Raw genomic sequence first — 132,804 nt, forward strand, 5'->3', positions numbered from 1 at the left:
AGGGGATTGGGATGCTCGGGGAGAGCTGGGGGCGCACTGGCAGGGCTGGGGATGCAGGAGGTTGGGGTGCACGGGGAGAGCTGGGGGTGCACTGGCAGGGCTGGGGGTACAGGGGATTGGGGTGCAGGGGGAGAGCTGGGGGCGCACTGGCAGGGCTGGGAGTACAGGGGATTGGGGTTCTCGGGGAGAGCTGGGGGGGCACTGGCAGGGCTGGGGTACAGGGGATTGGGGTGCACGGGAGAGCTGGGGTGCACTGGCAGGGCTGGGGTGCAGGAGGTTGGGGTGCAGGGGAGAGCTGGGGTGCACTGGCAGGGCTGGGGTGCAGGAGGTTGAGGTGCACGGGAGAGCTGGGGCGCACTGGCAGGGCTGGGGTACAGGGGATCGGGGGCACGGGAGAGCTGGGGGCAAACTGGCAGGGCTTGGGGTACAGGGGATTGGGGTGCAGGGAGAGCTGGGGTGCACTGGCAGGGCTGGGGTACAGGGAATTGGGGTGCAGGGAGAGCTGGGGTGCACTGGCAGGGCTGGGGTGCAGGAGATTGGGTTGCATGGGGAGAGCTGGGAGCGCACTGGCAGGGCTGGGGGTACAGGGGATTGGGGTGCTCGGGGAGAGCTGGGGGCACACTGGCAGGGCTGGGGGTACAGGGGATTGGTGTGCAGGGGGAGAGCTGGGGGCACACTGGCACGGCTGGGGGTGCAGGAGGTTGGGGTGCACAGGGAGAGCTGGGGGCGCACTGGCAGGGCTGGGGGTACAGGGGATTGGGGTGCTCGGGGAGAGCTGGGGCACACTGGCAGGGCTGGGGTACAGGGGATTGCGGTGCATGGGGAGAGCTGGGGATGCACTGGCAGGGCTGGGGTGCAGGAGATTGGGGTGCACGGGGAGAGCTGGGGTGAACTGGCAGGGCTGGGGGTACAGGGGCTTGGGGTGCTTGGGGAGAGCTGGGGGTGCACTGGCAGGGCTGGGGGTACAGGGATTGGGGTGCACTGGGAGAGCTGGGGTGCACTGGCAGGGCTGGGGGTACAGAGGGTTGGGGTGCACGGGGAGAGCTGGGGTGCACTGCCAGGGCTGGGGGTACAGGGGATTGGGGTGCACAGGGAGAGCTGGGAGTGCACTGGCAGGGCTGGGGGTGCAGGGGGTTGGGGTGCACGGGCAGAGCTGGGGTGCACTGGCAGGGCTGGGGTACAGAGGATTGAGGGTGCTCGGGAGAGCTGGGGTGCACTGGCAGGGCTGGGGTACAGGGGATTGGGTTGCATGGGGAGAGCTGGGGTGCACTGGCAGGGCTGGGGTACAGGGGATTGGGGTGCACAGGGAGAGCTGGGGGTGCACTGGCAGGGCTGGGGGTGCAGGAGGTTGGGGTGCACGGGGAGAGCTGGGGGCGCAGGGGATTGGGGTGCTCGGGGAGAGCTGGGGGTGCACTGGCAGGGCTGGGGTGCAGGAGGTTGGGGTGCACAGGGAGAGCTGGGGTGCACTGGCAGGGTTGGGGATGCAGGAGGTTGGGGTGCAGGGGAGAGCTGGGGTGCACTGGCAGGGCTGGGGTGCAGGAGGTTGGGGTGCACGGGAGAGCTGGGGCACACTGGCTGGGCTGGGGCACAGGGGATGGGGGTGCACGGGGAGAGCTGGGGGCGCACTGGCAGGGCTTGGGGTACAGGGGATTGGGGTGCACGGGGAGAGCTGGGGTGCACTGGCAGGGCTGGGGTACAGGGAATTGGGGTGCACGGGGAGAGCTGGGGTGCACTGGCAGGGCTGGGGGTGCAGGAGGTTGGGGTGCACGGGGAGAGCTGGGGGTGCACTGGCAGGGCTGGGGGTACAGGGGATTGGGGTGCTCGGGAGAGCTGGGGCACACTGGCAGGGCTGGGGTGCAGGGGATTGGTGTGCAGGGGAGAGCTGGGGCACACTGGCACGGCTGGGGTGCAGGAGGTTGGGGTGCACAGGGAGAGCTGGGGTGCACTGGCAGGGCTGGGGTACAGGGATTGGGGTGCTGGGGAGAGCTGGGGATGCACTGGCAGGGCTGGGGTGCGGGAGGTTGGGGTGCACGGGGAGAGCTGGAGGTGCACTGGCAGGGCTGGGGGTGCAGTGGATTGCGGTGCATGGGGAGAGCTGGGGATGCACTGGCAGGGCTGGGGGTACAGGGGATTGGGGTGCTCGGGGAGAGCTGGGGTGCACTGGCAGGGCTGGGGGTACAGGGGATTGGGGTGCTCGGGGAGAGCTGGGGGTGCACTGGCAGGGCTGGGGGTACAGGGGATTGGGGTGCACAGGGAGAGCTGGGGGTGCACTGGCAGGGCTGGGGGTGCAGGAGGTTGGGGTGCACGGGGAGAGCTGGGGATGCACTGGCAGGGCTGGGGGTACAGAGGATTGAGGGTGCTTGGGGAGAGCTGGGGGTGCACTGGCAGGGCTGGGGGCGCAGGGGACTGGGGTGCTCGGGGAGAGGTGGGGTGCACTGGCAGGGCTGGGGGTGCAGGGGATTGGGGTGCAGGGGGAGAGCCGGGGGCGCAGCGCCATACACCCTCCCCCCTCTCCATGCCCCTCCCAGCTGAGGGGCGGGGAGGCCCCGCAGGGCATGCCGGGAGTTGCAGTCCCGCGCGGGGCATGCCGGGAGCGGTAGTCCAGCCCGGGGACACTGGATCCGAGCGGGGTCCCGGCGGAGCGCGGCGCCCCCTGCGGTAAGAGCTGGGCCGGGCCAGCGCTGGGGGGCGGGGGCGGGTTCGTCTGCTGGGCTCGGAACCCAGGAGTCCGGCCCCCTCCCCCAGCCACTAGACCCCCCCCCGGGCGGGGCTCGGGACCCAGGAGGCTCCCAGCCCCCCAACGCCCCCCCCCAAGATACTGGTCCCCACTCCCCTCCCAGCGCTAGGCTCGGAACCCAGGAGTCCGGGTCCCCTCCCCACAACCACTAGACACCCCCCCTTCGCTTTCCTCCTAGGACTGGGATAGAACCCAGGAGTCCGGGCTGCCAACTGCCCCACTCAATTCCCGTCCCCGAGTGGCAACAGGCAGCCTGGGGCGCTTCCATCTCCCTGGTGTTTCTCCTCCCGCAGGTGCCGGGACGTGGAGCAGGATGGCCCAGGGGTCCCCTCCCGTGATGTTGACCCCGGCTGGGCTGGCGGCCCGAGGATGCCCGCAGCAGGGTGGAGCCAGTGCCCCCCAGCAGCAGGAGGGGGATGGCGACGGCGGGCACCGGGCCAGTGGAGACGTGCGGCCGGATGTGTGGTGGGAAGAGGCGCATGGAGACACGGGGACGCTTTCAGATCTGGGTGTCCGAAGGAAGGGGGGCCAGGCCGTGGGGGAGGGGGAGCAGACCAGGCCTGGGGGACTGGCCGCCCCAGCGCGCCCCCGGCGGTACGGGTGCAGCGTGTGCGGCAAGGCCTTCTCACAAAGCTCCACGCTGATCGTGCATCGGCGATCGCACTCGGGCGAGCGCCCCTACGCCTGCGAGGAGTGTGGCCGTGCCTTCGCCCAGAGCTCGGGCCTGGCCAAGCACCGGCGGGTGCACACAGGCGAGCGCCCCCACCCTTGCCCCGAGTGCGGACGGCGCTTTGGCAAACGCTCGAACCTGGCAGTGCACCGGCGGGCCCACACCGGTGAGCGCCCCTTCCCCTGCCCCGCCTGCCCCAAGGCCTTCGCCCGGCGCGCCGACCTGGCTGTGCATGGCCGCACCCACACTGGGGAGCGGCCCTACCGCTGCGCCGATTGCGGCAAGGGCTTCAGCACTGGCTCCAACCTCGCGCAGCACCGGCGCACGCACCAGCCCGATCGGCCTTACCGCTGCGCCCAGTGCGGGAAGGGCTTTCCTGGCAGCTCGGAGCTGCTGCGCCACTGGCGCTCCCACACCGGGGAGCGGCCCTACCATTGTGGCATCTGCGGCCTGGCCTTCGCCCACAGCACGGTGCACCGGCGCCACCAGCGGGCCCACCTGGAGGAGTCGCCCTACCGCTGCGGAGACTGCGGGCGCAGCTTCGCCCAGCGCTCTGACATGGTGGTGCACGGCCGCACCCACACCGGCGAGCGCCCCTACCGCTGCCCCGACTGCCCCAAGGCCTTTGCCCAAAGCTCCCACCTGGCCACCCACCGGCGCAGCCACACCGGCGAGCGCCCCTACCGCTGCCCCGACTGCCCCAAGGCCTTTGCCCAGAGCTCGGCCCTCACCGTGCACCGGCGCACCCACACCGGCGAGCAGCCCTACGCCTGCGGCGAATGCGGCCGACGCTTCCACCGCAGCTCCAATCTTATCCGTCACCAGCGCACCCATACGGCCGAGCGCCCCTTCGCCTGCCCGCAGTGCGGCCGACGCTTCCACCGCCGCTCCAACATGGTGGTGCACCAGCGCACCCACTCCCGGGCCAAGGGGCTCTGCCCGCCGGCTGCCGGGGACTCTGCCCGCTGGGAGGCCTTGGAGACAGAGAGCCCTAGCCCTATGCCCACAGCCACAGGGACTAGATAGCCCTGCCCTGGCCCTAGAGCTCCGCTCGAATGCTGAGCTCTCCTCAGCCCATGCCGGGCGCTGCGCCCCCAAAAGGCCCTCGACGAGGTGGGGCGAGCAGCAGGCTGGCAACAACCTGGCAGGGAGAGCGCTCGGCATGGCCCCTTCGCCCAGCTGTGAGGCCCAGCCGTGGCGGCAGCAGCGAGACAAAGTAGGCTGGGAGCTCAGGGGCCGCGTTTGCACCTGGAGAGCGATTTGCCAGGGAACTGCCCCCTCCATCGCTGGGCGCTGTTACAGCCAGACCGTGCTGGGAGCCAGGTGCTAGCTCCACCACCAGATAGGGGCTGGCCACTGGGATCTTCGCCAGCTCCCGGCTCTGGCGTTCAGGGCCCAGCTGCCGCTGGAACGAGGATGAGGATGGTCTGCAGGCTGCATGTGGGGAGGAGGGGAAGCTGGGCTGATGCTTCTGTTTTAAAATAAAGCATTTGTACCCTTTTGCAAGACGATCCCCGTTTCCTCAGGGGCCCTTGTCCCGCTGGGAAGCCCCCCTCCCCACTGGTAGGTGGTGTCCCACCCACCCATGGGTCATGCCCAGCGTCAGAGTTCATGGGCGGGGGGGGAGACACACTGTCCCAGCATGCACTGTGAGCGTAATGCTCTCCCCTGGTCCATAGCGCCCAGGTGAGTGGAGGCAAGCTGAAAATCTTGTAGGACGGGAAGAAAATAATCTGCATGGGGGGTAGCAGAAGGGCCCATAGCTGGGGCAATGGGGGGGCAGCCTGAAATAGGATGGATTGCTGAAACGGCCCCAGTCCTGGTCTCGATGAGCTAAAATAACCAGACTGGGGCCATCTATATAGAATCTCGGCGAGGGGTTCAGTGATCTGAACTGGGCTAGGAGTCCCTGTGGTCCATATGGGACTATATCGGCCCAAGCAGGGGGCTTCATAGATTCCAAGGCCAGAAGGGACCATTGTGATCTAGGCTGACCTAGTATCTCACAGGCCAGAGAACCATCCCAAACAATTCCTGGAGTGAGTCTTGAAACATCTGAGCGAGATTTAGAAATCATCAGCGATGGCGAATCCACCCGGTCCTTGGGACATTGTTCCTGTGGTTAATTACTCTCCTTGTTAAAAAGCTATGCCTGATTGCATGGACCAGATTGGATTGGGATGTATGGCCTGGCATGTGTCTGTAGGGGTGAGATTCTGGCTTTGTTCTGTAAGAACCCACAAAGGGGTGCTGGTCAATATGGGATTATATGGCCTGTGTGGAGGGAGGTCAGATATAAAAGGATTTGGAGTAGAATGCTCTGAATTGGGTTGTGAACCCATATAAGGGGCTGGGGGAAGGGTCTGTATAGAATTACCTCCTGGTCTATACTGGAATATATGACCTGGGTAGAGCAATCCTAACCTACAAAGCTATATTGCCCTGGTGTAATTATCTATCACATCCAAAGGGGGAACAAGTGAAGGTGGCAAGGTCAGTCACTGAAAACGTAGCCAGCGGCTCAATGCGGACTGTGTCACCCTTCAGCCCTAAGAACGGGGTCACGTGGTGTCCACACTCCGAACCCTGCCTTGTTCGGTTGCACGGGACAAACAGCAGGTCAATATCTTCGGTTGGCCTTCTTGGTCGGTGGGCAGCCCTGGGCCGTATTCACAGACCTGGATCTCACGCCGCCGTCCACACGCTCTACGTGGATACCCTGAAGAAAAAACCGGACCAGGGCAAGGCTTTCGAGGTCACCAGCAAGTGGGACTCCAGCAACCACTTCCTCCCCTCAGGCAGCTTCACCCGTTTCGCCGACTGGCGGTTCATACACCGCGCCCGACTAAACTGCGTCCCGCTCAATGGAGCCGTCCACCACGGGAACCCAGACAAGCGCTGCAGGAAGTGCGGGTACGCCCTGGAGACCCTGCCCCACGTCCTGTGCAGCTGCAGGCCCCACGCCAGGGCCTGGCAGCTGCGTCACAACGCCGTCCAGGACCGTCTGGTAAAGGCCATCGCCCTGCACCTGGGAGAGATCGCCGTCAACCGCACCATCCCCGACACCAACACCCTGCTGCGCCCGGATATCGTCGTCACGGACGAGGATCAGAAAAAGATCATCCTCGTCGACGTGACGATCCCATTCGAAAACAGGACCCTGGCCTTCCGCGAGGCCCGAGCCCGCAAGCTTGAAAAATACGGCCCCTTGGCGTCACCCTGCGGTCAAAGGGCTACGAGGTCTGCACCGACGCCCTGATTGTTGGGGCCCTGGGTGCCTGGGACCCTTGCAATGAACACGTGCTTCGGACCTGTGGGGTGGGCCGTCGCTATGCGCAGCTCATGAGACGCCTAATGGTCTCGGACACTATTCGCTGGTCCAGAGACATCTACACGGAGCACATCACCGGCCACCGCCAATACCAGGAGTGAGCAGGCGTGACTCTGTGCACCCACAGGGGGGAGGAGACTTGTGAACCCCCCCGTTGGACTCTGTCCCCTAAGCCCTGAACCCCCCAACTGAACTCCACCATGTGAGGGTCGTCCTAGCCCCATTATTCAGCCTGCTTATTCATGCCCATGACTGTCTGGAACCTGTTTGTATGAGTGATGCACCCCCATTGCCTCCTGACTGTATCTTGATCCCACCCACCGTACACCCAGCACTGGGGACATGACAGACTGTATATAGTATATGCTGCCTAACACCAAAACGCTAATATCCCCCTACAACCTGTATGTTACCCCCAATGACACAATAACTGACGCTTCAAACTGTCTGTATCGTTTATTTTTAAATATTCTCTAATAAACTTTTAAATCTGAGCCCATCGCAACCGCTGGGGACTTTATCTTCCCCATGGTTCTGGGGGAACAGAGGGTTACCCCATCTGACAGCTGGTTTGCATGGCCTTGCGGGGCGGCTGCAGGGCCCATACAGGTCTGTATGGCTCACGACGGGCTGCAAGGCCCATTACGGGTCTATATGGCACATGGTGGGCTGTGAGGAGGCTGCAGGGCCCATACGGGTCTATATGGCTCATGGCGGGCTGCGAGGCAGCTGCAGGGCCCATACGGGTCTATAGGGCTCACAGTGGGCTGCAGGGCCCATACAGGTCTATGAGGCTGGAGCTGCAGGGCCCATACAGGTCTGTATGGCTCACGATGGGCTGCGAGGAGGCTGCAGGGCCCATACGGGTCTGTATGGCTCATGACGGGCTGTGAGGAGGCTGCAGGGCCCATGCGGGTCTGTATGGCTCACGATGGGCTGCGAGGAGGCTGCAGGGCCCATACGGGTCTGTATGGCTCACGATGGGCTGTGAGGAGGCTGCAGGGCCCATACGGGTCTATATGGCTCACGGCGGGCTGTGAGGAGGCTGCAGGGCCCATACGGGTCTATATGGCTCACGGCGGGCTGTGAGGAGGCTGCAGGGCCCATGTGGGTCTATATGGCTCACGGCAGGCTGTGAGGTGGCTGTAGAGCCCATACAGGCCAGCTGTGCGGAGGTTTCAGGATCCATACCGGGTTATACAGCCCAGGAGAACTGAGGGGAGCAGACAGAGCAGGAGCCCGCGGGCTCATTTCACTGACCCACCGGCTGGTGGGAGGGTACAAGCTCCATACAGCCCTGTACGGCCCGGGGGGAGGGGTAATAAACGGGTTCGCTTCTGGAGCGGCAGCACAGCTCGAATCGGGGCTATATAAGGCTCCCAGACGCTCTGTTGTTTAACGGTGACGGTGAGCAGGAGGTGCAATACCCGGCATGCGCCGCGGCGTATGCAAATCGCACGTCTCCCTCGCCTTCACGCGAAGGGTTGATCTAAGGGGGCGCGCGGCCGGCTCCCGCCCGACTCCCAGCCTGCACCGCCCCCTCTATGCAAATGAACCGGCTCCGCCTGCCAGTGAGCGTCGCCAGCGGCGAGTCCGGTGTGCGTCTCCCACAACACCCTGCGCGCCTACCCCCCTACTCGGGCCCCTCCGCGCCAGCGACCGGCCAGGGCAGGGGACGGGGCTAATGCAAATGAGCGATATGCAAATGAGGTCGGGCTGCGCGAGAGTTCGGTTCCCGGAACGTTCCCTGGAGCGCGGGCTGGTGGGAAGCCGCTGCCAGGTGCGGGGAGGGGAACCCTCGGGGGGTGCATTGGGGGAAGGGTGCAGGGGAGCGGTGAGGGAGGGGTGTAAGGGGGTGCAATGGGGCGGGGAAGCATTGGAAGCGGTGCAGGCGTGGTTGGGGGGTGCAAGGGGTGGGGTTGCAGTGAGGGGGTGCGGACGGACCTTAGGGGTGCAAGGGGGCTGGGGTTGCAGTGGGGAGGGTTGCGGGGTGGGGTGCAATGGGTCAGGGTTACAGTGAGGGGGGGTGCAGGGGGACCCTAGGGGGTGCAACAGGGCTGGGGTTGTAGTGGCGGTCTGGGGGCACGCAGTGGGGGAGGGGGTGCTCTGGGAGCCCCCGAGGGGGGGTTCTCGGAGCAGGCAGTAAGGGTCAAGGGGGGAAAACGCGGAGGGTTAGGATATTGCATTGGGGGGGGGGGGCGCGCACTGGGGCCTCGAGCTGTTGCAGGGTCCCAGTGGGGGAGGGAACTGGTTCATGGAGTGCTCCGTAGATCATGGTGGTATGGTCCATACAGGGCTGTGTGTGTGGAGGGGAACATGCTCATTCATATAGGTCTGTGTGGCCCTGGGGATCTGCTGGTACATACAGGGCTGTGTGGATCTCCATAGGATGGTCTGTATAGGGTTATATGGCCGGGGGGGAGGGGTAAGAAGCTATATGGATTGCAGGAGAATGGCCCATCTGGGGCACTATGACCTGGGGGCAGGGTTGTGCTGGTACATACTGGGCTATATGGATCTTGGTAGGATGGTCTGTATAGGGCTATATGTCCTGGGTGGGTGCTGGTCCTTACACGGCTGTATGGATGGCAGTAGAATGGTTTGTATGGGGCTATATGGCCTGGGATGTGTGTGCACTGGTCCCTGCAGGCTGTATGGATGGCGGCAGAATGGTCTCTATGGGGCTGTATAGTTGGGGATCACAGTCTGTGGGTCCCTGCCTCCCTTCTCTCTGCTCGCCAGCCCCGCTTGTCACTCCCAGGATGAGCCGGAAGCGGAAGGCAGCCGAGGCGGGGGGCGCGGGCCTGGCACTGGAGCTGCGCTGGGAGTGGCAGGACCCCAGCGGCACCTGGCATCGCTTCGTGCCTGAGCAGAGCGAGGTGCTGACACAGGCGGCCAGGTGAGTGCCAGGGGGGCGTATCGTGGCCCGGGCCGTGGCGGGGGAGTCACAGGCTCTGAGCCGCATCCATCTCCCCCCAGGGCAGGGAAGCCCAGCGTGGCTGTGGGCTCCCGCGTGGACCTGCGGCGGATGGTGCAGCGGGATGGACAGACGGGGCAGGACAGATGCGTGGCAGCCGCTGTCCAGGACCAGGACTCCTGTGAGTGCCCAGGGACCCCTGGCGGGAGAGCAGTGTCGTCCCGGATGCCTGGGTCCCACGCTTTGTCCTGATCGCTCCCCCAAGTTATGGGGCCCCCTAGGGGTCAGCACCCTGCTGTGCTGCCCGGACACCTGTGTCCCATGCCCGGTCACCGTCACTGCCCCAGAGGCTGGGAGCTGCAGGGCCCCCAGGGCTGAACGCCCGGCTCAGCCACCGGGACACCTGGGTCCCATGCCCGGTCACCGTCACTGCCCCAGAGGCTGGGAGCTGCAGGGCACCCTAGGGGTTAGCACTGGCAGGGAGCTAACAGGATGCCCGTGGCCCAGATTTCGTGTGGTGCTGGCAGGGAGATGAAGAGGGGCAGTGGCTTCCCTACCCTGCCGATACCTGCCTGGCGCTGGAGCGAGCGCGGCGCGGCGACGGGGGGCCCAGCCTAGAGGTGACGTTCAGCCGGACCCGCTACACGTTGGACACAGCACAGATGACCCAGACCAACGGCAGAACTGGGTACCAGCGCCGGATGGAGCGGAGGGAGTCAGGTACCTAGAGAGCCAGGACTCCTGGGTTCTCTCCCTGGCTCTGTGAGAGGAGTGGGGCCTAGTGGGTAGAGCAGGCTCTGTGGGAAGCCAGGGGAAGGGGTTCAGGCTCCCAGGGCCCAGCTCCGGTTGGGGAGCAGGTCTCGGGCACCCAGGGCGGGGCAGGCCCGGTGCCAGAGTGTAAGCTCGTTAGTCATTAATCATCCCCCAGGGAGCTGGGAGGAGAATCTGACACCAGGCACAGCTGGGTCACAGCGACAACGCACAGGGTGGCTCACCTGCTGCTGAGATGCGGCCAGCTCTGGGGTGTGGCACCCTCCCCTCCCCCTCTGACCCGTGGCCTCTCTCCACAGATGCTGTGGATGACGATTGGGGATCTGAGCCCAGCTCTGTCCCTGGCTCCTCGTCCCCCCAACGGCCCCCAGCGCCGAAGAGACTCCAGGATGTGGGGGCCAGCCCCAACCCCAGAGCCGGGGGAGAGAGCACAGGTGAGGGGTGGCAAACTGCCGGCCTCTCTCTGCCAGCTGTTCCAGCCCTGGTTTTCTGGCTCTGCCCCCTAAAACAGGGGCAGGCAAACTTTTTGGCCTGAGGGCCACATCGGGTTTTGTAAATTGTATGGAGGGCTGGTTAGGGGAGGGGGTCGTGGCCTGGCCCCCACCTCCTATCTGCCCCTCCCTGCCCCCCCCCCGGACTCCTGCCCCATCCATACACCCCCACTCCCTGTCCCCTGACCGCCCCCAGACCCTCGCTGCCCCATCCAACCCCTCCTCTCATTCCTGACACACCCTCCCACCTCCCCACCGGACCTCTGCCCCATCCAACCACCCCTTCTATTTTGGGAGGAGGGATAGCGCAGTGGTTTGAGCATTGGCCTGCTAAACCCAGGGCTGTGAGTTCAATCCTTGAGGGGCCATTTAGGGAAGTGGGGTAAAAATCTGTCTGGGGCTTGGTCCTGCTTTGAGCAGGGGGTTGGACTAAATGACCTTCTGAGGTCCCTTCCAACCCTGAGATTACATGATTACGTGATTCTTCCTGTCCCCTGACTGCCCCCTACCGCCCCATCCCGCCCCCCCCAGGATCCCTGCCCCCATTCAACCCTCTGTTTCCCCCCCCCCGACCCCATCTACACCCCCACCCCCTGACCACCACCCTGAACTCCCTGCCTTCTATCCAACCCCCTGCCCCTTACCACGCTGCCTGGAGCACCGGTGGCTGGCAGCACTACAGCCAGGCCACCGCCACCGCGCAGCACAGAGACCGGGTCAGGCCAGGCTCTGCAGCTGCACTGCCCCAGGAGCTCGCAGCCCAGAGCATTGCACCGGCGGTGGAGCGAGCGAGCTGAGGCAGGGGAGGGGCCGGGGGCTAGCCTCCCCGGGCCAGGAGCTTGGGGGCCAGGCAGGACGGTCCCACGGGCCATAGTTTGCCCACCCCTGATCTGAAATGTGTGCCCAGGAATCCCAGCTGCCCCGCCCCCCCCCCACCTTGCTGCTCCTGGAGGAGTCACTTCGCATTGGTTTGTGCTCAGCCTCATTCTGTGTAGCCGCCAAGCGATCCGGGGTGCCGGGCACCACCTTGGCATCGCTTTCCCCTCCGCCAGCTGGCGTCGCCGACAAAAACGCCCTGGCTACAATGATTCCCCAGCGGCGACGATGTGTGGGGATCTATCAGTTAGCCAGTTTTTAATCCGCATGTCAGGCACTAGCCCACAGCGCTCGGCTTTCAGTCGGGTCACACAGTGCCAAGTCGCACACGCCATATAAAGTTCCCTGTATCGACGAAACCCGTAACATCACCGACGGATGAGATCAGCTTTGTTTGTTTTCTGTGAAACCTGCCTGGCCTTGCTGAGGTTCCTGTGCTTTAGCTGGGGATCCCGCATCAGCTTTTGTGTTATTCTGCCTGGGCTTTTCGTCAGGCTAACTGGCCTAAAGCTACCCACTTGCGCCGCGCTCATCCGCTCTTCAGGAATGAGTCTGCCCTGGGGTTGATTTCAGATGAATGCCAGCAGGTCGGAGCTCATCTCGGCCAGCTCTTTTGTGACTCTTGGGGGCGAGTTAGGCAGCCAAGCTGCTTTGGAAATGGGTGTGATTTATAAGTGCCTCCCCTATCCTGCGCTAGGAGTGCGTGATGTCGGCCTGGGACGCTGCTGGCTCCTCCTGGCTGCCTGGGAAGGGGCTGGTGGCGTGGCTGGAGCTCTGTTGTTCCTCGAGCGCCAGGTCCTACCTTGGTTCAGGTCCCCGGGATCCCTGCACTGATAGCTCTTAACACCCCTCCCCCATTTCTGTCTGTCACCCCCAGAGGTCGTCAAGACCCTGATTGTGAAGGGGAAGGCGCCGGTGGATCCCGAGTGCTTGGCTAAACTGGGGAAGGTAACGCAAGACCTCCTGGGGCTGTCCAGTCCTCACCCGCCTGAACCAGCCAATGCCTGCCCTGGGGCGGGATCAGGGCCAGCGGCCCCTAGAGGGGAAAAGCCCCGTGCCCCATTCCCTGCCCCCTGAACCAGCCAGTCCCTGACCTGGGGTGGGATCGGGGCCAGCGGCCCCTAGAGGGGAAAAGCCCCATGCCCCATTCCCTGCCCCCTGAACCAGCCAATGCCTGCCCTGGGGCGGGATCAGAGCCAGCGCCCCCTATGGGGGAAAAGCCCCGTGCCCCATTCCCTGCCCCCTGAACCAGCCAGTCCCTGACCTGGGGTGGGATCGGGGCCAGCGCCCCCTATGGGGGAAAAGCCCCGTGCCCCATTCCCTGCCCCCTGAACCAGCCAGTCCCTGACCTGGGGCGGGATCAGGGCCAGCGGCCCCTAGAGAGGAGAAGACCCACATCCCTGAGCCAGCCAGTCCCCCCCTGGGGTGGGATCGGGGCCAGTGCCCCCTAGAGGGGACTTCCCCACACCCCATGGCCTCCCAGGGCTGGCTGCGGCTCAGGAAGTGCCCATCTCCCCCCAGGCCCACGTGTACTGCGAAGGGGACGACGTCTACGACGTGATGCTCAACCAGGTGAGTGCAGCGCTGTGGCCCTCCTGGCCGGGGGAGCCAGGGGGAAGGGGGGCTGCTGCGGGCAGAGATCCCCCAGCCCCGTCCCTGACGCCCACCCCCCCGTCTGTCCATCCATCCCCCAGACCAACCTCCAGTTCAACAACAACAAGTTCTACGTCCTACAGCTGCTGGAGGACGATGGGCCGCGGAGCTACAGCGTCTGGACGCGCTGGGGGCGCGGTGAGCGGGGCGGGGGCCATGGGGGGCTGGGTGACTGTCGGGCACCAGGCATGGGGGAGGGAGCTGGGGGGTGTGTGGCCGGGGGCTGGGGCTTGGCAGGGGGCTGGGTGCATGGCAGGGGTTGGGGGGGGGTGGAGCAGTGTCCCCCATCACCACATCTGTCCTGTCCCTGCAGTGGGGCGGCCGGGCCAGCACGCGCTGGTGTCCTGCGCTGGGGACCTCACCCAGGCCAAGCAGATCTTCACTAAGAAGTGAGTCCCCCCCCCCCAACCCCTTGGAGCCTCCCCCTCCCCCAACCCTTTGGAGCCTGCCCCCTCCTCGCCCCCCTCTCCGCTCTCTCCCCAGGTTCCTTGACAAGACCAAAAACCACTGGGCCGAGCGGGGCAACTTCCAGAAAGTGCCTGGCAAGTACGACCTGCTGCACATGGACAGCCGCCCCCCCGTGAGTGTGACCCCCCCTTGCAGCCCCCCCGTACGACCTGCACATGGACAGCCGCCCCCCCGTGAGTGTGACCCCTTGCAGCCCCGTCGACCTGCACATGGACAGCCGCCCCGTGAGTGTGACCCCCTTCCAGCCCCCGTCGACCTGCACATGGACAGCCGCCCCGTGAGTGTGACCCCCTTGCAGCCCCCGTCGACCTGCACATGGACAGCCGCCCCGTGAGTGGGACCCCCTTCCAGCCCCCGTCGACCTGCACATGGACAGCCGCCCCGTGAGTGTGACCCCCTTCCAGCCCCGTCGACCTGCACATGGACAGCCGCCCCGTGAGTGGGACCCCCTTCCAGCCCCGTCGACCTGCACATGGACAGCTGCCCCGTGAGTGTGACCCCCTTGCAGCCCCCGTACGACCTGCACCTGGACAGCCGCCCCGTGAGTGTGACCCCCTTGCAGCCCCATTACGACCTGCACATGGACAGCTGCCCCCGTGAGTGTGACCCCCTTCCAGCCCCGTACGACCTGCACATGGACAGCCGCCCCGTGAGTGTGACCCCCTTGCAGCCCTCCCGTCGACCTGCACATGGACAGCTGCCCCCGTGAGTGTGACCCCCTTCCAGCCCCGTCGACCTGCACATGGACAGCTGCCCCCGTGAGTGTGACCCCCTTGCAGCCCCGTCGACCTGCACATGGACAGCCGCCCCGTGAGTGTGACCCCCTTGCAGCCCCGTCGACCTGCACATGGACAGCTGCCCCCGTGAGTGTGACCCCCTTCCAGCCCCCGTGCGACCTGCACATGGACAGCCGCCCCGTGAGTGTGACCCCCTTGCAGCCCCCGTGCGACCTGCACATGGACAGCTGCCCCCGTGAGTGTGACCCCCTTCCAGCCCCCCGTGACCTGCACATGGACAGCTGCCCCGTGAGTGTGACCCCCTTGCAGCCCCGTGCGACCTGCACATGGACAGCCGCCCCGTGAGTGTGACCCCCTTACAGCCCCCGCGACCTGCACATGGACAGCCGCCCCCCGTGAGTGTGACCCCCTTGCAGCCCCCGCACAACCTGCACATGGACAGCCGCCCCGTGAGTGGGACCCCCTTGCAGCCCCCGTCGACCTGCACATGGACAGCCGCCCCGTGAGTGTGACCCCCTTACAGCCCCCGTGCGACCTGCACATGGACAGCCGCCTCCCCGTGAGTGTGACCCCCCCCTTACAGCCCCCCCGTACGACCTGCACAAGGACCCCCCAGCCTGCGTGGAGAAGCAGTGGCCGTGTCCCACCTCCATGGGAGCACTGGGGGGGTGGCGGGATGGGGGTGCTCCGGCCACGGCTGGGAGATCCAGTCACAACCCTCCCCCGCCCAGGTCGCGGAGCCGAGCTGCACAGGGGCCCCCCAGCCCAAACCGGCCTCACGACTGGACCCCCGAGTGCAGGCGCTGCTGGGGCTGATCTGCGACCTGCAGGCCATGGAGGAGATGGTGCTGGAGATGAAGTATGACACCAAGAAGGCCCCTCTCGGTGAGCCCCCCGTGGGCGTGGGGGGGAGGGATTGGGGGTAGTGGGGCCCGGCGGGTCTGACCCACTCCCCCCCAGGGAAGCGGACAGCAGATCCGGGCTGGGTTGGGGGGGCTCCGAGGGGAGTTCAGTGGCCCCTGAGGGGTGCCGGGCGCTGGTGGTTCTGACCTGCTCCCCCCAGGGAAGCTGACGGTGGAGCAGATCCGGGCTGGGTTTGGGGGGGCTCCTGGGGGAGTTCAGGGGCCCCTGGGGGGTTTCAGGCATTGGTGGTTCTGACCTGCTCCCCCAGGGAAGCTGACGGTGGAGCAGATCCGGGCTGGGTTCCAGTCACTGCAGAAGGTGGAGGCGGTTCTGCGGGCCGGGGACACTGGACGGGCCCTGCTGGAAGCCTGCAACGAGTTCTACACCCGTGTGCCCCATGACTTTGGGTCAGTGCCCCCAAGTGCCCCACCCGCTCTCCCTCGAGTGCCCTCCCAGCATGTCCCGCTGTGCTGAGTGCTCCCCGCCCGCTCCGAGCACCTCCTGCCTCGGGTTGCCAACTTCCTACTCGCCCAAAATCAAACACCCTTGCTCCACCCCTCCTCTGAGGCCCCGCCCCCTGCTCACTCCATTCTCCCCCCCTTCCCCCCCCCAGCACTCGCTCTCCCCACCTTCACTCACTCGCTCACTTTCACTGGGCGAATCGGGGCTTAGGGTACGGAGGGGGTGGGGGCTCTGGGGTGGGGCCGGGTGTGAGGGGTTCGGAATGCAAGGGGGGGTTGGAGCGTGGGTGGAATGAGGGCTCCAGCTCGGGGGGCGGGCTCTGGGGCAGAGCCAGGTATGAGGGGCTTGGGGTACAGGAGGGTGCTCTGGGCTGGGATCGAGGGGTCTGGAGGGTGGGAGGGGGCAGGCTCTGGGCAGCTCCTGGAAGCAGTGGCATGTTCCCCCCTCCCCGGCTCCTATGTGGAGGCACAGCCAGGCGGTTCTGCGCACTGCCCTGTCAACAGGCACTGCCCCCGCAGCTCCCATTGGTCAGTAACCAAGGTGCTTGGGGCGGGGGCAGCGTGCAGAGCCCCCTGGCTGCCCCAATGCCTGGGAGCTGGAGGAGGAACATGCCACAGCCTCTGGGCGCAGCAGGGAGCCTGCCATAGCCCTGCTCTGCCACCAGCTGGACTTTCAATGGCCCTTTCAGCAGTGCCAACCGGAGCTGCCAGGGTCCCTTTTCGACTGGGTGTTCCGGTCAGGAACCGGACACCTGGCAGCCCTACACCCGCCCCTCTGAGCACCCCCTACCCTGCCCTGCTCTGCCTCCTCGCTGGGGCTCCCCCCCCCGCCCCCAGGCCTGGCTCACTCTGCTTCTTCCCCCCCCTCGCCCCTCCCAGGCTTCGGACACCCCCATTGATCCGGACGTGGCAGGAGCTTCAGGAGAAGGTGCAGCTGCTGGAGGTGAGCGGAGTGGGGAGAATCTGTCCCTCCCTCTCTCTGTGTGTCCACCCCCCTCTGACCCCTGACTCCCCCCACTCCCCAGGCCCTGGGCGAGATCCAGATCGCCGTCAAGCTGGCGCGCTTGGAGCTGCACGGCCAGGAGCACCCGCTGGACCGGAGCTACCGTACGCTGGGCTGTGAGCTCTGCCCCCTGGAGCGGGACTCTGCCCACTTCCAGGTTGGGGGGCTGCGAGGGGCCAGCAGTGGGGAAGCTGGGGGGCAGGGTGGGGTGGGGAGCAGTGTAGGCTGGGGGGGGCGGGCAAGGGGGGCAGTGTGGGGCTGGGGAGGCCAGGTGAAGGGGTAGTGACCAGGGGCACATGGGGGGTGGGGCCTGAAGGGGGCCAGGTGGGTTGGGAGGGTAGGGCTAGGGTTGGCTCAGGCCCCATGGCTCCCCCCAGGTGCTGGAGCGGTACCTGCTCTCCACCCACGCGCCCACCCACCGTGACTACTCCATGGAGCTGCTGGAGGCTTTCACCCTGCGCCGGGCCGGCGAGCCCCCCTTCCGCGCCAGCCTGCCCAACCGGTGAGGGGCCGGGGGAGCTATCCAGGGGGCTGGGCTGGGGGGGGCCCAGGGGTGGGAACAGGCGCGTTTGTCCTGCACGTGGTGGGTTACATCTGTCTGTGCAACCAGGCTGCCCCCCCACCCGGCTCTGCCAACTCCATCCCAGCGCTGCCCCCCCCCCCCCCGCTAAGCGAACCCTTCTGCTGCAGTGCCAGGCACAGGGGAAACTGAGGCACGCGGCGGCAGAATAAAGTGTTAGGCAATTCACGCTTGGTCACAGGAGAGGCCGGTGGGGTGGGGTGGGGGGTTGGATCCCTGCCAGTAAAGGGGCTGGGTGCTGCGGGGGAGGGAAGGTTTGGGGGCTGGGAATGGGGCTCACCCCCCTGATTTCTTCCCCCCAGGACGTTGCTGTGGCACGGCTCCCGGCTGGGCAACTGGGTGGGGATCCTGAGCCAGGGGCTGCGGGTGGCGCCCCCTGAGGCCCCCGTCACCGGCTACATGGTGAGATCCCCCCCTTGCCCCCAGTTGCCTGCGTGTCCCCCTCTGCCCTTTCCCCGCTCCCCCCCAGCCAGTCTAATCCCCCCCCCATCTCACCCCCAGTTTGGGAAGGGCATCTACTTCGCAGACATGTCGTCCAAGAGCGCCAACTACTGCTTCGCCTCGCGCCAGCGCGACGTGGGGCTGCTGCTGCTGTGCGAGGTGAGCGCCACCCCAGAGCCAGCCGCCTCGCAGGGAGCCAGCCTGGCCCTGGGAGGGGAGCCCGGCCTGCTGGGCTCTCTCCCCCTGGGGGCAGGGCGGACGGGCAGTTGTGGACGCGGTGCCCCTCTCCCCTTGCAGGTGGCGCTGGGCGAGTGCCAGGAGCTGCTGGAGGCGAATGCCGAGGCCGGGGAGCTGCCCCCCGGGAAGCACAGCACCAAGGGGCTGGGGAAGCTGGCGCCCGCCCCCGCCAATAGCATCGAGCTGTGAGTAGCGGGGAGGGGGCAGGGCTGGCACGGCAGGACGGGGGCCCGGGGGGCAGCTGTGCCCCCTGGCATGATGGCACTGCCCCCCCCCTTTGCTGCTGCTCACAGTGCAGACTTGCTTGGCCCCAGGAGAGGCTGGTTTGCAGGGACTCTCCTGCCCCCCCCCCCTTTATTTCAGGCCCCCAGGCGAGACACTAACCGTGCCTGCTCCAGCCCCCTCCTGGAGCCCCCCGTGGTTTGGTTCCAGGCCCGGAGGAGACGTCGCCGTGTGGCATTTGAACAGCCCGGCCCAGCTGCCAGCTCAGGGCAGGGGGTGAGGGGCCGGCCAGGGGAGAACCCGGCCAGCGGGTCAAGCAGAGCCGGGTGCTCGGGGCCAGCGGGCTGGGGGGGCTCCGGGGAAAGAGCAGCAAAGCTGTACAGCCCAGAACGGGGGGTGGGGGGGAGAACTGGGCAGCCGGGGGCTGCGCTACCCTCGCCCTGACCCCCCCGTCTCCCCGCAGGGAGGGGGCCGCAGTGCCGCTGGGCCCGGCCGTGGAGACGGGCGTGAGGAACCCCCACGGCTACACCCTCAACTACAACGAGTTCGTCGTCTATGACCCGGGCCAGGTGCGGATGCGCTACCTGCTACAAGTGCGCTTCAGCTTCGCCCCCCTGTGGTGACCCCCCCGGGGAAACGTCCCTCCAGCTTCTTTCTACAGCAATAAACTGTACCAGCCCTGGCTGCGCCCCGCTGCATTTCTGGCTGCAGCCACGAGGGGGCAGCGTGCTGGCAATGGGGGGCAGGGCTGCCCCCCCCCCCCCAGTTAGGCTGTGCCTAGGGCAGGGGGGCGCGACCCTCTCGCCCTCAGTCAGCCCTATGGAAAGGCCAGAAGCAGTAACACACGGGTGGGGCAGGGGGAAGGGGGCGGCCCCCCCTTGCTGTGGGGCAGGGGCCCGGCTGGGACAGCTGAACAAAGGCCGGGTTCTGTGGAGCTCAGCGAGTGGCTTTATTGTGTCATGGCGGCTCCCGTGGGTCGGGGCTCAGCCTCGGCCCCCCGCAGACAGGCCCACTCCAGGAAATAGACGTTGCCCAGGATGTCGCCCACGGCCAAGAGCAGCTGGGAGGCCGGGCCGGGCCGGGGTTGCAGGCAGGAGACGGGGGCAGCACAACGGAACTGCCCCAGCTGCAGAGAGAGAACCAGGGGTCAGAGTCTGGGGCTGCGGGGCGGGAGTGAGGGGCACCGGCCGTGCTGGGGGGGCAGGCAGGAGTGCACCAGCAGAGGCCTGCAGGTCGGCAGGGAGGGGCACCGGCCGTGCTGGGCGGGGGGGGCAGGATGGGAGGGAGGGCGCTGGACGGGGGCAGGATGGGAGGGCACCGGCCGTGCTGGGCGGGGGCAGGATGGGAGGGAGGGGGCACCGGCCGTGCTGGGCAGGGGGCAGGATGGGAGGAGGGCACCGGCCGTGCTGGGCGGGGGCAGGACAGGAGGGAGGGCACCGGCCGTGCTGGGCGGGGGCAGGATGGGAGGGCACCGGCCGTGCTGGGCGGGGGCAGGACAGGAGGGAGGGGCACCGGCCGTGCTGGGCAGGGGGGGCACTAGCAGAGCTCTGGGGGGAGCAGGGCTGGGCTGGCAGGGGGCTGCGGGTGGGGAGTGAGGAGCATCGTTTCACGCCACCCACCAGCCTCCCCGTGATGCGCTCCCAGATCTTGACGTCTCCGTCCAGCGCCGCCGTCACCAGCACGTCCCCGCAGCTGTGCAGCGCCGTGACCTTGGCGCTGTGGATCTGAGGGGCACAGGCCGGGAAGGGGTTAATGTAGGAACCGGAGGCCCCTGCCCCAGCCCAAGGGGGTGCGGGATCGGCTGCCCCAAGGCTTCACCCCAGACTTGCCGCTTCCGGGGAGGAGAAGGACCCCTCGGCCCCCCCGCACCGGGCTCGCAGGATGGGCGCACGTGGCGCTGCCGGGACGGGCCCAGCCGGGGACCCTCACCTGCTGCTTCTGCCACCCGGCGCTGCTCCACGACTCGGCTGCGTCGTCCTCCTGGCTCCACCGGGCCCGAGTCCAGAGCAGCCCGGCCGAGCTGGCGAGGAGCAGCGAGGAGTCTGCGAAGGGACAGAGCTGAAACTGCCGCCTGCCCCCCGCCCGCCCGCCCGCAGCCCTGCCCCACGCCCGCCCTGCTAGCCCCGCCCCACGCCTGCCCCACAGCCCTGCTAGCCCTGCCCCGCCCCACCCCACGCCCGCCCCACAGCCCCGGCTAGCCCAGCCCTGCCCCCCACGCCCGCCCCGCAGCCCCGGCTAGTCCAGCCCTGCCCACCCCAACTCTGCCGGAGCCCCTCACTCCCAACTCACCGGGGCTGAGCCAGGCCCTGCTGAACCAGCTGGAATCGGCGTCCTCATCCTCATCCCAGAGGTGGATCTTGGCCTCCCGGGATTTCTCCAGTTCCTCCCAATCCCCCTTCCTCTACAGAGCAAACAACACTGGTGTGGGTGCCCGGATTCCTGGGTTCTCTGCTGTGGGGCCTAGTGTGCTGGTGGGAGGGAGGAGGGCGGGGCAGGGCTGGGCACCAGGACACCTGGGTTCTCTGCCAGCTCTAGGAGGGAGTGGGGTCTGGCACATGGGGGGCGGGGGAGGGCTGGGTGCCCGGATTCCTGGGTTCTCTGCCCAATCACTCACCAGTTCGTACAGGATGGGTGTTCTCACCCCCTTCCACAGAAGCAGCCGCCCATCGGGGGTCACAGCCACGTCGAACAGGTACTCGGGGAAGTCTGGAGCCCCGGGGTTTGGGCTGACTAAGCTACAGGGGCAGAGAGGAGGGTCAGAGCCAGGAACAGGGGCTGCGCCCCCAATCCCCCATTCACCAGGGGAGCTGCAGGGGCCCCCGTGAATCCCCCACTCACCAGAGGGGCTTCAGCGCTGGCCGGTGGGCTTCGAACAGCAGCACCTCCCCGTTCGCCAGCCCCAGGAGCAGGGAGTCGGGGGCCCCGGCTGGCCCCATGCAGGTAACAGGAGCTGCCACCTCCCCCAGGCGGCGCTTACACTGCAGGCTGAGAGAGACGCAGTCAGGGTGGGGCCCAGGCCAGCTGCTGCAGAGACTGGGACGGGAACGGGACCCTGCCGTCCTGGGTCAGTAGGGCACGGCCCTGCCCCCCAGCCCCGCTCCCCAGGGAGAGATGGGGCCAGGAAGGGACCCAGGCGTCCAGCTCAGCCCCGCTCCCCCCAGCTCACCTGAGGGCCCCGGTCGTGCGGTCGCTATGCAGGCCCCACAGGCAGACGCTCCCAGCTGCCGGTGCCACCAGGAGGCGGGAGGAGGAGGCGAAGCCGAGAGCGCACACGCTGCGCGAGCTGGCCTAGGTAGGAGGGGGGTGAGCGGGGGTTAGACTGAGGGCCCCCCACCTTCCCCCAGCCACGCTGACAACCTCCCTCCTGCCCCCCATCCCCTCCCCTCCCCTCCCCAGCCTCCCACCGCCCCCCCAGCTCCGGGGGGCAGCCCCCTCCCCCCAACCTACCTGCGCTGTGGCCAGGGCCTTGGCCTCCCCCCACACAATCAGCTCCCCACACTCCCCGCCCGACACTGCCAGTGTCCCGTCGGGAGACCAGGCCAGGGCAGAGACGGCCCCACGGTGCCAGCCGGGCCCCTCGGCACATCCTGCCAGGACAGAGAGAGGATTCCTGGGTTCTCGCCCTGGCTCTGGGAGGGGCGTGGGGGGACAGGAAGCCAGGACTCCTGGGTTCCCCCTGCTCTGAGAGGGGAGTGGGATCTGATGGGCGAGAGCAGGGGGGCACTGGGAGCCAGGACTCCTGGGTTCTCTCCTGGCTTCGGGAGGGAAGGTATCTGGTGAAGGAGTCTCTTACCCGTCTGCCAGGGCGCTGCCCACCCGCGCACAGCACCATCCCCCGACACCGTCAGGACGCGGGCGGCAGCCGGGCTCACGGCAGCGCCGCACACCGGGGCACTGTGCCCCACCAATGTCTGCGGGCGGCCGAACTGCAGGCGGGAGCAAGAAGTTAGTGGGGGGGAGGGGCAGGTAGTGCCCTGGGGCAGCGTCCCCATGGGGGGGGTGGGGAACAGCCCCCAGGTCCCATCTCACCTCGAGGGGGCACCAGAGCTGCACCCGCCCGTCGCAGCCGGCGGTGGCCACCATGAAATCGCCGTCTGCAGGAAAAGAGCGACCCGGAGAGATGAGCACTGGGGAGAGTGGAGGGCACTGGGGGTCAGACCCGCACGGGGGGGGGGGGGCAGCGCCCGCTCACCTGCTCCCACGAAGCCGGCGCCCTGGTTCACCAGCCCGGGGTGCGCCGGGAAGCGGGTCAGCTCCACGCCCTGCATGTCCCACGCTGCCAGCGTCCCGTCGCGGCCCATCGCCAGCACGTGCCCAGCCTGCGCCGAGAGAGGTGGTGAGGGACGGTGCCTGTGCCCAGGTCGCCCCCTCCCGTCCCCCAGGTCCATACCGTGGCCAGGACGGCGCTGACAGGGCCGCAGTGGGGCAGGAACTCGCGGAGCTGCTGGCCGGTGGCCGGGTCCCAGAGCCGCACGGTGCCATCGCTGGAGCAGGACAGCTGTGGGGCAGAGGAAGGGGGCAAGTCAGGGAGGAGCTGCCCCCCCGCCTCCCTCCCAACTACCCCCCCACTCACCAGCAGGGGCCCGACCCAGACGCAGCCGGTGAGCCAGTCGCGGTGGCAGAAGGGGAGCGAGCGCCAGAGTGGGGGGGCTCCCGGTGCGGGGTCCCCCACGTCCCAGCACAGCAGGGTCTGCAGGGACACCGGCTGGTTAGACAAGCACAGATACAGCACATCTGCTCCCCCCACCTCCCAGTGCCCATCACACAGTATGGCTGCCCCACACCTGCCCCACACCGCCCTCGAGTGCCCAACACACCACACTGCCACCCCACGCCTCCCCCACACTGCCCCCGAGTGCCCATTTCACAGCCTGGCTGCCCCACACCACCCCCTGGTGCCCATCTCACAGCACAGCAGCCCCACACCTCCCCCACACCGCCCCCTAGTGCCCAACACACCGCACTGCCAACCCTCACTGCCCCCTAGTGCCCATTTCGCAGCACAGCAGCCCCACACCTCCCCCACAGCGCCTCCTAGTGCCCATCTCACAGCACGGCCGCCCCTCACCTTGTCCCTGCCCCCCGTGGCAAGGTGCTGGCCGTTGGCGCTGAAGGCGCAGCAGGTGACAGCAGCCGTGTGGCCCCGCAGGACGGCCAGGGGGGCTGGGGGAGGGTCCGGGAGGGCCCGTCTCAGCGTCTCGGCCAGCCACAGGCAGACGGTGAAATCCTCTGGGGGCGGGAGGAAGGCTCAAACAATGGGCCCCAAGGCCAAGGCCCTGCCCCCGCCCACCCCATCCTGCCCCCCACCCCCTAGTCCTTTGGCACCCCCAGCCCCGCCAATGACCCCCACATCCCCAGACCTGGAAAGACCCTGCCCCCAGCCCCTCCCCACATCCTGCAAGCGGCCCCCCTACCCCCAGCCTTACCTGAGGCAGACGCCAGCAGCTGGGGCGAGGCGGCCAGGCCCAGCACGGCCCCTTTGTGCCCTCGCAGCTCCCACAGGGGGCAGGCCGAGCGGCTTGCCAGCGCCCAGCCGCGCAGGGTCCCGTCCCCGCTGCCTCCGGCCAGCACGGCATCCCCGAGCCAAGCCAGGCTGGGCACCGCCACCCCCCCTGCCAGGCAGTGCCGCCCGGCCGAGCCTGCGGGGAGAGGGGAGAGTGAGGGGGGCCGATGCCACAGGGAACCCAGGAGTCCTGGCTCCCAGCGCCCACCCAACCACAGAACCCAAGACTCCTGGCTCCCCAGGACGGAGGAGTCCTGGCTTCCAGCACCGCCCACCTCCCGCCCACTAGACTCATTTCCCCCCCGAGCTGGGACAGAACCCAGGCGTCTGGGCGCTTACCCCAGGGAGTGCCGTAGACCCAAACATCGTCTGAATGGTGCCCCACAGCGAGCAGGGTGCCAGCGGGGTTGGGGGCCACACAGAGGGCTGGAGAAAGCGTCCCTGAGCCCAGAGTGCCCCGGGCACGGCCCAGGTGCCCTGGCCAGAGCTGAACCTGGGCCACAGATCAGGGGTTAGTGCTGTGCGCCCCCATCCCTGCCAGTGCCCCTCACTCCCGACCTGCAGCCCCAGCCCTGCTCCCCCGCCACCTCCGCCGGTGCCCCTCACTCCCGACCTGCAGCCCCAGCCCTGCTCCCCACCCCGCCTCCGCCGGTGCCCCTCACTCCCGAAGCCCCTGCAGGCCTAGCCCTGCTCCCCCCACAACCTCCGCCGGTGCCCCTCACTCCTGACCTGCAGCCCCTGCAGGCCTAGCCCTGCCCCCCCCCCCTGGTGCCCCAAACTCCCCACCCACAGCCCCTTCTAGCCCAGCCCTGCCCCTCCCCGCTGGTGCCCCTCACTCCCGACCCGCAGCCCCTTCTAGCCCAGGCCTGCCCCGCTCCCTGCCAGTGCCCCTCACTCCTGACCCCCAGCACCTTTGAGTCCTCGCCCGCCGTGAGGAGGACCTGGCCCCCCGAGAGAAACTTGACGTCGGAGACGAAGCCCCGGTGTGCTGGGAACGTGGCCAGGCTCACGGCCTCCCGCCAGGACCAGAGATGCACCGTTCCGGCTAGGCAGCCGGATGCCAGCACGGTGCCCGCAGGGGAGAAGGACACGGCGCGGACAGAGGTGTCATGGCCTGAGAGAACCTGCAGCGGGAGCCAGAGTCACAGCCCAGCCCGCCCCACCGGTGCCCCTCACTCCTGACCCGCAGCCCCTGCCAGCTCAGCCCTGCTGGTGCCCCTCACTCCCGACCCGCAGCCCCTTCTAGCCCAGCCCTGCCAGTGCCCCTCACTCCCAACCCGCAGCCCCTGCCGGCCCAGCCCCGCCAGTGCCCCTCACTCCCGACCCGCAGCCCCTTCTAGCCCAGCCCCGCCGGTGCCCCTCACTCCTGACCCGCAGCCCCTGCCGGCCCAGCCCCGCCAGTGCCCCTCACTCCCAACCCGCAGCCCCTGCCAGCCCAGCCCCACCAGTGCCCCTCACTCCCAACCCGCAGCCCCTGCCAGCCCGGCCCCGCCAGTGCCCCTCACTCCCAACCCGCAGCCCCTGCCAGCCCGGCCCCGCCAGTGCCCCTCACTCCCGACCCGCAGCCCCTGCCGGCCCAGCCCTGCCCCTCCCTGCCCCATACCGAGCTCACGCTCCGGTTCTGCAGGCCCAGGATGGTCACGGCGCCGTCCCAGCCCCCGGTGGCCACTAGCTGCCCGTCAGGGTGGAAGGCAGCACAGTTCAAGGGGCAGGAGAGATCCAGCTCCCAGGTTAGGTGCCCCTTAGCAGAGTCCCACAGCTGGGAGAGATGAGAACAGTGGGTCAGAGCCGGGGCCAGGTACCCCCACACCTGGATCCTCTCCTGGCTGGGGGAGGGGAGGGGAGTGGGGGCTAGTGATTAAAGGGGGGGGCAGTGACCGTAGCTGGTACCTTGAAGTGCCCGTCCAGGGAGACGCTGGCCAGCTGTCTGCGATCAGGGCTGACGCAGCAGCCCGTGACCTGGCCCCGGTGAGCATCAGTAGCCAGGAGCCTGGAAGGGAGAGAGATTCCTGTGCTGTCCCCACCGTTGCCCCCCAAACCAGCCCCCCCGCTGCCCTGCCCCGGCAGTACCTGCTGCCCTCACGCAGGCCCCAGGTCTCCAGTCCCCCAGTGGAGGTGCCCAGGCAGAGGGTCCCGTCAGCCAGGAAGACGCAGGCCGAGATCCCAGCGCCGCCACTCAGCAGGGTCTTCAGCTCCTGGGGGCAAGGTGTGTGTGGGGGGGTGAGACTGCAGAGCCCCCTGCCGGCCCCCCGGCTTCCCCTGCCCCCCAGCTCCTCCTGCCCCCCAGCTTGGCCCCGGCCTGTCCCCAGCTCCCTGGCTCCCCCGCCTCCCTCTGCCCTGCCCCCCAACCAACCAGCCCCACAGTGTCGTCCCATGGCAAGAGATCCCCTGAATCTGCCCTGCCCTCCCCCGGTACCTGGCCACTCTGCATGTCCAGCAGGTGCAGGGTCCCGTCGGTGCTGCCCACGGCAGCCTGGCGCCCGCAGGGGGAGACGGCCACACAGGTGGGGGACGTGGGCAGGGCCAGGGCGATGCTGGGGGTGGGGGGAGGAAGTCAGGGGGGAGCTCGGAGACAGGCAGCAGCCCGCCCCCCAGGGACCCCTCCCCTCCCCCAATGGAGCCCCCCCAGTGCATGGGACCCGCACACCCCATCCCCCCCCAGGTCACAGGGGGGTCCCCCAACCCAGAACAGGCGCCCCAGGCTGCAGACCAACTCAGCTGGGACAGGGCCGGAGCCCGGCTGAGTGGGAGCCCTAGAGGGCAGGCGCCAGGGCCCGTGGGGAGGGGCAGGTGGGTGCCGGGGGCCGGGGGCCCGTGGGGAGGGGCAGGTGGGTGCCGGGGTTGGGGAGGGGCCCTTGGGGAAGGGCTGGGCGAGGGCCCATGGTGAGGGGCAGGTGGGTGCGGGGTTGGGCGAGGGTCGTGGTGAGAGGCAGGTGGGTGCTGGGGTTGGGGAGGGCCCGTGGGAGGGCCGGGCGAGGGCCCGTGGTGAGGGGCAGGTGGGTGCCTGGGGGTGGGGCGCCCATGGTGAGGGGCAGGTGGGTGCCGGGGGGGTTGGGGGAGGGGCCCGTGGGGAGGGGCTGGGAGAGGGGCCCGTGGGGAGGGGCAGGTGGGTGCCGGGGGGGGGGTTGGGGGAGGGGCCCGTGGGGAGGGGCAGGTGGGCGCTGGGGGTTGGGGAGGGCCCGTGGGGAGGGGCTGGGCGAGGGGCCCGTGGGGAGGGGCAGGTGGGCGCTGGGGGTTGGGAGGACCCGTGGGGAGGGGCTGGGAGGGGTCGGGGGGAGGGGCAGGTGGGCGCCTGGGAGGAGGGGCAGGGCCTCCCCCCACGGCGGCCCCATTACCTGTCAGGGTCGGGGGCTTCCTGGGCCTTGTTGCGCCAGAGCAGCAGACGCCCCCCCGGGGGGGCCAGGGCCCGGGCCTGGGTGCCCAGCGAGGAGCCGTCGGGTGCATTGGCTGCCAGCTGGGCCAGGAGCGCCGGGTTCTGGGAGAGCAGCGCCGCGCCCGCCTGCAGCATCGCCCGGAACGCGCCCACCTCGCCCGGGGGCTGGGCGCTGCCCGCTGTGGGGAGAGACGCCTGTGTCAGAGGCACGGCAGCCCCCAGCCCCCCCATTTCAGCCCCTGTAGCCCCCCCACCTCCCACTGCCCCGACAGCAGCTCCCCCTCCCCAATTACACCAAGGCACCTCCCCACGCCCCTGCGGACAGCCCCCCCCTGCACAGGGCTGACTCCCGACTGGCAGCCCCCGGAGGTGCCCCCACCCCACTCACCGTGCAGGGCGTAGGCCTGGCCCAGCACGGGCAGCAGCCCCAGGCGGACGTGGGCGGCCACGAAGCGAAGGTCCGTCAGGAGGGAGCCCAGGAGGTCGGGGCGTCCAGCGCAGACCTGCCGGGACAGGGGGGTCACCCGGGGGTGCTCCCCACCCAGCCCGCCCCCGCCGAGCCCCACCCTCTGCCCAGCCCCGCTCCCGCCCAGCCCCTGCCCCCCACTCCCGAGTTCCCCACCCCCAGCGCCCCGTACCCACCAGGTGGTAGGGCAGAGCCGCCAGGGGCCCCGCCTCGCTGCCCTGGAAGCTCCGGGACACGTCCGGGTCGCAGAGTTTCCAGAGATGAGCTGGGGGGGGGGGGGAGACTGTCACTCACAATGCTCAGCAGCCCCCGGCCAGGGGGGTCACAGGCCCAGCCCAGACACCACCCCCCCCGGGGCGACCCCCTGACCTGCTATCAGAGCGTGAGCCGCGCGCTCCAGGCCCGGTTCCTTCAGGTAGCGCCGTTCCACCGCCGTCCGCAGGGGGGCACCGCAGAGGTGGAGCCGCGAGCCGGGGGCCTCCGAGGGGGCCCCACACACCCCCGCCAGCCTGGGGGGGGGACAGATGGGGGACAGAAAACACTGGCTTCTGGCCAGCGACAGAGCTCGAAGCCAGGTCCTGGGACCCAGCCAGAGCCTGAGAGGACCCAGGCGTCCGGGATCCCAACCCCCACTCCCCTCCCAGAGCAGGAGAGAACCCAGGAGTCCGGGCTCCCAGCCCTCCCCCGGCCAGGAGAGAACCCAGGCGCCCTGGCCCCCACTCACCCCCTCAGGCTCCTCATCAGGGAATAGATGGGGGCCTTGGGGATGGTCGCCGCACGGCCCCCAGCAGCCATGCCTCCCTCCCAGGTGACGGGCGCCCCGCCCAGCTCTCTCCACATGGTGAGCACGGCGAGGAGATCGCGCTCCAGCAGGCCTGCGGAGGACAGAGGAGCGAGGGTCAGGGACGATTCGCCTGGTGCTGAGATGCAGCCAGCTCTGGGGCGCAGCGGCTGGTAGCAAGGCCGACGAACGCCCCCCAGCACCTCGAGCTGTCTCTTACCGTCTTTGCTGGCCCAGAGGGCGGCGACGGCTATGGCCACGGGCTCAGCCCCGTGCTCCTGCTCCAGGCAGCCCAGCATGTGCTGCAGCAGGGCGGGCAGCGCCGGGGGCAGCGTCTGGATCCTCTCCGAGACCTGGAGGGAGGGACACGGGACCCTGAGGGGATCGGAGAGCCCTGCGCCGCCGGCCTGGATCCCTCCTGTCCCCATCCCTCCCCTGGGGTCCCTAGCAGGGAGGGTCCTGCATCACCGCCCCAAACACCTGGGTCCCCTTCCATCCTGGCCTCTGCCTTGGGGTCCCTCACGGAAACAGATCTGTGTCGCCAGCCGGGATGCCTGGGTCCCCTTCCGTCCCGGCCCCTCCCCTGGGGTCCCCAGAGGCCTGGGTCCCCCTGTGGGGCTAAGGCACCTTTTCATAGATGGTGAAGGCTCGCAGGTCCTGGGTGAGCAGTGCCAGGTAGAGGGGCTGCCGGGCACCGCGCTTCATTAGCACCAGCCGCATCTGGAGAGACACAGACGGGGTCACAGCAGGCAGGGAGCCCCTGGACAAAAGCCAGTGCCCCTGCCCCACCCAGCCAGAGCAGGAGAGAACCCAGGAGTCCGACCCCCAACCCATCCCGGCTCCAACCACTAGACCTCACTCCCCTCCCACCCCTGGGATAGAGCCCAGGAGTCCTGGCTCCCAGTCCCCACCCCCTCGCTCTAACTACTAGACCCCACGCCCCTGCCAGAGGACCCAGGCACCTCCCCACCTGGTTGTTGAAGGCCGTCTCCTCCAGCTTCTTGCCATACAGGGCGAGGTCCCGGCGGACCAGCCCAGCCCGGTCGCAGGGGTCCAGAGACCCCAGGGGGATGACGACTGTGTCCGCCCGTCGCTGTAGGGAATGCAGCAGTCTGGAGCCCTCACCGATGCTCAGAACCACGCTCACGCACTGGGGAGAGAAGAGGGGAGCTGAGCAGGTGGCGGGGGAAGGAGGGGGAAGGAGGGGGTCCCCACAGGCAGGGGGGGCTGGACTTACCGAGGGCAGCCGTGCCGGGAGCCAGTCAGAGACGGGCTGCCCACTGTCCCCGTGGATCTGGTCAGCCCCGTCGAGCAGCACAGCGAGGCGCTGGGCTCCCCGGAGCAACCCGGCCACCGCGGGCAGGAGGGACTCCAGACAGCACACCAGCCCCCTGCAACGGGCAGGCAGGGATGGGACCCAGGCATCCAGGGGCACCCAGCCCCCCAGCTTTAACCCCTAGACCCCACTTCCCTCCAGAGCCTGGGAGAGAATCCAGGAGTCCTAGGTCCCAGACCTCCTGCAGTAACCACTAGACCCCACTCCCACCCAGTGCCACGAGTCCTGGCTTCCAGCCTCCCACCACACACACCCCCTTGCTCCAACCACTAGACCCCACTCCCACCCAGGGCCAGGAGGGAACCCTGGCGTCCTGACCTGTAGCTGGCTGGGGGCGGGGCCGGCTGGCCCAGCAGACGGCTCAGGCGGGCACACAACTGTCTCAGCACCACCCTGGCACTGGCCTGGTCCGGCCGGGCCCCGGTGAAGTGGGAGACGACCAGGCAGCGGGTGGGGGAGGTGTCCTGGGCCGGGGGATGGGCGCTCAGCTCCCGCGCCAGCGCCGCCTGGGGAAGGGACAGGGAGTCAGCTGGGGGGGGGGCCTCTCCAGGCCCCTCTCACCACAACCCAGCACAGCCAGACCCCGCCCCCTCCTCTAGGCCCCTCCCCCTCCTCTAGGCCCCTCCCACCTGGCCTAATGCAACAGACCTGACCCCACCCCTCCTGTCCCCCAAGTCCCACCCCCTCCGTCAGGCCCCTCCCACCAGGATTATGCATCAGACCCAGACCCCACCCCCTGCAGGCCCTGCCTACAATCCATCACCAAGCCCCACCCCTTTCTGCCCCCAGACTCCTCCCCCCATTGCCCATTGGGTGCCTCAAAGCCCCTCCCCTCAGGCCCCACGCAGACCCCTCCCCCAGCCTCACCATGAAGACAGTCTTGCCATCGCCAGGCGCCCCCGTCACCACGTAGAGCCCGCCCCCTGCCCCGCGGCGGGGGGGGCGGCCCTCACGCACCCGCCCGGCCACGGCGCCCAGCAGCTTGCCCCGGGCACAGAACTGGCGCTGCTGGAAGTCCTGGAAGGCATCTTGCAGCTCCTGCCCCTCCTCCTCCTCGCCCCCAGGGGGCTCCGACTCAGCCTGGGGGCGGGGGGCAGAGACAGGAGTCAGCATGGAATCCAGGAGTCTGGGCTCCCAGCACCCTCCGCTCTAACCACTAGGCCCCACTCCCTCCCCGCCAGAGACAGTGAGTCACGTTACCTGGAGGAACTGGCGTTGGAGGGCGCCCCACAGATCCTGCAGCACCCGGGCCCCAAACTCCTCCAGCCCCTTGACATACGGCCGGCCCTGGGCCACACCACCCCACTGGCAGGAGTACCTGGGCAAGACACCAAAGCCATCAGGGAGACACCGTGGGGCCCAGAGATCCCACCGCACCCACCAATCTCCCGGCCCATTACCTGCTGACAGACGCCACCCCCGGGTGCTGGCCCAAATGCCCCTTCAGATCTGCCATCCGGTGCTGAGCGTCCTCTGACTCTGCCACAAAATCTGCCCTCCAGGCTTCCGGCACGGACCTGCCACACCACAGAGAGCTCAGGGGCCCCATGTCCCTTTCCCGCCCCCTGAGCCAGCCAGCTCCCCGCCACTGGGCTGGATCGGCACCCCCTAGAGAGGAAAGGCCCCATGTCCCGTTCCGCGGCCCCCTGTGCCAACCAGTGTCCCACCCTGGGGCTGGATCAGCGCCCCCTAGAGGGGACAAGCCCCGTTCCCGAGCCCTCCACCCTGGGGCTGGATCAGCACCCGTTCCCCAGCCCCCTGAGCCAGGCAGCTCCCCATCATGGGGCCGGATCGGTGTCCCGTAGAGGGGAAAGGCCCCATGTCCCATTCCCTGCCCCTTCCCCACAAGCCAGCCAATCCTTGCCATGGGGCTGGAGGGGAGCCGGCGCCCCCTAGAGGGGAAAGGGTGCAGAGTTACCCAAGGAAATCTGGCTCGCGGAGGTAGAAGAACGCCTGGGCAGCAGAACCAGAGTTGCGCTGGCTGCTGAGGAACTGCATGACCTCCAGCTCGGTGATGGAGCGGCCCCGAGGGTACGACTTCACCTGCAGCGATGGCACACCGGACTCCATCATCAGCCCCCACATGGTGGGATCCAGCCTGGTACCTGGAGGGATCCCACCGCTCCCACCAATCGCGCCACGAAGTGAGGGCCAGCCATGCCAGCCCACAGGCAGAACGGCTCTCAGGCAGGGTTAGACTAACAGGCATCACGGGGAAGAAACACACCTGGGCCACTGGGAAGTGGGATTCCCGGCTTCCCCCAACCGGAAGGCTGGGGAGGTCTTGGTCTCCGCCATGGGTCTGTGCGTCTGTGAGCCCCACGCTGTGTGGACATGGCCAGCAGGCCCAGGCCAGTGCCAGCCACAAAGAGCTTTGTGCTGAGGTGAGCCGGGATCCCACTGCACCCACCAACCTCAGCAGAACTGGGGGGTCCCATTGACTTTGGCCACCCCTGGACACAACACTTCTGGAGCGTGAAACTAAGCAGCTTGTTTACAGGCCTGCACCCTCTTCTGTGCTTCACCCCATCACCAGAAGGGATCCCGCCCTCACCACCAGCACTACTCTGAGATACCCCAGGGGACGGGACGCCCTGGCAGGCTCCCACGTGCTATGAAGCCAGGCCTGGGCCGACAGAATAACCCCTCCAGTGGCTCTATCCTGTCCTAGTGGGAGCGACGTCACCAACTACTGGAACCCTCCCTGGCGTGACGAGAGCAGCCCATCCTCGGGCCACGCCTCGCGCCCATTCCTGCAGGCCACTTCCCCGGCTGCCCAGCCCCGAGAGGTGGGACGTGGGTGGGGTGGCAGAACGCCAACGCCAGCAGGTACCGGAGGCGGCTGTGCAGGGTCCCCCGTCCCACCACTATAGCGACGGGGCAGACTGGGCGAGGGAGGCCGCCGCACGACACCCAACCATCCAGAGTCAATAAGGCAAAATCCCACTTCCCCCAGTGCGAAGGACGGCTCAGCGGCCAGGCTCCCGCGGGCAAGGTGGGAGGGGGACTGTCTGGGTGGGAGGGGCACTGTCTGCTTGTCCCCCCCCCCCCGATACAACTGACAGGGGGCTGGCAGCGCTCACCCACTCGTACTGGGGGGCGTCCGGCAGGGAGTATTCTCGGGGTACGTAGCCGTAACGCTCCCCCAAAATGCCCACAAAGAGCTGGCTCCGGGCCACCTCCGAGAGGCACAGTTCCAGCTGCCTGCGTGGGGAAAAAAACAGGGGTCAGCACCAAGGGGGGGGCCCCCACCCAGCCCCCCACCCCCTCCTGGCACCACCCAGACTCCCCCCTCAGCACAGCACCCCCTGCCCCACTCCCTGCAGCACGGTCCCCCCCTCCCCCGACCCCTCCGCCCGCAGGGTGGGCACCCACCGCTCCTGCCGTGCCTCCTGCTCGGTGATGCCCCAGCGCAGGTCGATCTCCTGCAGCGCCAGGCGGTGGGGGGCGGCGCGGGCACGCAGGGCGGGCAGCACGGCCCGGAGCAGCACGTCCCGCTCGCCCTGCATGTCCCGCACCGGCGACGAGATGAACAAGCGGATGCTGCGCCACCTGGAGAGGGACCCATCAGACCGACTCGGCCCGGCCCCCTCACCGGCCTCTGCTCCCCCAATGGACCCGTCACCCCAACTGACCCCTGCCCCCCCGATGGGCCCCTCTGTCCCCCCCCACCGGCCTCTGCCCCCCCGATTGGCCCCTCTGTCACCAGACCCTGCCCCCCCGATGGGCCCCTCTGTCCCCACCGGCCTCTGCCCCGATCGGCCCCTCTGTCACCTGCCACCAGACCCTGCCCGCCCCGATGGGCCCCTCTGTCCCCACCGGCCTCTGCCCCCGATCGGCCCCTCTGTCACCTGCCACCAGACCCTGCCCCCGATGGGCCCCTCTGTCCCCCCACCGGCCTCTGCCCCGGATCGGCCCCTCTGTCACCTGCCACCAGACCCTGCCCCCGATGGGCCCCTCTGTCCCCACACCGGCCTCTGCCCCCGATCGGCCCCTCTGTCACCTGCCACCAGACCCTGCCCCCCCGATGGGCCCCTCTGTCCCACCCCCCACTGGCCCTTGCCCCCCCAATGGGCCACACCGTCCTACAAGCCTGGCTGCCTCCTCTGGCCCAGCACCAGACCACCCCATCCGGTCCCTCCTCCTCCAGCTCAGCCCTAGACCCCACCATGACCCCCTCCCATGCCCCAGAGATCTGCCTCCTGCCCACTCTCTCCCCACCCCCAACTGGCAGTGGGCCCTGCCAACCTCTCACCTGCTCCGGGGGGCGGGGGTCAGGGCGGGAGGGGCGGAGGAAAGCTCTGGGTGCCTGCGGGGCACCCCCAGCAGGGGGGGCAGCCCGTGGATCTCATCCATCCTTCCCACGTGCTCCAGCAGGTGGGAGGAGCCGCGCACGGCCAGGAACCTGCGGCGGGGGGAACATTGCCGTTTATATAATTTTATAAAAATATGCTAATGAGTGAATATAATGGAACTGGAATATGCTTCATGCAAAAGGTCTCGTGTAAAGTATCATTACAAAGCTTATAATCTACTGAGTGTGGTCATCCTACGTGTATAAATGAACCACTCTTGTATCTGGGACTGGAAATATGAAATATAACGCCCAGGGCCTATTGTCATTATGCAAAGCGAGGGCCATTCATGGTGGTTTGGAATCTTGATGACTCCCATTAACCAGGACCATTGTCTGCGGATGGGTGTGTTTTACCTGTAAGTCTCCCTGTATACCTGTGTGCTGGCAAGTGGGCAATGAAGTCTTATAGTCACCTGATCTGGAATCCATCTTTAACCTGGTGCTTTTCCACTGAGAAGGAGGGATGGGAACCCAGAGAGGGACAAAGGATTCCCACCTTGTGCAAAAGATATATAAAGGGATGGAACAGAACAAATGGAGAGATGAGCCATCAGGAAGAATCCCCTGGCTACCACCTGAGCTGGAACAAGAGCTGTACCAGGGGAACGAATTCTGCCCAGGCCTGGAAGGTGTCCAGTCTGAGGGAAAAACTTAGTGAATCATCTCTGAGGCTGAGATTATCTGTATTCAGTTCGATTAGACATAGATTTGTGTGTTTTATTTTATTTTGCTTGGTGACTTACTTTGTTCTGTCTGTTACTACTTGGAACCACTTAAAATCCTACTTTCTGCATTTAATAAAATCACTTTTTACTTATTAACTAACTCAGAGTCTGTATTAATACCTGGGGAGCAAACAGCTGAGAATTTCTCTCTATCAGTGTTATAGAGAGCGAACAATTAATGAGTTTACCCTGCATAAGCTTTATACAGGGTAAAACGGATTCATTTGGGTTTAAACCCCATTGGGAGTTGGGCATCCGAGTGTTAAAGGCAGGAACACTTCTGTGAGCTGCTTTCAGATAAACCTGCAGCTTTGGGGCACGTCGTTCGGACCGTGGGTCTGTGCTGGAGCAGGCAGGCGTGTCTGGCTCGGCGAGACAGGGTGCCGGGGGCTGAGCTGGCAGGGAAAGCAGGGGCAGAAGTGGTCTTGGCACAGCAGGTGGCAGCTCCCAAGAGGTTTCTGTGATCCAACCCGTCACAGGGGACAGTTACAAACCTGGCCCAGGTGACACCCCCTGCCCGCCCCCCTCCCCGTAAGGCTGAGACTCACCTGAGCGCCTGCTCACTGAACCCAACCAGCTCCACCTCGTCCATAGGGACCCCCTGGAAACTGCAACGACATGGGTAGGGCCACCTCAGCCGTGGGGTGCCCCAGAGAGCTCCCCCAACCCTCCCAGAGCCATGGGGCACCCCCACCCCTCCCCCAAGCCACAGGGAATCCCCACTCCCCTCCCCAGAGCCACAAGGAGCCCCCCCGGCCCCAGCCCCCGAGGCCCAGGGATCCCCCTCCCCGCAGGCTACAGGCAAGGAATGGGGGGGGCCTTGCCCCAGACGGGTACAGTGGGGTGTTGGGGAGGGCCAGGGGGCGGGTTCATACCTCCATTTACTCAGGCAGAGGTTCACGAAGAGGCAGTGGGGGGCAACACGATCCCGCAGCAGCCGCAGGGCGGACATGGCCTCGGGGCCCTCAGAGCCGTGGCTCAGCACGAGCAGGGTGTCGACCTGGGGGAAGGGGGGAGAGATACAGTCAGTCTGTGTCCAGCTGTGGGCCCCCACCCTCAGCTAGTGCCCCTCACTCCCGACCCGCAGCCCCTTGCCAGTCCAGCCCCCACCCTCAGGCCTGCCGGTGCCCCTCACTCCCGACCCGCAGCCCCTTGCCAGTCCAGCCCCCACCCTCAGGCCTGCCGGTGCCCCTCACTCCCCACCCACAGCCCCTTGCCAGCCCAGCCCCCACCCCAGCACTGCCAGTGCCCCTCACTCCCGACCCGCAGCCCCTGCTAGCCCAGCCCCAAGCCCCTCCAGCTCTGCCAGTGCCCCTCGCTCCCCACCCATAGGCCCTGCTAGCCCAGCCCTGCCTCCCCCCAGCCCTGCCAGTGCCCCCGACTCCAGATCCGCAGCCCAGACTCACCGGCTCCCCACGAGCCACCAGGTCCCAGAGGACGTCGCTGACGGTGCTGGAGCTGGAGCTGCTGCTCGGCTCCGTTGTGGCCTGGGGAAGAGACGGGGTGAGACACGGAGCCAGGCCGGGCCCGGCTGGGGACTCCCCGGGGGACAGGGGCGGAGCAGGGACTGGGGGCCTCTCACCTGGACCTGCTGGTGCAGGCTCTGGACATTCTCCAGCAGCGACCCGGCCAGCGCCTGCATCCCCTGGCCAGCCCAGCCCCAACCCCCAGGCCTGCCGGTGCCCCTCACTCCCGACCCGCAGCCCCTGCTAGCCCAGCCCCCACCCCCAGGCCTGCCAGTGCCCCTCACTCCCGACCCGCAGCCCCTGCTAGCCCAGCCCCAAGCCCCTCCAGCTCTGCCAGTGCCCCTCACTCCCCACCCACAGCCCCGGCCAGCCCAGCCCCAACCCCCAGGCCTGCCAGTGCCCCTCACTCCCCACCCACAGGCTCTGCCAGCCCAGCCCTGCCTCCCCCCAGCCCTGCCAGTGCCCCTGACTCCAGATCCGCAGCCCAGACTCACCGGCTCCCCACGAGCCACCAGGTCCGAGAGGACGTCGCTGACGGTGCTGGAGCTGGAGCTGCTGCTCGGCTCCATTGTGGCCTGGGGAAGAGACGGGGTGAGACACGGAGCCAGGCCGGGCCGGCTGGGGACTCCCCAGGGGACAGGGGCGGAGCAGGGACCGGGGGCCTCTCACCTGGACCTGCTGGTGCAGGCTCTGGACATTCTCCAGCAGCGACCCAGCCAGCGCCTGCACCACCTCCCAGTGGCCACGGCCGTACAGCACCAGGCGCGCCTGCTCTGCCACCTCCCGGCCCATCAGACCCAGCAGCAGGGCCACCTCCAGCGTCTAGGAGAGATGGGGGACTGTGAGCCGGGCACGGCCCCGCCCACAGGGCACTGCTGGGAGGTGAGCACAGCACCCTGCACTGCCCCCAGAGGGCACTGCCAGGGGGTGAGCGCAGCATCCCGCCCTGCCCCCCACCCCTATAGGGCACTGCCGGGGTGAGCACAGAGCCCCACCCTGACCCCCATCCACACAGGGCACTGCCAGGGGGTGAGCGCAGCGTACCCGCCTCCCCCCCCCCCCCGACTCACTGTCATGGGCTCCGGGCGGAGGCCGCGCAGCTCTCGGGCCTGGTGGTACGGCTTTGCCATGTTGCGGGAGGTGCTGCAGAGGATGAGGGTGCGGCCGGGCAGGGGGGGCAGGTTGTGCCGGGCGGAGATGCAGATGGCGGCGTCCAGGGCCCGGCGATAGCGGAGCAGGAGGGTGGGGTCAGGACGCAGCTCCCTGGCGAGCACAAGCTGCTGCTGAGCCCCTGGCCGGCCCCCCATCCTGCCCGCTGCCAAGCCCCCCCCACAGCCTGGCACCCCCTGCCCAGCCCCCTACCCAGCCCCCTGCAACCTGGCACCCCTGCCCCCTGCAGACTGGCACTCCGCCTGCCCAGGCCCCCATCCCACCCCTGCCCAGGCCCCTGCAATCTGGCCCCTCCCCACAGCCTGGCCCCCTCCTGCCCAGCCCCCATCCTGCCCCTGCCCAACCCCTGCCACCTGGCACCCCACCGGCCCAGCTCCCCATCCCACCCCTGCCCAGCCCCTGCAACCTGGCACCCCCCAGCCTCACACCTCACCTGCCCAGCCCCCACCCTGCCCCCCTGTGGCCACGCCGAGGAGCCAAGCATGGAGCCCTCACCTGGCCTTCTGCAGCCGCTGCTTTTCGCTCTTCACCGCGCGGAAGAGGAAAGGGATGGACAAGGCCGCGCGCAGCTCCTTGCGCGTCCAGGTCGGCCACCCGAGCCGGACCCCCGGCCGCTTCTTCCCGCGCCTCAGCAGCACCCGCAGCAGCTCCACGTTAGAGGGGCAAGGACTGTCTGGAGGTGTAGGGGAGGGGGGGAGAGACAGTGCCCCTCACTCCTGACCCGCAGCCTCTGCTAGCCCAGCTCTGCCAGTGCCTCTTGCCCAGGGGTGGGCAAACTACAGCCTGGGGGCCGCATCCGGCCCTGCAGACGTTTTAATCTGGCCCTCGAGCTCCTGCCAGGGAGCGGGGTCCAGGTCTTGTCCCGCTCCGGGGCTCCAGCCAGGGGAGCCGGGTTGGGGGCCTGCCCGGCTCCATGCGGCTCCCGGAAGCAGTGGCATGTCCCCACTTTGGCTCCTATGCGTAGGGGCAACCAGGGGGCTCTGTACGCTGCCCCCACCCCAAGCGCTGTCCCCACAACTCCCATTGGCCGGGAGCCACAGCCAATGGGAGCTGCAGAGGTGTCGCCTGCGGACAGGGCAGCACGCAGAGCCGCTTGGCTGCACATCCATATAGGAGATGGAGCGGGGACATGCTGCTGCTTCCGAGAGCTGCTTGAGGTAAGCGCCGCCCGGAGCCTGCACCCCAACCCCCTGGCCCAGCCCTGATCCCCCTCCCGCCTGCCGAACCCCTCGGTCTCGGCCCAGAGCCCTCACACACACACCTGCACCAAACCCCCCTGCCCCAGCCCGAAGCCCCTTCCCACACCCTGAACACCTCATTTCTGACCCCACCCCAGAGCCTGCACCCCCAGCCGGAGCCCTCACCCCAACCCCAGTTTCAGGAGCATTCATGGCCCGCCATACAATTTCCATATCCAGATGTGGCCCTCAGGCCAAAAAGTTTGCCCACCCCTGCTCTGGCCCCTGGTTGTTCGGGGGTCTCAGTGCTGTCAATGAATCACGGTTAACTCATGTGATTAACTCAAAACAAATTAACAACATTAATTGTGATTCATCGCAGTTCTAATCGCACTGTTAAAACACCCAGAGTAGTAACTGAAATGTATCAAAGATTTCTGGCTGCTTTTTTACATTTTCAAACGTATTGATTTCAGTTACTACATGGAAAACACAAAAAGTGTCCGGGGCTCCCTTTAGATGACTATTTTCAATTACCAATATTTCTCTTCACCTCATACCAGTGTCATCGTGCGAGCTCTGTACAAATGGGGAATTATGTATAATAATAACGCCGCTCAGAAACCAGCCAATGTAAAACTTTAGAGCCTATGAGTCCACTCAGTCCTACTTCTTGTTCAGCCGATCGCTCACACAAACAGGAGTGTTACAGTTGCAGGAGATAATGCTGCCCGTTGATTTACACTGTCACCTGAAAGTGAGAACAGGCGTTCGCATGGCACTGTTGTAGCCGGCATGGCAAGGTATTTATGTGCCAGATGCACTAAACATCTGTATGCCCCTTCATGCTGAGACATGTAGCTTTTTCTACTGTGCAAATATTTGTAATCAAAACTAATAATCTCACAAGAGCCCCGGACACTTTGTCTTCTGCATTGTCGGTGCAATTGCTAGGTTTGTAAATGAAGGAAAACAGCCAAAGTTATTTCGGATACGTTTCAGCTGCTATTCGATCAGTAACGGTGCGATTCAATCTGCCATGAACCACGACTTTTTTTTTAAATCTCGCGATTCATTTGTGTCACCGCTTGGCAGCCCCGGTCTCACCTTTCTTCCTCAGCTGCTCCTCCATGTCCTGGATGACTTTATTTGCCGCCAGGAACCGGAAGGGGAACTGCCGGCTGCGGATGATGGACTCCTGGAAATTGGGGGGTGTCAAGGTAGGGATCCCAGCAGCCCCCCACCCCACTCCAGCCATCCCATCTTTGCGGGGGGGGAATGGGATTTTGGGGCCGTATCTAACTCTGGGGATCCGAGAGGGGGGAATTCAGGGTCCCCGGGGCAGTATCTTGATGTGGGGACCTGGCAGGGAATTCAGGGTCCCCGGGGCCATATCATGCGGTGAAGACCCTCGGGGGGGGGGGAATTCAGGGTCCCCGGGGCCGTATCTTGCTCTGGTGACCCGGGAGGAGGAAATTCAGAGTCTCCTGGACAGGATCTCGCTGTGGGGACCCTGTGGGGAGGGGGAATTCCGGGTCCCCGGAGCCACAGCTCTCTCTGGGGACCAGGGAGGGGTGAATTTGGGGCCCCCGGGGCTGTATCCTGCTCTGGGGACCCGGGAGGGGGGAATCAGGGTCCCCAGGGCCGTACCTTGTTCTGCAGCCGGCTGAGCACTCGCTGGTGGTGCCGCTCGCTCACCCCGGCCAGGATTATGTTGCGCAGGTTCCTGAGCATGGCCATGAATGGCAGCTTCCCCGAGTCTACAAGGCAAAGCCCAAGGCACGGTTAGGAGACCACCCCACCCACAGCCAGGGGGCGCTGTGTCCACAAGGGAGCTGGGCCGGCTGCTGCTCCCAGGGGGCGCTGGGCCCCACCGGCCACATTTATAGGGGTGCTGGGCCAGCTGCTGCCCCCAGGGGGCGCTGGGAGACCTGTGGCTACCGGGGGTGCATTCCGGGGGGGCCCTTAGCCCCACACAGGCCCCTCGTTGCCAAGGGGGCAGAGGCCAGCTCCTCATGGAGCCTCTTTGTGCCACAGCGATACCCAGCCAGCCCATGGGCCAATCAGAGACCAGTGCCATGCCCCCCACTCTGCCCCAAGGCTAGACTCTCCTCAGGGGCGTTACAGCACCAGGCAAACCCTGCTCCAGCTATGCCGGCCACCTGCCCCATGGCAAGCCCAGCCAGCCCCACACACGCCTTGTCTCCCTGCTCTCAACACTAGCTCGCACCCTCTGAGAAAAGAGCTAACAGTGCCCCCTGGTGACACCTAGCCACACTCAGGGCACCACCGGGGCCAAGTGCAGCCCCCCACGAAGCCCCTCTTTACCGATCAGTTCCTCCCAGACCGCAGCCGTGTTCCCGCGCTGGCTAAGCTGCCGGTCCCAGGTCTGGGGCTGCGGAAGTTTCATTCGGGTCCCAGCCCGGGTGGGGTCCCAGGGCCCTGGCAGGTGGCTCCGGGAGAAGGAGTTCAGGTCCGAGGGATACCTGGGGAGGGGGGGGCAGCAGAAACAGGGTGATCCCAGCAGGGGCTACAAGGGGGCAAAGGGCAAGCCAGGACTCCTGGGTACTGTGCCACCTCTTGGGTCTAGGGGATGGGGGGGGCGGGGGCTCTCACCTGCAGCCCAGCAGACTCATGACGTGCTGGGCCGGCTTGGAGATATGCAGCCATCGGATCAGCGCCTTCAGGGAGAAGGGCTTCGTCTCGCACGGCTTCTCGAATGGCTGACCACTTTCAAACTGCAGGAGACATCAGCAGAGAACCCAGGAGTCCTGGGTTCCGGCCCCTCTGCTCTAACCACTAGACCCCACTCCCCTCCCAGAGCCGGGGACAGAATCCAGGAGTCCTGGGTTCCGGCCCCTCTGCTCTAACCACTAGACCCCACTCCCCTCCCAGAGCAGGGGACAGAACCCAAGAGTCCTGGCTCCCGGCCCCACCTTGCTCTAACCACTAGATCCCAGTCCTCTCACCTTCATCTGAAGCTTGCCAAAAGCCTGGCGCACCCGGAATCGCCTCGTCCAGGGCAGAGGTTTCTGGGGGGCGGCTCCAGGAGGAAGAATTGGCTGGCAGTGCTGGGGCTCGAGCGCAGGACTCCTGAGTTCCCTCCCCGGCTGGCGGGGCCGTGGGCGCCCCCTGGCTTTGCCGCGGCTCTTGTGCGAGTTGTACTTGGCCAGCTGGTAGGCATCAAATTGCTGGAACTTGTCTGCCAGGCCAGCGCGGAGGCAGCGGGGCAGCGGGGCCAGGGGGCGTCCTGCTTCCGCCAGGCTCTGCGAGAGAGAGGGAGACGGGTCAGTGCTGGCCAGCAGGGGGTGGCACTGGCTGGCGGAACTACCTGCCACTGGGGTTGAGCCGGGGCGGGAGCCGGGTACCTGGAAGAGCGCCACCACCTGGATCCAGTCGGAGGGCAGCTGCAGGGTGGCACACACGTAGCGGTGCAGGTGGGGCCGGCAGGGCGGCAGCCGGGCTGCCAGTGCCAGCAGGAAGTTGGCCGTTCCCCGGATGTTCAGCTCTTGGCGCGTATACAGAGCGACCTGTAGGGAGAGAGGGGAAACTGAGGCCCGGAGCAAACCCAGGCGTCCGAGCTGCCCTGCTCTAACCCACTAAAGCACATTCTTCCTCCCCAAGCCCTGGCATAGGGCACCTGAGACCACCCGCCACCCACTCGGACGGCTTGTGCCCTGCCCCGTCCATGGGGGGAACCCAGGCATCCTAGCCAGCATCCCCACCCCCCAGTACCTTAAGGATGAACTCAGGCTCCAGCTGGGCCAGCTCCTCGCACAGCTCTACCAGGCGCCCACGCGTCGCGTCACTGGGGGCCCCCAAATCGGGCCCCTCCACGAGGGAGCAGCACACCAGGTTCACCAGGGCCTGCTGGGGGGAGCAGGGATGAGCCCACAAGTCCCAGCTCCCAGCCACCCCCTGCCCATCCACTAGACAAGGGGGGGGGGACTTTTTGGCCCGAGGCCACATCAGAGTTGTGAAGCTGCATGGGGGGCCGGGTAGGGAAGGCTGGGCCCCCCCAAACAGCCTGGGCCCAGCCCCCTCCCACTTCCCGCCCCCTGACTGCCACCCTCAGAACCTCCGACCCAGCCAAGGCCCCCCCCGCTCCTTGTCCCCTGCCCACCCCCGCCCAGGACCTCCCGCCCCTAACCACCCCCTGGGACCCCACCCTCTATCCAACCCCCCCTGCTCCCTGTCCCCTGACTGCCCAGAACCCTATCGACACCCCCACCCCCTGGCAGGCCCCTTGGGACCCCCACAGCTATCCAACCCCCCGTTCCCCGTCCCCTGACCGCCCCCCCAGAACCTCCGCCCCATCCAACTGTCCCCTGCTCCCTGATGGCCCCCGCTGGCTGCCCCTTATCCACCCCCCCACTCCCCACCCCATTACCATGCCGCTCAGAGCGGCAGGACTGGCAGCCTTGCCACCCAGCCAGAGCCAGCCATGCCGCCCAGAGCGCTGGCAGCACGGCGAGCTGAGGCTGCGGGGCAGGGGCCGGGAGCCCAAGGGCCGGGCAAAACGGTCCCACAGGAGGATGTGGTCCGGGGGGGCCATAGTTTGCCCACCTCTGCACTAGACCCCACTCCCCTCCCATAGCCAGGGAAGGAACACGGGTACAAGGCACTGGTGGGACCCCATCTGGAATACTGTGGGCAGCTCTGGTCTCCCACGGTTAAGAAGGATGAATTCAAACTGGAACAGGTCCAGAGAAGGGCTACGAGGATGATGCGAGGAATGGAAAACCTGTCTTAGGAAAGGAGACTCAAAGAGCTTGGCTTGCTTAGCCTAACCAAAAGAAGGCTGAGGGGAGATATGATTGCTCGCTATAAATATATCAGTGGGATAAATACCAGGGAGGGAGAGGAATTATTTAAGCTCAGTACCAATGTGGACACAAGGACAAATGGATATAAACTGGCCATCAGGAAGTTTAGACTTGAAATGAGACGAAGGTTTCTAACCATCAGAGGAGTGAAGTTCTGGACCAGCCTTCCAAGGGGAGTAGTGGGGGCACAAGACATATCTGGCTTCAAGACTAAGCTTGATAAGTTTATGGAGGGGCTGGTATGATGCAATAATCTAATTTTGCAATTAACTGATCTTTGACTACTAGCGGTAAATATGCCCAATGGCCTGTGGTGGGATGTTAGATGGGATCTGAGTTACTACAGAGAATTCTTTCCTGGGTGCTGGCGGGTGAGTCTTGCCCACATGCTCGGGGTTCAGCTGATCAGCATATTTGGGGTCGGGAAGGACTTTTCCTCCAGGGCAGATTGGCAGAGGCCCTGGAGGTTTTTCGCCTTCCTCTGCAGCATGGGGCACGGGTCACTTGCTGGAGGATTCTCTGCAGCTTGAAGTCTTTAAACCACAAGTTGAGGACTTTAATAGCTCAGACATAGGTCAGGAGTGGGTGGGTGAGATTCTGTGGCCTGCGTCGTGCAGGAGGTCAGACTAGATCATAATGGTCCCTGACCTTAAAGTCTATGAGTCCTGGCTTCTAGACCCCTGCTGTAACCACTACATCCCACTTCCCTCCCAGAGTTGGGAGAGAACCCAGGAGTCCGGGCCCCCCACCCCCATCTCTTACCTTGTGCTCTCTAAGGTGCTGCTGGGGGCCCTTCCCGAGGGGCTGCTGGGTGCTAGGGTCCCTCTGACTCAGGGCCTCCGGGCTCGGCTCAGCCGGCAACTCCGCCAGGGTGTACTGGGGCAGCGAGCCAGAAGGGTCAGGGGCAGCATCAGTCCACTGAGGGGAGAGCAGGGGGTGACCCATGGGGCTGGGGACCCCACACAGTGCCCCCTGCCCCGACCCCCCACACCCCAACTGTCCCCCCTCAGCGATCCCCTGCGTTGACCACCCCAACCACCACCCGCTACAGCCACTCCACCCAACAGCCCCTCCTCAGCATCTCCCGTCTGAATCACCCCCCGCACACCACCCCCTCCCTGACTGCTCCCAGCATCCCTCCCCCTGGGATCGCCCCTTGGTGGTCAACCGTGGAATTGCAGCCCCGTGTGCTTCACAGCTACCACGAGTTGGTGCCCGGTCTCAGCCCGGTGCCCGTCTTACCCAGGGCAGCTCCAGCTCCTCGCTGCGGGCCGGGGGCCCATCCTCACCTCCAGGGGCAAGGGGCGCCCGGCTGGGGGCAGGGATGGGGGCAGGCGCCAGGCAGGGCGTGAGGGTCAGGGAGCTCAGCCAGGGGGCAGGGGGTGGGAGAGGGCGAAGAAGCCGGGCCCGGGTCTCCTCCACCCATGCTGGGAGGAGAGGGCTGTGGCCCCCCAGGAAAGGGTTCTCCAGCCAGCAAGAGGCAGGGCTGGGGCGGAGGGCGGGACCCGGAGTTTTCATGGCTGCAGCACCTGGAGAGAGAAGAGTGAGATGAGAACCCAGGAGTCCGAGAGCCCAGTGAGGTCACGCGCCTGCTGAGAGCCAGGAGAGAACCCAGGAGTCCGGGCTCCCAGCAGCCCTGCTCTGACCACCAGCCCCCACTCCCCTCCCAGAGCCAGGAGAGAACCCAGGAGTCCGAGAGCCCAGTGAGGTCACGCGCCTGCTGAGAGCCAGGAGAGAACCCAGGAGTCCGGGCTCCCAGCAGCCCTGCTCTGACCACCAGACCCCACTCCCCTCCCAGAGCCAAGAGAGAACCCAGGAGTCCGGGCTCCCAGCAGCCCTGCTCTGACCACCAGACCCCACTCCCCTCCCAGAGCCAGGAGAGAACCCAGGAGTCCCGGCTCCCAGCAGCCCTGCTCTGACCACCAGACTCCACTCCCCGCCCAGAGCCAGGAGAGAACCCAGGAGTCCGGGCTTTCAGCCCTCAACAATCTCGGGGCGGGGACATTGTCCCGCCCTTTGCCCCCGACCTGCCCCGGCTCCCCCATCAGAGGGTCAGGAAGGGGGGGTGGGTCACGGAGCAGGACCCGGGGGGGGCTGCCTGGCCCTGGCAGACCCCCAAGCCCTGCCCCCCTTCCGCCCCTCTGCAATCGCCCCCGCCCCACAGGGCCCCCCCGGGCCGCGCTGCCCCCGGCCACGCACCAGGAAGCGCCGCACCAGGAAACGCCGCTCCCAGCCTGGGCGATGCCCGGATCAGCTGGTGGGAGGCGCCTGCCGGACTCGCCCCGGAGCCGGGCTCAGGGTTCAGGCCGCCCCTGGGCGAACCCAGGAGTCCGGGCCCCAGCGCGGGGTGGGACCGATCCCCGGAGCCCAGGCTCCGGTTCTGGCTGGGCGCGGGGGGGCTCTGCTGCCCCCATCTCGGCGGGGGGTAACCTGCCCCCCCCAAGCGCCGCGTGGGGTCCATGGCGGCGGCCCGCGGGTGGGGAATGACCAGGCGGGGGCTGAGCCGAACCCTCTTTATTGACCCGACTCGCGCCCCAGGAGCCAGCGCCCCCCCGCCTGCCCCCTCCCCTCCTCCGCCCCTGGGGGCCGCGGGGGGGTCCCAAGGAGCGGTGTCAGCTCCCCCACCCCCCATGTGGTGAAATCGGGCTCCCCCATACCGCTGAGGGGTGTTGGGGGCTCACCTGCCTCGTGGGGGGGGGGGTCCCCGTTCTGTGGGAGACAGGCTCTGCGTCCCGGGCGGAGGTGCCGGGGGCTGCCGGGTCCTGTGGAGGGGTCGGGGGAGGGTCTCATCCCAGGGGGGCTCAGAGGGGTCCCCTGTTCTGTGGGGGTGGGGTCAGAGGGGGCCCCATCCCATGGGGATATCAGAGGGGGGGTTCTCGTCCCATGGGGAACTCAGAGGGGTCCCCTGTTTTGTGGGGTGTGGGGTCAGAGGGGGCCCCATCCCATGGGGGGCTCAGAGGTATCCCATTTGGTGGGGGGGTCAGAGGGGGCCCCATCCCATGGGGGGCTCAGAGGGGGGGTTCTCGTCCCATGTGGGACTCAGAGGGGTCCCCCGTTCGGTGAGGGGCAGGGTCCCCATCCCGTGTGGAGGTGCCGGGGGCTGCTGGGTCCTGTGGAGGGGTCGGGGCAGGGTCTCATCCCAGGGGGGCTCAGAGGGGTCCCCTGTTCTGGGGGGGTGGGGTCAGAGGGGGCCCCATCCCATGGGGATATCAGAGGGGGGGTTCTCATCCCATGTGGGACTCAGAGGGGTCCCCTGTTCTGTGGTGGGGGGCTCAGAGGGGGGGTTCTCGTCCCATGTGGGACTCAGAGGGGTCCCCCGTTCGGTGAGGGGCAGGGTCCCCATCCCGTGTGGAGGTGCCAGGGGCTGCCCGGTCCCGGGGGGGGGGATCAGGCGGGCCGGGTCCCCCCGCAGGGCGGGCGGCAGCAGCAGGACGCAGGCCCGCAGGTCGGCACAGGCCTGGGGCAGGGTGCCCAGCGTCAGCCAGCGCCCCCGCCCCGGCTGGTAGGCGAGCACCAGGTGGGTGTCCCGGTAGGTCTCCTGGCTGTACCCGCCCAGCACATAAAGCTCCCCCTGCAGCACGGCCGAGGCGCCCCCCACGTGGGCCTGGGGCAGCGGGCTCAGCCGGACCCAGGCATCCGGGCCAGGGCTGTAAACTTCGCAGGCCAGCTGGTCGGTGTAGCCCCCGTCGCGCCAGCGCAGGCCCCCGGCCACGTAGAGTTGCCCCCCCAGCGCCTCCATGATGTGGCCGGCCCGTTGCTCCAGCATGGGGGCCAGCTGGGCCGAGGGGCCCCCCGGGCCCAGCCGCAGCAGCCAGGCCCGGCACTCGCTTGAGCCGTCACAGCCCCCTGAAACGTAGATGGCGCCATCCAGGGTGCAGGCGGCATGGCCGCAGAGCGGGGCAGGCAGGGGGGCGCATGGCCTGGGCGGGAGAAAAGGAAGGAAACGAGAAAAATCAGCCAATGAAATAGAGGAAAAAGCAGAAACAAACAGCCAACCATGGCCCCCCCATAGCACCCCTACCACCACCCATGGCAGCCCCCCCGGCACACCCACAGCCCCTCCATAGCGCCCTCCTGGCCCCTACCGGGCCTGGTGCCCATGGGAGCCCAGATATCCAGGTTGTGGGTACTTTGGCTCAGCCATGCGGGGGTGGGGGCCCTGGAGGGCAAAGGGGGCCCAGGCGTCCGAGGGCAGGAGCAGGCACTACCCCCCCTCACCTCCAGGCGTCGGCAGGGGGGTCGTAGCACTGCACCCCATCCGTGCAGTAGGCGTCCTCAGAGCTGCCCCCCAGGGCGTAAATCCGCCCGGCCACCCCCACAGCCGGGAAGGAGCTGCGGGCGCTGGGCATGTCGGCCAGGCGCTGCCAGGAGTCCTGCGCGGGGTCGTACCTGCAACGGGGTGAGGTGGGCACTCCCCATATGGACCCCATTGCCTGCCCCGGGTCCCACTCTCTGCCTCCCTGGGCCGGCCAGCCCCCTGCCCATCCCGGCCCCAATTCCCTGTCCTTGGGCTGGCCAGCCCCACCCCCCCCAAATCCCTTCCCTGCCCCACCCAAGCCAGGTCCCATTCTCCCCAGCCCCACCTCAGGTCCCATTGCCACCTCCCCACCCACCAGAGATCCCTTCCCCTGATACCCGCCAGTCAGACCCCCACCCTGGGGCCTGATGGGAGCTGGCGCCCCCTAGACGGGAAGGCCCTGTGCCCCATTCCCCGTCCCCCCCGGGCCAGCCTCCCTGCTCAGAGCCGGATGGGAGCCGGCGCCCCCTAGACGGGAAGGCCCTGTGCCCCATTCCCGTCCCCCGGGCCAGCCTCCTGCTCAGAGCCGGATGGGAGCCGGCGCCCCCTAGACGGGAAGGCCCTGTGCCCCATTCCCCGCCCCCCCGGGCCAGCCTCCCTGCTCAGAGTCGGATGGGAGCCGGCGCCCCCTAGACGGGAAGGCCCTGTGCCCCATTCCCCGCCCCCCCGGGCCAGCCTCCCTGCTCAGAGCCGGATGGGAGCCGGCGCCCCTAGACGGGAAGGCCCTGTGCCCCATTCCCCCCCCGGGCCAGCCTCCCTGCTCAGAGCCGGATGGGAGCCGGCGCCCCCTAGACGGGAAGGCCCTGTGCCCCATTCCCCGCCCCCCCGGGCCAGCCTCCCTGCTCAGAGCCGGATGGGAGCCGGCGCCCCCTAGAGGCCAGCACCTGCCCCACTCACCGGAAGGCCGTGGCCAGCGTGTCCCGCACCCCGTAGTAGTGCTTCCCGCCCAGCACGTAGAGCATGTTGTCCAGCACGGCGGCAGCGTGGCGGAACCGTGGCCCGTCCGGGAACTGGCCCAGCCGCCTCCACTCCACCTGCTTGACCAGCCCCACCCCGCTGTGGAACCGGTGGGCGAACCACAGCTCCCGGGTGGGGCGGCGGGTAGCTAGGCTGGGCGCCAGCCCCTCGCCCCCGCAGATCACCAGGGCCCCAGCCGGGGTGCGCACGCGGCAGGGCCCCTCGCCCGCCACCGCCGCCACCAGCAGCTGGTAGAGCCGGCCCGGCGGCGCCAGCAGGTCCGCGGCTCGCACCCGGCGCAGCTCCCGTGTGCCCATCAGGGAGAAGCGGACTCGGGCCAGGACGGCCTCAGCATGGGGCAGGCGGCGGGGGCGGTCGGCATCCAGCCAGCGCAGGGCAGCTTCGAAGGCCTCCACCTCGCTGGCCACATGGAGCTCGTCTGAGCCCAGCAGGGCCAGCAGCTCGGCCAGCGGCAGGGCCGGGAAGCCGGGGCACCGCGCCACCCCGTGGAAGTTGGCCAGGGCGTAGGCCTGGGCGGCAGTGCCCAGCGGGCGCAGGTCATAGGCGCGGGCAAAGGCCAGCAGGTCCAGGCTGCGGGCCGGGCTCAGCGCCCGTTGCATGGCCTCCAGGCAGAGCGCCAGCAGCCCCGAGGCCTGGTACTGCAGGGCGGTCTCAGCTGCGCCCAGCAGCTCGGCCCAGCTCCCCGCCACCGTCCCCGAGTAGGCGAAGGGCAGCAGCCGGCGCAGGTCGGCCGGGGCCATGAGCGTGGGCAGGGGCTCGGCTCCCTGGCGCGCCTCCCGCATCCCGCTGCAGAACATGGCCCGGAAATACTCGCAGCCGCAGCTCAGGGCGACCCGGTGAGCTGTGGGGAGAGGCGGGAGGTCAGGCCCGGAGATCCCACAGGCACCCTCGGGCCGCCCAGCCCTGCCCCCAGTGCCGGCCACCCCAACCCTGGGCTCCTCCCTGCCCAGGGCTGCCGGTGCCCCTCACAACCTGCAGCCCCCTGCTCCCCCAGCCATGGGCTCCTCTGCAGCACTGCCGGAGCCCCTCACTCCCGACATGCAGCCCCCTGAACCCCAGTGCTGGCCACCCCAGCCCTGGGCTCCCCCCAACTTCTGCCGGTGCCCCTCACTCCCGACCCGCAGCCCCCTGAACCCCAGTGCTGGCCACCCCAGCCCTGGGCTCCCCGCAACCTCTGCCGGTGCCCCTCACTCCCGACCCGCAGCCCCCTGCTAGCCCAGCCCTGCCCCGTCCCCACCTCTGCCGGTGCCCCATTCACCTCGGAAGGTCTCTCCTTCAGTGGTCAGTGCCAGGTCACAGCCCACCCCGGCTCGGTACAGCTCCTCCATGCCCCGCAGCGTCTCCCACTGCTCCTCAGCCGGGCTCCTGCCCTCCGGCCCCTCCAGCCCGCCCCCCATCTTCCGGCAGATCTCCACCACCCGGGGCGCACCCAGGGCCTGAGCTGCAGCCTCCAGCTCCCCGGCCGTGCCCGGCATGGCTGTGAAGGCCCCAGTATAGGCAAAATCCAGCACCGCCTCCCAGCCGCGCGGCGTGGCCAGCGGGCTCACGTCCGCGTCCCCGGTGGCCCCGCACGCCAGCCGCTGGCAGAAGAAGGCGCTGACGGCGGCCAGCACCACGCCGTGGGCCTGGTACCGCTGGGCGCCGGCCAGCACTGTCATATCCACCAGCTGGCCCTGCCCGCGCAGCTCCAACGCCGCCTCGAAGAACCGCTGGGCGTGGCACTCGCTCCGCAGCTCCCAGCGCGGCTCGGGTGCGTCGCCCTCCTCGTCTGGCCCCTCGCCTGGCCACATCACCCCGGGGGACCTGCCAGGAAAGGACGTGAAAGGCCCTGAGCCAGCCAGTCCCCGCCCTGGGGCCGGAGGGGAGTTGGTGCCCCTTAGAGGGGCAGGCCTGTGCGCCATTTGCTGTCCCCCTGAGCCAGCCAGTCCCCGCCCTGGGGCCAGATGGGAGCCAGCACCACCTACTACAGGGAACAGGCCCTGTTCTCCATTTTCTTTGTGCCATTCAACAGCTACTCATATGTGTGTGTGTGTGTGATTGTGATTGTGTGTAACGGGGGGGGGGGTGTTTTTGTGGCATGTGTGCATAATTGCAGTGTGGTGTTTGTGTAACAGTTGGGGGGTTGTGAGCTGTGGGTATTGGGGGCGTATTTGAGGGATTTTATGATGTGTGTCTTGTGCGCTATGTTGGGAGGTGTCTCTGTGCTCCAGTGGTGCTGTGTGCTGGGCGGGAGTATCTGTGGTGTCTCCGTGTGTAGTTGTGAAGTGTGGGGGTGTGCGATGTATGACTATGTGGTGTCATTAACCTTCTAGTGTGTGCAGTTGTGCAGTGTGTTGCTGTGTGTGGGTATGGTGTTTGCATGTTCCTGTGTTCACTTTGTGTGTGTGTGTTTGCTGTGGATGCTGTGAGAAGTGAGAGGGGTGGTTGTGGTTTGTGTGTGTAGTTCCTCTCTGTGTTGTGTGTGTGTGTAGTTGCTGGGGGGGGTTGCAGTGTGTGTGTGTCTAGTTGCTGCCTGTGTTGTGTGTGTAATTGCTGGGGCGGGGGTTGCAGGGTGTGTGTGTGTGTGTGTGTAGTTCCTGTCTGTGTTTTTGTGTGTGTGTGTGTGTGTGTAGTTGCTGGGGGGGGATTGTGGGGTGTGTATGTGTGTGTGTAGTTGCTGTAGGGGGTGTTTGTGGTGGGTGTATAGTTGTTATCTGTGTTGTGTGTGTGTGTAGTTCCTGCTGGGTGTGTGTGTGTGTGTAGTTCATATCTGTGTTGTGTGTGTAGTTGCTGGGGTGTTGTGTGTGTGTATATGTGTGTGGTTGCTGTGGGGGGGTTGCAGTGTGTGTGTGTAGTTGCTGGGGTGTTGTGTGTGTATATATGTGTGTGGTTGCTGGGGGGGGTTGCAGCGTGTGTGTGTAGTTGCTGTATATGTGTGTGTGTATATGTGTGTGGTTGCTGTGGGGGGGTTGCAGCGTGTGTGTGTAGTTGCTGTATCTGTGTGTGTGTATATGTGTGTGGTTGCTGTGGGGGGGGTTGCAGCGTGTGTGTGTAGTTGCTGGGGTGTTGTGTGTGTGTATATGTGTGTGGTTGCTGTGGGGGATTGCAGCGTGTGTGTGTAGTTGCTGGGGTGTTGTGTGTATGTGTGTGTGTGTATATGTGTGTGGTTGCTGTGGGGGGTTGCAGTGTGTGTGTGTAGTTGCTGGGGTGTTGTGTGTGTGTATATGTGTGTGGTTGCTGTGGGGGGTTGCAGCGTGTGTGTGTAGTTGCTGGGGTGTTGTGTGTGTGTATATGTGTGTGGTTGCTGTGGGGGGGTTGCAGCGTGTGTGTGTAGTTGCTGTATCTGTGTGTCTGCATTTGCTGTGGAGTGTGTAGGCTTGACACACACCCTCACCCTGTCCTTCTCCCCGTTCCAGTCCCAGAGTTCCTGCCCCACAGCCTCCCCCTCCACCCCAGCCCTGCCCCCTACCTGCTGGGGCCCGCTGTGGGGTGGGCTGTGGGACGACCCTTCCCGAGGCCTGGAGACAGGGTAGCCGCAGGGGAGCGTTGGCCCCAATCCCAGGGGCTAATTATAGCCCGGTCTGGGCAGGCCAGGCTCCCTGCCAGCCCATCGCGTGTCCTGGGCCCCATACTGCCCTCCCCTTGGACTGCAGCCCTGCGGCCAGGGAGCTTCTGGCCAGGAGCCCTAAGCCTGGAGGCCCCTGGCTGTGGGCTGTGGGTGGGATTCCTGGGAGCAGGGAGGGATGTCCTAGCCTCTCTGTTGCCTCCTTCCTCCGCTGGGGATTCACCAGTGGGGAAGGACAGAAGGTCCCAGGAGCTGGTGTCTAGGGTCCAAAGCACAGGGGCTTCAGGGGGTAGATGGGGAGTGGGGCCTAGTGGTTAGAGCAGCGGGACTGGGAGCCAGGACTCCTGAGTTCTGTCTCTGGAAGGGAGTGGGGCCTAGTGGTTAGACCCCCATCGGAGCATGACACCCCCCCCCCCATGGGGGCTGGGCAGCGCTAGGGGATAAAGGCGTTTTTCCCAGCTGGGGTCGGAAAAGTTTGTTCAAATTAGTTTTTCCATCAGAGTGTAAAGAGCCAGACTAGACCAAAGGGGGGGGGGGGCCGGGGGGGAGTTCAGAATGATAGACAGGTGGGAGTGGATGTGGAAGGACAGTTGTGGGGGGTGCAAGGTGAAATGGAGTGGGAGGGGGTTCTAGATGGGTGGGGATGGCTGGATGGAGTGTATGGGATGGGGAGACGGGATGGCTGGGTGGGGGTGGAGGATGGGGTGGGGGATGAGAGTAGGGGATGGCTGGGTGGGGGGTGGAGGATGGGGTGGGGGATGAGGGTAGAGGATGGATGGGTGGGGGGGTGGAAGATGGGGTGGGGGGTACAGGATGGGTGGGGGATGGGGTATAGGGGGTGGGGGATGGGCTCGCCGAGTGGGGTGATGGGATTTGTGGGTAGGATGCGCCTAATTTCCTGCCTCACCTACTGTCTCTGCTGGAGCCATTTTGGGAAGGGGGTAAGAATATTTGCAGGGGGACACAAACCTACCTCATTGTCAAAGGTCCCTGTGAGGCTTGCGCCACGGGGCTATGCAGGCCTGGCACTCTGCTCGGCCTGCCCTCGGAGCAGCGTGTACCAAGGAGAATCCCCCTCGGCAGTATGGGGCTAGGACAAACACCCTCCAAGCAGGGCCTGTCCCCTCTATCAGGGTGCACACACACACAAGCCCTGCTTGGGGGGTGGGTGTATCTGTGCTGCCCCACACACCACCCCCTGCCCATCCCCCCATGGCTCCTATCCCCCCCATGGCTCCCTCCTGGTGGCGATTCCCCTGGGCCTCCAGCCCAGCCCTCACTTCCCCCCAACATGCACTGGTGGGGGGTCCTCTGGCCCCTCTGCCCTGTCCTGTGCCCCTGCCCCAAGCAGAGCTGGGCGGAGTGGGCCCCAGTGGAAAGAACGCGGGGCTGATAAGCAGAGCAAACAGGGGGGCCGGGGCTGATGGAAAGTCTCCGTGTTTGGAGAGGGAGTGGGGGGGGGGGAGTTAGGGGCAGGGCGGTGGGGCCGGCCAGGGGCTGCCTGGGCCGGTTCTGGAGGGCCCAGCCTGGCCTCTCAGCCTGGGCCCTTTATAAGGCAAGGAGGGGCCGGGAGAGGGGCACAGGATTGAACTCAGGGCCAGCGGAAAGGTAGCAGGTACTGGGGGGTGGGCTGGGGGGGAGATTGTCTGTTCATCTGCATCTTCTGCCACCCTGAGGAAAGGGAACCCAGGAGTTCTGGCTTCCAGCTCCCTCCCCCACAACCCCAGGCCTGGAAGGGGAGTGGGGTCTAGTGGTTAGAACCAGGTGGTGATGGGGGACTGGGAGCCAGGACTCCTGGGTTCTCTCTTACCTCTGGGAGGGGAGTGGGGTCTAGTGCTTAGAGCGGGGCAAGGGGCTGGGAGCCAGGATTCCTGGGTTCTATCCCCAGTTTCACAATCTCTAAAATGGAAAGAACAAAGAGAGAGAGAGAGAGTGTGTGTGTGTGTGCGTGTGTGTGTGTGCGTGTGTGTGTGTGTCCCCTCCTGCTGGCAGGGACGGCCCTGCTCAGTTAGTGGGGTGGGGGGAGTTTAACCCTTTCCTGCTCAGAGTACTGGATTCCCCCTTCACCCCCAGGTGGACCCGGCACCCCCATGGACTCCCCGGCCTACAAGACGGTTCTGGCCTTGGGCCGGTTCAAGGTGCGGAAGCTCCAGACGGGCCCTGCCCTGGACAAAGGGAAGGAGGGGGCAAGCCCCCCGCCGTGCCCCCCGGCCCCGTCCATGGAGGGCTCTGGCCAGGCGGATGAGGGGGGCTCCCTCTCGGCTCCCCCAGACTACGCGACCACAATGGACGTCAGCCCCTGCTACGAGTTCTACGCCCAGTCGGCCCCCCCTGGGCGGGCCCGCAAGAGTCGCCCCTCGCTGGAGGTGCTGCGCAACGTGGTGAGCACTGGGGGCACTGTGTGGAGTGGGGAGAGGGAGGCCCAGCGGGGAGTGCGGTGCTGCAGGGAGTGGGGGGCTCGGCAGGGGAGGCCGTGCTGCAGGGAGTGGGGGGCTCGGCAGGGGGTGCTGTGCTGCAGGGAGTGGGGGGCTCGGCAGGGGGTGCTGTGCTGCAGGGCGCGGGGGGCTCAGCAGGGGGCGCTGTGCTGCAGGGCGCGGGGGGCTCGGCAGGGGCGCTGTGCTGCAGGGCGTGGGGGGCACCGTGCTGCAGGGTGCGGGGGGCTCGGCAGGGGGAGCCGTGCTGCCGGGAACAGGAGCGGGGCTCGGCAGGGGGTGCTGTGCTGCAGGGTGCGGGGGGCTCGGCAGGGGGCGCCGTGCTGCAGGGTGTGGGGGGCTTGGCAGGGGGTGCTGTGGTGCCGGGAACAGGACCGGGCTTGCAAGGGGAGGCCATGCTGCAGGGTGCGGGGGGCTCGGCAGGGGGCGCCATGCTGCAGGGCGTGGGGGGCTCAGCAGTGGGCGCTCTAACGCTGTTTCCCCACCACCGCAGGAGGACGGGCCTGGGTTCCCTGACGCTCCTGACCCTGGGGAATCCAGGGCTAAGGAGGGGGATGAGGAGGATCCAGACGCAGCAAGCCCTGAAGCGGAACCAGTCCGGTTCGGCTGGGTGACCGGCGTGATGGTAAACCAAGATCCCGAGGGGAGGGGAGGGGAGCGGGAGTCCAGTGGGTCAGCTGGGGGGGGTGGGCAGGCTGGGAGCCAGGACTCCTGGGTTCCATCATCTCACCCTCCTCCCTTTTCTCTCCCCAGATCCGGTGCATGCTCAACATCTGGGGCGTGATCCTATATCTCCGGCTGCCTTGGATCACAGCCCAGGCTGGGATAGGTAATGGGGGGGGGGTTGCCCCATGGCTAGGCCCTTCCAGCACCACCAGTGGGGTAGGAGCGAGAAGCCAGCTGGGAGCTTGTGGTGGGTTCTCGGTGTTCCCCGATGGGAGAGGAGGGTGCCCAGTAACAGGGGAGTAAAGTGGGAGATGGGGTGGGTTCACTCCCCAGGTCCCCATTCACCATCTTCCCCTCCCCCCCAGGGCTGACATGGCTCATCATCCTCATGTCGGCTGTAGTCACCACGATCACCGGCCTGTCCATCTCCGCCATCTCCACCAATGGCAAGGTGAAGGCAGGTGAGAGCTGGGCCCCACGTCCCGGGGGCGCTGAGGGGCTAGGGAGGCAGGTTCACACCGGGGCCGCCACACAAACAGGGTGGTCAGGGAAGCGCTCCCCTCTGGTACCAGTAGGTGGGCTGTTATCTCAACCTGGCCAGGGGAAAGAGAGAGACAACCCCCCACACACACACACACACTGCTACACAATGAGACCCAACTGCAGAAACACACAGCTAGAGATGCACAGGTGGGTGGACACAAAACTAGCTCCAGTTCCACAGTTAGACTGAACTACGGCCATACGCACCGAGAGACAGGGAATCACGCACACAGCAGCGACACACCGGCTGATACGTACACAATGCTCCACACAGTTCAGCGTTACACACAGGAAATTCTGCATCAAGGAGTCACAAAATCACAGATCGGCAACTACATGCACAAAATAACACACACACTTAGGTACACACATCGTTATACATGCAAAACTTCACACACACACAGTCATGCACTTAAAATTATACACTTGTCGTGCGCGCGCACACACACACACTCAGCGCAGGGCTCGTCCCCTCCAGCAGGGGGTGTGGGGACACACACACACAAAGGCTCATCTCGCCACCAGGGGGCAGCAGGGGGACACACACACAGACGCACACACACACTCAGCACAGGGCTCGTCCCCTCCAGCAGGGGGTGTGGGGACACACACACACACACACACACAAGGGCTCATCTCGCCACCAGGGGGGCAGCAGGGGGACACACACACAGACGCACACACACACTCAGCGCAGGGCTCGTCCCCTCCAGCAGGGGCTGTGGGGACACACACACACAAGGGCTCATCTCGCCACCAGGGGGCAGCAGGGACACACACACACACACACTCTCCCCAGGGCTCTCCCAACAGCCCTGCCTGTTCCCAAGCCCCTAGAGCCCTCTCCCCGCTGACCCCGTCCGTCCGTCTGTCTGTCTGGGCGCAGGGGGCACCTACTTCTTGATCTCGCGCAGCCTGGGCCCGGAGCTGGGCGGCTCCATCGGGCTGCTCTTCTCCTTCGCCAACGCTGTGGCTGTGGCTATGCACGTGGTGGGCTTTGCCGAGACTGTGCGCGACCTGCTGCTGGTAGGCGGGGCCTGGCCCTGGACAATAATAACCCTAACCCGGGGGGAGCAAACGTTTTGGCCTGAGGGCCACACCTGGGGATGGGAATTGTGTGGCGGGCCGCGAATGCTCACCCAGCTGGGAGTTGGGTGCAGTCTCTGGGTGGGGCCGGAAAGGAGGAGTTCAGCGTGCGTGAGGGGGGCTCTGGCCTGGGGCAGGGGAGTGAGGGCTCCAGCTGGCGGTGTGGGCTCTGGAGTGCAGGAGGGTGGGACCGAGGGGTTCGGAGGGTGGGAGGGGGATCAGGACAGGGTTAGAGGTGCTGAGAGGGGTCAGGGGTGCAGGCTCCAGGCAGCGCTTACCTCAAGCAGCTCCCGACAGCAGCAGCATGTCCCCTCTCTGGCTCCTACGTGGAGGCACGGCCAGGAAGCTGTGTGCGCTGCCCCATCTGTAGATGCCGCCCCTGCAGCTCCCATTGGTCACGGTTGCCGGCTAATGGGAGCTACGGGGGTGGCATTTGGGGTGGGGGCAGCATGTGGAGCCCCCCATCTGTCCCTATGTGTAGGAGACAAAGGGGGGACATGCTGGTGCTTCGGGGAGCCGTGTGGCACCACAGCACATGCAACCCCCCAACCCCACTCCCCAGCAGGAGCTCGAGGGACGGATTAAAATGTCCAAAGGACTGGATGAGGCCCCAGGGCGTAGTTTGCCCACCCCTGCCCTAACCCTAAACGCTAACCCTAATCCTTAACCCTAACCCCAAACCCCAACCCAACCCTATCTCCTAACCCCAACCCCCAGCCCTAACCCTGAACACTAACCCTAAACCCTAACCCTAATCCTGAAATTTAACCCTAACCCCTAAACTTTAACACTAACCCTAACCCCTTAACCCTAACCCCAATCCCTTAACTTCTAACTCTAACCCCAACCCTAACCCTCTCCCGTAACCCTAACCCCAATCCTATCCCCTAACTCTAACCCCTTATCCTAACCCTAACCCTGAACACTAACCCTAACCCCTAACGCTAACCCCTTATCCTAACCCTAAACCCTAACCCTGAACACTAACCCTAACCCCTAACGCTAACCCCTTATCCTAACCCTAAACTCTAACCCTGAACACTAACCCTAACCCCTAACTCTTGAACCTAACCTCAAACCCTTAACCCCAACTCTAACCCCAACCCTAACCCTGAATGCTAAGCCTAAACCCTAATCCCAAACCCAACCCTATCCCCTAACCCTACCCCTTACCCTAACCTTCAATGCTAATCCTAATCCCAATACCAACCCTAACCCCTAACCGTGACTCTAACCCTAATCCCAACCCTAACCCCGAACACTGACCCTAACCCTAACCCTTCACGCTAACCCCAACCCCTAACTCCAATCCTAACCCACCCATATGCCTAGAGCTACCCCTACACTAAATCCTAACCCTCCATCTAGCCCCTACCCTGACCCCAGAACAACTAACCTAACCCTTGACCCCCTTAATCCCAGCTCTAGCCTCAATCTCTAACCCACCTCTCCCTACCCACCTGTCCCTTTCTCAGCTCCACTGCCCCCACCAGCCCCACCTGTCTGCCGTGAGAACATGGCCTTATCTAGAGCGTGCGTCACGAGCTGCTGGTATGTGGGCCCCACTGAGCCCCCAGCCCTGCCCCACCCCACACCGTCCACAGTCTGCTGGTGGTCTCTGTCTGCTCTCCCCGACCCACGCTGGACCCAGCTGTCCCACTTCCCATACTTGGCTCCCTCCACTCCCTTCTCTAACTCCCCGCCCTGCCCTCCCCACTCCGGGCCCCCCCAAACTCATTTCCATATACCTGCCCCCCAGGAGTTTGACGCGGTGATGACAGACCCTGTGAATGACATCCGGATCGTGGGCGTCATCACGGTGACAGTGTTGCTGGGCATCGCACTGGCTGGCATGGAGTGGGAAGCCAAGGTACTGGGGGAGGGGCTGGGAGCCAGGACTCCTGGGTTCCATCCCCAGCTGTGGGAGGGGAGTGGGGTCTAGTGAGTTAGAGCGGGGGAGGGGCTGGGAGCCAGGACCCCTGGGTTCTCAGCCCTTCTCCCTGCCCTCTTGCAGGCCCAGGTTGTCTTTTTCTTCGTCATCATGGTCTCCTTCATCAACTACTTCGTGGGGACCCTGATTCCAGCCACGGAGGAGAAGATGTCCAAAGGCTACTTCAGCTACCGAGGTAGGGCCAGTGGAACTCCCCACCACTGGAGGCCCTCATGGGCAGTGCAGCCCCTCTGAACCTTGCCCTCTCCCTTCCCGCAGGGGACATCTTCCTGGAGAATGTCGGGCCAGAGTGGCGGGGCGAATCGGGCAACTTCTTTGGCATGTTCTCCATCTTCTTCCCCTCAGCCACTGGTATCCTGGCTGGCGCCAACATCTCAGGCGACCTCAAGGTGGGCTCCTGGCCCCCCAGGCCCAGCAGGGGCTAGGGGAACTGGTTCTCCTGAGAGTTATGGGCCACAATAACCACCCCATTTAACCACCCCATTATCCTCATTTGTAGGACCCCGCAGTGGCTATCCCCAAGGGCACCCTGCTGGCCATCTTCTGGACCACGCTCTCCTACCTGGCCATCTCAGCTACCATAGGTAACGGGGCAGGGAATGGGGGGCAGGGCTCTCTAGGGGGCGCCATGCTGCAGGGAGTGGACAGGGGCTCTACATCCTAGGGGAGGTCACTGGGGGATACTTGATTGCAAGGGGTGTTGCTGGGGGGGGCACTAAGTCCTGGGGGGGTGGTCACTCATTTCCCCCATCCCCTCAGGGTCATGCGTGGTGCGTGATGCGTCCGGGAGTCTGAACGACACGCTGGGCTCCCCCAACGCCACGGACGGCTGCCTGGGCCTCGGGTGCGGCTACGGCTGGAACTTCACCGAGTGCGCCCAGGCCGGCACCTGCGAGTACGGGCTGGCCAACAACTACCAGGTGGGGGGGGAGCCAGCAGTGAGGGGGTGGGACTGAGGGAGGAGCCAGTAGTGAGCAGAGAAGCCAGCACTTAGGGGGTTGGGACTAGGGGAGGAGCCAGCACTGAGGGGATGAGACTGGGGGAGGAGCCAATATTGAGTGGGTGGGACTAGGGGATGAGCCAGCACTGAGGGGGTGGGACTGGGGAGGAGCCAGCAGTGAGGGGGAGGAGCCAACACTGAAGGGGACGGGGAGCATTTGGGGCATGGGATGGGAGCTATGGGTGATGGGAGAGGCAGGCTGGGAATGTCTCTCTCTGATCCCCCCTATCCTGGGGTCTGTCTCCCTCCCAGACCATGAGCATGGTGTCTGGCTTCAGTCCCCTCATCACGGCGGGGATCTTCGCCGCCACCCTCTCCTCTGCCCTGGCCTGCCTGGTCTCAGCCCCCAAGGTCTTCCAGGTGAGTCCGGGTGTCAGGGGTGGGGGCCCAACAACAGAACACCCCAGCTACAGCCTCAGTAACAACAGCACCCAACTGTACCCTTCCATCCATACCACACCCGCCACAGCGGCCCACCCACCACCACCCTCAATGACGTGCTCTGGAATGCCCCCAAATCACCGCCAGAGACACCCCTACTTCTGAAAACCCCACCACCTCCAGTGACCCGCCACAGCCCCCAAGAGCACCCCCACTATCCCTCCAAACAACTCCTCAGTCCTCACCTCTTATTCGGATCATCTCTACCCAGCCTCCCACCTCCCACCCTGGGCCTGGGTGCCTTCTGTCACCCGTAGCTCTGCTACCACTGAACCCCCTGCCTTGCCTGTGCCTGTCCCCCGCAGTGCCTGTGCCAAGATAAGCTGTATCCCGTCATCGGCTTCTTCGCCAAAGGCTACGGCAAGAACAACGAGCCGCTTCGGGGCTACATGCTCACTTTCATCCTGGCCATCGCCTTCATCCTCATCGGTGAGTGGGGACACGCACCCTGCTGGGGCCAGGTGGAAGGGGACCATCTCCTCCTTGCTGTGGGATGGGAATGCACCCCCATATTGACCCATCTCTCCATTGCACCCACAGCTGAGCTCAACACCATCGCCCCCATCATCTCCAACTTCTTCCTTTGCTCCTACGCCCTCATCAACTTCAGCTGCTTCCATGCCACAATCACCAACTCCCCAGGTACAGCAGGAACCCCAGCAGCCATAGGGGCAGGGGCACGGAGGGCTTTGCTGAGGTTTGTCACATCTGGCACCAGGGATCAAACCAAGCATGTGTTGAGTGCAGGCGGTCAGGCTGGGTGTCTGGCATGGGAATTCTTGAACAGAGTAGCATGGGGCAGGTTGAGTTGGATCCGATAGGTTGTTTGTGTTGAACTGGGAGAGTGGGTAGAGTGAGGTTGGATTGGATGGGTTATGTTGGATTCTGTTGATTGGTGTTGGGTTGAAAGGGATATGTTTATTGACGTAGGGTAGGGTGATGGGGGACTGAGTAGCGCAGAGTAGGTTGAGTTGGAGCTGGGTAGGCAAGAGCTGAGTTCAGTTCTAAGGGTTGCCCTGAAGGGCAGTGTTGGGTTGGAAGGGTTGGGCTGAGGTGTAGAGGTGGGTAGGAGTTGGAAGGATTGAGCTGGGTTGAGTTGGAGGAGTTGTGCAGGAAGGAGAGTTGAGTTGGAGATGGGTAGAATACAGTTGGACTGAGTTGGAAGGGCGTTGGTTGAGCAGAGAGTTGGAGGAGCTGCATAGGGCCGAGCAGGTTGGGTTGGAGGAGTTGGGCAGCGTAGGGTTGAGTTGGGTTGGAGGAGCTGGGCAGGGTAGGGTTGAGTTGGGTTTCAGGAGCCGGGTGGTGAAGGGTTGAGTTGCGTTTGAGGAGCCGGGTGGCGTAGGGTTGAGTTGGGTTTCAGGAGCCGGGCGGCGTAGGGTTGAGTTGGGTTGCACAAGCTGGGTGGAATAGAGTTGAGTTGGAGGAGCTGGGCAGTGTAGGATTGAGTTGGGTTTGAGGAGCCGGGTGGTGGAGGGTTGAGTTGGGTTGCAGGAGCCAGGTGGCAGAGGGTTGAGTTGGGTTGAAGGAGCTGGGCAGCGTAGAGTTGGGTTGCAGGAGCTGGGCAGTGTAGGTTTGAGTTGGGTTGCAGGAGCTGGGTGGCGTAGGGTTGAATTGGGTTGCACAAGCCGGGTGGAATAGAGTTGAGTTGGAGGAGCTGGGCAGTGTAGGATTGAGCTGGGTTTGAGGAGCCAGGCGACGGAGGGTTGAGTTGGGTTGCACGAGCCAGGTGGAATAGAGTTGAGTTGGAGGAGCTGGGCAGTGTAGGATTGAGCTGGGTTTGAGGAGCCAGGCGACGGAGGGTTGAGTTGGGTTGCACGAGCCAGGTGGAATAGAGTTGAGTTGGAGGAGCTGGGCAGTGTAGGATTGAGTTGGGTTTGAGGAGCCGGGCGACGGAGGGTTGAGTTGGGTTGCACAAGCTGGGTGGAATAGAGTTGAGTTGCAGGAGCTGGGCAGTGTAGGTTTGAGCTGGGTTTGAGAAGCTGGGTGGCATAGGGTTGAATTGGGTTGCACGAGCCAGGTGGAATAGAGTTGAGTTGGAGGAGCTGGGCAGTGTAGGATTGAGCTGGGTTTGAGGAGCCGGGTGGTGGAGGGTTGAGTTGGGTTTGAGGAGCCAGGCGACGAAGGGTTGAGTTGGGTTGCACGAGCCAGGTGGAATAGAGTTGAGTTGGAGGAGCTGGGCAGTGTAGGATTGAGCTGGGTTTGAGGAGCCGGGCGACGGAGGGTTGAGTTGGGTTGCACGAGCCAGGCGGCAGAGGGTTGAGTTGGAGGAGCTGGGCAGTGTAGGATTGAGCTGGGTTTGAGGAGCCGGGCGGCGGAGGGTTGAGTTGGGTTGCAGGAGCCAGGCAACGGAGGGTTGAGTTGAGTTGCAGGAGTCCGGCGGTGTAGGGCTGAGCCTTTCGAGCTGAAAAGGCTGAGCTGGGCAGGGTGGTTACTGTTGCCCTGGCCATGTGGGGAGATAGGTTGGGTTGGGGGGGTCTGACACATCAGGCTGGGCACAGCCTTTCACTCTCCCTCCTCCCAGGCTGGCGACCCTCTTTTCGCTACTTCAGCAAGTGGAGCGCCCTCTTTGGGGCCGTGGTCTCCGTGGTCATCATGTTCCTGCTGACCTGGTGGGCGGCCCTCATCGTGGTGGGCATTATCCTGGTCAGCTTGGCCTACGTCAGCTACAAGAAGCCAGGTAAGGGAGGCGCCGGGGCGGTGGGAGGGGACGGGGAGACCTGGGGGGCACCCAGACCAAACAAGCTTTCCTCTGCATCCCTGCATCCTCTTCATCCTCCCCACAGATGTCAACTGGGGCTCCTCTGTGCAGGCCGGGACCTACAGCATGGCCCTGTCCTACTCTGTCAGCCTCACCCAAGTGGAGGAGCATGTCAAGAATTTCCGGTAGGCCTGGCTGGCTGAAAGCAGGGGGGGCTGGGAGCCAGGACTCCTGGGTTCCATGCCTGGCTCTGGGAGCAGAGTGGGGTCCAGTGGTTAGAATGGGGGGTGCTGGGCTCTATAACTGATTCTGAGAATAATGCTTGGGCATTGGGGGCAGCAGTGTCTCTGTGGGGAGAGCACCCCCCCTCTGGACTGTCCCAACTCCCCCTCTCTTCCAGCCCCCAATGCCTGGTGCTGACGGGTCCCCCCAGCTTCCGGCCAGCTCTGGTGGATTTCGTCAGCGCCTTCACCAAGGGGGTCAGCCTCATGATCTGTGGCAACGTGGCTGGAGTGAGTATGGGGATGCCGGGGGGGGGGGGGAACCTCAAGGAGGTGAGTTTGGGGCCTGGGATCCTGCCCCCTAACCCTCCCCTTGCCTCTCCCAGCTGCAGGACACCCCAGGGGACAGCGACTCAGAGGAGCACATCGAGTGGCTGAACAGGCGCAAGGTGCGATCCTTCTACACCCTCATCACGGCCCCGGACCTGCGCAGCGGAGCCCGCAGCCTCATGCAGGTGTGTGTGTGTGTGTGTGTGTGTGTCCCAGCGCCCTCTGCTGGAGGGGCTGAGTCCTGCTCTGTGTGTCCCAGCGCCCCCTGCTGGAGGGGCTGAGCCCTGCTCTGTGTGCTGCCCCTGCTGGAGCGGATGAGCGCTGTGCTGTGCATGCACCGCCCTGCCCCCTAGTGAGTGCAGCCTGCCATGCTGCGCTGTGTGTCATCCCCCCTGCACTGTCCCAGCCTCACCCATGATTTTCCCCAGGTGTCTGGGCTGGGACGTCTCAAACCCAACACGATCGTGCTGGGCTACAAGCAGAACTGGCAGACGGACTCGCCCCACAACCTGGAGAACTACGTGGCCACCATCCAGTAAGGGGGCTGGGCGCAGGGGCAGCAGTGGGGTGGGGGGCTGGGGTGGATGCCCCGGAGTAGGGGGAAGCAATGGGGTTGGGGGTATCTCTGGAGGTGGGGAGACTCCCTGGGGGGCAGCACCTCCTTTCTGGCACCTCCCAGGCAGTACCAGGGCTGAAGGCCCTTGGAGGGCCTGGGACCCCCCAGCAGCACCCCCTGACCCCACTCTGTGCCCCCAGCGACGCGTTCGACGGCCGGGCTGGGGTGTGCGTGTTGAGGATGAAGGACGGGCTGGATGTGTCGCGGACGGTGCGGGCCTATGGTGAGTATCGGGGGTGGGCTGGGGGAGGGCAGCTGGACACAGACCCATGGACATGCCTGGGCCTGCCAGTAGGGGGCAGCAGTGACCTCCAGCAGTGCTCTCTGCCTGCCCCATTCCCTGGGAGGCGGCTGTGCAGCCGGGTGTGGCGGGGGGGGGGCTGCCCTCAGCTGTCTAACCCCCTTCTCCCCAGTGAACCCCGCGTTTGAGGACCCCGAGGCAGCGCTGCAGAGGGAGAAGCTGAGACAGGAGCCGGGCAATGCAGGTGAGGGGGGCAGGGGTGAGGGGCTGCTGGGGGCAGAGAGGGGGCTGTGTAGGGGGTCAGGGACTGAAGCAGCTGGGGGCAGGGGCTGGGCAGCGAGGGAGGGGGCTGTGGGTGGCAGCCAGGGGCACTGGGCCCGTGCCAGGCCAAGGCAGCCCCAGAGGGGGCGGGACGGACGGATGCCATCCTGCCCCGAGCCTAGGGGTTGCCCTGCCCCACCTGCCCCCTGTGCCCACAGGCAGCAGCGTGAAGGTGCTGGGCGCGGACGAGCTCACTGAGACCCACTTCCAGGCCCAGCAGAAGACGAGATGTGTGGACGTCTACTGGCTCTTTGACGATGGGGGTGTGTGACCCGCAGCCCACCCCCCACCCCGGCAGCTCCCCCACCAGCCCCCCAACCTCCTCCCTCCTCCAGCCCCCCACCCCTGTCCAGGGCCGGCTCCAGGCACCAACGCACCAAGCAGGTACTTGGGGTGGCCAGCGGAGAGGGGCGGCACGTCCGGCTCTTCGGCAGCGGGTCCCTCAGTCCCTCGCGGAGGGAAGGACCTGCTGCCAAATTGCTGTCGAACAATGGAGCGGTGGTGGTAGCGCTGCCGCCGAAGTGCCGCCCATTGCGGCTCCCCCCAACCACTGCTTGGGGCGGCAAAACTGCTGGGGCCAGCCCTGCCCCTGGCAGTTCCCCTACTAGTCCCCTCGCCTCTGCCAGCCCCCTCACCTGTGCCAGCCCCCCAACCTCCTCCCTCCCCTGGCAGCTCCCACCGCCCCTCACCTCTGCCAGCCCCCAACCTCCTCTCTCCACCAGCCCCCACACCCTGTCAGCCAGCCCACCTCTCCTACCAGCCCCCAAACCTCCTCTCTCCGCCAGCCCCCACCCCGTCAAGCCCCTTCCTCCACCAGCTCCCTCTCCCTAGAGCCCCCCTCCCTTGCCAGCATTCCCCCCCCAACCCCCAACAGCTGCACCTACCCCTGGAAGCCTCCCATCTCTTCTCCAGCCCTCACCTCCTGGCAGCCCCCGCCCTTCACTCCTGGCCTGCTCCCGCCGCCCCCTGACACTGTCTCCCCGCAGGGCTCACCCTGCTGGTCCCCTACCTGCTGAGTCGCCGCAAGCGCTGGAGCCGCTGCCGCGTCCGGGTCTTCGTCAGCGGCCACCTGGGCAGCGCCGAGCAGCAGCGCCAGGAGTAAGGGCACCTCCCCCCTCCCGGGGGCCCCCCGCATTCCTCCCGCCCCTCCCCCCTCCCGCGGGCCCCCCGCATTCCTCCCGCCCCTCTCCTCCCTCCCACGGGCCCCCGCATTCCTCCTGCCCCTCCCGCGGCTCCCCGCATTCCTCCCGCCCCTTCCCCTCCCGCGGCTCCCACATTCCTCCCACCCCTCTCCCACGCGGCTCCCCGCATTCCTCCCGCCCCTTCCCCTCCCGCGGCTCCCTGCATTCCTCCCACGGGCCCCGCATTCCTCCCACCCCTCTCCCCACGCGGCTCCCCGCATTCCTCCCGCCCCTTCCTCCCGTGGGCCCCCGCATTCCTCCCGCCCCTCCCCTCCCGCAGCTCCCCGCATTCCCTGCCCACCTGCTGGCCCTGTCATTTCCCCCTCCACCCACGCAGGGGCATCTCTAGACATTTTGCCCCTGCACCCACAGGTCCCCTGCTCCCACATCCCCCATCCACCCATGGGCCCTGCTGCTCCCCCCCTCCTGTGGGACCATCGCTCCCCCTTTGCCCCACAGGATCCAGTTGCTGCTCAGCAAGTTCCGCCTGGGTTTCAGCGAGGTGCTGGTGCTGCCCCACGTGGCCTGGCAGCCGGAGGAGAGCAGGTGAGTCCCCACCCCCCAACAGCAATTCCCCACCCCCCTTTCTGGGGGGGGGGGCTCAGGCCTGCCCCCATTCCCCAGGCTCCCCACTACCTGGAGGGGGGGCACCAGGCCCGGTCCCAGTGCCTAACACAACCCCTGAAATGGACCCCACCTCCTTGGCACCACCACCACACTGATGGATCCCTACAGCTGTCTGGGTGAGAATAGAACCCAGGAGTCCTGGCTCCCACCCCCCTCCCAGAGCCAGGGAGAGAACCCAGGAGTCCTGGCTCCCAGCCCCCACTCCCTACCCTAGAGCCAGGTACCAGCCTAGACTGCCTAGCCCTCCGCGTGGGTCCAGCTGGCCTTAGCCCTGTGCTCTGCCCCCAGCCTGAAGGAGTTTGAGGACCTGGTGGCTCCGTTCCGGCTCAACGAGGGGCAGCGCAGCCCTGAGGCCACAGAGGCCCTGCGGAGGGAGACGCCCTGGAAGGTGTCAGATGAGGATCTGCGGGTCTACAGGAAAAAGGTGAGACCGGACGCCTGGGTCCTAGCCTAGCTCTGGGAGGGGACCGGGGATCTAGTGATTGGAGCTGGGGAGCGGGAGCCAGGACTCCTGGGGGCTGGGCACTGGGCACACTGCAACCCCCTCTCACTCTTCCCCCACAGTCGGAGCAGCAGGTCCGACTCCATGAAATCCTGCAGGAGAATTCCCGGAACGCCGCCCTGATCGTCATGTGAGTGCAGGCCCCATCCCCCCGCGGGACAGCGCCGTCGGCCTGCGTGATCTTGGCCCTGTCTCACTGCAGAACCGGGGATGGGGAAGAGACGCCCTGCGAGCCATGGGCAGTGGGGGCTAGTGGATAGAGCAGGGGGGGGGAGACCTGGCCTGCATACGCCAGTGCAGTAGGAGGGACAGACCATAGGGGAAGGGCTGTGTCCTGGGATCCCTGGCTGTGGGGGGAGTGATCATTGCCCTGGGGGATTGCCCTGGGGCGCGGGGTAGGGGCAGCCGGTATCAAGCGGAGTGCCCCGGAGGTCAGTCCTGGGGCCGGTTTTGTTCACCATCTTTATTAATGACGTGGATGATGGGACAAGTGCAGAGTCCTGCACTGAGGAAGGAAGAATCCCAGGCACTGCTACAGGCCGGGGCTCGACTGGCTCAGCAGCAGTTCTGCAGAAAAGGACCTGGGGGTTACTGTGGACGAGAAGCTGGATATGAGTCAGCAGTGGGCCCTTGTTGCCAAGAAGGCCCATGCCATATTGGGCTGCATTAGTAGGAGCATTGCCAGCAGATCGAGGGAAGTGATTATTCCCCTCTATTCAGCACTGGTGAGGCCACATCTGGAGCACTGCGTCCAGTTTTGGGCCCCCCACGACAGAAGGGATGTGGACAAATTAGAGGGGCCAGCAGAGGGCAATGAAAATGATCAGGGGACTGGGGCACATGACTTTTGAGGAGAGGCTGAGGAAACTGAGGTTATTTAGTCTGCAGAAGAGAAGAGGGAGGGGGGGTTGATAGCTGCTTTCTACTACCTGAAGGGGGGTTCCATAGAGCAGGGTTTCTCAAACAGGGGTCACCACTTGTGTAGGGAAAGCCCCCGGCAGGCTGGGACTGTGTGTTGACCTGCCCCCTCCACAGGTCCGGCCGATCGCGGCTCCCACTGGCTGCAGATCACTGCTCCAGGCGAATGGGAGCTGCTGGGAGCGGTGACCAGTAAGTCCCTCAGCCCGCACCGCTTCCCGCAGCGATCTGTGGCCAGTGGGAGCTGCCATCGGCCGGACCTGTGGACGGGGCAGGTAAATACACCAGCCCGGCCTGCCAGGGGCTTTCCCTGCACAAGCAGTGACCCGTTTGAGAAACGCTGCCGTAGAGGATGGAGCTCGGCTGTTCTCAGTGGAGGCAGATGACAGAACAAGGAGCAATGGTCTCAAGTTGCAGAGGGGGAGGTTTAGGTTGGACATTAGGAAACACTATTTCCCTAGTAGGGTGGTGAAGCACTGGAATGGGTTACCTAGGGAGGTGGTGGAATCTCCTTCCTCAGAGGTTTTTAAGGTCAGGCTTGACAAAGCCCTGGCTGGGATGATCTAGTTGGGGTTGGTCCTGCTCTGAGCAAGGGGTTGGACTAGATACCTCCTGAGGTCCCTTCCAACCCTGATTCTGTGATCCCTCTGGCCCTGCCCTGGGGGTGGGGGGGATGGGAGCCCTCAGGGGTATCCCCATGGCCCCCACTGACCCCCCTCCCTCCCTCCCTGCAGGAGCCTGCCTGTGGTGCGCAAGGGGGCCTGTCCCAGCGCCCTCTACATGGCCTGGCTGGAGACCCTGTCCCGGGATCTGCGCCCGCCTGTCGCCTTCATCCGGGGCAACCAGCAGGATGCCCTGACCTTCTACTGCCAGTAGGGGGCACTGCAGGCGTAGCCCGAGGGAGTAGCCTGGAAACCTGGGTTCTTTCCCGCGCGGTGGAGCAGCAGCCCCGGCCCGGCCCAGCTGGACAGATCATGGCCCCCGGCTGGGCAGGGGGCTGATGCTGGTGCTGCCATCTCTGAACACTCAGCTGTCCCCTCCGACACTGCCGTGGGGACTCGGCTGCCTGGGCCAGGGAACGTTGTGCTCTGCCCCTGCCGGGGGGTGGCGCCCACCGTGCTGCATTGTAAATATTAAATATTGTTATTTACACAGCGCCTGACACCTCGTCAATTGACCCCCCCCAGCCCCGCCGGTGCCCCTCACTCCCGACCCACAGCCCCTGCCGGCCCGGCCCCGCCGGTGCCCCTCACTCCCGACCCACAGCCCCTGCCGGCCCGGCCCGGCCGGTGCCCCTCACTCCTGGCCCGCAGCCCCTGCCGGTGCCCCTCACTCCCGACCCGCAGTCCCTGCCGGCCCGGCCCCGCCAGTGCCCCTCACTCCCGACCCACAGCCCCTGCCGGCCCAGCCCTGGGCTGCCCCCCAGCTCTGCTGGTGCCTGAGTCCCAACCTTCAGCCCCTGCCAGCCCATCCCTGACCCCCCTCCCCCTCTGTCAGTACCCCTCACTCCTGACCCACAGCCCCATCTAACCCAGCCTTATCCCCCCATAGCTCTGCCAGTGCCCCTCACTCCTGACCCGCAGCCCCTGCCACCCCAGCTCTGCTGGTCCCCCCCAGCTCTGACCTGCAGCCCACGGTAGGCAGGCTGAGTACCCCAACTCATTGCCCCAGTGGCGGGTTTCAGGCTGAGTGGGGCCCGGTGAGGGGCTGGGGCCAGGCCCAGAGGCTGCTCCCTGCCCAGCCCCCAGGGCTCAGGAAAGGAATCCCCCTTACAAAAGCAAATGTCTTTATTGTGTGTTAGGCTGAGTTCCAGCCCGCAGGGCCCTTGAGCCGCGGCCACCCTGCCCTGCACGGGCCCCGCGGGGGCAGCAGCCACTCTGGGGCCCGTCCTTCGCGTGGGAGGGAAGGGGTTAATCGCGCCAGGTCACCTCCACTTCGTCTGTCCGGTACCTGTGGGGAGAAGAGAGTCAGGGGGCTGGGGGCTGGCCCATGGCTGGTGCCTCCCCCCTCGCTCCCCCCTCCTCTACCTCTGCGTGATCCATGAATCCTCCAGCTGCGTCACCTGCCCCGTGCGGAACATCTCCCAGCCGGCCTGCGCGATCATGGCCCCGTTGTCAATGCAGAACCTGGGGACGGGGGGCAGATGAGACCTCCTGCAGGCAGCGCGGCATGGGGACTAGTGGTTAGAGCGGGAGGGGGCTGGGAACCAGGACTCCTGGGTTCTGTCCCTGGCTCTGGAAGGGGAGTAGGGTCTAATGGTTAAAGAGGAGAGGTGGGGGGTTGGGAGCCAGGACTCCTGGGTTCTCTCCTGGCTCCGGCATAGGGCCAATGCCCTAAAGCACCATAGCCCAGAATCTCCCAGGGGAATCCAAGAGCTACTGTCTGGAGGGATAATCCCACCGCTCCCACCAAGCTAAGGCGGGCTGAGGGGCTGCTGGGTCCCCAGCTCCACAGGGCAAGCTGGCGGGAGTCGGTACCTCTCATCCGTAGCAAACAGCTTGGCTCCCCTCTCCGCACACATGATCCGCATCATCTCCTGCAGCCGCAGGTTACCTGGGGGAGGGGCAGGATTAGAGCTGGGGGGGGCCAGGCTGGTGACACCTGGGGAGGGGAAGGTTTCAAGCGGAGACCCCAGTCACAGGACACAAGTGACACGAGCTGTGATGGCCTCAGCTGAGCCCAGGCACTAGCCCCAGGCTGCGCCTGCCAGGTGTGAAGGGGAGAGCCCAGCGAGCCCCGGCCCTAGGGCAGCGACCCCGGGGGGAGGGAGGCAGGGGGCGAGTGGGGAAGCAGGGGGGGCTAAGTATGGGGACCGGGGGGGAGGCAGGGTTCCCATGCAGTGACCCCCCCCCCCCCCCATGGTCCCGGCACGTACAGCCAACACCGCCCACGACGAGAGCCTCCTGCGAGCCGCAGTGCGCCATGGCCCGCTCCGTGATCTCCACCAGCATCGCGAAGAGCGTCTCCTGGGGGGGCAGTGCAGCTAGGACAGTGCCGCTCGCTCCCGACCCGCTGCCCCCCCCCAGCGCTCCTCGCTTCTGCGGCCCCCCCGGCACGCCTCACTCCCGACCCGCAGCCCCCACCCCCCTTGCCCCTCCTCACTCCCTCCCCACAGCTCCCACAGTGCCCTGAGCTGGGCCGTTCCTCACCTGGAGAGAGAAGCAGAGATCCTCCGGGGTGCACTCTCCTGATGCCAGCATCTTGTGAGCCACCTCCTACAGGGCAGAGAGGGGGTTCAGGGTGCCCGGTTCCCGCCCGGCTTAGGGAGGGGAGTGGGGGCTAGTGGGCAGAGCAGGGGCTGGGAGCCAGGACCTCTGGGTTCCTCACCTCTATGTGGGACAGGATCCCGGAGAAGGAGACATCCATTCCCTTCACTGTGTAGGGCAGCTCCACCAGCTTCTGTCCCCTGGGGGTGTGGGGGGAGGAGACTTTGTTAGACCCTCCCAGAGCCAGGGGTCTAACCCCAGAGTCCTGCCCCCAGCCCTGCTCCAGCCCCCTGGACCCCAGGCCCCTCCCGGAGCTGGTACCACTCACTTCTTCGCCATCTGTTCGATGTTATAGCCAGGGCTGGGGTCATTGGATATCTAGGAGGAAGAGACACCAAAGGGGGGTAAGGCTGGATGTGGGGGTACCAGAAGGCCCCATCCCAACCTCCGAGCCCCCCAGGCCCCACGGTGACCCCCCCCACACACACACACTTTGCTTTGGTCCGTTCGGGGGGGGACGGGGGGAAATGGGACGACTTGAAGACACCAGCTCCTTTCAGGCCAAAACCTTTCCTGCAGCGAGGCTCAGGGCAGGGGGATTCAGGTGAAATCGGTCCCCCCAGTTCTGAGCTACAGAGAGGGGAACAAAGCCTGGGGCTCCTTTGCCAAACCTCCATATTGATTTCCTGCTAAATCTCACAATCATTTTCCGATTCACTTGCAAAGAAACAAGGAAATTCCAGGCCAAGAACCTCAGTGAGTGCTGAAGATTCCCACAGCCTGCACCTGGCTTTTAAAAGCAGAAAACTGAATGCCAAAAATCTGAGATTAATGTTAAAATGAATGCAAATCTCCAACTAAGTGAGCGCAGATTCTTTGACAAAAGTATCTAATTTTATGCTGGCTTTAGTTGGAAATGTTTGACTGTAAAGTTACCATTAACCTTAGATTTCGGCATTTAATTTCCGCAATTTCAGGGAGAAGGAGAACAAACGTTACTGTTTTCTTTAAAAAGCAAGCAAATTCCATGCCAGAAAACCTCATCTTCCGTTGCTCCTGCCACAAGGAAGAAAAGGATTTTACAAGAAATCCAGGCAATTGGGTGTGAGGTTTTTTAAAAATGGAAGGCTATAGAATGTTTGTGATAGAGATTGATTTCAAGTCTTATATAAAGCAAGTTATATGCTAAATATCGTCTGATCTTGTACAGTATTCTTGGATTATAAAGAGAATAAAATTGTGAGTTTGTTTAAAAAGTAACCAAACTAAGAAAATTTGTCTGTCCTTGGGGGAAAAAAGCAAGGAAATTCCACTCCAAAAAACTTAGGTTACGTTTAAAATTGCACTGAGTATTTTTCGACGAGCGTGTGCATAAAACCAACACTAATCTGGAATCCCCTTGCGTTTAAAATGAAAACTTCACCCCAAACACACCAGAACTTGGAGTCATGTGACTTAAAATTTTGAGGCGACATTTCTCCAATGTTGCTGTCGCTAAATGTTGCTAGTGAAGGAACCAGGGGGATTGGGGAAGATTTCTTTTAGGGCTGACACCTTATTTTAAAAAGCAAGGAAATTAAATACCAAAAAACTTGTTAATGTTGAAGTGCCACAATCAGGTAACGGACAAACTCTGGGTGACTCACTTAATGGGAATAGAACCCAGAAGTCCTGACTCCCAGTCATTCCCCCCCTCCCCCACTGTCTCTAACCACTAGACCCCACTCCCACCCCCAGAGCCAGGGATAGAACCCAGGAGTCCTGACTCCCAACCCTCTGGCTCCCCACTGCCCTTTCACCTTGAGCACACGGGCGAAGCGGTCCAGGCAGTTGCCCACAGCGATGTCGATGGTCTCCCCGAAGATGCGATACCGGCGCTCCGAGTACGCGATGACCTGGGCAAGAGAAGCAGAGTGGGGGGGGGGATGTACAGGGCTGCTGGGATCTCCTGGGTGGGGGCCTAGTGTGGTGCTGGGGAGGGAGGAGGGGAAGCATCAGCCCTACCTGGGTGTTGCCCCCGCTGACGTACAGCACGGTGGGGTTCTGGGCGCCCGTGATCAGCCGGCCCATCTCAATGTGGCCCACGCAATGATTGACACCCAGCAGGGGCTTGTTCCAGAGCTGGGCCAACGTCCGGGCCACCACGGCCACTGTCACCAGTGGGGCGCCCATGCCAGGGCCTGCAGGGAGAGTGCAGGGTCAGCACGGGGCCTTGGGGGTCCCCACACCCCCACTCGCCCCGGGCGCAGGGCCCGCCCAAGCCTCCCCACTCACCCCGGGCACAGGGCCCGCCCCCTCACCCTGTGTGTAGGCTCCACCCCACTCACCCTTGGTGTAGGCCACGCAGTCCACATCTGCGGGCTCCAGCCCTGCCTCCTGCAGAGCCTCCCGCAGCACGGCCAGCACACAGCCCCGGTGGTGCCTCGCTGTCTGCCCTGGCAGGAACCCTGCCCCAGAGAGACAGCATCAGGGGGTGGGGCCGGCAAGGACCAAATGCGGGGGTGGGTGGGTGGGGGAATAAAAGGGATCGGATGTGGGGGGCCTGGAGGAGGGAACCAGACTCATCCTGGCCCAGAGCGGTGGGGAAAGGGGACGTGTGTTTGGGGGGAGGAGGAGATCAGGAAGCCTGGATTCACCCTGGCTTGGCGAGGGGGCTGGATGAGGGGCCAGACTCAGAGAGTAGAGAGAACCCGGGGGGGAGGATGGGGAGCTTTGGGGAGGGGGGTCCCAGAGAGAATCCTGGCAGGGTTTGGGACAGGGAGGCCCGGGGGGAGAGTGTCCAGGGGGAGGAGGGTGTTCTGGGGGGGAAGCGGGTGCCAGGGCAGGGGGGCAGATGGATGAAGGATGGAGGACTGGGTAAGGACAGGGGGTCCTGGTGGGGATCCCTGCAGGGCCTGGGATGGGGAGGCCTGGGGGAGTGCAGGGGAGATGGGGATCGGGGAGAGGCTGGGGGGATCCCAGGGCAGAGGGGGAGATGGGTGAGGATGGGGAGGCCTGGCAACAGGTCCCAGGGCAGGGGCGGGGCGCAGGGGCGATGGGGGTGCGTCTGGAGGGGCATATGGAGGAGGAAGGGATAAGGACAGAAGGGGACGGGGGAGGGGCCCGACGGGGGGGTAGGGGCTGGGGCGGACGGGGACTGGTGAGGGGTCCCGGGCACTGTGGGTGGACGAAGGGGATGAGTAAGGACGGGATGGGCCTGGGGCAGGGTAGGGGCACAGGGGCTGGGTGGACAGTGGGTCCCTGGGGGGGGTAAGGGGAGGGCTAACGTTGGCGGGGCCCGGCCGGGGGTCCCTGGGCGGGGTAGAGGGATGGGGGCAGACGGAGGAGGAATGGGGCGGACGGGGTGGGGAGGGGTCCCGGGCACAAGGGGGCAGACAGGGGGCCCAGTCTGGGGTGAATGGGCGGGATGGGGCGGGGTAGGGATGGGTAAGGACGGGGGCAGGAAGGGGATGGACGGGGATGGCGGCGGACGGGGGATGGGGCGAGGCAGGGGCGGGAGCAGACGGAGGTGGAAGGGGGCCCGGGATGGAGTGGCCAGGGCGGGTAGGGGATGGGGAGGCGGGGGTCCGGGATGGGGCAGGGGGCAGACGGAGACGGACGGGGTCCCGGAGGCGGGGGCCCGGGATGGGGAAGCTGTGGGCGGGGTAGGGGTTGGGGGCCCGGGAGGGGGCGGGGCGGATGGCGGGGGTCCGGAATGGGGCGGGGGCAGACGGAGGCGGACGAGGGGCCCGGGGGGGGCAGGGGCGGATGGCGGGGGCCGGGATGGGGAAGCTGTGGGCGGGGTAGGGGGGGGGGCCCGGGAGGGGGGGGCGGATGGCGGGGGTCCGGAATGGGGCGGGGGCAGACGGAGGCGGACGAGGGGGCCCGGGGCAGACGGAGACGGACGAGGGGCCGGGGACCGGGAGGGGGTTGGGGACCCGGGAGGGGGTGGGGGCAGACGGAGGCGGACGGGGTCCCGGAGGGGGCGGATGGCGGGGAAGCTGGGGCGGGTTAGGGGTTGGGGGCCGGGCGGGGCGGATGACGGCGGGGGCCGGGATGGGGCAGGGCTGGGGTTGGGGGTCCGGGATAGGGGAAGCTGGGGCGGGTTAGGGGTTGGGGGCCCGGGAGGAGGCGGATGGCGGCAGGAGGGGCCCGGGATGGGGCGGGGCAGGGGTTGGGGGCCAGGATGGGGAAGCTGGGGCAGGTTAGGGGTTGGGGCCCGGGCGGTGTCCCGGGATGGGGGCGGATGGCGGGGGCCGGGATGGGGGAAGCTGGGGCGGGTTAGGGGTTGGGGGCCCGGGCGGGGGCGGATGGCGGGCGGGGTGTCCCGGGATGGGGGCGGGGGCGGATGGCGGGCGGGGGTCCCGGGGCGGGGGTTGGGGGGCGGGAGGGGGCGGGGCGGATGGCGGCGGGGCCCGGGATGGGGAAGCTGTGGGCGGGTTAGGGGTTGGGGGCCCGGGCGGGGGCGGATGGCGGCGGCGGGGGGCCCGGCTCACCCTGGCCCGGCGCGGGCACGAAGGTCCGGCGGGGGTTGCTCAGCACCCGCCCGTCCCGCACCAGCCCCGCCCCCACCTTGTTGGCGCTGCCTTCCAGCCCCAGCACCGTCACCGCGCGCATGGCCGGGCAGCCCGGGGCCTCCCGCTCCCGCCTCAGAGCGGAGCCCCGCCCCTCGCGCGGCACGTGACACCGGAGCGCTGTGGCCACGCCCACTCCTGCCCCCGCGTGACACCGCAGGGCCTAGTCCCTCCCTGCGCACGTGACACGGGAGCCCCGCCCATTCCCGTCCCCCTCAGTCCCCTGCGGCCCCAGGCCTCCGGCACGTGACAGCGCGACGCTCTAGCCCCGCCCCTCCCCCGGCACGTGACCCTGCCGCACGTGTCCCGATCGGGCTCTGCTGCGCTTTGTTCCCGGACGGGCCGTGGGGCGCGCGGGGCTCGGAGCGGGGCCTGGTTGGCCGGGAGCCGGGCGGTGAGAGGCGGAGGGGGCTGAGTGCGCGGGAGCGCTGCGACTGGCCCGGCAGGTGGGTGTTTATTGTACCCGGAGCTCTGTGATTGGCCAGGGAGCGGGGGGGGGGTTATTGTACCCGGAGCTCTGTGATTGGCCAGGGAGCGAGGGGTTATTGTACCCGGAGCTCTGTGATTGGCCAGGGAGCGGGGGGGGGTTATTGTACCCGGAGCTCTGTGATTGGCCAGGGAGCGGGGGGTTATTGTACACGGAGCTCTGTGATTGGCCAAGGAGCGGGTGACTAATGCAAGAAGGTTTGTGATTGGCTGGGGAGCGGGAATGGGCACTTGGCCCATCCTCCCTGGTTCTGTGGAGTGCTGGGTACTGATTGCCCTGTGTCCGCCCGCTCCCCCCCCCACAGGATCCTGCGACTCGTGGCTCGGCGGTGTCGGCTCCTCAGTGCAGGGCCCAGCTGGTGGCGGGAGATGCCCAAACGGGGGAAGAAGGCAGAGGATGTGGACAGCGCGGACGAGTTCGAGGCCCCAGGTAACCGTGGCCCCGCGGCACAGCAACCCCTCCCCGCTCCCCGCAGCACGGTGCCCCCTCCCCGCTCCCCGCGGCACGGCGCCGACTCCCCGCTCCCCACGGCACGGCGCCCCCTCCCCGCTCCCCGCGGCACGGCGCCGCCTCCCGCTCCCGCGCACGGCGCCGCCTCCCGCTCCGCGGCACGGCGCCCCCTCCCTGCTCCCCGCGGCACGGCGCCCCCTCCCTGCTCCCCGCGGCATGGCGCCGCCTCCCCGCAGCACGGTGCCCCCTCCCTGCTCCCCGCGTGGCACAGCAACCCCTCCCTGCTCCCCGTGGCACGGCGCCATGGCGCGCCCAGTGATGAGCTGCCAAAATATTAACAACCGGTTCCCTCCTCCTCACCCCATGAGGGGGTCGTGCCCTCCCGCCCCCCGGGACTCCTGCCCCGCCCCCCAGGACCCCTGCCCCATCCACCCCCCTTCCCTGTCCCCTAACTGCCCCCTGCTGCCCCATCCAATCTCTCCTCTGATTCCTGATGGCCCCCGGGACCCCTGCCCCATCCTACCCCCCCTTCTCTCTGTCCCCACTGCCCCTGGAACCCCTGCCCCTGACTGCCTCCCACCGCCCCATCCAACCCCTGGTCCTTCCTGACTGCCCCCTAGGACCCGTGCCCCCAATCAATTCCCCTGGTCCCTGCCCGCGGACTGCCCCCAGTCCCGACCCTAATCCACCCCCCCCGCCCTCTATCCAACACCCTCTCCCTGCTCCCTGCCCCCCTTACTGCGCTGCCTGGAGATGGGGGCCGTGCCACCCAGAGTCGGGGCTGGGAGCCGCGGGTGCTGGGCTGGAGTTGGGGGCCGGGCCAGAGCCGCGGGCCAGCCCGAAATCGGGGGCCGACCTGCAGTCGGGACTGGGGGCCAGCCCAGAGCTGGGGGCCGGCCCAGAGCCGCGCCGGCCAGCCGGAGTCGGGGGCCGGGGCTGGGGCCAGACGCGTGGTGCCTAGAGCCCTCCTTGTGCCTCCCCGCCCCAGCTCACCTGCAGGAAGCTGCCTTCCTTCTCAGCCCAGCCCGGCTTCCTGCGCTAACAGCTGATTGGCAGGAAGCTGGGAGGGGGAGCCTTCGGAGGAGGAGGCAGAGCTGGAGCCAGGTGAGCTGGGGTCGGGGGCAGGGAGCTGCTGGAGCTTTTGTTAAATTTAAAAGCCCTTTACAACCGGTGCTAAAAGGGATTCTAAATTTAACAACCGGTTCCTGCGAACCGGTGCGAACCGGCAGCAGCTCACCACTGGGCGCGCCCCATCATTTCTTGTGCATCATGCTAGGAGGGCTGGATGGTCCTTTGGTTTGACCCCGTAGGGCCAGTCTTACGTTCTTGGCACCCCCCCCAGTCACGTCCCAGTTTCGTTCTCTCTCCCCCTCCACAGAGCCCGAGGCAAAGAAGAGCAAGAAGGGGGCAGCCAAGGGCCCCAAGGAGAAGATCGCAGAGGGCCCCATCCTGTACCAGGATCCACCCAACAAGCTCACCTCCCCCGGTGGGCAGAAGTACACCCTGAAGGTCACGTCGTGGAATGTGGATGGGCTCCGGGCCTGGGTCAAGAAGAAGGGGCTGGAGGTAGGAGTGGCTCTCCCAGGCGCTGGGCTCTGCCAGTCTTCGCTGGGCTAGGCATCTCCTCCCCAGTTCGGACCACCCGGGTTGGGGCCCTGGTCTACAGTGGGGAGTACCAGGGTGCCGGGGGCTAAGGCCACCCCGTCCCTGCAGATCCTAATGACTACAGCTAGAGAGCTTACAGCAGGGGGGGGCTGGGAGCCAGGACTCCTGGGTTCTATCCCAGCAAGGGGAGGGGGGTCTAGTGGGTTATAGCAGTGGGGCTGGGAGCCAGGACTTCTGGGTTCTCTCTCTGGCTCTGCCATTGACCTGCTAGGTGACCGTGGGCCAGTCCCTTCCCCTTCTTGTGCATCGGTTTCCCCACCTTTGCAGTGGGGATAAGGATCCTGACCTCCTTTGAGCTCTGCTGAGAAATGCTCTAGCCGAGTTAGGGATTGGGGTTTTTCCCTGCAGAAAAAATTTTCCGGGGTGGGGGTGGATTTTGCAGTGAATTTCATGGGTCAAATTTTCCACCTGGAGTTTGGATTCCCACATTCACAATTTGGGGATTTTTTGCAAATCCAGAAATTTGGGATTTTTAGATTTATTCCATTTTCCTCTCCTGCTCTGTGCCTCCAAGTTGAGCACAGTGAACAACGGCAGGGCTGTGGGAACGTGGACGTGCACTGGAAAAGTCACCCAGTGTCAGAGATACAGAGCTTCTCAGTGGCCCCTCCCGCTCTGCTGCCGCCCCGGACTCCTAGGGCCCTTCGGCACTCACTAACTCTTCTCCAAAGTCAGAGACGTCTGGGGACGTCCTAGAATAGGAGGAAAACAGGCCATTTGAATCCTAGGCATCCTGTCTCTGTTACATTTCCATCAGTAAATGGGGATTGGGGCCGGAGGGGGTGGGAGGTCCTAAATCGCCAAACACGTTTGCTTTTCCTAACACAGAATGAAATTTTAACTCAAAATTGACATTTGTCATCCCCCAAATCCCGCTGGACAGGGGGGAAATGTTGCAGCTGTAAAAGCTGAAACGGTTAACGTGGGTTCAGGAATGGCTGATTCCCTTGAGCTTGGTCCACAGCCAGATTTGTACCTGGTTTGGTTCCAGTGGGATCGTTAAAATGGGTCTGAAGTCTGGGACGGGTTTAGGGGTGAGGACGGAGAAGCAGCTGGGTAGGAGCTCGCAGGACTTTGCTGGGGCCTGCATACGACTCCGGGATGTAGAAACAGACGAATCTGGAGTAGCTGCCGAGGTTCTTTTACTTCTGGGAGCTGAAGCTTGACGAATGCAGCCTGGCCATAAGGGGGACATTTTTAATAATGAAGGTGACTATTTGGAACAATGTGCCAAGGGTCGTGGTGGATTCTCCATTCCTGGCAGTTTTGAACAGCTCTGTGCTAGGAATTGTTGCAGGGCGGTTCTCCAGCCTGTGCTATCCAAGCGGTCGGACGAAACGATTCCCCTTTGGATCTGGGACTGTCCGTAGTGTGGAAGCAGTTTTACTGGTCTCAAAGTGCTGTTGCTGGTCTGGCTGGTCCCCAGCAAGCAGCGCCGGAGATCCACAGCCAGGGGCAGGGAGGACGCATGTGCTCCGAGGGAAGGGATAAACCGGAGGGAAGTGGGGTGAAGCTGGGGGGCAGGATACCTGGGTTCTCTTCCTCATCCTATGAGGTTCCCAGAGAAAGGGGTCTGGGGGGTTCCTGAGAAGGGGGCGGGGCAGTAGCAGAGTTAGAGAGCAGTGAGGCACCTGTGATATCATGCGGTACCCAAGGGATGGACCCCAGGAATCCTGGCTCTCATGCCCACCCCCCCACAACCATTAGCCCCACTCCTCTCCCAAGGCTGGAGAGGGACCCCAGGTCTCCAGGCTCCCAGCCCCGCTGACCCCGCTCTCCCCACACAGTGGGTGCGTGAGGAGGACCCCGACGTGCTGTGCCTGCAGGAGACCAAGTGTGCAGAGAAGCTGCTGCCCCCCGAGATGCGGGAGATGCCCGAGTACCCCCACAAGTACTGGGCCTGCGCCGGCGCCAAGGAGGGCTACAGTGGGGTGGCTCTGCTCTGCAAGACTGAGCCGCTCAGCATCACCTACGGCATCGGTAGGGACCTGCCCCCTCCCCCAGCCTCCCTGCCCACTGTGCCCCCTACCAACCTCTGCCAGGCCCCCTGCGCCCCCTACAGCCTCCGCCAGGCCCTCTGGCCTTTCCCGTGGCCCATGCATCCCCCCACACCCGTGGCCTCTCCCCTTTGCCCTCTGACATGTGCCCCGTGTCTCCCGGCAGGTGAGGAGGAGCACGACCAGGAGGGCCGGGTGATCACGGCCGAGTTCCCCTCGCACTTCGTGGTGACGGCCTACGTGCCCAACGCGGGCCGGGGGCTGGTGCGGCTGGAGTACCGCCAGCGCTGGGATGCTGCCTTCCGGGCCTACCTGCGGGGGCTGGATGCTCGCAAGCCCCTGGTGGTGTGCGGGGACCTCAACGTGGCCCACGCGGAGATCGACCTGAAGAACCCCAAGGGCAACAAGAAGTCGGCGGGTTTCACGCCTGAGGAGCGCCAGGGCTTTGGGGAGCTGCTGGCGGCCGGCTTCACTGACACCTTCCGCCACCTCTACCCCACGACGCCCCACGCCTACACCTTCTGGACGTACATGATGAACGCTCGCGCCAAGAACGTGGGCTGGCGCCTCGACTACTTCCTGCTCTCGACACGCCTGCTGGGGGCGCTGTGCGACAGCAAGATCCGCTCCCAGGCCATGGGCAGCGACCACTGCCCCATCACTCTCTACGTGGCCCTGTGAGCGGGGTGGGGGTGGGGGGCCATACAGCCCGATATGGTCCCAACACCCCTGTATGGCCCTGGGAGGGGGCAGAAATACAGCCTGATATGGTCCCAACACCCCTGTACAGCCCTGGGAGCGGGGCGGGGGTGGGGGGGCCGTACAGCCCGATATGGTCCCAACACCCCTGTATGGCCCTGGGAGCGGGAGGCATACAGCCCAATATGGTCCCAACACCCCTGTACGGCCCTGGGAGTGGGGTGGCGGGGGGCATACAGCCCAATATGGTCCCAACACCCCTGTATGGCCCTGGGAGCGGGGTGGCGGGGGGCATACAGCCCAATATGGTCCCAACACCCCTGTACGGCCCTGGGAGTGGGGTGGCCTATGCAGCCTGCTATGATGGGGGTGGTTGGGCCATACGGCCTGATATGGTCCTTGTGGCCCTATATGGCTCTGCGTGGGGGAGGCCATACAGTGTGATATGGCCTGAACACTCCTGTATAGCCCTGTGAGCAAGGGTTGGGGCCATACAGCTAGGTATGGGCTCAACACCCTCTCTCTAGCTGTGGGAGTGGCCCATACACCTCTGTATGGCCCTGCATGAGGTGGGGAGATCCCTATGGCCCTGCCCCCTCTCTCTGTAGTCCTGTGAGCAGGGTGGCCCGTACACTCCTCTATGGCTTTGTGAGCAAGAGGGGATTGGGCCCATGTGCCCCATATGGCCCTGTGAGGCCAGGGGGAGTAGAGGGAAAGGGCCCCCCACACCATGAGCGGGGGTGACTTTGCCCCCGAATAAGACCTGATTCAACCCCCAATTTGTGGGCCCTGGCCCCTCCCCATCCCAGATACCATGAGCCGCCAAATTCAGCCCGGAACCCCCAAATTCACCCAGTGACACTCCAGTCCCAGACGCCAGGAGCACCCCCCCGCATGAGAAGAGCCCCCCTGGACTAATGTACCCACTAAGGGCCATCCAAGAACCCCCCCCCATATACCAGCCTCCCCTCTTGCTGCCCCCCATCCTAGCCCCCAGAGAATTCCTCACCCCAGGAACTATTTTTTACCTGTAGAATTAAGCTGCTGCCTCACCTTGAGACCAGCCCCCCATTCTCAGTGGGGGGCCACAGAGCTGTGAAGAGCATTGATTAAAGGCTTTGAAAGGAGATGGTGTGTTTCATCTCACGCTGGCGGGGAGTGAGGCGGGGCTGGGAGACATTCACCCTCACGCTGCTCCTTGGCCTTTCAGCTGCGAGTGAAGGGGGGCAGAGATGGACTGGGGTCCCTGCCTGGGAGATCACAGCCCAGAACGGAGGGATCCCTGCAGACACTCAGCTCCCAGTTACAGAAATAATGGCTGGGCAAGGGGGAGCTGCGCTGAGTGTGACGGATGCTGCCTGAGTCTGCAGAGAGCCTGAGCCCATTGGTGGGAGGGGGAGAACTGTCCCCTGCCTCTCAGTGGGACGTTCCATCCCAGCCCCACTGCTCTGGGGGAGCCCCACCAACTCCACGCCTGAAGGGGGGGGTTGGGGTGCAACAAAAGGGCAGAGCCCTCTGGCCCCTGGGGAGGGCATGGACAGGGGTTGCCTTACTCCATCCGCGGCTGTTTCAGCCACACGTGGGCCGAGGAGGAGTTGGGGTCCTACAGAGGGACACCCTCAGGGGGCCCCCACGTCTCCAGCAAAGGGATGGATCCAGCCCCGGCCCGGTGGAGACACCAGTCCACGCACAGGACACTTCTCTCCCATGACTCGTTACATACCCTGCCCCTCCCACCCCCCAGAGCTGGGAGAGAACCCAGGAGTCCTGGCTCCCCGCTATAACTACTAGACCCCACTCCCCTCCCAGAAATCCACATCCAAGGCAGGAGCAGGAGGCTCTAGGGGGTGCCAGCACTCGGGACTGAGCTCCAATCGGCCCCCTAGCTGGATACCTCAGACACCTTCAAGGACCGCCCACCTAGGGGGTGCCAGCCCCATGGCAGGGACTGGCTGGCTTGGGGTGGGGATGGGACATGGGGCCTTTTCCCTCCAGGGGGTACCAGCTCAGATCAGGCCTCACAGTGCGGGCGGGCTGGCCGAGGAGTGTGCCCCCGCCCCCACCCCCCCCCCCATCCGTGGCTGTTCTTTTGCCCCTGTGGTGTAACGAGCTGGTAGGCTCTCAGCCTGGCAACAGACCCAGCCCCCCCCGTCACCGTGGGGCAGAGCGAGGGAGCCAGGCAGGTGGGTGGCATGTGGAATCTCTTTATTTACAGTCAGGGTGTCCATCAGGCCAGCCCTCCCCAGGCTGGGCCAGACACACCGGATTAAAGTAGCGCTGCACAGGGTGGGGTGGGGAGGGGGAAGGAGCCTGGGGCTGGATTTAAATAGCTATGTACAGGGGAGGGGTCCGTATGTACAAGCCAGAGCAGCGAGGAGCCCCAGCAAAGGGGATGAACCCGTCCCACCCCGCAAAGATCCCTGAAGAACCAAGGCCGGAGATGTTCCGTTCTCCCTCCCCGAGCGGGAGGCCAGCACCAGGCGCCCCTCATCACCAGCCCTCTGGGGAGCTCCCCCTGGTCCCCTGCAGCCCCCTGGGGGTCCTCAAACCACACCCCCGAGGAGGCAGGGCCCAGCCAAGAGGCGTGTCGAGAGGGGACTGAGTTAGTATCACACACCCCATGCAGCAATGGGGGCAGCGCTCTGCTCCCCAGGCTGCAGCCATCAGCCCAAGGGGGGGGTGAGGGGCTGGATGGGAAGGGGTGGCCCTGGGGGGGGGGGGAGCTCACAGGCATGCTGGGAAGGCTCAGGGCCCCCATGCAAGGGGGCTATTACCCATTGGCTCCCCACCCCCAGGAATGTGCAAAGAACCAGAGCAGCCGGGCGGGGAGGTGGGGGGGGGAAGAGAGCAAACCCAGAGCAGCTTCCCCCCGGGCAGCAGAGACAGCACCCCCAGCTGCCCCTGCCGGGGGGAGGATTGGGATTGGGACAGGGGCTGCCCCCCCCCCAGCTCCCCCACCCAAATAAAAGTTACCTTTGGTCCCTAAACAGAGCAGGGGCACAGGCCTGTCCCCTCTAGGCAGCCCTGGCTCACATCCAGCCCCAGGGTGGACACTGGCTGGCTCGGGGGGGGGCAGGGAAAGGGGCCCAGGGTCTGTCCCCTCTGGGAGGCGCCGGCTCCCACCTAGCCCCAGGGCAGGGACTGGCTGGGTCAGTGAGAAGGGAACGGGACATGGGGTCTGTCCCCTCTAGGAGGCGCCGGCTCCCACCTGGCCCCAGGGCAGGGACAGGCTGGGTCAGTGAGAAGGGAACGGGACATGGGGTCTGTCCCCTCTAGGAGGCGCCGGCTCCCACCTGGCCCCAGGGCAGGGACAGGCTGGGTCAGTGAGGAAGGGAACGGGACATGGGGTCTGTCCCCTCTAGGAGGCGCCAGCTCCGATGTGGCCCCAGGGCAGGGACAGGCCGGCTTGGGAGGCGGGGGGCATGGCTGACAGAGCACAGATCAGTGGGGTGAATGGTGGTCTAAGAGGTGACCCCATCATGAAGCAGCAGTGAGCTGAATCCTTCTCATCCCCCGGTGTCAGCTCCCCTCCCCAGCGGGTCCCACCCCCCCAGAATGTACTCAATGCCCCCCCACTGTGGGGCCACCTCCCACGCCACTTCCCTGCAGACCAAGGAGGTGCTGGGCATGGCAGTGCCCCCATCAGGACGGATGTGGGACGCTCAGTGACTAAGCGGCCACCTCATCCTGGGCACTGGGTTGCCGCTCTGTCAGCCAGGGTCCCTTGGGTGCAGAGGGTGTTGTGGAGAGGGGAGGAGGTTCCAGCTCCAGTGTCCCCTGGGTGCGGGGGGTTTCCGGGGTGGTGGGTCCCAGGTCCATCGTCCAGTGTCCCTTGGGAGGGGATGGTGGGTCCCAACTCCATTGTCCAGGGTCCCTTGGGTGCATGGGGTCTCAAGGGTGGTGAGTCCCGTCTCCATTGTCCAGTGTCCCTTGGGTGGAGGGGTCCTAGCTCTGTCATCCAGTGTCCCTTGAGTGCGTGGGGTTTCTGGGGTGGTGGGTCCCAGCTCCATCGTCCGGTGTCCCTTGAGCGCGTGGGGTCTCCGGGGTGGTGGGTCCCAGCTCCATCGTTCAGTGTCCCTTGGGTGGGGGGGTCCTAGCTCCGTCATCCAGTGTCCCTTGGGTGCGTGGGGTTTCTGGGGTGGTGGGTCCCAGCTCTATCGTCCAGTGTCCTTTGGGTGTGTGGGGTCTCTGGGGTGGTGGGTCCCAGCTCCATCATCCAGTCTCCCTTGGGGAGGGGAGCGGGGGTGTCCTCTCTCTGTCACCCAGTGTCCCTTGGCTGGGTGGGTTCCCGGTCTCCTGGGTGGTGGGTCCCAGCCAAGCCACTGGAATCCAGCTCCCTCTCGGGTTGGTCCAGACAGAACTACCAGAGTTCAGCTGCCCTCTTGGGCTGGCGGGCCCCTTGCCCTTGAGACCACCGCAGCCGCCGCCATTGGTCCCGTCCCGTGGGGGTCTCCTGCTCAGGCTCCGGCAGGATGGGAGGGGAGCAGGAGCAAGGCGAGAGGCACAGGAGCGGACCAGGGGGCTGGGCAGGAGCTGGCTGATCCGCGCGGCAGGGGCGGCTCAGGAGAAGTTCTGGACGGGGTGGCTGACTCGCATGCAGGCCCAGTACATGGCCCGGCCCAGACACAGCACGGCCAGCAGAATGATCAGCGCCCAGGAGGCGTAGATCCCGCCGTACCGCCGGGCGTGCCTCCATGTGCCAAACTGCGCGGAGAGAGACAGCAGGGTCAGGACTCCTGGGTTCCAGCCCGGCTCTGCGCGGGGAGGGGGGGCTAATGGTTGCGGGGGGAGGGGTTTGGAATCAGGACTCCTGGGTTCTATGTCCAACAGGCCCCTCCCCACTCAATGCCCCCTTTCTCCCAGGGCAGCACAGAGACTCGGACGCCCTGGGCAGTCTTACGGCTCCATCAGCACAGCCCGCTCCCCTGCCCCGGTCCCACACTCACCGCTAGGCCTGTGGCAGCTACAGCCACTACGACACCCAGGAGGAGGCAGCAGATGCATCTCTTCCAGGGGTACCTGCGCCCGATGGAGGAGCTGGGGGGAGAGAGTCAGAGTCAGACATGGACACCCAGGAGTCCTGGCCCCTGCCCCTGCCCACTAGACCCCATTCCCTTCCCAGAGCCGGGGAGAGAACCCAGGAGTCCTGGCCCCCGACCCCATTCCCCTCCCAGAGCCAGGGAGAGAACCCAGGAGTCCTGGCCCCCTGCCCCCGCCCACTAGACCCCATTCCCTTCCCAGAGCCGGGGAGAGAACCCAGGAGTCCTGGCCCCCGACCCCATTCCCTTCCCAGAGCCGGGGAGAGAACCCAGGAGTCCTGGCCCCCGGCCCCCGCCCACTAGACCCCATTCCCTTCCCAGAGCCAGGGAGAGAACCCAGGAGTCCTGGCCCCCTGCCCCCGCCCACTAGACCCCATTCCCTTCCCAGAGCCGTGGAGAGAACCCAGGAGTCCTGGCCCCCTGCCCCCGCCCACTAGACCCCATTCCCTTCCCAGAGCTGGGGAGAGAACACAGGAGTCCTGGCCCCCTGCCCCCGCCCACTAGACCCCATTCCCTTCCCAGAGCCGAGGAGAGAACCCAGAAGTCCTGGCCCCCTGCCCCCGCCCACTAGACCCCATTCCTCTCCCAGAGCCGGGGAGAGAACCCAGGAGTCCTGCCTCTGAGCTCAACCACTCCCCATGCCCTTAGACCCCACACTTAGGCCTCGCTTTCCCAGCCCCTTCCACTCCTCGGCCTCCCAAGCCCATGAGGGCCGACTCCCACCCCCAGGACCAGGCCTCTCTCTGGCCTGTAGCTGTGGCCCAGGGCAATGGGTCTCGCCGTGGGGAGGGGCAAGAAACTTACACTTTGCGGCAGTGCGGGCAGCGGGCTAAGGTGCGGTCTGTGAACTCTGTCCACTGGGAGAATGAGAACCAGAGAGAAACACACATGGGAAACCCAGCCTCCTGCTCTACCCGCTGCACCCCACGTCCCTCCCCCAGCCAGAACCCAGGAGTCCTGGCTCCCAGCCTCCCGCTCTACCCGCTGCACCCCACTCCCCTCCCCCAGCCAGAACCCAGGAGTCCTGGCTCCCAGCCTCCCGCTCTACCCATTACACCCCACAGCCCTCCCCCAGCCAGAACCCAGGAGTCCTGGCTCCCAGCCTCCCGCTCTACCCGCTGCACCCCACTCCCCTCCCCCAGCCAGAACCCAGGAGTCCTGGCTCCCAGCCTCCTGCTCTACCCATTACACCCCACATCCCTCCCCCAGCCAGAACCCAGGAGTCCTGGCTCCCAGCCTCCCGCTCTACCCGCTGCACCCCACGTCCCTCCCCCAGCCAGAACCCAGGAGTCCTGGCTCCCAGCCTCCCGCTCTACCCGCTGCACCCCACAGCCCTCCCACAGCCAGAACCCAGGAGTCCTGGCTCCCAGCCTCCCGCTCTACCCATTACACCCCACGTCCCTCCCCCAGCCAGAACCCAGGAGTCCTGGCTCCCAGCCTCCCGCTCTACCCATTACACCCCACGTCCCTCCCCCAGCCAGAACCCAGGAGTCCTGGCTCCCAGCCTCCTGCCCTATCCACTATACTCCCCTCCTAGAGCCAAATATAGAACCCAGGAGTCCTGGCTCCCAGCCTCCCCCTATCTCTACTCACAAGACACCACTCCCTTCCCACAGGCAGAACACAGGAGTCCTGGTTCCCAGACCCCCGGCTGAACCCCCCAACACCCCGCACCCCTCCCAGAGCCAGGGACAGAACCCAAGAGTCCTGGCTGCCCCTGCTTACCAGGAAAGTATTCTTGCAGTGCCCACAGATGACCCGCACTCCCACAGGCTGAGGCTCAGGGCTCAGGGGCCCCGGGTGCACCGGGCCCAGGTTAATGATTCTTTTGCTGCAGCAGGGGAGAGAAAGCAACACAGATGAAACTGGAGCCCTGCCCTGTCCTGGGTACCAAGTCCGGCTGTGACCCAGGGACCACTGGTGCCAACTGGCAGGGGGCACAGGGGGTGCCCAGGAGGTTACAGGGATCCCTGGGGTCCGATAGCTGCACACTATAATTCACCACGAGACATCTGCATGGCTGAGAGCGAGGGCGTTGTATCTACAATGCAAGTTGTGTTCCTGAAGCGAAGGCTGGTCGGGCACAGACAAGGTTTCCTCCCACTCAGGAGCCCCGGGAAGCATCACCCAGGCCCGGTGTGCCCTCGGTGCCGTGCCTCCCCTCCCCCCCAGCCCAGGACAGCAGGGGAACCCTCTCCATGGCTCACCAGTAGGGCCGGGGACAGGCGATGCGCTGGGACGTCACCTTGCAGATCAGCAGGCAGTTGCAGGGACATCTCACATACTTCTTCCCTGGGGGAGCGTTCTTGATCGGCTGCAGCAGAGACAAAGAGGAGGCCTGAGCCTGGGGGGTGCTGGAGGCCAGGACACCTGGGTTCTATCCCTGGCTCTGGAGGCAGCACAGCAAGCTCAGACCTTTTGCTCCACTTCCCCTGGTCCCAGCCTTGGGGTCTCCCAGCTCCAGCCAGATCCCAAGGGGATCTTCAGAGCTGAGAATTACCATTCCAGCTCTACAGGGTAACCTTCTTCCGACACCTTCTGCCAGGGGCCAACAAACAACCCCCAAATCCCTCCCATTCCTGGGGGGCCCCTCAGAGGCCCCAGCCAGGCTCGCTGGAAAGACAGAGACAGGCATACGGCAAGGGAAGAGGGTAGAGGGACCTCGTGGGGAGGTTAATGGGGGATCCAGCCCCCCAGGGACAGCCTCAAGATCACCCCAGCCTGGCCCAGCCCCCACGGGGCTCCCAGCTCACCGTGGCCTCGTTGCAGACGCTGCACTTCACCACGTGCTGGTGCATCTTGCCCTCCACGTTGATGAGGCTCTGGCAGACGCGGCAGGTGATCATGGGGGCGCTGCCACTGTCGGGGCTGGCCATGGGGGAGTAGGGCGGGGGGTCCTCGCCGGGCAGCACAGCTGGATGCCCGTCTGGGAACGGTGGGAAGCCTGGGCAAGGGAACCACAGGCTACAGCCACCCATAAGCCAGCCTGTGCTAGGCCCCTTAGCCACGGCCACCTCCCCAAGCTCCTTCCCCAGTCCCAGTGCCACCCTCCAGCCCTCAGCTCAGCAACCCGCAGAGCTCCGCCCAGTTCCCTTAGCCCCGCCCACCAGCCCCTCCCTGACATCTGCAGCCCCCACAGCCCCGCCCACCGATACACCTAACCCCGCCCACCGAGACCCCTGACCCCGCCCCGTAACCTGCAGCCCCCACAGCCCCGCCCACCGAGACCCCTAACCCCGCCCCGTAACCTGCAGGCCCCACAGCCCCGCCCACCGAGACCCCCCCCCCCCCCCCGTAACCAGCAGCCCCCCCCAGCCCCGCCCACCGAGACCCCTAACCCCGCCCCGTAACCTGCAGGCCCCACAGCCCCGCCCACCGAGACCCCTAACCCCGCCCCATAACCTGCAGCCCTCACAGCCCCGCCCACCGAGACCCCTGACCCCGCCCCGTAACCTGCCGCCCCCCACAGCCCCGCCCACCGAGACCCCTAACCCCGCCCCGGAGCCTGCAGCCCTCACAGCCCCGCCCACCGAGACCCCTAACCCCGCCCCTAACCTGCAGCCCCCACAGCCCCGCCCACCGAGACCCCTAACCCCGCCCCTAACCTGCAGCCCTCACAGCCCCGCCCACCGAGACCCCTAACCCCGCCCTGTAACCTGCAGGCCCCACAGCCCCGCCCCCGAGACCCCTAACCCCGCCCCGGAGCCTGCAGCCCCCCACAGCCCCGCCCACCGAGACCCCTAACCCTGCCCCGTAACCTGCAGCCCCCACAGCCCCGCCCACCGAGACCCCTAACCCCGCCCCGTAACCTGCAGCCCCCCACAGCCCCGCCCATACGGCCCCGCCCCTGCGGGGCCCTGGGGCGGGGCCGCTCACCATGGGGCGGGGCCGGCTTCCCTGCCGCGGGGCCCCCGTAGGGTGGGAGCGGCGCGGAGGGCACGAGCCCGCCAGGCCCGGCCAGGGTCCCGCCCGCCCCGGCAGTGCCCGGCTCGCCAAGCTCCGCGGGCAGCAACGGGGAGCGTTCGCCGTCCCCCGACATCGCCGCTTCCCGGCTGCCGTAGCGCCCGTCCCCGGCTTCCCGCAGTGACGTTCTGGGTCACGTGAGGGGGGCGGCCTCCTATTGGCCAAAATGCAACGGGGTAGCCCTCACGCTACCCTAGCGTCACGTGAGCCCATGCCGTCCTCTCATTGACTGGCGGCGGCCACTTCCCCGCACGTGACATCAGTTCTCCCCGCCTATTGGCTGGATTCGTCGCCCTCCTCATGTGACCCGAACTGGGCTCCCTCAATGGCTCGACCAACGGCGCCTTTTCCCACGTGACCTCGGAGGCTTCTCTTACTGGCTGGTCCCCTCAATCAGTCCCACATGATGAAGGCGGAATTCTCTGATTGGCCAATCGCTCAGTCCGTTGAGCGTCATCACTTTCTCGCCTCCTGATTGGCTGGACACAACAACTACCCCTCCCGCGACCCCGCCGGCCCTCGCCGTTGGCGGGCGTCCAACTCGCCCTGTCCATGTGACTTCCCACCAAGCCCCGCCTCCATTGGATGCCCCGCCCCGCCCTCCAGGCGCAGTTGGCTGTTTCCCATGTTAGGGCCATAACCCCTCCCCCAGCGCTGGCCCCTCCCACTGCCTGGCAACGACCTTCCTTATAGCCCCGCCCCCCGCAACCCTCGGGCTGCTTGTCAGGGGGAGGCGGGAACTGGGCCTGTGGGGCGAGACTGAGCGCGCCGAGGGGCGGGGCCATTGCAGGCTCCGCCCCCGATCTCCCAGCCCCGCCGGGGGTTTTCCCGTCCCCCCCCTCGTAAATTTACCCCCCATTTCGCTTCGGGGGAGGCATGTGGCCCCGCCCCCGAGCCCATCTCCCCGCCAGGGGGGCTGCGGGGGGGGGGGGGTCGCTCCAGCGCCGGGAGAGGGCGAACAAGCAGGGGGCGGGGGCGGGGGCGGGGGGTTACAGTTACTCGTGTAAGAGAGAGCCCCGAATCGCGGGAGGTTTGGTCACTCCCCGAGCCGGGGGGCTAGAGTGGGGGTGTCTCTGGCGCGTTGGGGGCTGGATTGGGGTGTCTGGCACTGGGGGCTGGCAGTAGGGAGGCTGGAAAGGGGGTGTCTCTGTGGCGCGTTGGGGGCTGGATTCTGGGGTGTCTGGCTCTGGGGGCTGGCAGTAGGGAGGCTGGAAAGGGGGGTGTCTCTCTGGCGCGTTGGGGGGCTGGATTCGGGGGTGTCTGGCTCTGGGGGGCTGGCAGTAGGGAGGCTGGAAAAGGGGGTGTCTCTGTGGCGCGTTGGGGGGCTGGATTCGGGGTGTCTGGCACTGGGGCTGGCAGTAGGGGCTGGAAAGGGGGTGTCTCTGGCGCGTTGGGGGCTGGATTCGGGGTGTCTCTGACGCCGGGAGTCTGGGTGTAGTGGGGTTGGATTGAGGGGTGTCTCTGGCGCTGGGGCTGGAATGGAGGTATCTCTGGGGATAGGGGCGCTAGATTGGGGGGGGTCTCTGGTGCCGGGGTGTGGGGGTAGGGTGGTGTCTCTGGCATTGGGGGTCTGAGAATGAGGAGGGGATAGAATGGGGTCTTCCCCCTGGCGCTGGGGGGCTGGGAATGGGGGCTAGAACTATGGGGTCTCCCCAGGTGCTGGGGGGCTGGAATGGGGGGTCTCCTCTGGGTACTGAGGGGCTGGGAAGGGGGGGCAGTGTAGAGGGTCTCCCCCAGTGCGGGTGGGCTGGAAAGGGGGGTTTCTCTGGCGCTGGGGGGCTGGGAATGGTGAGGGGCTAGAACGCGGTGTCTCCCCCTGGTGCTGGGGGGCTGGGAATGGGGGAGTCTCCCCTCGGCAGTGAGGGTGTGGGAATGGGGGGGTCTCCCCTGGGCACTGGGGGTCTGGGAGTGGAGGGTCTCCCCCAATGCTGGAGGGCTGTACTGGGGGGTGTCTGGCGCTGAGGGGCTAAAATGGGGGATCTCGCCCCTGAGCACTGGGCGGCTAGGTGCGGGGGGGGGGTCTCCCCGGCTGCTGGAGGACGGGGTGTGGGGCTCTCCCCCGGAGCCGGTGCAGGGCAGGGAGCGAGCTGGGGCTGGCGGGGCCGGGCCGGGGGCGGGGCGAAGCAGCCAGAGTTACTCGGGCCCGGCCGCGCCCGCCTCAGCATCGCCCGGACCCGCCATGGAGCCGGCAGCATCGGAGGAGTGCAGGTGTGCGCGGGGGGAGGGGCGGACTCCTGGGTCCTCTCCGGGAAGGCCGGGGACCGGGACTCCTGGGTTCTATCCCCAGGGATGGGAGGGGGGGCTAGTGGTTACGGGGGCGGGCTGGGAGCCAGGTCTCCTGGGATCTCTGCCACTGATGCCCTGAGAGGGTGTCTAGACGCTGGGGGCTGGTGAGTGTGTGTGGGGGGGGGGGGTGCCGGGCAGTCTGGGGGAGCCCTGGCACTGACAGCAGCTGGCACTGGGCCCAGGACCCCAGGTCGGGGCTGGGATGATCCTGTAGTGCTGGGCAATGGGTCTGCCTGGGGAAAGCGCCCCCTGCTGCGCTCCCCCCAGCCCAGCGCCTCTGCTGTGCCCCCCGCAGCCCAGCACCCCCTGCTATATCCCCCCTGTGCTCCCTGCTGTGCCCCCCTGTAGCCTGGTGCCTCCACTGTACTCCCCTTGTGGCACAGCGCCCCTGCTGTGCCAGCTGCTGTACTCCCCCACAGCCCAGTGCCCCCTGCTGCGCTGCACCCCCAGCTGTGGGGAGCCCTGCACAGTGACCCCAGCCTGGTGCAGGAGGGCTAGTTCTGACCCACTCATAATGGGTGAGGGGTTCTCTGTTCCTGTAGGGAATGTGGGACTCTCCGTGACCCCCTAATGCCCTGCTGGCAGGTGGGGGGGGGGACTGGATGGCTCAGGGGGGGCAGGGAATGGGGCATGGGGCTGTTCCACTCCAGGGGGCGCTGGCCCTGATCTGGCAGCTGCAAGGAGAGTTTACCAGTGCCCCTGAGTCCCGCCCCACAGTGCCCTGCTATTCCACCCCTTGCTAAGACTGGACTCTCATGTTCACGGTGCTTCCAGGCTCCCCCAGCACCCGGATGAGTCAAAGCCGTCTGAACCAAACAGCTAGCTTGGCAAGTTTCCCTCCAAAACCCAACATGTGACTCAATCTGGGGAGAGGGGGGGCAGGCAGCAGATATTTGGGGCAGAGACCGTCTCTCTACTCCGGGAAACCACTGCCCAGATGGCAGCCTGCCAGCGCAGGGCCCTGCGGAGTAACGGGCCCCTGGGGCAGCCACTTCCCCGCCAGTGGCCTGGGCTGACCCTGCTCCCCGCCCCTTCCCACACACCCTTTAGTTAACGATCAACAGGCCTGAGAGCAGTCCCAGGCCAGCCTGCCTGACTCTGCCCCTCCCAGCACCCTTCTCCACCCCCCAGTGACGGAGATCAGGCCCAGGCTAGCGGGGGCTGCGGTTTGGAGGGAGGGGCACCGGCAAAGCTGGGGTGAGGGACGATTTCCCTGCTTGCCCTGGCAGGGTGGGTGGTGCTGGTAAAGTGCTGCCTCCTGTCAGGCTGGGGCCCTTCTGGGGATGAAGAGCCGGCAGCTCCCTGCAGGACTGGCCCAGGAGCCTGGCAGCTCAGAGGTCCCTGCCCTCGCCCTGGTCTCCCTGGGGTTCGCGCCTTGCCCACCCCCTGGCCCCGTCTCTTCCCCTTGCTCGGCAATTCCATCCTGCCCCACCATGGCCACTACCACCCCGGCATCCTCCCTCTGGCCCAGCCTGGCTCCAGCCCCCTGTACCCTGCAGCTCTGCACTGCCCCCTCTTCTCCCCCATGCCAGCCCCTGCCAGGCCTCTGAGATGGGCTGGGAGCTGGATTGGGGGAGGGGTCCTTGCGCCCCCTGCTGGAGGGGATGGGCCCTGCTCTGTGTGTGTGTGTGTCCTTGCGCCCCCTGCTGGAGGGGATAGGCCCTGCTCTGTGTGTGTGTGTGTGTGTGTGTGTGTCCTTGCGCCCCCTGCTGGAGGGGATGGGCCCTGCTCTGTGTGTGTGTGTGTGTGTGTGTGTGTGTGTGTGTCCTTGCGCCCCCTGCTGGAGGGGATGGGACCTGCTCTGTGTGTGTGTGTGTGTCTCTGCACCCCCTTCTGGAGGGGATGGGCCCTGCTCTGTGTGTGTAAAAAGCGACAAAGAAAAAGCGACTGTGTGTGTGTCCCTCTGCCTCCTGCTGGAAGGGATCAGCCCATCTGTGTATGTGTGTTTGTGTGTGTGTCCCTGCACCCCCTGCTGAAGGGGATCAGCCCTGCTGTGTACGCACATGATTCGGTTTAACTCTCTCACGTCTCTTTCCCCCGGCAGGTACACGTACGAGCAGTACAGGGAAACAGCCGACTGGCTGCTGGATCACACCAAGCACCGGCCCAGCTTGGCCATTATCTGTGGCTCTGGCCTTGGGGGCCTGGCTGACCACGTGAAGGATCCGGTGGTTTTTAACTACACGGATATTCCCAACTTTCCCCAGAGCACAGGTACTCAGCGAGGGGCAGCTGTACTGTATCATGGGCACTAGGGGGCAGCAGAGGGTGGGGGCGGGGGAGGGGGCTATACTGTATAATGGGCACGAGGGGCAGCAGAGGGTGGGGGTGGGGAAGGGGCAGCTATACTGTATAACAGGCACTAGGGGCAGCAGAGGGTGGGGCGGGAAGGGGCAGCTATACTGTATAACGGGCACTAGGGGCAGCAGAGGGTGGGGCGGGAAGGGGCAGCTATACTGTATAACGGGCACTAGGGGCAGCAGAGGGTGGGGAAGGGTGGCTATACTGTATAATGGGCACTAGGGGCAGCAGAGGGAGGGGTGGGGAGAGGAGGCTGTACTGTATAACGGGCACTAGGGGCAGCAGAGGGTGGGGGTGGGGAGGCGGCTATACTGTATAATGGGCACTAGGGGCAGCAGAGGGGAGGGGTGGGGAGGGAGGCTGTACTGTATAATGGGCACTGGGGGCAGCAGAGGGTGGGGCGGGAAGGGGGCTGTACTGTATAATGGGCACTAGGGGCAGCAGAGGGTGGGGTGGGGAAGGGCGGCTGTACTGTATAATGGGCACTAGGGGCAGCAGAGGGGAGGGGTGGGGAGGAGGCTGTACTGTATAATGGGCACTAGGGGCAGCAGAGGGTGGGGGTGGGGAGGGGCGGCTATACTGTATAATGGGCACTAGGGGCAGCAGAGGGGAGGGGTGGGGAGGAGGCTGTACTGTATAATGGGCACTAGGGGCAGCAGAGGGTGGGGTGGGGAGGGGCGGCTATACTGTATAATGGGCACTAGGGGCAGCAGAGGGGAGGGGTGGGGAGGAGGCTGTACTGTATAATGGGCACTAGGGGGCAGCAGAGGGTGAGGGTGGGGGAGGGGCGGCTATACTGTATAATGGGCACTAGGGGCAGCAGAGGGGGAGGGGCAGCTATACTGTATAATGGGCACTAGGGGCAGCAGAGGGTGGGGGTGGGGAAGGGCGGCTGTACTGTATAATGGGCACTAGGGGCAGCAGAGGGTGGGGGCGGGGAAGGGGGGGCTGTACTGTATAATGGGCACTAGGGGGCAGCAGAGGGCAGGGAAGGGGGGCTGTACTGTATAACAGTGTTTTTCAAACCGTGGGTCACGACTAGTGTCCAGATGTCCCGATTTTATAGGGACAGTGCTGATATTCACGGCTCTGCCTTATATAGCTGCCTATTACCCCCCACCCACGTCCTGATATTTCACACTAGCTATGTGGTCACCCTAGTCACGACCCACTACTTGGTTGCGGCATGTCAGGCGCTGGGTCGCCTTGCTCTCGTCAGCACCCCCGACCAGGCCGTTAAAAGTCCTGTCGGCGGTGCTGCCTGGCGAAGGCAGGCTAGTGCCTGCCTTTCCGACACTGCGCTGTGCCCCGGAAGCAGCCAGCAGCGGGTCCAGCTTCTAGGCAGGGGGCCACAGGGCTCCGCGCGCAGCCCCCGCTCCAAGTACCGCCCCCGGGGGTTGTGCCTGCGGGTGAGAGTCATGCGGAGTCATTTACATGCCTCCACCTATGAGCCAGACCCGCTTCCAGCTGCTTCTGGGGCACAGTGCAGTCCGTGATGCACCCTGGCTGCACTGCTGACCGGGAGCTGCCGGAGGTGAGTCTGCGCCCGCACCCCAATCCCCTGCCCCACCCCAGAGCCTGCACCCCCAGCCCAGAGCCCTGACACCCTCCCGCACCACAACCCCCTCCCTGCCCCAAACCTGAGCCCCCCCAAACCCACAGCCCCTGCTGCACCCCAAACTCCTCATCCCCAGCCCAGAGCCGTGACCCCCTCCCGCACCCCAATCCCATGCCCCACCCCAGAGCCTGCACCCCCAGCCCTGAGCCCTCACAGCCGCCCGCACCACAACCCCCTCCCTGCCCCAAACCTGAGCTCCCCCAAACCCAGAGCCCCTGCTGCACCCCAAACTCCTCATCCCCAGCCCAGAGCCGTGACCCCCTCCCTCACCCCAGTCCCGTGCCCCACCCCAGAGCCTGCATCCCCAGCCCACAGCCGTGACACCCTCCCGCACCACAACCCCCTCCCTGCCCCAAACCTGAGCTCCCCCAAACCCAGAGCCCCTGCTGCACCCCAAACTCCTCATCCCCAGCCCAGAGCCCCGACCCCCCTCCTGCACCCCAAACCTCTGCCCCAGCCCTGAGCCCCTCCCACACCCTAAACCCCTCGTCCCCAGCTCCGTTGGGTCGTGGGCATCAACAGTTTTCTTCAACTGGGTCCCCAGAAAAAAAGTTTGAAAACCATTGGTACAATGGGCACTAGGGGGCAGCAGAGAGTGGGGGCGGGGAAGGGGCGGCTATACTGGATAATGGGCTAGATGGGGCGCGGGGTGGGAGGTGCAGAGGGCGAGGGTGGGGGGCTGCACAAGTCGGGGGGCGAGGGGGTGCAGAGGCGAGGCAGGGCCTACACTGCGTAAGAGGCCCTGGGGCCGGCGTTTAACCCTTTCCCGTCTCTGGCAGTGGTGGGCCATGCGGGGAAGCTGGTGTTCGGGACGCTGGCGGGGGTAAGCTGTGTGGTGATGCAGGGCCGGTTCCACATGTATGAGGGGTACCCGCGGGGGACGGTGAGTGGCTCCCTGGGGGGGAGGTGGTGTGCGGGGAGCCCAGGGCTGGGATAGCAGGGGGCTGCGGGTCAGTAGTGGGGGGGTCTGTGGTTTGGGGGTGAGGGGCATGGTGGGAGGGGAGGGGAGGGGGCTGCGGGTCAGGAGTGAGGGGCATGGTGGGAGGGGAGGGGGCTGCGGGTCAGGAGTGAGGGGCATGGTGGGAGGGGAGGGGGCTGCGGGTCAGGAGTGAGGAGCATGGTGGGGAGGGGGGGTGCGGGTCAGGAGTGAGGAGCATGGGGGGAGGGGAGGGGGGGCTGCGGGTCAGGAGTGAGGGGCATGGTGGGAGGGGAGGGGGGGCTGCGGGTCAGGAGTGAGGGGCATGGTGGGAGGGGAGGAGGGCTGCGGGTCAGGAGTGAGGGGCATGGTGGGAGGTGAGGGGGCTGCGGGTCAGGAGTGAGGAGCATGGTGGGAGGAGGGGGCTGCGGGTCAGGAGTGAGGAGCATGGTGGGAGGGGAGGGGGCTGCGGGTCAGGAGTGAGGAGCATGGTGGGAGGGGAGGGGGCTGCGGGTCAGGAGTGAGGGGCATGGTGGGAGGGGAGGGGGCTGCGGGTCAGGAGTGAGGGGCCTGGTGGGAGGGGAGGGGAGGGGGGGCTGCGGGTCAGGAGTGAGGGGCCGGGTGGGAGGGGAGGGGAGGGGGCTGCGGGTCAGGAGTGAGGGGCATGGTGGGAGGGGAGGGGGCTGCGGGTCAGGAGTGAGGAGCATGGTGAGGGGAGGGGGCTGCGGGTCAGGAGTGAGGGGCATGGTGGGAGGGGAGGGGGCTGCGGGTCAGGAGTGAGGGGCATGGTGGGAGGAGGGGGCTGCGGGTCAGGAGTGAGGGGCATGGTGGGAGGGGAGGAGGGGGCTGCGGGTCAGGAGTGAGGGGCATGGTGGGAGGGGAGGGGAGGGGGGCTGCGGGTCAGGAGTGAGGACCGGCCTTTGGCCAGGCCGATACGCGCAGCTGCCCAGGGCGACGTGCTGATGGGGGCGCATTTGATACATCCCTTGTCCCTCGTGACCTTACTCCTGCCAGCCCAGCCAGGGGCGGGGGTGGAGAGAAAACCCACATCCAAGGTGCAGCTTGACCTCGCTCAGGGTACGTCTACCGGCGGGTCGTGATCGATCTGTCGGGGATCGATTTATAGTGTATACGGGATAAATCGATCCCCGATCGCTCTGCCGTCGACTCCGGAACTCCGCCGTGGCGAGAGGCGGAAGCGGAGTCGACGGGGGAGCGGAGGCCGTCGATCCCGCGCCGCGAGGACGCAAAGTAAGTGAGTCTAAGTCAGTCTAAGATACGTCGAGTTCAGCTACACTATTCTCGTAGCTGAAGTTGTGTATCTTAGATCGATTCCCCCCACCCAGTGTAGACCAGGCCTCGCTCTCGGGTAACTCCTGGTGGAAGCAGCAGCAGGGCTGGGTGCCCGAGGAGGTCCCCCACTCTCCCGGGACCGAGGGCCCCCTGTAGAAACCATGGGGCAGGCCGTGCTGGGTCCTGACCTGATGGCTGGGGTGGGCGGCCGAGGTTGGGGGCGGGTGTTGAAGGAGGAGTGTGTGTGCAGCTTGTCTCTGTCTGTTCCGGCTCACCGGGGGTCTGGAGCAGCCCTGCTATCTGGTTGTGTGTTAGTGTAGAGCAGGTCCGGGTCCACACCCCCTTCTCTTCCCCTTCCCTCCCTAAGAGCCCCACTTGTCCAGGGACGGCGTTGCCCTTTCTCTGGCACTGCTGGCAGGACAGGAACATATATTTAGCTTGGCACAGCGAGCACCACCGGGGGCGCTACTGCAGCCTGCCTGCTCCCATCCCATCCCTTCCCTTCCCTGCAGAGAGGTGACCCATGCGGGGGCAGGCACTGGGTCACATTACCCTCCCCCCCACCGCCCCAGTTCTCTGCCAGGATTTGCCTGCCGAGCTCTCCCCCTCCCTCCCCTGCTTGCTGGAGGCAGCCTGGGGCCAGGACAGGAGAGAGAAACAGACAGCACTGCACCAAATGGTTGGGAGCCTGGGAGCAGTAGGGAGGAAGGGCTGCTGCTTCAGCTCTGCAGGGAGAGGTCAGGTAGGGGAGGGAGGAGGGAACAGCTGCTTTCCCACAGGGGACCTGAGGGCAAGGGGGAGGCCTGGCTGCCTGGGGAGGGACACTCCAGCTTTTGGGGGGAGCCTTTAAATTCTGCCCTGCCCGCATCAGCAGCTGAAGGTCTTGCCCTCCCTGGCTCAGAAGCTTCACTCGCTTGGTCCCGGGGGGGGGGCCGCTGCCTCCCCAGAGTCAGGCAGGCTGGTGCATAGGAGATAAATGAGTGTGACTGAGATCAGCTCCCCCATGTGCCCCCCCCCCATTTGAACAGGAGTGGGAATGGGAGTCACAGTGGGTGATGCCTGCCTGCCTGCTGGGACCTCCTTGAAGCCCATTTACCTTTCATTCACTCCCTCTTTGTTTACCCACTGTTCTTTTTTCAACAGTTTCTGTTTTCACTACAAGTTGTACTGAACAGTACCCTGAAATTCTTCGGGGCAGGGCCTGCTCTAAACTGTTGGGCACAATATTGTGTACATTTCTATACTGCATCAAGATTAAGAATAAGGAATCTCCTTTCTTTGCTCCCATCTTAATCCCATATCCTGCAAACCTCATTCATCCTCTGAAAGTCACTGGGGTTCCTGCTGTTAGTGTGAGGATGGAACTGAGGATAATGTGTGATTGTTGTGATTTACAGTTTCAATCAGGCCCTTAAACTGAGAGAGAACTCTAGTGGGGATAGGTTTCAGAGGGGTTGCCGTGTTAGTTTGTATCAGCAAAAACAACGAGGAGTCCTTGTGGCACCTTAGAGACTAACACATTTATTTGGGCATAAGCTTTCGTGGGCTAAAACCCACTTCATCAGATGCATGAAGTGACAAATACAGTAGGCAGGTGTATATATACAGCACCTGAAAAGATGGCAGTTACCTTACCAAGTGTGGGGTCAGTGCTAACAAGGCCAGTGCAATCAAGGTGGACGTTGCCCATTCCCAAAAGTTGACAAGAAGGTGTGAGTATCAACAAACAGAAAATTATTTTTTGTAGTGACCCAGCCACTCCCAGTCTTTATTCAGGCCTAATTTGATAGTGTCAGGTTTGAAAATTAATTCCAGTTCTGCAGTTTCTCGTTTGAAGTCTGTTTTGGAAGTGTTTTTGTTGAAGAAAGGCCACTTTTAAATCTGTTATTGAGTGTCCAGGGAGGTTGAAGTGTTCTCCTACTGGTTTTTGAATGTTACAATTCTGGATGTCTGATTTGTGTCCATTTATTCTTTTGCGTTGAGACTGTCCTGTTTGGGCAGTGTACATGGCAGAGGGGCATTGCTGGCACATGATGGCATATATCACATTGGTAGATGTGCAGGTGAACAAGCCACTGATGGTGTGGCGGATGTGGTGTCCCTTGAATGGATGTGCAGACAGAGTTGGCAACGGGGCTTGTTGCAGGGATTGATTCTTGGGTTAGTATTTCTGTTGTGTGGTGAGTATTTGCTTCAAGTTGGGGGGCTGTCTGTAAGCGAGGACTGGCCTGTCTCCCAAGGTCTGTGAGAGTGAGGAATCGTCCTTCGAGATAGGTTGTAGATTCTTGATGATGCACTGGAGAGGTTTTAGTTGGGGGCTGAAGGTGATGGCTAGTGGTGTTCTGTTACTTGCTTTGTTGGGCCTGTCCTGTAGTAGGTGACTTCTGGGTACCCTTCTGGCTCTGTCAGTGTTTCCTCACTTCCCCAGGTGGGTATTGTAGTTTTAAGAACGCTTGGTAGAGATCCTGTAGGTGTTTGTCTCTGTCTGAGGGATTGGAGCAAATGCATTTGTATCTTAGGGCTTGGCTGTAGACAATGGATCGTGTGATGTGGTCTGGATGGAAGCTGGAGGCATGTAGGTAAGTATAGCGGTCAGTAGGTTTCCGGTATAGGGTGGTGTTTATGTGACCATCACTTATTTGCACAGTAGTGTCCAGGAAGTGGATCTCTTGTGTGGACTGGTCCAGGCTGAGGTTGATGGTAGGGTAGAAATTGTTGAAATCCTGGTGGAATTCCTCAAGGGCCTCCTTCCCATGTGTCCAGATGATGAAGATGTCATCAATGTAGTGCAAGTAGAGTAGGGGTGTTAGGGGACGAGAGCTGAGGAAGCGTTGTTCTAAGTCAGCCATAAAAATGTTGGCATATGTGGGGCCATGCGGGTACCCATAGCAGTGCTGCTGACTTGAAGATATAAATCGTCCCCAAATCTGAAATAGTTTGTGGGTGAAGACAAAGTCACAAAGCTCAGCCACCAGGTTTGCCGTGACATTGTCGGGGATACTGTTCCTGACGGCTTGTAGACTGCGAGTGGCTGGGTCACTACAAAAAATAATTTTCCCTCTGTTGATACTCACACCTTCTTGTCAACTGTTGGGAATGAGCCACATCCATCCTAATTCAATTGGCCTCATTAGCTCTGACCCCCCCCCCCCCATTTGGTAAGTCAACCGCTGTCTTTTCATGCGCTCTGTATGTGTGTGTCTGTCTATATATAAAATAATATCCAGGTACCAACATGACTACAACAAAACAGCAAAACCCACCAAGTATCATATGTCAAGATATACAAAATAACTATCCGAAAACCAGAAAGGATTTGTTGATTTAACTATTAATTCACTAGTCCGTTTGTAACAAGCCCAATTTAGAAGTTTATATCACTGAATTTTGACTCTAAAAAGTTCTCAAGCAGCATTTTTCTTGCTTTCCCTAGCTGTAAATAAATTATTTATTACTGATGGATTTATTTGTGGATTTGTGTGTGGACAGTGAAATCAACGGCTTCTTTCTAAGTTATCTGCCAAAAAAAAAAAAAGAGTTTTCACTACAGCCCCCCCACCCCAACGCCCTGCAGTGAAAGTACTACATACTGAAACTCAAGGGGCACCAAAACATAAGTTCGCCCCGGGCGCCATTTTCCTTAAGGCCAGCCCTGAGGGACACGGGGGGCTGTGGTTCAGGAGTGAGGGGCATGGGGGGAGGGGAGCTGCAGAGCTGTACTGGGGTACCCAGGGCTGGGGAGTGTCTGGCACTGGATGCTGCTCCCCCACCCCCCAATTTTGGAGGTGGCCACCCGCCCCCATCCCTGCCTGCCCCCCCCCCACAGGTGACGTTCCCGGTGCGGATCTTCCATCTGCTGGGTGCACGGACCCTGATCGTCACCAACGCGGCCGGCGGCCTCAACCGCGGGTATCAGGTGGGTGACATCATGGTGATCCGGGACCACATCAACATGCCTGGCCTGGCTGGCATCAACCCGCTGAGCGGCCCCAACGACGAGAGGTAGGAGCTGCTTCCCTCCCCCTGCGCTGGGCACCCTGCGCCTCCCCTCCCTGCCCCACCCTGCCCTGCCAGGCACCAGGCCCCCTCCGGCCCTGACTGGGCACCCAGTATGCTCCCTCCCTGCTGCTCCCCTGGGCACCCAGCGCCGTGTTTTCCTACAGCCCCACTGAAGCTGTGCCCCTCCCTTGCCATGGTCAATGGTGGCAGCAGTGTAAAGCCCGGAAATGGGTGGGAGCCCCAGGGACCAGCACAGGGGACCCCTGGGCCATTCCCTGCTTCGGGAAGGGTTGGGGGGGCACCTCCGTCTCCGACCACCCCACGAGCTCTATCCCCTCCCCCGCCCACATAGGTTCGGGCCCCGCTTCCCCGCCATGTCAGATGCCTACGACGAGCAGCTGCGGAGCATGGCGCTGACAGTGGGCAAGGAGCTGGGCTATGGCCCCAGCCTGCACGAGGGCGTCTACTGCACCTTGGGGGGGCCCAACTTCGAGACCATTGCTGAGTGCCGCTTCCTGCAACAGCTGGGAGCCGACGCTGTAGGTGAGCCACAGAGGGAGGGAAGGAACGGGGCAGAGGAGGGAACAGGGAGGGAGGGAGGGAAGGACCGGGGCGGTGGAGGGAACGGGGCAGGGGAGGGAAGGAAGGAACGGGGCAGAGGAGGGAACGGGGAGGGAGGGAAGGAAGGAAGGAACGGGGCAGAGGAGGGAACGGGGAGGGAGGGAAGGAAGGAAGGAACGGGGCAGAGGAGGGAACGGGGAGGGAAGGAAGGAAGGAACGGGGCAGAGGAGGGAACGGGGAGGGAGGGAGGGAAGGAACGGGGCAGAGGAGGGAACGGGGAGGGAGGGAAGGAAGGAGGGGAAGGGACGAACGGAGCATAGGAGGGAATGGGAAGAGCGAGCAGCTGCGGGGCGGGAGCCGGGCGTCGCCGGCTCTCTGTCGCCCCCTGCAGGCTGACGCAGGCTCTGCCCCCAGGGATGAGCACGGTGCCCGAGGTGCTTGTGGCCCGACACTGCGGCCTGCGCGTCTTCGGCTTCTCTCTGATCACCAACAAGTCGGTGCTGGAGTACGGGACCCGGGAGAAGGCCAACCACGCCGAGGTGCTGGAGGCTGGGTGCCAGGCCGCTGTCAAGCTGGAGCGCCTGGTCTCCGCGTTGCTGGAGCGCATGAACGGCAAAGGTCTGGTGTAGCCGGCAGGGGGTTCCCTCCCCTGGCAGCTGCCTCCAATGCAAACTGCTGCCCTGCCCCCTCCCCTGCGGCTCACTCTGCTAGCCTGCCCCACACTCTTGATTTTGTGGCCGTTGCTCCTGGCTCCCATGTACGCTGATCTCAGGCCAGAGCCCCCTCGGGCAGCCTCTGACCTCCATCCTTTCCCTCATGGGGGAGTGGTGTCCGAGCCTGGCATCCTGTGGCACTCACGGTGCGGCCGCTGGAGTCCTGCAGACCATGGGATTCCCGCCCAAGCCCCTGTCTCAGCTCCAACCCCCACTAATGCCCCCTTCCAGGGATGCAGCCCGGGACACTCCCCCCGAAAGCAGCTGCCTCGATCGCTGGCACTACCGGGGAGTGTCACCTGGCCAGTGACGCCACAGAAGACCCTGTGTTCCGGCCCACAGGAATGCTGCTCCTAAATCCCCTGGGCGGTTCGCCTGAGCCTGTGCCGCCCACTCACAGGTGGGGGGGGAACATCTTGGGGGTTGTTATCCAAACCCCCCCACTGGGGAAGGGACCAACCCTTGGCTCAGTGCCAAGGAGGTGGGGACGGCTGCCCAACCCTGTCCGGGTGCTAGGCCGTGTTCGGTGCAGGTGGGAGCCGGCCCCCTCTTCACATTCCCATGTTGGACCATTCCGGCTGTTCTGCCGTGATGTGTTTTGTTACCAATGCTCCAGTTTGCAGCTGGGATGATTCAGAGCTGCCACAGAAATGGGGAGCCCCCAATGAACTGGGGGTTCGGCTCCCCCAATACCAGGCAGCTCTGCCCCTCACAACCCTGCTGCATTTTATCATAGGACCACTCCACGGCTGCGTTCTGTCTGTTGCGCGCATTGCTAACAATACAACAATGACAGAACAAGGGAGTCTTACGGCTGAGTTTGTTTGACAGAATTTTGGGGCGGGTTTATGTGTTGTGGGGCGGGGCTTGGCTTGCAAGGGGTGTGGTCTATTTCTGTGTCCTCTCCTGTCTTCCTACACCGGCTCCCCACCTCTGTACGTTGGAGAGAGGGATTGGGTCCTTGGCCATTTAACACCAGTTGCCACAGTGCGGGGCCGCCTGCCCACTTGGCTACTGATAGGTGAAACCCCCTGGGTCGGGTCCTACAGAACCTGGGCAGGCAGGGGCAAGGCCCCATTGCCGATCAGCTGTCACATGATGTCCCCCATCTCTGTCCCCTGAGATACCTGTCCACCTATCACCATGTGAACCCCTTTAGCCCTCCCCTCTGAGCCTCTGAACCCCTAGGGCCGCTCCTCTGTCCAACCATCCCAGGCTGCACGGGAGTCATGGCTGGATTACCAGGAGCATCGTGTGGCAGACAGGGTTGGACAAACCACCACCAGGGCTAGTCTTGGGTCACTTGGCCCTGCTTTAGTGCAGGGGCTGGACTAGATACCGCGCGAGGTCCCTTCCCACCTGCCGTGTCTGTGATTACAGGACCCCAGCCAGCCCCCTCTGGGGTATCTGAACCCCCCTCGTCTCCTCTGACCCACCCCCGTGCACATCCTCTCTCGGTGCATAGACCCGGCGGCTCCTGCCCTGAGTGGGTGGACCCAGCTCTCTCTCTGGAGCTCAGCGGAGCGCCCATGTCCTACGCCAGAGCGGCCCAACTAGAAACCCCGGGTGCTTTCGGTGCCTTTGCCCGTGGACCCACGTCTTGTAGCTGCTGGGCCCTGTGGGGAAAAATTAGAGCTGGTCCTGAGCCCCTCCCAGATTTTCCCTTGCCTTACTAAAGGTGTCCCGGATGGAAACCAAACGGGGGCCTGTCCCGGGGGCAGCCATCCCCTGCGGTTGCATGCTGGCTCGTCCAGCGTTCGTCTGCACCTGGTTCTGGGGACAACCACCTTGGCTGCATGGGCAGAAGAGAGACGGTTGTAGGGAGGGGGCTGGGGGGCAGCAGGTGCTGAGGAGAGCTCAGCATGACAAAGCGTCAGCCAAGGCCGGGTTGCTTGGGTGCCTGGATGGGGCCGCCACGATGCAGCCAACCCCAGCGTGCTGGGGAACCGCCCGCCTGGCTCGCTCCCCAGGGCCCCTCTCGCAGAGTGCCAGCCAGGTCAGGGGAAGGCGCCAGCCCCCTGCCTTAGCAGGCGAGGGCCAAGTTGCCCTCACAAGAGGGCTCCAGCCAGTCTCTCCAGCTCGTTAGGGGCCTGGTTCAAGCGTGCTCTGAAACCCCCGGACCAAAGGGTCTCCAGAGGCAGTGGAGGCACCGTGCCCTGCCCCCAGCGGCAGCAGAATTTCAGCCCCTTTCTCCAGCGACTGGGTTTGTTTCCCAGACCTGAGAGAGACAAAGAGGCCCAGGGAGCACTGACTGCTCTGGTCCCTCTCTGTGCCCCACTGTGACTAACCCCAGGCCCAGCAGCCCTATGGGGCTGGCCTAGCCTGAGACCACGCCATGACTGGCCCCCTTGCTCCACAGTGGAGCCGTGGGTCTGATACAGAGCCCTCACACGCATCGCGGGGGGGCCCCAGGCAGAGCAAACTTGCCTGGCTTTAACAACCTCTGAGAGGGCCCCTTGGGGCTTTCGGATCCTGGCGGGAATGGGTCTGCCAATTAGCTCTGCCTCAGCGCCCACCAGGGGCTGATTAAGACACACGGCTCGTTGGGCTCAGAGGGGAGAAGGGAGCTTGTTAGCTATAACCTCCCCTGCGCATCAGCCTAGCTGGGAGAATATTAGACTGACTGGTGCCAAGCCGAGATGGGGCAGAAGGGGCCGGTGCATAAGCCCGGGGGGCGACTGGCCCAGGAGCCTGGCAGTGGGGTGTCTGGGATGGGACTGGCAAGGGGCCTCTAAACCCCTGGCTACCAGGCCACTCAGGGATCTCAGCCATGAGCCCTCCCCTAGAGCTTGGTGCCAGCTCAGCCTCGGGGGGCAGGGAGATGGGGAGAGATGCCCCCTTGGCATCCAGTGGCTTGGGCATGGCACAAGGGCCGTGTGAAACCTGTTTCCAGGGCTCTGGTTTAGAGCAGAGATGCTCAGGTGGGTTCCCCACCTCCGGCGGCCATGGGCTGAGCCCCAGGCTAGGGGTATTCTGCTCTGGGGCTCCCAGGATTACATAGGAGGCCGGTGTGTGGGGGTGTGCTCCCCATGCCGGCTGTGAGAGCACAGAGGTGGGCCAGGCAACAAACTGGGGCAATTCAGGGTGGAAGGAAAAGCTCTAATTAGGGGGCGGTGCAGCTGAGCAAGGGTGGGTGGGGCTAGTCTAAACCCAGGAAGCTGGCAGCAGCAAAGGCTGCTGGGAGAAAGTTGGTTTTCACCCTCCGTGCAGTAGAAAGGGCACGAGGGAACCCTGGGGGTCTGGCCTGGAAGGAGGGAGAAAAGCTTTTGTGGGCTACAGGGTTTGAAGCAGCAAGTCTGGGGACTTAGCAGACTTTGACTGCATGTTGTAGAAGCCTTGGACTGGAACCTGGAGTGAGTGGGCCTGGGTTTCCTTATTGCTAGTGGGCAAGGGGCATTGGTAGGGCAGTGAGATGTGTTGCTGCAGGAGTTGCTGGCTCAAGGCACTGGGTGAGAGGCTGGCTGGATACCCTCCAACAGAAGAGATTTGGAAGGACTCTGCATGGAAGGTGGAAGTGCTGAGGGACCCGGCTGGGAGACCAAGACCTGGAGACGCTGCAGCAGCAAGATATGTGCGACCACAGGAAGGGCTGTCAGCCTCATGGAGCTAATCCCTGGGACAGCCAGGGGGAGGTGCCGTTCCAGCAGTGAGCAGGACCAGCGGGAGTGGGCGAGAGTTCAGGGGCGCCCCTGGGAGTCCTGGCTTCTCTGAGTACATTACTGACGCTGAGCAGAACAGCTCCACTGGGGCAGGCTGCGTGAGCGCGGCCCCTGGGCTGGGATCGGAGCGGGAGGTAATGTGAGGGCTTTGGGGCACCAGCCTCAGGACAGATGGCAAAAGCCCCAAACTGGCGGTGGGTCCTAGAACTTGATTTCACCGATCAGCTGTGACCTCTTCATACCTTACCATGGGGAGATCCCAGGCCAGCCCTGGGGCGCCCCGGGGTATCCCGACACCCCTTTGCGAGAGCTGATCCACTGCACCAAAAATCACACATGATCCAGTGCCAGTCACTGATCCGAGGTCGAGTACACTGCAGACCTCACCCCAAACCAACGCCTGCAGCTAACCCTGTAATTAACTAACTAAAGGCTTATTAAGGAGGGAAAGGGAGCCAGCGAGTGATTTGCAGGTTAAAGTGGGTTACAAGTGGGTAACAGGCCCCCAAAGGCAGAACGTGGGTCCCCATGTACTGTCTGATGCATTTCTTGGCTCTTGAAGCGCGCTGGAGCCCAGCTGCAGAGCGCACAGACAGTGACACCTTTCCACCAGGCAGCGCGCTGGCTCACCTGCAGCTCCCGGCACCTGTAATTGTGACGGCTTCACCTTTCCCGGATTTATAAACCAGCCCAAGACCATTTCACTGTTCACTTTCAATGGCAGCAGGGTTGGTGCCTTTGGGGGCTGTTGGATTAAACATGCAATCGGGGGTGCGGTATGGTCCGTAGTGTCTCCAGTCCAGTGTCATCCCACCAGTTACCAGCCCCTTGGCGAGGTGCCTGCGCTGGTGCAGAGTGCCTTCTCCGGGGACCACTGGCTACAGCTCAATAGCCTGGTTTTAAACCGGCGCAGGGCCTGGGCCAGCAAATGGACCGGACCCCCAAAGGGCCCCAGGGCACAGGAGAGGGTTGGAAGGACTCAGCCCCCCCCCCATCCCAAGCCCCATCCCAGTTGTTCCAAGCTGGAGCTGTGATGAACTTTTGACCACAGGGAAAGTCGTGGGGTGGGCTTGGCAGGCCGATTCCCGCCCCATGCTCGGGGAGGGCTGGGCGAGTGCCCGGGTTTACCCCACCCTGCTGTGGTAGGAGAAGACAGGGGCAGTCGCCCTGAGCTGTGACAGATGTAGAAAAGCCCTTTCACAGACTGAGGCATCAGCTGGAGTAACATCCAGTGGCAGGGAGTTCCATGGGCTGATGCCAACACCAGAGATACCCATGAGAGGGGGAAGCAACTATTAAAGATGCCTGAACATTGCTCCCTAGCCTAGGGGTGTGACTCCCTTTGGGTGCGAGAGATTCTGGGTTCAGATCCCTGAGACGTCTGTAGGTTTTAGTTTTTCAAGTTGCCTTTAGAAAGCGGTTCCAGCCAGGCAGGGCCAGATGAACCTTTTGTGGTCCTGGCGCCAAATATATTTGTGGGCCCCCATGGGGGCAATGGAGCATGGCGCAGGGAGATCGGTCCCCGGCGTGAGGGGCTGGCCGGGGCATGGTATGGCGGGATGCTGGAGATGAAAAGGAGGAAAGGGCTAGATTACACAGCGTAGCAGGTAACGAAAGGAGCAATACGATCTGTTGATTACGCAGAATTACCCACACTAACACTGAGCATCGAGTCCAGCCCAGTATCACGGACGATAAAATGATTAACGGAGGCTGGAGAAACAGTGTCACAAAGTCAGTCTAAGTGCCCAGGTCGCCCCAATGGCAGGACAGTGCTGTTCAATTGGCCACTTGTGGAACAGTCTCACTGGGCAGAATGGCGGGAAAGAAGCCAGCCCTGGACGGAGGCAGGGAAACTCTCCACAGCCTTCGTACAGCGGGCGCCCTGTCCTGGATCACTAGGGATGGGAAGGAGCCCTGGGATGGCCTGGGGATGAGGTGTCAGCCTGAGTAACATCCAGTGGCAGGGAGTTCCCTGAGCTGATGGCAACGCCAGAGACACCCATGAGAGGCGGAGCCTGCAGAGTGGAGGCAGCCATTGAAGAAGCAGAGGTACCTGAGGGCAGAGTGACTCACCTTGGCTAAGAAAGGGCCCTGTAAGGTTCTTATGTGTCTGGCTCATTGGTCTAGGGGTATGATTCTTGCTTTGGGTGCAAGAGGTCCTGGGTTCAAGTCCCAGATGAGCCCAGCCCTTTGACTTTTGCAAATTGCCTGGAGAAAAAGGCGAGAGCCAGAGACAGGAACAGACCAGGCTGGGTGGCCACAGCCAGCTGAAGAGCTCCAGAGGGGCAGCGGGTGGGTTGGGAAGTCTTGCTCTGCCAGCTTGTCGTTCCCTTAGGCGGTTCTGAGACCAACCCTGAATGTCTACACCCAGCACCCGTCTCCTTTGCGCAAAGCTCTGTGGAATCCCCCTGAAAGGGGGCCGGGGGCAGCGGCTGGATTTGAATTGAGGTCACCAAAGATCCTGGCGCCTAAATCCGGTTCCTGAGACCACTCGGCATCATCCCACCGGCAGGGCAGGTCTGCTCCCTCTTGGACAGCCTGGGGGGGGGGGGGGGTGATTGGTGCTTTAGATGCAAATGATCAGAGGCTCGAATCCTGAGTGAGTTAAATTGGATGTCCATGTTCAGTGCCCCCTGCGGAGCAGCCATCCCAACCAGCAAGAGGCTGCCACCACCTGCAAGTCACACCCCGGGTGCCTCCTCATGCTTTGCTGGTGTAGCTCCCACCTCAAGCTGCTCACAACCAGCCACCAGCCTGCAAGTCACACCCTGCGTGTGTCTAGCCACAGCCCTGGGCCAACAGCCTGCCAGCAACACACCAGCCATGCTCTGATACCCACCAGCCTGGGTTACTGCCTGCAGGGTGACCCCAGCACACTCCCACACCCCTCCAGAACGGTTGCTCTGCACTGACCAGCCCACCAGAGGGCCGTTGTCCCTGTCAGGGGTCAATATGTACCAGTTTGCTACGTTAACTGGAGTTGCCAAATGATTCAGTTTAAACACAGCCCTGGAGTTCATTTAACTACAACGGGAGAGATTTCAAGCGAGCGTGAGCATTGGGCATTAATGTCAGGAACTGGCACAAGAGAAATGAAGATAAAACGCTTCCCAGCAGCTAAATCTTAACAAGCTAGAGTTGATTCAAGGGAAAATTCTTCCCACATGGTCCCAGCAACGGGGCTGACCACATGCTCAGGTCAGAGCCCGATACTTGGTTCCTTTGTCTCAGGTGAAAGCGAGAGAGACAGACAGGGAGAAAGAAAGAAAGTGCAGACCACGGGTGTTTGTGGCCCTCACGCTTATAGTCCAGTCACCCTTTGACATGCTGTTTCCGGAGGGTCACCCCTAGATAAAGTTGGTTCCTGCTGTGAGGACGAAGACACGCAGGGTCTCGAGGTGACAGCAAGGCTGGTGCAAGGATATTTTGTGCCCTAGGCAAAACTTCCATCTTGTGCACCCCCCCCCTTCGCCTCCACTCCCCCTGGAGCATCGCTTATTATTCTGATCTAGGATGTACCTTTCTATCTCCTCAGGAACACCCTCTAAGAGCTGCTCCATTTGTATTAGGAGAGACAGATCTTCCAGAGATTTAACACTTGCTCCTGATATCCAGGCATCCCAATTTTTTACAATGTGATAGGTGTGTTGGGAAAATGCCACATCTGGTTTCCACCTTAGGTCTCTGAACTGCCAACGGGCATGCTCGGGGGTTAGCCCCATTCTAACTCTGGCCTTTTGTTTAAAAAGTTCATACCCGTTCATGTGTTCTTTTGGCATTTCAGCCGCCACCTCTGCTAAGGGTCCACTGAGTTGAGGCCTCAGCTCCGCCATATACTGGTCTGTAGAGATGCTGTACCCAAGGCAGGCCCTTTCGACATTTTCTAAGAAGGCCTCAGTATCATTGCCTACCATGTATGCAGGGACATCCTTGGAATGGGGAGCGGTACCTGGAGAAGGACTGTTAGGATTACCTGGTTGACCCAGTTTAGCCCTTTACAGCTCTAAGTGCTTCAGCTCCATTTCCGTCTCCAAGCGCTTCACCTCTCTCCTCTCCTCTGCTTCCAAGCGCTTTGCCGCTGCTTCTGCCTCCAAGTGCTTCATTTGTGGGAAGAAATTACTGTCTTCCCCAGTTAGAACTCGGTCTGAGTTAAGGGCTTCCCTCCATCTTGGCACCGAGATCTCAGGGTGTGTGTGTGTGAGGGCGGGGGGCTGACTCTTCCTTGCTGGGGAAATCCCTGGTCCCCGATCCGCTCCCTGCATTTGTGTCATGGAGCTGGATGTCTGGGCTTGTTCTGGGTCTGTCTTCCCAGTGGTGTGCTGCTTTGGGAAGACTGTTTGCTCTAGGGTTTCGGTGCTCGATCGACACTTCATGCACAGGGCTGCCCTACTCTAGCCAAGCTATTTCATTGCCACAAAGTTAGAAAACAAATTGCTTTTCAGGCTGAACCCTTTGCGTGCCTGTTCCCCCTGAGGCAGCAAAGAAGGAAAAGAAAGAAGGAAAAAAACCCTCCCTAGGTTTGCAGGCTGCCAAAAGGAAAAATGTGTCCTTTTAAAATCCTGAGGTCTGTGCCTCTGGTTCCAAATGATCCCACCACTCTGCCACCATGTCAAGGCTGATTGCCCACTCTGGCACTTCGAGTGCAGAAGGTGGGGGCCCGCAAGGATTCTAAAAAATAAAACTGGCTGCTCCCAGGCTGGTATTAAACTCCCAAGGTTACAGCTTTTCTCTGACCTTGGATTGGTAGATGCTGCCACCACCCAAGTGCAGAACCCCTTTGGGAGCCTAGGAAGGCTCACTCGGGAGTTCTTTCCTGTGGGGTACCCTCAAGCCCTTTCACCCCCCTCCTCCGGGGAAGAGCTGAGAAAGGGGGAAAAAAAGGAAATCAGCTGTTGCCACCAGCTAATTAAACAACATGTGCACACACCTCTTAAGACACAAAAATCCAACTCTGTTCTAAAAAAAGGTAAATTTTATTAATAATAATACAAGAAAATACATCTGGGAACTCAGGTTAGTGCTAGATTTTAAAAGAGCAACTATAAGGTTTAAGCATCAAGAATAGCTCTCTTGAGGTTCAGTTTAAAGTTTATAAGCAAAACTAAAGCATCTGGGGTTAGCACAGAGGAATGCACAAGCCATAAAGAAATAAGAGGGCTAAACCTGATCACGTCTTCCTAGGCATTTCCAGATCTACTTACATCTCTGAGGGTTTAGATGAGTAGTTTCTAGGTATGATACTGATGATTTTCCATACCTGGCCCCAAGCTTCTCACAGCATAACTGCTCCCTGTCTGCCTCTCCCCGAAAACAACAACAGACAGACAAAAGGGGAGTCTTGTTTCAATTTTAAAACATTCTAACCTTCCCATTGGCTCTTTTGGCCAGGTGCCCACTCACTTCCCTTCACCTCTGCATCGCAGTGAGAGTTTGTCTCCCTTTAGAGGTAGAGCAATTAGAGAACAGCTGTTGAGAGGGATTTTATAGCTACTGGCTGGTTGGGTGTCCATAAAAGGGAGCTACCCCCCTTCATTTATCACACCAGCACTGTGGACTCCCGTCTCCCACTACCCACTGCACTCAATACTCATCCCTCAGCAGTTTTGCCCTGCTGAAGTACAGCATCTGCTGCATTGTACTCCAAAGGAGAAGGTTGGGTATGATCCCTGGACATACACAAATTTGTAGCCGTCCCGGGACCCTTCCTCCTCTGTAGACCTTCCATTACCCCCCCCCACCTCCCCCACTAATGAATTTTTTCATTTGACTCTCTCCTGTAATTGTTGTCTTTTAATAAAAGAATTGTGTTTGTGGGAAAGCAATCTTTATTCTATTACGTGAAAGCAAAAAGAGCACTGCAAAGCACCATACAATTATGTTAAGGCCACTTCTTGCATCATGTGCACCAATCTCCTCCTAGCATTACAAGCACTGCAATCCCAAGCATAGCAACAAATATTAATGACTTTCAGCTTCAAATTGCTGCCTCAAGGCATCCCTGATCCTCATGGTCCCGCGCTATAGCCCTTTAATAGCCCTGGTTTCTGGCGGTTCAAACTCAGTCTCCATGCGCTGAGTCACTGCAGTTCAGCCCTGAGTGAATTTTTCATGCTTCCCTTCGCAAATATTATGGAGTGTACCACGCGCCTGTAAGGATAGGAATATGGTCATCGGCCATGTCCAGCTTCCCATACTGACATCACCAGCGGGCTTTTAAACTGCCAAATGCACACTCAACAGTCATTCTGCACTTGCTCAGCCTGTTGATGAACTGCTCCTTGCTGCTGTCAAGTTGCCCCGTGTAGGGTTTCATAAGCCATGGCATTAAGGGGTAGGCGGGGTCTCCCAGGATCACAATGGGCATTTCGACTTCCCCTGTGGTGATCTTCTGGTCCAGGAAGAAAGTCCCTGCTTGCAGCTTCTTGAACAGGCCAGTGTTCCAAAAGATGTGTGTGTCATGCACCTTTCCACACCAGCCTGTGTTAATGTCTGTGAAAGCCCACAGTGATCCACAAGTGCCTGGAGAACCATTGAGATTAACGTACTCTGTGGCTAGGTGGTCTGGTGCCAGAATTGGAACGTGTGTGCCATCTATCGCCCCTCCGCAGTTAGGGAAGCCCATTTGTGCAAAGCCATCCACAACGTCACGCATGTTGCCCAGAGTCACGGTCTTTCGGAGCAAGATTCAATTAATGGCCCTGCACACTTCCATCAAAAGGACTCCAACTGTCAACTTTCCCATTAGCGACCGATTGGTAGCAGTCTGGAGTAGCCAGCTTCCGCAGTGCAATCGCCACGCCACGCCCCAGAGACAGGGCAGCTCTCATTCTTGTGTCCTTGCACCGCAGGGCTGGGGCAAGCTCATCACACAGTCCCATGAATGTGGCTTTCCTCATGTGAAAGTTCTGCAGCCACTGCTCGTCATCCCAGAGGTGCATCACGATGTGATCCCACCACTCAGTGCTTGTTTCCTGAGCTGAAAAGTGGCATTCCACGGTGGTCAGCACCTCCATGACTGCCACAAGCAGTCTCGCATCATGGTGAGATCAAGGTCGCACTCCTCTTGCCTTTGCAGTTTAAGGAATAACTCCACTGCCACTTGTGATGTGTTAGTCAGAGCAAGCAGCATACTGGTCAGCAGTTTGGGATCCATTCCTGCAGCCCGAAAGAGCCGTACACTACGAGATGCATACCCTTAAATCTACCAGTCACAGAGCTGGCACTTACTGTGCTATTCATTTCTAGTCACAGTGCATCCGTGGCCAACTCTGCAGCTGGAGTTTTTACTCTACCTCTGGCTGAAATGCACTATCCCCTCGGCAAGCTGCAGCTAAATTCTTCACCAAGGCAGTAATTGGAAAGTGCAGTGCAAAATGTTACATCAGGGAATAAAAACGTTTCCCATTTAAGAGTTTGTTACTCAAAGATTCAGGAGATGAGAACCCGAAATCCAGCGCCCTGCGGCTAATACAAGATTTTGCTTAATGAATATGATTATTTGGCAGGAAGGACTAATCACTAACTGCAACCAGGGGGGGCTCGGAGAGGTGGCCACAGACCGGGAGAGATGTCACTAGGATTGAAAAGGCTGGGACTGTAAAAGGAAATGAAGGAGAGGGGCTGTAATAAAGGTTAGAAATGAATGACAGCTCAGAGGAGGTAGAACGGGGCCTTCCACGTCTAACACCAGAACAAGGGGTCATGGAAAGTGCGCAACAAATGGAATGGACACAGGACAGGAACATGGGACCTTTTATGGCCAAAACTGTAATCTAGGCACTGGTGACTGACTAGTGGGCAGCAGTGGGGCTTCACGGTTTTGGGGGAATGTGGGTTCTACTCCCTCTGGTGACATGGGTTCAAATCCCATTCTTGTCACGCTTCTCTCTTCAGAGGCATTTCTCACGTAAACATCAGATTTCCAGAAAGCCTTTGTCAAGGTCTCTCCCCAAAGGCTCTTACATAAATTAAGCTGTCATGGGATAAAAGGGAAGATCCTTTCATGGATTGAGAACTGGTTAAAAGACAGGGAACAAAGGGTAGGAATTAATGGTAAATTCTCAGAATGAAGAGGGGTAACTAGTGGTGTTCCCCAGGGGTCAGTCCTGGGACCAAACTTATTCATAAATGAACTGGAGAAAGGGGTAAACAGTGAGGTGGCAAAGTTTGCAGATGATACTAAACTGCTCAAGATAGTTAAGACCAAAGCAGATCGTGAAGAACTTCAAAAAGATCTCACAAAACTAAGTGATTGGGCAACAAAATGGTAAATGAAATTTAATGCGGATAAATGTAAAGTAATGCACATTGGGAAAAATAACCCCAACTATACATACAATATGATGGGGGCTAATTTAGCTACAACGAATCAGGAAAAAGATCTTGGAGTTATCGTGGATAGTTCTCTGAAGATGTCCACGCAGTGTGCAGAGGCTGTCAAAAAAGCAAACAGGATGTTAGGAATCATTAAAAAGGGGATAGAGAATAAGACTGAGAATATATTATTGCCCTTATATAAATCCATGGTACGCCCACATCTCGAATACTGTGTACAGATGTGGTCTCCTCATCTCAAAAAAGATATACTGGCACTAGAAAAGGTTCAGAAAAGGGCAACTAAAATGATTAGGGGTTTGGAGAGGGTCCCATACGAGGAAAGATTGAAGAGGCTAGGACTCTTCAGCTTGGAAAAGAGAAGACTAAGGGGGGATATGATAGAGGTATATAAAATCATGAGTGATGTTGAGAAAGTGGATAAGGAAAAGTTATTTACTTATTCCCATAATACAAGAACTAGGGGTCACCAAATGAAATTAATAGGCAGCAAGTTTAAAACAAATAAAAGGAAGTTCTTCTTCACGCAGCACACAGTCAACTTGTGGAACTCCTTGCCTGAGGAGGTTGTGAAGGCTAGGGCTATAACAGCATTTAAAAGAGAACTGGATAAATTCATGGTGGTTAAGTCCATTAATGGCTATTAGCCAGGATGGGTAAGGAATGGTGTCTCTAGCCTCTGTTTGTCAGAGGATGGAGATGGATGGCAGGAGAGAGATCACTTGATCATTACCTGTTTACTCCCTCTGGGGCACCTGGCATTGGCCACTGTCAGTAGACAGATACTGGGCTAGATGGACCTTTGGTCTGACCCGGTACGGCCGTTCTTATGTTCTTATGTCACAATGGCTGCGTTTAGAGGCACATTCGTAACAGCCTAAGAGAGTTAGGCACCCCAAGAGTAGTACTTTCTAGCCCACCTTAGTGATGTTAGCACCCCACAGGTGTCTGTTCTTCTTTTCAGCTACTTTCTAAAGGCAATTTGCAAAATCAAAACCTCTGGGCTTGTCCAGGATTTGAATGCAGGACCCCAGCACCCAAAATGAGAATCCTACCTCTAGACCAACTAGCCAAACAGGGAAAGAATGAATAGGGGCTTCTCTGAGCTAGGATGGCTCCCACTCTACTCAGGCATCTTTGCCTCTTTAACATTTGCCCCTGCCCTGCAGGCTCTGCCTCTCATGGGCATCTCTGGCATTAGCATCAGTCCATGGAACTCCCTGCTGCTGGATGTTACTGAGTCTGTCAAAAGGCCCCTTCTCATCTCTAGGACTCACACCTGTCTGCTCTGCTTTTTGAGGGTGGTGCACTAGCTCTGCTAAGGCTGTGGAGTGTTTCCCTGCCTCCGTCCCGGGCTGGCTTCTTGCCAGGGCGAGGTTGTTCCATAAATGGAAAATTGAACAACATTTTCCTGCCATTGGGGCAACCTATGGACTTACCCTGGCTTCATTTGAACCTTTACACGTAGTTAATCATTTTATCATCTATTAACCTTTGATACGGGGCAGGAATTGAGACTCCTACGGTTGCTTTTGTATAATCAACAGATCGTATCGCTCCTTTAGTTACCTTAATTTATACCACAAAGTCACCATCTTTCTTCTTTGTAGCTCACATCATCGTGTTTGTTTTCATTCAGTTTCAGTTTCTTCCAGTAGCATTTGAATTAAACAGTTTTCAACTATTTCAAAGGTAAGTTCCTTTGCTTGGAGGATCCTAGTGCAGGGACTGGCCCCTCCAGGCACAGAAATTAACCACTAGCCCCAGCTCCAGCCTTTGTGCTTGTTTGTCGGATAAGCCACAATGAGTCAATAATTCCATTGGCTAGACTGGGGTTTCTCCCCGGTCAGTGATTTGGAAAATTTGGGTTCGGTTTTCGTTTGCCGTGTTCATGGTGAATGTTAAAATTCCCGGGGACTCAGCAGTTTGAAGGACCCCTTTTGCCCCTGGAGGCAGGGAAGGGGAATACGAACCCACGGCCTGTGACAGCTCTAACACCATCCGGCCACGTGCTGGACCAAGCTAATGGAATTGCGACAACCATCATTGACCCTAGTTTAATTCGTTTGGGGGCCTCTGTATGAAGAATGCAATAGGGGGTGTGTGATTGTACATGGGCGTGTCTACCCTGAAAACACAACAGTGTCACAGCTGTGCAGCCGCAGTGCTGCAGTGTAGACGCACCTACGCCGCCCAGAGCGGTTCTCCCAGCAGCGTGATTAACCACCTCCCCGACAGGCGGGAGCTCGGCTGAGGGAAGAATTCTTCCGTCAACCCAACACTGTCTCCAGAGGCACATGGGTCGGCTTAACCACGCTGCTCAGAGGTGTGGCTCTTTCACACCCCTGTGCGACGTAGTTAAACAATTTTCTGGTGCCGACCAGGCCTCTGCAGGGAGGGCACATGACATGGGCCTGCTCAGGCAGACTGCGTGTGCTGAGGATATCACAGGGAAGGCAGGGAACAGCTGGGCCTGGAGATCCCCAGAGCCCCTCAGAGCCGTAGAGGGATTTCACAGACTAGCGTGTACAGAGGATGGATTTCAACATTCAGAGTCATTTTCAAAGGAGCCTATGGGAGTTAGGCACCCAATATAGTCACCAGCACAGCAGGGCTTTCTAACCCACCCCCAGCCACCCCAGCACCACTCAGTTACAGGCCCATCTCCAGCTCACTAGCCCACCTACTCCTGGCTGCCCCTCGCCCCAGCTCCATCTGCTTTCCAAAGGTCATTTGCAAAAGGCCAAGCATTGGGCTCGTCCGGGATTTGAACCCGGGACCTCTCGCACCCGAAGCGAGAATCATACCCCTAGACCAACGAGCCAGATAGCTGCTGTTGCTGTGGTGCTGAGATGTGTCACTCTGCCCTCCAGCATCTCTGCTCCTTCAATAGCTGCCTCCCTTTGCCCTGCAGGCTCCGCCCATCATGGGAGTCTCCAGAGTTAGCATTAGCCCACACAACTCCCAGCCACTGGATGTTACTCAGGCTGACGCCTCAGGCCTATCAAAAGGCTTGTTCTTGTCTCTAGTTACCCACAGGGTTCTGTGCGGATGGGGCACCAGCTGTACTAAGGCTGTGGTGGGTTTCCCTGCCTCCATGCAGGGCTGGCTTCTTGCCAATCATTCTTCCAAGCGAGATTGTTCCATAAATGCTGAATTGCACCGAGTTCCCCTGTCGCTGGGGTGACCTGCGGACTCCCAACGGCTGTGGGATTTGTACCCTCAGCCTCAGTTAATCATTTTATCACCCACTGGCCTTTGAGCCTGGGCTGGACTTGGTACCCGCTGGTCACACGGTGACTTGTGTGTGATCAGATTGGGGCGCTCCGTCCGTCGCCTTGACCCCGGCTAGTCCGTCGCTTTCCTCTGCACGCTTCCCAGCACCTACGTCCGTTCCTTCCTTTCCTTTTCCTCCCCTACCATTTTAATTGACGAGTTTTCATTTCCACCAACAGCCAATCCCTTGGGTTTGTCAGGGGCTTATCAGCATCAGCTGCCTGGCTCCACCTCCAAGGCCCTTCCCGCCCGACCTGGCTCCTCTCACTCCCCGTCACTGGCCACCTTCCTCCGCTGGTCCCCTTTTCAGACAGGCCCCTTCCTGCTTCCTCCCGCGCCTCCCCTCCCACCAGAGCTGCGCTGCCTGGGCACAGCGACAAAACCGCCTCTTTGTCCTCCTTCGGATACCGCCTCACAACTCACCTTTGCCAGGAGGCCCCAAAATCAGCACAGCGGCTCTGCTGCTGAGGCCAGCGCCCGTCACAGGTACAAACATTGTCTGGGGGTTCCCTTGTCCTGCCCCATCTCTTTCCACCTCTCAGCTCTTCTCTTATGCTTCCATTGCAAGCTCCGTGGGGCAGGGACCCACTTTTCTGATCTGTGTTTGTACAGCACCTGGCACAACAGGGTCCTGGGCCCCCACTCGCCACCAAGGTGCTACAGCGACGATTCATAACAATGCTAACGAGCAGAGGGGGCAGAAAGGAGGCTCCCCTCCCTGGGACAGCTTCCGATGCTGACGAATGCCCATGCCCCAGCTCTGGATTTCCTCTCCCTGAGCTCGGAGAACTGAGGAGGCAGGGAAGAGATTGCAGGGAGTAGCAGGGAGTTCCTGAAATACAGGGGATGGGGGAGGGGAAAGTCCTGGATGGGGAATGCAGAGATGCAAGGAGCTCGGCCAGCACACGCTACGGAGGATGCAACCCTCTGGTGAACCTGCCTGTCGTGTGTCCCAGAGAATCCACCATGACCCTCGGTAAGTCATACCAATGGATAATTCCACTCTCTATTAAAACCATTTAACTTCTGGACCGATGTAGAGAGAGGACTAGCAACCTCCAGACATAGCAATTCAGCTGGAAAACAAGGTGGCAGTTTGCTTGGGTTTATCTAAAGAAGAGTCTGGGGGGAGGTTCACACGTCGTGTCCAGTGTTCCCTCTAATTTTTCCCACCCATGTGCGGATTGAATTTTCTCATGTGAACGTATATGGAGGTGATGTGTGGTGGGGGTGGGGCTGAGGGATGCGGAGTGTGGGTGGGAGCTCGGGGCAGAGGGTTGGGTGTAGGGGGCGAGGGCTTTGGCTGGGGGTGTGGGCTTTGGGGTTCAGGCTGCCCCAGGGCTCCCCCCAGCTCTCCCTCCCAGTAGCAGCACCTGGGCTAGGGTGGAGAGGTGCCTCTTCCTGTCACAGCAGCTCTGGGGCTGGGCTGGGCAGGGACTGGAGGAGAGGAGCCGCTCCCCACTGCGACAGGTCAGGGGCTGGGGCAGAGGCATTTCTTCCCGCTGCAGTCCTGAGCGCCTGCGTGGCGCTTAATAGGCTGCTGTGTGGCCACACAGATTAGAGCAGTGGTTCTCAAAGCCAGTCCGCCGCTTGTTCAGGGAAAGCCCCTGGCGGGCTGGGCCGGTTTGTTTAGCTGCTGCGTCCGCAGGATTGGCCGATCGTGGCTCCCACTGGCCGCGGTTTGCCGCTCCAGGCCAATGGGCGCTGCGGGAAGGGTCAAGGCACTGGGCCTGAGGCCATCCGGATGCCCCTCCAACAGAAGAGATTTGGAAGCACTCTGCATGGAAGGTGGAAGTGCTGAGGGACCTGGCTGGGGGGCCGAGGCTTTGTGAGGCTGCAGCAGCGAGATACGTGCGACCGCAGGAAGGGGCATCAGCCTCACAGAGCTAATCCCTGGGACAGCCAGGGGGAGGTGCCGTTCCAGCAGTGAGCAGGACCAGCAAGAGCAGCCAAGAGTTCAGGGGCGCCCCTGGGAGTCCTGGCTTCTCTGAGTACATTACTGACGCTGAGCAGAACAGCTCCACTGGGGCAGGCTGCGTGAGCGCGGCCCCTGGGCTGGGATCGGAGCGGGAGGCAATGTGAGGGCTTTGGGGCACCAGCCTCAGGACAGATGGCAAAAGCCCCAAACTGGTGGTGGATCCTAGAACTTGATTTCACCGATCAGCTGTGACCTCTTCATACCTTACCATGGGGAGATCCCAGGCCGGCCCAGGGGCGCCCCGGGGTATCCTGACACCCCTTTGCGAGAGCTGATCCACTGCACCAAAAATCACACACGATCCAGTGCCAGTCACTGATCCGAGGTTGAGTGCACTGCAGACCTCACCCCAAACCAACGCCTGCAGCTAACCCTGTAATTAACTAACTAAAGGCTTATTAAGGAGGGAAAGGGAACCAGCGAGTGATTTGCAGGTTCTAGTGGGTAACAAGTGCACACATACGAGTTCGTCTGAAGTTCCAGACAGTAACAAGCGCAGCTGTAAGCGTCACCTCTGTACGTCCTTTAGCGCTAACCCCGGCTAAGCAGCCTGGAGATCCCTGGCCCTCTCCAGCAGCAAAGTGGTGACAATTTCCCTTGACAGGGATTTTTATGCCCTTCCTACAGAGCTCGAGCGGAGATGGGCCGAGTGTCTTTGCATGTCCCCCTTCATAGGGGTGGGGAAAAGAATCAACCACGTCATCCGTCCACTGGTGTCCCACAATGGGGGTCTATGGGTCTTCTTTTGACGGGCACGAGCTGACGCCTCTTGTGGTGAATGAGCAGCTCACGCTTGGTGTTGCTTCTCTCCTGTGTGGGGGAGTGTCCAGTTTCCTAGCAGACACATCTGTAGTTACAGAGCAAACACTGGGACATAATGCAGGATGCAGCCGGTGTGCGTGAGATGAACAGCAGCCGGCAGCAGCTCCCAAGCGTTTCATAAAGACCAAACACTGAACGCAGCCTTTGAAATGTAGCATCTGGTTTAACACCGCTAATGCCGGGTGAGCCAGCCTGGGTGCCAGCCGTGCATTCACCAGGGATCAGCTGCCACCTGGCCTGCCAGCATCACACACCTTGGCTCTTGCTTTGATCTGCCAATCAATCCACCTAGCTGTCCCCAGACGCACCCGCTTGCTCGCTAATGTGCCCCACTCGCTTTCCCCCAAGTCTCTGAGCCCACCTGTAAAACAGGCCCCCAAAGGCAGAACGTGGGTCCCCATGTACTGTCTGATGCATTTCTTGGCTCTTGAAGCGCGCTGGAGCCCAGCTGCAGAGCGCACAGACAGTGACACCTTTCCACCAGGCAGCGCGCCGGCTCACCTGCAGCTCCCGGCACCTGTAATTGTGACGGCTTCACCTTTCCCGGATTTATAAACCAGCCCAAGACCATTTCACTGTTCGCTTTCAATGGCAGCAGGGTTGGTGCCCTTGGGGGCTGTTGGATTAAACATGCAGTCGGGGCTGTAGTATGGTCCATAGCATCTCCAGTGTCATCCCACCAGTTACCAGCCCCTTGGCGAGGTGCCTGCGCTGGTGCAGAGTGCCTTCTCCGGGGACCACTGGCCACAGCTCAATAGCCTGGTTTTAAACCGGCGCAGGGCCTGGGCCAGCAAACGGACCGAACCCTCAGAGGGCCCCAGGGCACAGGAGAGGTTTGGAAGGACTCAGGCCCCCCCCCATCCCAAGCGCCATCCCAGTTGTTCCAAGCTGGAGCTGTGATGAACTTTTGACCACAGGGAAAGTCGTGGGGTGGGTTTGGCAGGCCGATTCCCGCCCCATGCCCGGGGAGGGCTGGGCAAGTGCCTGGTTTTACCCCACCCTGCTGTGGTAGGAGAAGACAGGGGCAGTTGCCCTGAGCTGTGACAGATGTAGAAAAGCCCTTTCACAGACTGAGGTGTCAGCTGGAGTAACATCCAGTGGCAGGGAGTTCCATGGGCTGATGCCAACACCAGAGATACCCATGAGAGGGGGAAGTAGCTATGAAAGATGTCTGACTGTTGCTCCCTGACCTAGGAGTGTGACTCTGTTTGGGGATGAGAGGGCCTGGGTTCAAATCCTCAAGAAGTCTGTAGGTTTTAGTTTTGCAAGTTGCCTTTAGAAAGCAGCTTCAGCCAGGGACAGGCTCCGGCAGGCTGGGGAAGCCTCAATTGCTATGGTGGGTTAATGAGCTCTACAAGGGCGCAGAACTGACAGGTGCAGGCAATGGGGTTAAAAAGTCCTGCTCCATTGAGTGCCTAATTCCCTTAGGCTGTTGTGCAAACAAGCTGTCAATGTCTAAATGCAGCCCTCTGCCCCTTGGCGGAAGGGTTTATGAAATCCCTCTGATGAGGGGCCCGTAGCATTGGCAGGACTCAAGCCCCCATCTTCAAATCCACTTGAGCCTAAATCCAGTCGCTTGGATCACTCAGCTACACCACTGGGTCCGAGCCCTGTCTCCCCTCCATTGGGAGAGCTAGCGGTGAGCTGGCCGCTTTAGCCATAAGAAGTCGCAGACTCAAAATCCTGCATAACTTGAGTTTGCTGCATTTGTTCCACATCCCCTTGCTCTGGTGTCCCCCAGGAAGGTTCCGTTCTCCCTTCTCCAGGCTGCCATTCATCTCTATCCTCTGTCACATCCCCTCTCGTTCATTTCCATTCACAGGCCCAGCCTTCTCCAGCCTATAGACGTCGCACCTGCCTTGTCTCGGAGCCCTCTCTGCTTGTAATTACAGATTGTCCTTAGTGACAAATGACATGGTGAGTTCTTTAATGAGAATCTGGCACTAGCCTGAGGGAGCTGAGCTGGGACTGTCCCATCTTCTGAGTCTCTGAGTAACAAACCTGAGCACAGGCCATTGGCGGGATGCTGGAGATGAAAAGGAGCAAAGGGCTGGATTAGACAGTGTAGCAGGTAACGAAAGGAGCGATACGATCTGTTGATTACACAGAAATACCCTCACTAACACTGAGCATCGAGAGCAGCCCAGTGTCACGGACGCTAAAATGATTAACTGAGGCTAGAGAAACAGTGTCACAAAGTCAGTCTAAGTCCACAGCTTGCCCCAGTGACAGGGGAACGTGGTGCAGTTCGCCATTTATGGAACAATCTCGCTTTGAAGAATGAATGAAAAGAAGCCAGCCCTGGACAGACGCAGGGAAACTCTCCTCAGCCTTAGTACGGCTGTGCACCATCCGGAGAGAGCCGAGCCGGATCCTGTGGGTAACTAGAGAAGGAAATGAGCCCTGTGATGGTGTGAGGCTGAAATGTCAGCCTGAGTAACATCCCGTGGCTGGGAGGTCCATGGGCTGATGGCAACAGCAGAGACACCCATGAGAGGCGGAGCCTGCAGGGTGGAGGCAGCTATTAAAGAGACAGAAGTGGCTGAGGGCAGAGTGACACGTCCCGGCTAAGAGAGGGCGCTGTGCCATCTTTTCCTGTCTGGCTTGTTGGTCTAGGGTTATGATCCTTACTTTGAGGGTGATAGGTCCCAGGTTCAAATTTTGGATGAGGCCAGCTGTGTGGTGTTCACAAATGGGCTGTGGAAAGCAGCTGGGGCGAGGGACATCCAGGGGTGTGTGGGCACAGTTGTAACAGTGGAATGAAGAGCTCTAAGGGGGCCCAGAACTGAGGAGACCTAGAGCAGCTGCGGATGGGTTAGGAAAAAGCCCTGTTGTGTTTGTGACTATATTGGGTGCCTGGCTCCTTTGAAAACAGCTGAGAAAGTCTAGCTCCCTCCATGGTCCCCTTTCTATAATGGTGTCTGAAGTGGCTCTGAGTGACCACAATGGGGAGGTTTGAACTGACATCCCCAAAGAGATGAGAGCCTCAAACCAGCACCTCAGAGCCCTCAGCATGTGCCGCCCTCTGGGCAGCACCTGCTCCCGGGTGAGTGGTTATGTTGCACATTTTGCTATAAGATGTTACAGGTTCAAAATCCCAAGTGGCATAAGTTTGCTCCCAGCATTCAGGTCCCCCTTGCTTGGTCCCCTTTGCCTTCTCTAGGTGGTCATTCCTTTCTAGCCTCTGTCACGTCCCCTCTCATTCGTTTCCTTTTACAGCCCCAGCCTGCTGCAGCTCTCTATGTGCAGACCTCTCTCCCGGCCTGCAGCCTTCTCTGAGCCCTCTCTGTTTGTAGCTAGAGATTACTCCTCAGTGAAAGATCCCAATAGTAAGTCTTTAATCACGATCTCACAGGAGCCTCGGGGAGCCAGGTGGGAGGTTTCCCATCGCTCGAGTCCCTGAGTAGCAGGTGTGATGGGTTGGGTCACAGAAACTCTCTTGGGAACTGCCACCTGATGTGCTGAGACTACCTCTGAGCTCGTTTTCCCTGGCAGCTTGGGACTTCAGTACCCTGTCTTCGTGAGCCAGACTCACTAGCCTGCTGCAAACACAGACCCAGGTTGGAACCACGTCCCCCAAAAGCTGCACTTAGCTGAAAATGGCTTAGAAAGTGCTCCTGTCTCTAGCACCCACACACCCAGTTCCCAGTGGGATCCAAACCCCAAATAAATCTGTTTTACTCGGTATAAAGCTTGTACAGGGTAAACTCATAAATTGTTCACCCTCTATAACACTGATAGAGTGATATGCAGAGCTGTTTGCTCCCCCAGGAATTAATTACTTTTTCTGGGTTAATTTATAAGCAAAAAATGATTGTATTAAATATAAAAGGTAGGATTTAAGTGGTTCTAAGTAATAACAGACAGAACAAAGTAAATTACCAAACAAAATCAAACAAAAACATGCAAGTCTAAGCCTAATATATTTAGAAACTGATTACAGATGAAATCTTAGATGTTCCAATAAGCTTCTTTCACAGACTAGACTCCTTTCTAGTCTGGGCCCAATAAGAATTGGTACAGTCCTTGTTCCAGCTCAGGTGGTAGCTAGAGGATTTCTCATAACTGCAGCCCCCTTTTTTTCTGTTCCACCCCCTTTTATAGCTTTGGCACAAGGCGGGAATCTTTTCTACATCTGGGTCCCCACCCCTCCTTCTAAAGGGAAAAGCACCAGGTGACAGATGGATTTCAGTACCAGGTGACATGGTCACATGTCCTGTGAGATCCCCCCCCAAGCCTTCATTCCTCCCAGCCTGACTCACAGGAAGGCCTGCAAGTAAACAGAGCTATTTACAGTCAATTGTCCTGGTTAATGGGAGCCATCAAGATTCCAAATCACCATTAATGTCCCACACTTTGCATAAGTACAATAAGACCTCAGAGTTATATTTTATATTTCTAATTTCAGATACAAGAATGATACATTCATACAAATAGGATGACCACACTCAATAGATTATAAGCTTTGTAATGATACCTTACAAGAGACCTTTTGCATGAAGCATATTCCAGTTACATTATATTCACACTTATTAGCATATTTTCATGGAATCATATGGAGTGCAATGTCACAGCGGGAAGGGGTGTTTATCCCCAGGTGGATAGTTTATTTGGCTGACAATTCAGCTGCAGTTTGCGCACTGGAAAGAAGGGGGCATTTCCAGCAGCAGCAGCTCTTGCTCCAAGGTCGAGATTAGTCAAGATTTCAGCGAGCAGGCGGAGCCGGGGGCTCCATCGCTCAGGGCCATGCTGTGTAGAGCAGGGATTGATGGCTCCATTCAGTTGGAGGTCTTATTCCCCTGCGTTGGCCAAGCCCTGAGCAATGTTGGTCATATACCCATCCCTAGACACTCCATCCACCTATCCCCATCCGCCCATCTCTCCATCTCCATCCGCACCCACCTGTCTCTCTGGCCCCATCCGTGCCTACGCCTCTCTAGCTCTTCCTGGTGGGGGCCGTCCCATGTGCTTTCACCATTTCCTCAGTCTCAGGGGAAAATAAATGTTGTTTATGGCAGAAGTTGGACTCTCCCCATTTTAGATTCGGTGCATTTCCTGGCTGATTTAAAGTAGCAGAGCCCAGAGTGAGATTCGAGCCGGAGCGTGCCTCGAGAATTCATTGCCGCTAGCAGTGGGACTGTACCTCTCACCCGAGGTGGCTGTGGGTCCCACGGGGACAGGAGCTGCTTTTCAGAGTCCTCCATTGAACATGTGGCTCGTAAGTCAGGATGTGTGACTTCTCTGGGTCAGTGCTTGGCCTCATCTTCCTTCTTAAAACAGCCTTCCTGGGTGGCTGGGAAACCGGCCGTTGTGGGAGGATAGCCCCCAACCCCTCCCCTTCTTCCCATGACCCTGCCCCTCCCCCTCGCCTTCTGCCCCCCATTTCCTGCAGGAGCCCAGAGCACCGCCACCGTGGCAAGTTCCCCTGTCGCAGCCCCAGGCTTACTGAGCGCCCCCAGCCCCAGAGCACCAGGCATGCAGGGTTGTTGCCGGCCCAAAGGGCCCGAGGAGGGGCAACAGCGGGGTTTGTTGCCCGGTGTGCGTCGCACTAATTAACACACCAGGGTGGAGAAGCAAACCAAGTTTATTTGAGCTCAAATAAGGTGCCAGGGAGAACAAGCAATCTCAAATCCTGCACACCCGCGCGCAGGCGGGGTCCCAGCATTTATACCCCCCTTGTTTTCCCCCCTTCCTCCCTCCCCCTTGCAACAGTTACACTTAACACTATAATGTAGCTTGTTAGAACTGTTCTTATTTGCATGTTTATTTATGGCCTTCACAGCACAGACGCATGCAGACTTTCCTTCCCCTTTTTCCTTGTCTTACTGCCGCTTTTTGCTGTTTCGAGCTATACTGCAGCTGCAAGCTGACAGTTACACATTTTGCTTGCTGTTTATTAGCATCTTAGGCTGGTTAAAGTTCACAGCATGGAAGAACTTTGGTTCACTCAGGCCTAGAGTCACAGCTTTGGTTCACTTAGGCCTAGGGACACCAACAGGGTGGTCGTAGTGCTCCCAACCCCAGCCCCGGAGCACTGGGCGGGTGGCGTGGTCCCAGTTCCCAGAGCTCCAGGCAGGCGGCGTGATGCGGCTGTGGCCCCAGCACCCACAACCCTGGGCCTTTCGAGCACTGGCCCTAGCCGCTCCGAGTCCTGGCAGCAGGCCGGCCTGCCCCAGCCCCAACCAGACCTGGGCCACGAAAGAGCGGGAACTGCAGGACGGGGACTGAGGGTGGTGCATGGGTAGGGCCAAGCCAGGCTGTTTGGGGAGGCTCAGCCTCTCCTGGCCTATGATACCCACCGCCCATGACAGCCTCGGTGCGTGGCTGCGGATACGACGAGTGAGTCTCTCCTGGACTCTTTGATAGATAAGCCCAGGCAAATTGTCCCCTCATTTTCCAGTTGAATTGCTGCATCTGGAGGTTGCTAGTCCTCTCTCCACGTCGGTCCAGAAGGTGGAGAGTTTTAATGGTGAGTGGAATTACCCATTGGCATGACTTCCAATGGTGGATTCTCCAGGACACACGACAGGCAGGTTCACTAGAGGGTCGCACCCTCCAAAGCTTGTGTTGGCCGAGCTCCTTGCACTTCTGCATTTCCTGCCCAGGACTTTCTCCTCCCCCACTCCCTCTATTTCAGGGACTCCCTGCTACTCCCTACAATCTCTTCCCTGCTAGCAGGTCTGTGCATCCCCCATTCCCACTCCCTCAATTCCAGGGTGCCCCTATCTCCCCCGCATCTCAGTGGATCATATGCAGCATCATGCGACAAACAAGCACAAAGGCTGAAGTTGGGGTTATCAGTTAATTGCTCTGTTTGGTTCATTTTCCCCCTAGAGGGTCCAGTCCCTGCACTAGGATCCTCCAACCAAAGGAACTTACCTTTGAAACAGATGAAAACTGTTCAATTCAAATGTTACAGGAAGAAAATGACACTGAATGAAAACAAACACGATGACGTGAAGTGTAAAGAAGAAAGACGGAGATTCCACGGTATAAGTTAAGGTAACTAAAGGAGAGACACAATCTGTTGATTACACAAAAGGAACCATGTGACCGGGGTCTCAAGGGGGCCATGCTGTGATTGCTCAATTAGGGCAAACTGCAAAGAATGGGGCAGACAATCCCCAGACTGGTGGCTCTTTACTGAATTCACCAAGCCAGCAACAAAACGGTGTCTACAAGACCTTACTGAGTACCCAGAAGTCAGAAATACAGTTCCCTTAAAGCAACCCAACCTTTAGGCTCCCACCCAGACAGCCAAGAGAAATGTGATGATTACTGAAAATCTTGTTCAGCATATAAAAAGTTCTACCAATCCCAAAGGATCAGATACATCACCCCCCAGGTCAAAGAGTATTTCAGCTCTTACCAAAATACACACTACAGCCAATTCTTATTAACTAGTGTCAGATTTATTGAAAAAGAAAAGAGGGAGCATGTTGGTTAAAAGAACGTTCTACATACAGGTATGAACAGAGTTCTTAGGTCAGTTTCACAGTAGCGATGGTGAGCTTCAGAGCTGCAAAAAGTTCTTTCCAGAATCAGTTTATAGTCCAATGTCCCTGGCCAATATCAGGGCGATCCAGATGGGACTGGAGACCTCAGTCTTGGGACTCAAACGTTCCCTCATGAAGTTTAAGCAGATCTGAGATGAAAGAATCAGGGCCCACTGTTTTTTATAGATCCCTGGCCGGCTGTTGTCAGCCTCTTGACAGCAGGAGTTCCTTCAGTGAAGAATAATGTCTTTGAGGTAATCTCCTATTTCCTAAACATGGATTAACATAAGGCAATTGCCCATCTCCTGCTGTTTGCAGGTCGTTTACTGCATACAAAGAGAAATGAAGACAATGATATTACTACCGTCACAGTTAATCTAAATGTTAAAATCTCCCTTTGATCTCTGAATTAACAGAATATAGCCCTAGACAGCAACTGTTTGATTATATTGTCAGCCTCTAACAATATATATGTAAACACACACAAAACTCCCACAACCATTATCTACTAATATGTCTCTAAAGGTTGAATCTGGGTCAATTCGCCTGTAAGTTGCTTAACCCTTTCTGGCCCTGTGTCATAGCCCCAACGGGAGATTGGTGTAGGAGGGAGTAATCAGAGCTCCTGAACACACCGTAAGGACCTCCCAATCTTGACAAGGTATCAGCCACTAGATTCTCTTTTCCCATGATATGGATTATGTCCATATCAAACTCTTGCAAGGCCAAACTCCAATGGAGTAACCTAGAACTGGTTCCTTTTGCTTTGTGTAACCTCTCCAATGATTAGTGAACATGGAAAACTTCTTGTTATAGAAATGGGGCTTGAGTTGCTTTACAGCCCAAGCGATTGCATAGCATTCTTTCTCTGTAGTCGCATAGTCATAAAGCATAAGCCTAGTGATAATGTCATTACCTATTAGACCATCCTCCAGAAGTGAATCCCAAATGCCTCCCCTCAGCTCACCACTAAAATCCCCCCATTGCAGGTGGATCTTAGCTAAAGGGACAGTTACAGGAAACTTGGGCAGGGCCAGAACAGTTTTGTTCTTGCCTGCCGGTTTGTCCTCTCCTCGGACATAACATTCCTTAACCAAAGTAATGCCTGATGCTGGGTCGCGCCAACCGTGACAATCCACACCATTCACTTTTGTGTTCTTAATAAATTTGTCACTACCCCTTGAAGACTCAGCTCTGATATAATTCACAAGGCCCTGTCCTTCCCCTGTGTTCTCTGGCTTTTGGGGTTCAGGAGACAACGTTAACGTTGACAGGGTTAGCCTCTGCACTCCCAGCTATGGCATTGACTCATTGTGGCTCAGCCGACAAACAAGCACAATGACTGGAAATGGGGTTATTGGTTCCTGAAGCCTCCAGCCCCTGCACTCGGATCTTCCAAGCAAAGGAACTTACCTTTGAAATAGATGAAAACTGTTTAATTTAAATGCAATGGGAAGAAAATGAAACTAAATGAAACCAAATACATTGATGTGAACTGTAAAGAAGCAAGACAGTGATTCCATGGTATAAACTGAGGTAACTAGAGGAGTGATGCGATCTGTTGATTACATGAAAGTAACCACACAAACTCTGAGTCTCAATCTTAGCCTGGTATCAAAGGTTAATGGATAATAAAATGGTTAATTACCTGTAAAGGTTCAAACAAAGGCCAGATAAGCCCACAGGCTGCCCCAGTGACAAGATAATATTGTTCAATTTGCCACTTATGGAACAACCTCGCTTTGCAGACTGACTGCTGTGGGGGATCCTTTAGCATTGGGCGGGCTTCCGCCCACCCAGTTCCCAGAAACCCAATGGATACAAGCAGGAACATGTAATGTCATGGTTAAGAAATGGGCTTTATCCCAAGATAGGGCAGAAATATTTGTAGCCTCTGTGGTGTGTCCACACTAGCCATTAGGAATCAATTAACTCTAGGTTTAAAAAAAACCAAAAACCAAGAAGCCAGCCCTGAACAGAGGCAGGGAAACCCTCCAGAGCCTTAGTACAGCTGGTGCATCATCCTGAGACAGGAAGGAGCAGGGCCGTCCTTAGGCATAGGCAGAATAGGCAGCCGCCTAGGGCACCACTAGGTCTGGGGGCACCGCTCTGCTGGGAGCCTGGACAGATGGGAAGCAGTGGAGCATGTAAGAGCAGGCTGCTGGGTCCTAGAGAGAGCCGAACGCAGCACAGTCTGAGGGAGGGGATTGGCTGCTGGGATCTCTGGGAAGGGGAGGGGGTAGGGGTTGGGGAAGGAGCTCACCTGTGAGTGTGACTCTTTCCCCCTGGCTGAGGTGAGGTGAGGCAGGCTCTGCGGCTCTGGAACCAGTATCCTTTGTTGTCCCCCATAACATCCATTCTTCTCCCCCCCTGCCCCACGGAGCACCCCCTCCTTTCTCCCTCCTCCCCAGGAGCATCCCTCTCTCTCTCCTCCCTCCCCTCCGTCAGGGCTGGGTTGGGTGAGGTGCTGGGGGGTAGGTGGGAGGAGGAGGCTGGCTGCCTGCTGAGGAGTGAAAGTGAAAGTAACTCACTTCCTCGGCCAGGATTGGAATGTCACACAGGGCTGGGCTGGGGTTAGCCAGATGTGTGAAAAATCAGGACAGGGGGTTGGGGTAGGGTGAGCAGATATCCCTATTTTATAGGGCCAGTCCCAATTCTGGGGTCTTTTTCTTATATAGGCTCCTTCCCCCACCCATCCTGATTTTTCACACTTGCTGTCTGGTCACTTTAGGTGGGGGTAATTGGTGCATATATAAGACAAAGCCCCAAATATCGGGACTGGCCCTATAAAATCAGGACATCTGGATCTGGGCCCCCTAGCTGGGGAGCGCCTCTCCCCCGGGCTGGCAGCTGCCAGCGATCCACCTCATCCGTGGGGAGCTGCACAGGGCAAGATGAGCTGCTGTGGCTCCATGGGTGACCTGTCCCTGAGATCAGATGCTGTGCTAACTTCACCCTGGTCCGTAAGGCTGGTGGTGGTGGCCATTGGCGTGTGATTGGACCTGAGGGTTTGCTGCTGCTGTTGCCACTCTGCACCCCAAGAGGTGGATTTTGGGGTCTACTGCAGATGTTGGACCAGCAGGCTGGGGGGTGAGCCAAGCATGAAAGCAGTGCTGTGTTGCCATTTAGATTGTCATTTAACAACTTTGTTTGCCAAAAATTCTTGCTAACAATCCTGAATCCAATTTCAATATTTTTTTTAAAAAAATCAATATCTT

General features: G+C 62.7%; 9 protein-coding genes, 2 non-coding genes and 1 pseudogene across 21 annotated transcripts; 7 read left to right on the forward strand and 5 right to left on the reverse strand.

Annotated features, from left to right (window-relative positions):
• The first annotated feature begins 2,586 nt into the window (after nt 1-2,586).
• On the forward strand, nt 2,587-5,026 carry LOC120379817 (zinc finger protein 664-like). Its single transcript, XM_039497349.1, has 2 exons — nt 2,587-2,658; nt 3,031-5,026. The coding sequence occupies exon 2, from the start codon at nt 3,051-3,053 to the stop codon at nt 4,431-4,433; it is 1,383 nt and encodes a 460-aa protein (XP_039353283.1). The 5' UTR covers nt 2,587-2,658; nt 3,031-3,050; the 3' UTR covers nt 4,434-5,026.
• A 3,327-nt stretch (nt 5,027-8,353) lies between these two features.
• PARP2 (poly(ADP-ribose) polymerase 2) lies at nt 8,354-19,200 on the forward strand. Of its 5 annotated transcripts, none has more exons than XM_039497183.1 (19): nt 8,354-8,518; nt 9,481-9,637; nt 9,718-9,836; nt 10,163-10,375; nt 10,726-10,860; nt 12,671-12,741; nt 13,315-13,365; nt 13,488-13,584; nt 13,760-13,835; nt 13,930-14,026; nt 15,383-15,536; nt 15,823-15,961; nt 16,895-16,958; nt 17,041-17,175; nt 17,396-17,520; nt 17,901-18,000; nt 18,100-18,198; nt 18,337-18,461; nt 18,962-19,200. In XM_039497183.1, exons 2-19 carry the CDS (start codon nt 9,501-9,503, stop codon nt 19,119-19,121), a joined length of 2,097 nt encoding a protein of 698 aa, XP_039353117.1. In that variant the 5' UTR covers nt 8,354-8,518; nt 9,481-9,500; the 3' UTR covers nt 19,122-19,200. The 5 variants fall into 5 exon arrangements, 4 of the variants coding, with proteins under 4 accessions (XP_039353117.1, XP_039353116.1, XP_039353118.1 ...); XM_039497182.1 differs by having other exon boundaries at nt 9,500-9,637; XM_039497184.1 differs by lacking the exon at nt 8,354-8,518 and having other exon boundaries at nt 8,971-9,637; nt 10,183-10,375.
• A 149-nt stretch (nt 19,201-19,349) lies between these two features.
• Nucleotides 19,350-45,947, reverse strand: TEP1 (telomerase associated protein 1). Of its 6 annotated transcripts, XM_039499113.1 has the most exons (55): nt 45,879-45,947; nt 44,922-45,208; nt 44,442-44,597; nt 42,589-42,723; nt 42,222-42,383; nt 41,823-42,119; nt 41,470-41,591; nt 41,182-41,339; nt 40,504-40,613; nt 39,961-40,051; nt 38,171-38,348; nt 37,576-37,768; nt 37,175-37,327; nt 37,000-37,080; nt 36,446-36,526; nt 35,915-36,039; nt 35,588-35,647; nt 34,213-34,362; nt 33,333-33,509; nt 33,041-33,161; nt 31,876-32,000; nt 31,358-31,474; nt 31,158-31,275; nt 30,825-31,037; nt 30,276-30,463; nt 29,859-30,012; nt 29,592-29,771; nt 29,249-29,341; nt 28,842-28,974; nt 28,565-28,715; nt 28,210-28,349; nt 28,017-28,105; nt 27,763-27,877; nt 27,337-27,553; nt 26,418-26,535; nt 26,072-26,196; nt 25,892-25,991; nt 25,605-25,760; nt 24,913-25,125; nt 24,341-24,494; nt 23,925-24,137; nt 23,567-23,727; nt 23,072-23,188; nt 22,889-22,996; nt 22,691-22,817; nt 22,528-22,592; nt 22,292-22,424; nt 21,946-22,085; nt 21,665-21,786; nt 21,337-21,483; nt 21,113-21,233; nt 20,788-20,899; nt 20,428-20,540; nt 20,118-20,222; nt 19,350-19,624 (listed from the first exon to the last, which is right to left on the reverse strand). In XM_039499113.1, exons 2-55 carry the CDS (start codon nt 45,195-45,197, stop codon nt 19,448-19,450), a joined length of 7,686 nt encoding a protein of 2,561 aa, XP_039355047.1. In that variant the 5' UTR covers nt 45,198-45,208; nt 45,879-45,947; the 3' UTR covers nt 19,350-19,447. The 6 variants fall into 6 exon arrangements, with proteins under 6 accessions (XP_039355047.1, XP_039355048.1, XP_039355053.1 ...); XM_039499114.1 differs by lacking the exon at nt 36,446-36,526; XM_039499115.1 differs by lacking the exons at nt 19,350-19,624; nt 20,118-20,222; nt 20,428-20,540; ... (1 more) ...; nt 21,946-22,085; nt 22,528-22,592 and having other exon boundaries at nt 21,112-21,233.
• Nucleotides 45,948-46,860: 913 nt separating this feature from the next.
• On the reverse strand, nt 46,861-50,744 carry KLHL33 (kelch like family member 33). The gene is made up of 4 exons (XM_039497545.1): nt 50,213-50,744; nt 48,874-49,795; nt 47,898-48,068; nt 46,861-47,599 (listed from the first exon to the last, which is right to left on the reverse strand). The coding sequence occupies exons 1-4, from the start codon at nt 50,742-50,744 to the stop codon at nt 46,861-46,863; spliced, it is 2,364 nt and encodes a 787-aa protein (XP_039353479.1).
• Nucleotides 50,745-54,519: 3,775 nt separating this feature from the next.
• LOC120380553 (solute carrier family 12 member 3-like) lies at nt 54,520-69,415 on the forward strand. 2 transcript variants are annotated; one of them, XM_039498355.1, is made up of 26 exons: nt 54,520-54,879; nt 55,424-55,555; nt 55,684-55,759; nt 55,962-56,057; nt 57,026-57,165; nt 58,985-59,095; nt 59,240-59,351; nt 59,435-59,565; nt 59,676-59,760; nt 59,936-60,096; nt 60,429-60,536; nt 60,923-61,046; nt 61,158-61,259; nt 63,139-63,294; nt 63,401-63,500; nt 63,716-63,827; nt 63,923-64,051; nt 64,295-64,401; nt 64,623-64,705; nt 64,896-64,967; nt 65,203-65,307; nt 66,031-66,142; nt 66,685-66,771; nt 67,141-67,276; nt 67,417-67,484; nt 69,007-69,415. In XM_039498355.1, the coding sequence occupies exons 1-26, from the start codon at nt 54,589-54,591 to the stop codon at nt 69,146-69,148; spliced, it is 3,078 nt and encodes a 1,025-aa protein (XP_039354289.1). In that variant the 5' UTR covers nt 54,520-54,588; the 3' UTR covers nt 69,149-69,415. The 2 variants fall into 2 exon arrangements, with proteins under 2 accessions (XP_039354289.1, XP_039354290.1); XM_039498356.1 differs by lacking the exons at nt 54,520-54,879; nt 55,424-55,555 and having other exon boundaries at nt 55,692-55,759; nt 55,962-56,047.
• A 626-nt stretch (nt 69,416-70,041) lies between these two features.
• LOC120380656 (O-sialoglycoprotein endopeptidase) lies at nt 70,042-76,153 on the reverse strand. The gene is made up of 11 exons (XM_039498577.1): nt 75,954-76,153; nt 73,806-73,925; nt 73,483-73,658; nt 73,278-73,373; nt 71,807-71,856; nt 71,600-71,678; nt 71,422-71,487; nt 71,148-71,238; nt 70,750-70,825; nt 70,300-70,398; nt 70,042-70,222 (listed from the first exon to the last, which is right to left on the reverse strand). Exons 1-11 carry the CDS (start codon nt 76,072-76,074, stop codon nt 70,183-70,185), a joined length of 1,014 nt encoding a protein of 337 aa, XP_039354511.1. The 5' UTR covers nt 76,075-76,153; the 3' UTR covers nt 70,042-70,182.
• A 143-nt stretch (nt 76,154-76,296) lies between these two features.
• On the forward strand, nt 76,297-81,374 carry APEX1 (apurinic/apyrimidinic endodeoxyribonuclease 1). The gene is made up of 5 exons (XM_039498964.1): nt 76,297-76,477; nt 76,823-76,947; nt 78,347-78,534; nt 80,421-80,613; nt 80,797-81,374. The coding sequence occupies exons 2-5, from the start codon at nt 76,887-76,889 to the stop codon at nt 81,309-81,311; spliced, it is 957 nt and encodes a 318-aa protein (XP_039354898.1). The 5' UTR covers nt 76,297-76,477; nt 76,823-76,886; the 3' UTR covers nt 81,312-81,374.
• A 2,309-nt stretch (nt 81,375-83,683) lies between these two features.
• Nucleotides 83,684-90,572, reverse strand: PIP4P1 (phosphatidylinositol-4,5-bisphosphate 4-phosphatase 1). The gene is made up of 7 exons (XM_039498965.1): nt 90,245-90,572; nt 89,122-89,312; nt 88,576-88,682; nt 88,094-88,199; nt 87,173-87,225; nt 86,276-86,366; nt 83,684-86,033 (listed from the first exon to the last, which is right to left on the reverse strand). The coding sequence occupies exons 1-7, from the start codon at nt 90,405-90,407 to the stop codon at nt 85,890-85,892; spliced, it is 855 nt and encodes a 284-aa protein (XP_039354899.1). The 5' UTR covers nt 90,408-90,572; the 3' UTR covers nt 83,684-85,889.
• A 1,773-nt stretch (nt 90,573-92,345) lies between these two features.
• Nucleotides 92,346-104,816, forward strand: LOC120381318 (purine nucleoside phosphorylase). The gene is made up of 6 exons (XM_039499524.1): nt 92,346-92,539; nt 94,662-94,831; nt 97,316-97,419; nt 102,572-102,747; nt 103,097-103,287; nt 103,720-104,816. Exons 1-6 carry the CDS (start codon nt 92,511-92,513, stop codon nt 103,932-103,934), a joined length of 885 nt encoding a protein of 294 aa, XP_039355458.1. The 5' UTR covers nt 92,346-92,510; the 3' UTR covers nt 103,935-104,816.
• Nucleotides 104,817-109,792: 4,976 nt separating this feature from the next.
• Nucleotides 109,793-109,864, forward strand: TRNAP-UGG. Its single transcript has one exon. It is a non-coding gene; the product is annotated as a tRNA-Pro (tRNA).
• Nucleotides 109,865-118,766: 8,902 nt separating this feature from the next.
• On the reverse strand, nt 118,767-118,838 carry TRNAP-CGG. Its single transcript has one exon. It is a non-coding gene; the product is annotated as a tRNA-Pro (tRNA).
• Nucleotides 118,839-129,009: 10,171 nt separating this feature from the next.
• Nucleotides 129,010-132,804, forward strand: part of LOC120381013 — a 14,900-nt pseudogene continuing 11,105 nt past the window's right edge.

This window comes from Mauremys reevesii, linkage group 13, assembly GCF_016161935.1.
Source record: "Mauremys reevesii isolate NIE-2019 linkage group 13, ASM1616193v1, whole genome shotgun sequence".
Taxonomy (NCBI): Eukaryota; Metazoa; Chordata; order Testudines; family Geoemydidae; genus Mauremys; species Mauremys reevesii.

Coding starts and splice junctions, on each gene's coding strand:
- LOC120379817 (XM_039497349.1), top strand. CDS start 3,051: ATGGCCCAGGGGTCCCCTCCCGTGATGTTGACCCCGGCTGGGCTGGCG.
- PARP2 (XM_039497181.1), top strand. CDS start 9,285: ATGTCCTGGGTGGGTGCTGGTCCTTACACGGCTGTATGGATGGCAGTA. Junction 10,861..12,670: donor AGCCGGGGGAGAGAGCACAG/GTGAGGGGTGGC, acceptor TGTCACCCCCAG/AGGTCGTCAAGACCCTGATT. Junction 13,366..13,487: donor ACGACGTGATGCTCAACCAG/GTGAGTGCAGCG, acceptor TCCATCCCCCAG/ACCAACCTCCAGTTCAACAA.
- TEP1 (XM_039499113.1), bottom strand. CDS start 45,197: ATGAAAACTCCGGGTCCCGCCCTCCGCCCCAGCCCTGCCTCTTGCTGG. Junction 36,040..36,445: donor TGGTGGCTCGTGGGGAGCCG/GTGAGTCTGGGC, acceptor CCCTTCCCCCAG/GTCGACACCCTGCTCGTGCT. Junction 24,495..24,912: donor CGGCGGGCGAGGACTCAAAG/GTGCTGGGGGTC, acceptor TCTGTGGCCCAG/GTTCAGCTCTGGCCAGGGCA.
- KLHL33 (XM_039497545.1), bottom strand. CDS start 50,744: ATGTGGCCAGGCGAGGGGCCAGACGAGGAGGGCGACGCACCCGAGCCG. Junction 49,796..50,212: donor TGAAGGAGAGACCTTCCGAG/GTGAATGGGGCA, acceptor CTCTCCCCACAG/CTCACCGGGTCGCCCTGAGC. Junction 48,069..48,873: donor ACGCTGGCCACGGCCTTCCG/GTGAGTGGGGCA, acceptor ACCCCGTTGCAG/GTACGACCCCGCGCAGGACT.
- LOC120380553 (XM_039498355.1), top strand. CDS start 54,589: ATGGACTCCCCGGCCTACAAGACGGTTCTGGCCTTGGGCCGGTTCAAG. Junction 54,880..55,423: donor TGGAGGTGCTGCGCAACGTG/GTGAGCACTGGG, acceptor CCACCACCGCAG/GAGGACGGGCCTGGGTTCCC. Junction 55,760..55,961: donor CACAGCCCAGGCTGGGATAG/GTAATGGGGGGG, acceptor CCTCCCCCCCAG/GGCTGACATGGCTCATCATC.
- LOC120380656 (XM_039498577.1), bottom strand. CDS start 76,074: ATGCGCGCGGTGACGGTGCTGGGGCTGGAAGGCAGCGCCAACAAGGTG. Junction 70,826..71,147: donor CGTCGTGGGCGGTGTTGGCT/GTACGTGCCGGG, acceptor CCCCTCCCCCAG/GTAACCTGCGGCTGCAGGAG. Junction 70,223..70,299: donor GATTCATGGATCACGCAGAG/GTAGAGGAGGGG, acceptor TTCTCCCCACAG/GTACCGGACAGACGAAGTGG.
- APEX1 (XM_039498964.1), top strand. CDS start 76,887: ATGCCCAAACGGGGGAAGAAGGCAGAGGATGTGGACAGCGCGGACGAG. Junction 78,535..80,420: donor TCAAGAAGAAGGGGCTGGAG/GTAGGAGTGGCT, acceptor CTCCCCACACAG/TGGGTGCGTGAGGAGGACCC. Junction 80,614..80,796: donor CAGCATCACCTACGGCATCG/GTAGGGACCTGC, acceptor GTCTCCCGGCAG/GTGAGGAGGAGCACGACCAG.
- PIP4P1 (XM_039498965.1), bottom strand. CDS start 90,407: ATGTCGGGGGACGGCGAACGCTCCCCGTTGCTGCCCGCGGAGCTTGGC. Junction 88,683..89,121: donor GCGTCTGCAACGAGGCCACG/GTGAGCTGGGAG, acceptor TCTCTGCTGCAG/CCGATCAAGAACGCTCCCCC. Junction 86,034..86,275: donor TAGCTGCCACAGGCCTAGCG/GTGAGTGTGGGA, acceptor CTCTCCGCGCAG/TTTGGCACATGGAGGCACGC.
- LOC120381318 (XM_039499524.1), top strand. CDS start 92,511: ATGGAGCCGGCAGCATCGGAGGAGTGCAG. Junction 94,832..97,315: donor CAACTTTCCCCAGAGCACAG/GTACTCAGCGAG, acceptor CGTCTCTGGCAG/TGGTGGGCCATGCGGGGAAG. Junction 103,288..103,719: donor GCTGGGAGCCGACGCTGTAG/GTGAGCCACAGA, acceptor CTCTGCCCCCAG/GGATGAGCACGGTGCCCGAG.